Here is a 121,896-nt window from a genome sequence, read left to right on the forward strand (position 1 = left end):
TTGCATACTTTTAGGTTCCTTTGATCTAAATTTAATTCGTTTTAATTGCTTATGTGAAATCACTTTTTTTTATTATCCGCTTAAGATTTATTAGAAACTTATTTAATTTGATGGAATTATCACATAAAAGTATCAAGAAACGGAATGAACAACAAAAACAGAATCAGGAAGCCATAAAAATCTCACTTTAGATCCAATTTACTTTGGATCGAAAGTATATAAAAGATATTGTTTATATTTTTATATCAGGCCCAACATTTCCTTGCCATATTCATGTTCTTAGATCTTTCAAAGAAGTTTATAATAAATCTACTATTAGTTACATATTTGGCGAATTGTTTTCTAGTAAACTTTTTATAGCAAAGCTCTAACCCATCTTAACTTGTTGGTACTGTCTTCAGTTTTCATTTAACTTAAAGAGTATATACAAAGTTATTTCCAAAAATCTATTTTAATTGCATTCATTTGAAAGTAAATTCCACTTGCTATATATTTTTCATTTTTTTTTTTTGGTTTGTTTCGAGAACTTTTTCCAGCATTTCTCATTGAAAGTTTTAGTGGCCATAATTGGATGAGGGAAACCTTCATTGCATTTTCCAATTGAAATTAATTTCAAGATGGACCAGGACTACTTTTAAGACAACTTCTTGGCACATAAATTTCAGCTAACTAAGTCTTAGACATAATTTGGTTGGTAAGTAGTAAATTCATGTACAAATAATTCAACTATTGAGCAGTTTTCTAATTAAATTAGTTGGAAAATTACATTGTCTCCATGGCCAAGATGGTAAGGAAAATACAAAGTTGTAAGACAAGTGAGCATATAAATTCTCAATGGTTTCCCCCCTCAACTAAATCTTAACTGGCTTTGTTGGTCCTGCTGGTTCCTGGTTTCACTTTGGCCATATTCCGGTTGAGAGAATCAAGAGAGACTCTGACAATTCGAAGGACAGCCATTGCAAATCGCCACGAAAAGGGCATTAAACGTTTTCTAATTAAATGCGACCGCGTATTTCCTTTCCGTTCCGTGTCCTTATTGTTAAGGACATTTTATTATTTTTTCGCGAAACGAGTTGGACAAGGATAATGATTGTTTTTCCGTTTGACTTTATGCACAACCAGCAGGAAGACCACCAAAAACAGAAGCAGCGATGCGTTTCATTTTCGATTTGTTAGTTCAGTGAAGGGTTGAATCTCTCTCTCTCTCTCTCTCTCTTTCTCTTTTTTGACCCCTCCCCCCTGAGGGTGTCCACTCCCCCTAAAATTGGTGTCAGTTTGTTGCCATTTGCCGAGAATCACGAACCGTGGGCACAGACGTAGATGGAGGCTTATGGGGATTAGAAAATTTCCAATGTCTTGTTTTGAATTTGAACTCTAAGAATATAAATTTTAATGATGTCCTTTGCCATCCTGCATCCCCCTTCTCTTTGTCTCACATTAAAGATTATAAAAAAAAGAAGATATTCTATGTAAATGAAGCGATTAACATTGTCCTGCTGCCCATTAAGGATTTTTTCTTTATTTTCTCTCTCCCTCTCTATGGTTTTCTCTGTTTTCCTTCTTCTTTGCACTCAATTTTTTTTCCAAGGAACTCTGTTTATTGAATATTCCGTTTTGTGTTTGTTTAATTACCAACTTTTTTCCTTTGACAAATGCATTTTTTACTTCTTATGTCCTTCTTTATGTTTGTCTCTTTTAATCTGCCTATTTAAAGTCGTTTAAGTTTGCATTTTTTCCTTTGATGTCCGCTAAAACTTTTCTTTTTAATTTTCACGGTTTTTTTTTTTTTGCCGTTTTCCCAAAAGCATCGGAAAAAACGAGCTTTATTTATGTTTAATTAGCATGGCATTTGCACTTGAATGATTTTTGTGACCAATTCTTTTTTTGTCGAGGGGTGGCAAACGAATTTTTTTTATCATCAATGTCCTAAGCACAGATTAAATATTATCTTACATAAAGAAAAATAAATATTTTTTAGCTCATAACAATGTTAGAAAACTGTTTTTTCTGTAATACAGTATTGTTTATAAATATTAGGTAGATTAATATATGTAAGTTAAGAGTCTTAAGTACGAGAACGATTCTAGTTCTTGCTCGGGCGCTAGTTACGAGTCTATCATACGTGTCTCCATGTCGGGGTGTGGCATTACCATGATCCTTCGGATATGGAGATGACACACAAGACTCTTTCTTTAAGCACTAGTTTAATTAAACTAATGAAACTAATAACACAGAAGCTTCGATTTAAAGTTATAATTCGTTTATAATTCACTTGAATGTACTTCTGTTTCCGAGGCCAGACTCAACTAAGACTGCTGCTTTTCCAAAGATCGGGAAGATCTCAAGAGGGCTGTTCAATGTCTATTGATCGTACTATGGACGATGTTGAAGAATAGGTTGCCACTAAAGTCAGCAGAAATGGGTTGGTTACAAAGGTAAATAGGTACATAGGTACGCTATGTGATAGGAAGTTAGTATTGGGTCGAGCGTTAAAGTGCTTATTCTAGGTATAGGAAGTCATTAATGGAACAAGTGGATATTGTGACTCGAAATGGGTCACGATGTACTTCTTAGGGTTATGAAATGTGTGTATTGTCAACGTGACTTTTAATGAGGGCGGGTATACTACACGGAACTCGTTCAGCAGTTTCTGGTATTGCGTCTCACTGCATCATAATTGGTCGGGGTGCAGGGCATGGTTTCACTTGTTCTTTAGAAAGTGGTGTGTTGTGGAGAGACGGCTGTGCTAACTATGTATTAATCTACGGACATGATAATAAAGTTCTTTAGTCGAAAATGTTTTAGAAGCATTCTTAGAAATAATTTATTCCTTCTCAGAAATTGCCGCTTACTTACTTATCTTGAGAAATCTTCAATTATGAAACGTTTAGAAAACAAATTTCTTGACTTGAACAATAAAAAAAAAAATGAAGTAAGTAAGTCGTCTCGCCGACTTAGGTATACCATACACCAGTAAAGCATATATTTCAACTTAATTACACAAATGCATTTTCACATGCTTCTTACAAGCATATCTTAGTATCTCGCTCACTCAATCATACGAGCACCCTAGCGCCCCCACCAGCCAACGGCCAACTCCGGCCTTATGGAAAAACGTTTATATGCATAACTCGACTGTTTTTTGTCCGATTTTGATCTAGATGTTAGTATTAAATTTAAGTGTGCCAAATTTGATTGCATGAGGTAAAAAAATACGGGAGATAATCAAGTTTTTCAAATTACGGGGGCGGAAAAGGGCGTGGCAAAATTTTTACACATACAAAATGTGTGCATTTACTAAGCGAATATACATACCAAATATGGTGTTTCTAGCTGGAATAGTTTTTGAGATAAACGCTTTTTTTAAATTGCGGGGGCGGAAAGGGGCGTGGCAAAAATTTGAAATAAACTTGATCACTCTACAAACTAAACGAGTCCACATACCAAATTTGGTGGCTCTAGCTCTTATAGTCTCCGAGATCTAGGTGTTCATACGGACAGACGGACGGACGGACGGACAGACGGACATGGCTAGATCGACTCGGTTGTTGATCCTGATCAAGAATATATATACTTTGTGGGGTCGGAGATGCTTCCTTCTGCCTGTTACATACATTTTGGCGACTTTAATATACCATTTCACCCTATGGGTGTATGGTATAATTATTGACACCAACTATTAGTTAGGCCTATAAGTTAGTCCCTATTGACATTCTGACTACAAATTTATATTGTCAGAATATAAAACTCCCATACTCCTTTTTAAGTATCTAATTTAGCAATTTAAAATTCAATAATAAATCACATATTGCCCACAATTACAACCCAGACAGTTAAGCACTTCTTGGAAGAGAAAAACCGATAAGTTTTCCCCACTATAAATTGAAGAATAAATTCAAAACGTCAATAATATAATATGCCCAGCATCATCATCTCCTTCTCCTGCTCCTTTTCCACACAGTCAGTCCACTGGGAAGTATTTCCATAAGCATAATTTGGCTGGGACAAAGAATGTCAATTTGTTGCCATTTGTTTGGCATTTGATATGTATTTTGCGGAGGGAGTAGGAGGGTAAGGAGGAAGGACTGATAAGCTACTTGAGAGGAAAAAAGCGGCCCTAAGCACATGCTTAAAATATTTATAAAAAATAAAGAGAAGAGACCAAAAAGCCAAATGTATGTAAGCTGATATTGTCAACTAGGCGTATGCGTAACTATAAGTTGAGTATTCCATTTTTGGTATCCTTATGTGTGCTCCGCTTGATAAAGTCAACTCGAATGATAAATCGTTGCTAGCCAAGGGTCCGGCAGAGTTTATTTATTTTTTTCTTTCGTTTTGCCCCCTCGGACAGACATAATCGAATTTTTATTGATACAAGCAGCTTACGTTGAAAGGATGGACAACAACGAGAACGATGAAAATAAGTCGATATATGGTCAAATAATAAAAAAAGAGGAATATATAGACTAATACGCTTGGTTTTTTTTCTTATATTTTTTTATCAATTGGTCAAGCGGGTTGCAAAAGGAAATTGCCTTATGAATATGTTAAAGCCAAAAGGTTGCGACTTAAGTGGTGTAGAAGTGGTGGGGGGGAAGGGGTGGGTCAAGGAGTGAATGGGAGTGATGAGGCTGATTGTGCAAAGGAGTAAGTACTACTACAAGTTGCCTTCCAGACACACAGAGAAACTGTGTTTTATAACTCAATTAGCTTGAAGGAAAAGGCAACACAACTTTCAACAGAAGCAAGTCAAGAACAAGCTAAAAATTGTTGATAATTCAGTTTGCCTCAACCTCACTTCCCCTCCTCCTTCTCATGTAGCATCGGCAGGCATCTTGATAAGATTAATCAAATTTTCTGACGGCACTGACTACAAAATATGCTCGACGTGTAAAAAGGATTTATGCGTAATTATATAAGAAAGGCGTAAGGAGTAAGGAGTGGAAAATGAAACATCATAAACATTTCTTAAGTAGACAAATCAAAGCGCCAACACGACGATGATGATGATGATGACAGGGCAAGCCAAGAGAGGAACAAAGTATTTTCTTTTGTAAAGGCTTTTAGTTTTCTTTTCTCTTTCTTCTTGGCAGCGCATTTAATTAGTCGAATGAGGAAAGGGTTGGAAATGCGAATGGGAATGGAATTGGGCGGCGCAGGGATGCTTGGTAAGGATTTTACATACATATTGAATGTTCTCTATTCTATTCTGCTTTTCTGTCTTTGCTTTGTTTCAAATTAAAACCACAAAATAAATCCTGAAATAGAGAACTTCACTTCTATATACTTACATGCCTCTGTATGTGCATAGTTTTTCCCAACCTTTTGTTAAGGAAAATTCGCATTAAAAATTCGAAATGTCTAAAAGGTTGTTACAGTGGAATGTGTCTACCTATTATCCTCTATAATTGTTCTTAAACTAGTTGGGAATAATATAACTAAATAAAGAAAATCGTGAAATAACATCATTGGAATGGAAGAAAGGGAATATTCAAGTTTCATTTTATGATTGATTCATTTCAATCAAGAATCTTTGACAATTAGACTTGATTTGACCATCTAACACTGCTAAATCTAGAGAGGAGCATGAGGAAGTACTTACATCGAGTGTTAAAGATTATTTCTTGAAAAATTCAATTAAAAATTCAATAAATAATCTTCAACACTTTCTTCTATATAAACTGTATGAAAGTTCGTTCACCTCGTTTCATAAAAATTAACAATAAAACTTATTTACAACAAAATAAACTACCAACTGCTAAAAAACTTAACAAGCTTGCCTTTCCATAACGAAATCAATAACAATCAGCACTAAAAATATTAAAAAAAAATGGAAAAGGCTCGACCGATGCGACACATTTAAAATGATCTTCCAACTCCAAAAGGGGAACTACTAATCTCGTTCCTCTTAATGGTTCCTATTCCAGCAACGCGTTGCTCTTTCAAAACTTCTGCATTTGTCTCAACGTTTTAAACCCCATATAGGAAGCTGAACCTGTGTGTGGGCCCTCCAAAGGTCCTTGAAATAAAATTTTGAAACTACTTTAGAATTAATAGTTCCTTAATTTTTTTGTAAATTTTCTTGTGTATAACTAAATTTGTTGATAGAAACGATAAACTGGACTCTCTGATATAATTAAAGTTGCTTGCCTCATTGTTAAGCAACATTTATGCCTAAAAGTAGGCAACTTTTCAAAGCAGAGTTACAGTGGCGGAGAAGAATTTACGATGTTTTTTACTTTTTGACTTTAGTTCTGATTTTCTCGGCTTCTAAAAAACTTAATGGAATATTTTTGTAGTTTGTTGGTTATTGTATTCAGATGATGAACTGTAAAAATGGTCTTCATAGTATAATCCGTTTTTTTTTTTCAAAAAATGTGAATGAGAAAAATCCCAAATTTTACCTAGTCCAAACTATATAATTTTTATATACAATTTTCTGCCTTATTTAGTTGTAATATTCCACTGGTTTCGACATTGTTGATGACTTTCTAAACTTTCTAAACTATATTGCTGCCTGAAAACATCTTTAAACCAGACAATTGACTATTTTGCCTCAACATTTCCACTGTAAGTGCTCTGATTGTGAGTGAATCAGATTTTCGCCAGCAAAGAAAATAGTGAGTACTTATATAAAATGTAAAACTAAATTTGCACATTAAGACCTTGCCGTCTTCTTCTTTTGTGCCATAAACCCAACCCCAAGCCGAAAACAAAGTCGTGAATGTTGAAAAGGTAAAACGGAAACGGAAACTCTGATATGTTTTTTGGTGGGGCATTGAGTTGGAGGGAGGGCCGGATTGAGGTAAATGCTTTGCGTTTGCCATAAACACACAAAATGCGTTGCCAAGCGTCGACGAAAACACACACACATAGACACACACACACACCTCTCAGGTTGTGGAAAGAAATAAGGACTTAACAATCTTGACAACTACTTTCCGGTTGACATGCAATTTCCACGTAGATAAATTGAAGTAGAGCTGGCAAAAAAGGTAAGGAGACCAGGAGAAAAAAAAGAAGAAACTGCAAAAAAATTGCAAAATCTGTGAAATACAAAATATATATATGTATGTATATGTATGTATGTTTACCATGAAGTATAGTAGTTTCGGCAAAGTAAATTAGTTCTGCTTCATCTACAATACGAGCATTTCCATTAAACATGCTTGATGCTTGAATTTATAAAATGTAGCCCGACACGAAGCGGAAACCAACTTGAAGCCGGGCATGAAAATGAAAATGCACCCAGAACCAAAAGATAGTTAAGTCGATATCAGAAGTAGAAGCAGCAGCAGCAGCAGCAGCAGTTTCCGTACCAAAAGCAGGAATTTACTTGACATTTTCATTAGTGCGGCACAGCCACAAAACACTTTGCTCTAGACCAGACCAAAACCAGCAGCAAGCAGCAGGCAGCAGGCCGAGGGGAATGGAGGATAGAAGAACAAGAAGGTGGTGAGCAGGAGGCAGTCACTTTGATAGAGACTCACACGAACGAGCGCGTTGCCTGCGGTTTGATGCTGGCATCAAAAACCAACACAAAAAAAAAAGAGGAAAAATCTATACTAAAACAAAGAATAGCCCAGGCACATGGATTGCCTGAAAGGAGACAAACAGTGACAATTGCCAACTGGTGAACCAGTTAATATAGAAAAATATCAAGAAAGAAGATAACAAAGGATAATTTCTTGTGAAAAGTCTATATAAAAAAGCTTGTTAAAGACTAAAAACTTAAAAAAATATAGTTAATGCTTAGGTAGAAAGTCATTTTTTTTACTTATCCTAAAACTATGCTTTAATTTTTGGCACATATCTTTTAAGTACCAATAAGAACTGTACGCACATGATGAAGATACATAATTTCCCTTACCCTCTTGGTCTCTTTCTCTCAGCACAAGCCATCAAATACACACACACACACACACACACACACATAAACCCCATTTGAAATGGCTTATTATTGGGGTTTTTGCTGCTGGAACAGCAAAACCAAAAACCAAAAACATACCCGGCCCACGTCGACAGTTGTCACTGAAGAAGTAGCCTGATGTGGTAGGTGGGTGGATGGGTGAGTGGTTGGGTGAGTGAGTTCCGTGGTTTATGGGAGTTTGGGTGAGCTCTGAGTCCGAGAGTTCTCACATCTTGATTTTGCCGACTCTTCCTGGTGGCTGTTGTCCTCATCGTGGCTGTGGCTGCGGCTGCTGTTGCTTGTGCCTAATGTTGTGGGAAATTGCATTAATTATTCTATTAGCAGCGTAATTCGTTCTTAATTGCATGATAAACTTTATTGCCTTTTAGGAGGATTGCTTGCAGAGCAAGATAGATACGAAAATAGAGCGAGAAGTACATTCATTCTCTCCATCTCTTTCTTAGAATTTCTTGTACTTGAAGTCTATTTGAATTACACATGAACCTGATGAATTTGTGAGGCGCGGCTAAGTACACATTTATTTCACTTAAGTAAATTTGAGAGTGTGTGATGAGAAAATATATTCAACCAGCAATAACTATATAGAATATGAAACTCATTATATGTATGTTCGAGACTCAAACTTTGATTTTACTATTCTCTTTTCATTTGAACTTGATCTGTGTTGAAAATATCTTTGATCTAAGAGTTTTATCTTTAAACTAGATCAAAAATATCTTTTACCTTAGATCAAAAGGACTTCAGAACTTGAATCCTAAGATTAAGATAAAGGAGTTAAATTCTTTGCCTTTCGGAAACACATTCATAATTCTCAAGTGGTCTAGATAATATAATGAATCCGATTTCTCATTGATATGCTTTGGTTATTTTCCTTTTATTTGAATCACTTTTTGCATTGGTTATTTTCCGTTTTGGTTGAATCACTTTTTTTATACGTTATTAAGTGTTTTTTGTTTACTCAATCGGCTAAAGGTAAACTAATCTAGTTTATATACGAAAAACCCTCTAATACCATATAATTAAGCTTATTCAGTGCTTATCATTGTAAGGCCTTCTAGACCTTTCCCCCCAAGTACTTTGATTTTGATTAGCTATTGGGTACTCGAAAAAACGAACTAAAAAAAAACCAGGGGAAAACAAATCAGTTAAGAAATCAGCGAATCTAAGTATTTATTTGTTAGTTATCTAAGCAGAAATCCAATTAAGCTTTATCACCTGAAATTAATCAAAGGCAACAGCTGAACACAATAGCTAAGTAAATAAAATCGTTTTTAAGTCAATATTAATCAAATCGCAAATGTCACATCGCCTCCACCCTTACCCACTCCCCTCTCTTACGATCATGGCCTTTAAAGATTTTTATATATTTTTTGTTGTTGTTGTTGTTGCAACGATAAGCATTTTAAACGCACTCTTCAAACATTTTCAAAGTGAGTGGATTTCAAAGTGAAGTTGTTGTTTTTTCTTTTTCCTGTGAGTTGAGTTTTTGACATTGGCTCAACTTTTTTGTTGCTGTTGTTTATTTAGTCGAGAAAATGTCCATGCATTTTCCTCTTCTTTGGCTCTGTTTTGGCACTTTTGCTTACTTTTGACTTGCCAATTAATTTAATTATGTGGTCATATCAAACTATCCCCTTTGGTGGAGTAGCCAAATGAAATGTTCGGTCAAACGTTTGACTCCCTCTCACTCTATCGCTCACTCCATCTATCCGGAAATGAGATACAATATTTTTCACATGCTTTTAGCGCTAAATGAAAATGTGAAAATTGAATTGTGCTCTCTCATCTATTATGGAGTTCTACCGCATTGTGTGTCCTTGTTTGAAGAGGAGCAGAGATTCAGGTCTCTGTTGTTAGTTTTCCTAGAGGTTCATTGAATTTTGGTTGTACACAAAACTATTTTTCAGTTCCAGTATAAACTTTAGGCAACTTTATAACTCCTACACTTCAATATTCGGAAAGGCTAACAAAATACAAAAATATGTTACAAGAAAAACTTGGAAAATCTCTTAGAAAACCCAGAACTAGTACAGTCCCTTGTCATATTATTAGACTCATGCTGCAAATCTACTTTTACTTTACATTTCTTGTTGTTATTATGAACTTTTTGTAGATATGTTGGTAGAACTTGAGTTTTGGAATATCGCGGGCACTTTTATCGTTTTGGCAACACTGATCATGTTGGTAATCGATTACTCACATCGATTATCGCGAAAAGACATATAACCTAAAAAACAGAGTTTCAGTTTCACAGTACAATTCAACAATTTAACGTGTTTCTATAGCGATTTCATAGATTTCATTTTCATGTAAATTTCTATGTGACATTTGTTGTATTTATAATCAATTTTGATGTTTCATCATAAATTATGTAGCTTTGTTAATGTCTACTGACATGTTGTAAGCCAGGAAAACTTAATTTTTAAGCACGAGTCTAATAATATGGCAAGGACTGTATATGTATATTTATATAATATTATTTTACATCTTTTTTATATAGTTTAATACATTTTCGTTTTCGAAATCGATTGGGAATGATATGAATGATACCCGAATGTTTCGGTCTGCCTTTGACATCAGCTTGGGATTGTTATCGACATTTGTTGAAAGGTTAAGATTGTAGGATAGTGTAAAAAGGTAACCCATTGGTTTACCGATTCTTCTAATAAACTTCTACTACCTAATTCTTACTAACCGATTGAAAACAGATAGAAATCCTTTGTGAGCTGACTTTCAAAAAACATAATAAAATAAATTTATGTTTGTCTAGATTTCGAACTTTTATGAAGTTAATGAAAACTGAGTTTTAGCCGACTTGGGGTCAATAAATCTAAAAGAATACTGTGCAGCTGTCTCTGTCGACGTTGCCCAGGCTTTCGATAGAGTTTGGCTGGAGGGTCTGATGTTCAAAATCCGGCAAAAACTCCAACAGTACACCCACAAACGCATGGAATCTTACCTTTACAATAGGAAATTCGCTATAAGATGTAATGTCTCGGCTGATTTTGAAATCAAAGCTGGTGTACCGCAAGGCAGTGTACTCGGCCCATTGCTCTACCTGCTCTACACTGCAGACTTACCAACGAGTTTAGGACTTACAATTGGCAACGTCCACTTGTGCCGATGTCACGGCAATCTTCAGCAGATCCAAATGCCCAATACAAGCCTCTGCAAAATTAGAGGAACACCTCAAGGTGGTAGAGGAATGGCTAGCAACCATAACAGAAGAAACTGTCCAGCTCTAATGCTAAACAACGTACCAGTTCCTCAATTCGATGATGTCACTTACCTTGGCATCCACCCAGACAGAAGACTAGCTTGGCGCAAGCACATCGAACCAAAAAAGTCACAGCTCAAACTGAAAGCGAGTAGCTTACATTGGATCATCAATGCTCGGTCCCCTCTACGTCTGGAGTATAAAGTCCTCCTATACAACTTCGTACTAAAACCCATTTGGACTTACGGAGCCGTACTATGGGGAAAGGCAAGTATCAGCATTGTCGACATCATACAAAGGGCGCAATCGAAGATTTTAAGATCAATCAAGGGGCCCCGTGGTATATACGGAACCACAACATTCAAAATGATCTAAATATACCTAGCGAAAAATCTGAAATAGGTAGTCAACAACTAAAGTATTCCGCAAAACTGGCTGCACATCCAAATTCTCTTGCCAATTCCCTTACGCGAACTAATAATAGAACTCGTCTTAAAAGACATGACAGACCAACCCTATAACAAGTGATTAGGGCCGCCTTCATTATCGCCAGGATTTATCTTAAGTACTAGACTAAGAAAAATATCTCAAACTTGTTGTTAGTCTCTAATTTAAGAGTAGATTCAAATCAATATATTTTAAACGTTAAAAAAAATTAGAAGGATAACTATATACATTTAATATAATTTTGATTTTAATTTTGTATCCAAAATTCAAAATATGTTTTTTGAATCTAAGGTTGGGTTCCCATTCTAATATTAATGATCTTTTAATCAAAAAATCTCCAAATATTTTATTCATATGCTGATGTTTAACTTTTTAATTAACTTAATTCTATTTGTTGTGGATTTTGAGATACGTAAGCATTTCGAGTGCACTTCAATTTGATGAAATCTGTTTGATATGTTTTTTTATGTATATTGATTATTCCATGATAATTATGCTTTAAATAATGGGAAATTGGGTAAATAGATGGCCAGATATGAAAAGGCCAACGTAAAAGGCAACGCATTGACATTGCGCAGCTGGAACAGACCCAGAACCAGACCCAAACGAAACCAAACCAAACCAGACCAGACGGAGACGAGGTCGAGTCCAAGCGACATTGTAGACAAGTAAACAAAGTCAAGTGCCTCTGGGCTAGAGTAGAGTACAGAGGGGAAAAAAAAGGAGCATCAGGCGGGTATTGCAGGTGTGGGGGCAGCTGCATTCTGGATATAGACGACTACGAGTTAATATTTATTTGGCAAACACAGAGCACTCGACTTTGTAGATTTGAGATTTTTGGCCAACAATATTTGAACACTGTTAGATATAGAATGAGAGATAAGCGCAGAGATACATTTTGAGATAGTCTGGTGGAGGGGCGGTGGGTATAGAGAGTTTTAATTAGGAGGATTTGTCAAGACAAGGCGACAAATATCGATTCACAATCGGCCGAAAAGTCAATATTGTAGGGCGGCAAACACCAAAGTAAGGTAAGGAGAAAAAAACTGGCCCAGAGAGAATTCCATCTTCATTTTTGTTGATTCGATTTCATTGTCAAGCCGTTAGATGATTGAAGGAGAACACATACCCCACCCCCACCGCCACCCTCATCCTCACCTGCCTGTCTGTCTGAAGTTTTTGCTGTTATCATTGATATGATATTTTACAAATCGATATCGTGTTCGTTTACCGCTTTTGAAGATGCCGATGGCGATGGCGATGCCGATGAGTAACGGTTTCACATCCGATTCATAAGATATAGACATTTATCTATTGATTTGTATTGGCGTGTTGCTAATGTTGTTGTTGTTGCTATTGCTCTTTGGTATCAGTTAAATCAATTAAGGCTTTCAAGTGGAACTTATTTTCATGTGTAAGGTGAGGCTTGTCTTTGTCCCCATCCCGACCATCCCGACCATCCGGCACCTTCAATTATTTCGAGTGGTAAATGTGGTTATTCCATTTAATCATGGGGTGGGGCCCAACACCAAAACTCAAACATTGTAGCTAATAGTTTCTCTACTCTATTTTTGTTCTAACTAACTAATTGAAGTTTTGCCTTTGCCTTTTGAAGGCGTTTCAAGGTTGCCTAAACACTTATGCTAAGTAAACGAAATAGACAACATCTAACTTGTATTAACTTAATCAATAGGAATGAGTCGGTCATTTCTATTTTCAGGCTCTGTAAAACAAAAAGAAAGGAAATGGAATAAGGGAAAACCCTAAACTGACGCAGGCGCATTTGAGGCACTGCAACGGAGCTCCAATGGCACCGCCAGCATTTGTTATTCCTGCCCCCAGGACCCCCCCCAAAATACTTGTCAATACTTGAGCCAAGCGAATAGCAGGACTTGAGCAACTGAGAGTTCTATGTAAACACACACACAGACAAACACAGGGATAATACACAGAGAGTCCTTAATCGTAAGGTGGTTGGATACATAAGGGACCTCCTTTTTGAGACCTGTAAAGCGTAACGGAAATGTCAAGTTGACACTCTGACAAGACCGGAAGTTGCTCAGCTTCAGATAGATAGAGATAACGACAGAAAGTGCAAAAGAGAGAGAGAGAGGGAGACGAAGGCTTCTCAACTTCATCATCATCATCATCATCATCATCATCATCATCAAGGGTCGTTTAATCAACAATAAAATCAGAAATCAAAAACTTAATGAATGTCCTTTTGTCAACGAGCCAGTCCTGTCTCTGAATTGCCACACACATTGTCCCCGTGATGATGGTATTTTGAGGGTGGCAAGCAAACCGTTACAGCATCCGTGTCCTGTGTCCCGTGTCCCATCTCCCATGTCCTGTGTCCTGTGTCCGTGTCCGGGATGATGACGATGACAAGGTTGACGGCAACGACCGTTTTACGCGGCTGATGGCCACCGCCGTCACATTGAGTAATAACCATAATGGGGCATGAGCTAGGGAACCTCGATAGGCCCACTACCCCACCCCACCCCATCCCATTCCACCCCCCCGTTGGCTGTGTTTAAAGTTCCGCACGTTTGTTTTCGCCTTTTTGAAGATGGCAAACAAAAAATGCCAACACCGCGAAAAACGTTGAACTTTAACAAAATTATTGATTTTCCCCAGACGCCCCATGTGGGATGTCCTTTTTTAGACAAATATATACACACGCACACACACACCGACACACACACACACGCATATTTTCAGGAGGTATATACGTACATGTGATCCAAGTAGCGGGCGTGTGAATGCGAAAAGGACGAAACTGATTTTTTCTTTGCTTTCGCTGTAGAAAATATTAAAAGAAACAGAGATTCATAAATTTTGATAAATTGTGGGATTTATCTCAATCAAACCATTAAAATTTTGGAAATTTAATACTAAAAACGGATACCTACATATATCCTTATGAGTTAATGTTGATATTGTTATCAAATAAGGTTAATATAAGAAAGAAAAAACTATAAAAAACTTACAGACTCTTAAGATAAGTATAATCAAATGATCTGCAAAAAGGATAAAAATTATGAATTAAATATAGGATACAAAGCTGATATATTCAGTCTAACTATATGTTAGACATTTTTACTTTTCTATCAAGATTAAGAAATATAATAATATATGATTAATATTTTTTCCAGGCCCGAACTGGGACCCTAAGGACCCACCGGACACACAAATTGAAGGGCCCCCTATACTATACTTTTTTGATGAAAATTTGTGCCTATATCTATCTATATCTTATATTTTTGTGTATTTCAAATGAACCAAAGCTGAAATTTAATTTTTTTTTGTTCAAGATTAAATATAATATATGAGTTTAATAAATGTTATTTTTCATTTACTTATAGCTGTGTTAACAAAAAAGTTACAGCTCTTAGAAGTTGGATTTTTCAAGTGTGCCAATACTTTTTTGACTCACTGTATATGCTTGTAAAATTATTTCCGAGGAAAATGAAAGGTGCACATTTTTAGGTTTTACATCAAGTATGATCGTTTATGTGAATAAAATAAAAACGACTTCTATATTTATGTAATTTCAAACGTATCTTCCAAAAAAGGGCGTTCCTACATTGAGGTCCTACCGGACATTACCCGGTTCCATGGTGGGCTAGTCCGGGCCTGCTTTTTTCTATTACAATATTTATATACACAAACTCACTTCAAAAATATGAAAAAAAAATTCAGTTTCTCAAATTTTGCCTAGTTTAAATGGCGAAACAAAAAAAAAACTATGTAAAAAGTTGATTCTACACAGTCTTTGAGTTAATTTAAAGTTAAATAATTAATTTTATAACATTATATAAAAAAATGATTAAATTTTTGAATGTCCTTCTGATACAAATAACCAGTTTTTTTTGAAAAAGGTCGAAAGTGAATGCCAATTAGAATGAGGCTGATTTGCTTTATACATTTTGTCCTTTTGCTAGTATCTATGATGATCGTACTTACAATTAGAGAATGATTCTCTGCAGTCCTGACTACCAGGGACAGTAACTATTATAAGGTATTTCTAACTAATCAAAGGATATTGGCTTCCAATTCCCTTAACTTTCCACAATCTGACAGTTTAGATTGGAATTAAGTCGTCATCTTAATAAAAGTTAAGTTAAGTTAATATGTTTATATGTATAATGTATGCAGTAGAATCCGGTTATAACAAGGGACCGATGATTTTCGTCGATATGTATATCCGGAAGACGTACTAACCGGAGGACCTTTCATATAGATTTGTAATGGGACTCATCGAACTCATCGAACTTTAGTCGCTATAACCTGACGGACGTTAAACAGATTCTACTGTATATTATGCCCATGACTATTTAACTTATTATTTTTTAACAAACTACTTTCTCTCAGGACCCTCTAGTCTGTGTTTTAATGATATGTGTTGCCTTTAGAGTCAGGCTCTTTGGCACAAAGGATACATTTTGGACATGAATCAATAACGTGAGGGTTAATGGCATGGAAATGAAAAGTCCAATTAAGTTTTATACAACTTGATGTCGATAATTTCTTTTGAAATTTTGCCAGTAGTCCTTTTTCTTTATTATTATTTCATTTAAATATGCATGTAAAGGACTTCCCGAAAGCTTATACAATATTGGTACATGTAAAATGCTTAGAGCAGCAAAGATTTTGAGCACCGAATTTTCCTAAAGCTCCTCTCAAACACATCAAAAAAAAAACACAACTTCAGGCCAAAAAGAACACACACACACACACATAAGAAGCGTCGCTGTCGACGTCGTTGTTGGTGGTGTGGGTAAGAGTTATTTTTTTCCTTCTCTTAGTAGTAGGGGTAGACTAGGGCGTCAGCGATAAAACCGCAGCAAAATACAGCAAAAAAAAAAAAAAAGAACAGAAAAAAAATGAAAGATGAAGTCTTGGGTAAAGGCAAAGGCGCACGTTTAGCCAATCAGAGCTCACCAAGGCGGAGTCTATGCCCAGAACCGGTTTACTTGTGTTTTTATTTTCCTCTTTATATATATTTTTTTCGTTTCTCACATTTTGTTGTTGTGCGTTTTTCGTTTACGTTTACACTTCGCTCATCTTTGCTTTGCTCTAATTTTTTGATGGGTTATCTCACAAGAGAGAGAGAAAGAGAGAATTGTTGTCGTGCTGTCTGTGTGGGTGTGCGCTGTGTTCGTATCGTTGTGTATGCATGTGTATGTGTGGGGGAGAGAGAGCGAGTGAGAGAGAGAGAAAGCAATCGAATTGAGCCAGAGACTGAGAGTAAGAGAGAGGGAGTATAACGCGCAGCAAGTGAAAAACGGCAGCGGGATAATGATAATGAAAAAAAAAAAATAATACAAATATATAGCCCCAAAACACACACATATACACACACTCACACACAGATATATTAATATATACATTAGGGCGTTACTCAGTTATATGGAAAAATATAAACTCTTGGAAATATCCGTTTGAAATTTTAGATTATACATATTAACCCAGATTTTTTAATGTTGGTAAAAATTAAAAAATAAAAACAAAATTTTAAAAATCTTTCTTGGTAAGTTATTTTTAAAGAATATGTCAAAGTTTTTTTTTGTTAAAAAAGTCCTTGATGAAATCCTTCTTTAGTCATTATCAGGAATATTTGGCAAATTGGAGTTACTTAAATAAAATATGTCCGAATTGATTTAAATTTAGTTTAAAATTATGAATTTCTAATGAATTTTTCATAAAATTCGCAATTTTCACGCTTAGTTATAGTAATTAGCACGTTCTACTGAAAGGACTACACCCCAGGATATATAAGAATATACATAAGAACCCTTCCGCTCCTCCTCTCCGGTATTATGTACACCCGGGAATTTTGCTAGCTATATGTATGTATCCCGATGCTCCTATTTACCATTTACTTGTCCTTCCTTCGCAGTGGTTGGCTAAATCCTGTTGCCGTTTCGTATACAACCTAATCACATGTAATGCGCGCGCATTATCTACACTCTTATCTCAGTCCGTGTGTCCGTGCGTGTGTGTGTCTGTATGTGTATGTGGGTGGGTGGTACGTACTCTGTGTGGTCAATGCTTCGTGTATCGGGAGCCCGAACGACAAACTCTCAGGGTCGCCATCCAATTCGCCGAGGTGCTAAATACAGAGTGGGTGTTGCTTCAGCCCGCCCCCCTCGTCCGACCCCTTCCCCATAGCATAACGATATAAGCGCAATAAGCACCGCAGTTCCCAGCACGATTTACTCTTTCATCCCGACGCGACGCGAGTGTTGGTACTGCTCGCACTCATTGCTGCTACTGTGCTGCTGCTTAGCCCACGCCCACTCTTCTCGATGAGCATGTGTTTGCTTGTGTGTGTGTGTGTCTTTTGGCATAATTCCACCCGAATTTGCAGCAAATCCATTGAATTCTGCCACAGCGCGCACAAAAAAGTCAAAGAAATCGCGCAGCCGAACAATGTTGTCGGTGTCAGCGTCTAGGATAAGGGGTAGGTGGAGGGGGGTGGTGGTTTTAACGAACGACGAAACAAGTGCAGTTCTGCGCCGGAAGAACAGGTTTACCCGAAGCTAAGTGATGCTCTCGCATTCTCACTCTCTTTCTCTCTCTCTCGCATTTACGCTCTCTTTATGACTCTCTGGTTATCCATTTGTTAGAGTGTGTGAGTGCTTTGTTTTGGTAACACATACACGCAAGTCGTTCTTTGCCACAGAGAGCCCAATATATACTACTATTTCTACTACGTTTTTGGTGTAATGCTACTACCTTTTCAATACCAAGGAATTTTTCAACTTCTACTTCAAATAAGTAAGCAAAAAATGATGAGTTAATCTCCAAAATCTAATGATAAGAGTAGAAATAATATTTCAAGATAATCATTATTCATTCCGCCGTTCAGGATTTGCTACATTTGGCTGTGACTCAAGGGAAATCACAACCGTAAAGATAATGAAAAGTTAAATATTTGCACCTCTATGGAAAATTGATTAAATAAAAATCCCCAATCAGAGTGTCAGCCAAGTTAAACGGAGCCATTGCAAATATACACATAAATGAAATGATTCACTTCCAAATTCGCTAATTTTTATAATTTGGTTACTTTTATTTACCAATAAGGGGGAGTTTTCTTTTTTATTTGTCAAACTATTGAAGACTGATTGGATTTTAATCCCTTGATTTTGATCAACATTTATAAGCCAATCCAAAATAGCGAACACTATCAATTGATATCATTTACATTGCTCACACACACAGAAGGATAAGCACGGACCTATGTATATTAGGGTGACCCATAAATAAGGAATTTCTCGACTATCTTAGCCTAGCATACATGTGGTATACGCAATTTCTATTCGTCGAGTGGGCTTTTGCCGGTAAGTCGAACGCTTCTAAAATACGTTTTTTTTAGCCGAAATTAATCACACTAAGATTGAGACTAATATCTATATTGGAAACGTTTTTTGTAATCGATTTTGTTTGGAAAACGAAAGCAATTCAAATTGTTTTTGGGGCTATAAATGTTTCCCTTCTCTATTCTGTATTGTTAGAAAGACAAATAATTGAATTTGGAAATCGTGAAATATATTTTCTAAGGTTTGTGCTTAATATTTAAACTTTTGATTGCATAGTATTGAGCTTAGTATTCAAACTGTTGAGTAATTCAAGGTTGTCTTTCAATTTTCAAAAAACTTTGTAAACTCTTATTTGCTAAAAATATGTTTATTATGAGTATAAATTTTTAAGATCATTCAAATAAACAAGATATATAGTATACAATGATATAGTGTGTGCTTATTAATAGAAAGATTAAATATTAAATTCTTAATAAAATTTGCAAAACTTTTAAATATGGAAACATATATGTAGGGGAGAGGGCCCAGTTATGACCCGGGTTTTGAAAAACCTCGAAATTTTTTCTTCAGTTCGGGAAAATGAAAAATTAAGAAGTTTAACATTTAAATATTAACCAAACGCAACTTTTTTCCAAAGAATGTATGTTTATTTGAGTTACTCAAAAAATTTTGGAACAGATTTAATTTGGATAACTTTTTTTAACTTTAAAAAAAAGTGGCCCAGTTATGACTCAACTTAAGAAATTCACTGAAAATAAGATAATATGAAAGGAATGTCACACAAATTGTTGTGATTTAATGGTTTACTTATTTTGAAGGGCTTCAAAGCCAAAAACAATGAAAAACCCAAAAGAAAATGGCCATAAATGAGAACGATTTTAAGCCCTTGTCGTCCATGTCACTTTCGCAGTTTTTGCAAGCGAAATAATTTGCTTGCATATTAGCGCACTTCGAATGAACATTCCCGATCGAGATCTTCCAGAATATTCTTGGACAAACTGGTCTCAATATGTAAATTTCCTTTCCTTGTTGTTAAACAACAACAAAAATGTTGGAATTTGATAATTTTACATAATCCGAGTGCAAAAAAAAATGGGACATAACTGGGCACCCCAGCTGAGTCATAACCGGGCCTTTTTATAGTTTAAAGTTTATATCTATATTTTTTATATACACTACATAATCACATAAATTTTTATAGAATCACAAAATATACGGCAAATACAATACTTTGATGCATTGCACTCATCTTTTCATTGTTGATTTCACAAAATTTTGGTACTTTGAAAAAAATGGAAAAAAACTTTTTCGCACGATTTTCAAAACGATGTTTGGTACGCGTATATACAATACGATTATTAACGTTGGGGTCTGTCCAAAAACTGCAGAACGTCTGACAAACATGATTTACAGGGCTCAAACTGTAATTCAATACCGCATTTCAAAAATATTTGAGAATGTCATAACTGGGCCTGAGTCACAACTGGGCCCTCTCCCCTATTAAGTGTTCATTATTCACAAATTACCCAGATTTGATTGGATGTAAATATGAATATGAATAAACAAATATTTCCTTTAAAGGTGTATTAGAGCATTATTTTCAGGCAACTGGCTTCTTTATCAATAATAAGTATACGCAGAGTGTGCCAGCTATAGCAGGTAATTAGCTAACTATGAAAGAAGTTAAAAAATGCAGGAAGATTCATAATTTTATCTTTTCCGAGCCAGTCTAGCACACATGTACGGTAAAAACGTAGTAGCTACCGCTACAGAGAGTAGGAGAGAGCAAGCGAGAGCGAGAGAAAGCCATTGCAAGAGAGAGAGCGCACCCACACAAATGCAAACACTGACACCAATACAAAAACACGAAGAACATGTTAAAAGGCGGGGGACGAATCATGACGAGAACGCGAACGAGAACGGGACCGAACACCGGCACCGGCGGCATGGGCCCACACACACACACACACACATGTACAAAGCCAGAATGCCGCACACACACACACACACGCACACAGTTCGCTTCCCCTTCGTGGGACACAGTTATTTTTCGATAGCAGTTGTGCGACAACTTGGGCTGCGGAAGGACGTCTTGACGCGCGTTCGCTCAAAATATTGAGTAAATTTATCAGAATTCAATTGATTAACAACAACGAGAGGCGACGAGTATTATTAATCAATTCGATTAATAATAATAACAAGAATCACAACGCCAGAAAGCCGAAAAAGGAACACACACACTAAGTCATTAAGAAGGTCGCAACAGCGAGGATCATTGCAAACACAAAAAAAAAAAAAAAACAACTACAATTCTTCTTATCGCTAAGTTGGAGCCGGCTTTTGACACGCTTTGGCCTACTCCTGGAAAGCCAGTGACGCGGCTACGGCTACTAGTTCAATTTTTATGGCGTCGTGCCGCCTTCACTAATGATGTCGCGCCAACAAATCCAACAACAACAACAACACCAACAACTAAATAGAACTTTAACTTCAGCTGCAACATTTGCATTTGCATCATTCAAAAACGCGTCAACAAAAATAAACATCGTCACCGAATCCGTTCCGCTCCGCGTATGTGCGCGTATTGTGTGTGTCTGCGTGTGTGTGTGATTGAGTGTCTCCGTGCGTGTGTGTGTATGTGTGTGAGTGTCCCTAATTTGCAACGCCTATGAGAAATCTTTACTAGTTTTTTACAAATCGAATTCAAAAGTCTTATCACAAATTTGCAAATTGCAATAAAATCAAAAGAGAGAGAGAAAAAAAAGGAAATTAAATTAAAATTAAAGCAAATCGAACCAAGTCCATACAAAATTCAATTAATGCCAAAGAAACTACTGACCATCGAGTGAGAACCGAGTGCATAAATACAAGTGACTCTAACAACATCAAAGTGAAACATTTCAAAGAACTTAGAAAGAAAAAGGAACCCCTACATGATGGACTTTCAAAGCGCCATGGAAACATTCGCCGAAGCCTGGGTGGCAGCCAATGCCGGACAGCAGGTGAGTGAGTCCAAAAGGATAAGTCCTTTCTAACAAAAGTGTTGATAAGAAAGCTCATGATTCTTTGACTTTCGATTGAAAGGATCAGCCATTTAGTCGAGTGCTTGGCTTAATCCCAAAAATTGAAAATTTTTAGCCGTCGGCATTTCACAGCATTTTGTCTAATGATCTCAACGTTTAGGAACTTTTTTTGTCTGACATTTTCATTTAGTCACAAACAGTCTACACATATGTGAATCATCTAAACGAAACTGGAAACTGTGACATATGGCCTAATGATAAAAAACAACAACAACAACAAAAAGACAAAACTCTAGGTACACTAGCTATGCGCAACGTTTTTGTTGTTGTTGCTGTTGTTTTTACTTCGCCTATTTATGCAGATTAAGATAATCCTTATCGTGTGAAGAGTAGAGATTTTAGATAAGCATAGCGCGTAGCTATGCGCTAGTTTACCCATCCCCCCTCCCCTCCGTCTAGCCACTTCTATGGAGTTGTAGTTCAAGTTAAGTTCGAGTGCCGCGGAGTCATTTGTGTCTGTGTGTGTTTTTTTATTCATATTTGTTTATCTGCTTGTTATGAGTTGGCTAATTGCATTGTAAAGACGCCTTGGGGCCGTACCCATAGCCGATATCCATGAAAGCTTTTTACCTTAACCCAACCCCGACCCCCCACCTTTAAGTAAACCCACCACCTCTTACCCCACACACATACAAAAGGAGATAAGATAATCCATTTGGTTGGCATACGGCGGGAAAGGGGGGGGATCGACTTGGCTTTGGTAATTTCGGCAGAAGGCGAAAAAAAGTAAAGGGAAAGAAGAGGGCAGAAGAGGGGTATCCAGACCGATATAGATAGTTACATATAGAGTCTATATTCTTTGCTGGATCGGATTCGTATAGCGTCATCGTTTCGTTTTAATTTTTATCGTTTCGGCGCTTCGTTCCGTCACCCTGTCGAGTGATATCGCAATTAATCCAAATAAGTGCGATAAAATTGATTATGAACATGCTGGCGTGATTAGTCCACATTTCTATTCTAGGGTGTGAGCGAGGGGGTGAGGGATGGGGGGACTACATACATACATACATATGTCCGGGGCCCGTTTATTAGCCTGGGCATAATTGATTATGTCGTGTGAGTGTAATTATTATTTATCTGGTTTGGTTTTTTTTTGAGGTTCACTCTGATATCAACATGAATTTTGGCCCTCCGGACAACAGAATAAACTACAAAAACAACAACTATAGCTGTGCCTCAGTCTAATCTAGGCTAGACTGATAAAACTGATTAGCGATTAACTGCTTAGTCAAGTTTTTCTTTTCTTTTTTTTTGGCTATGCAATCGGAAAAAAACAAACCCAAATTATAATGCAAATCTTTAGCAATTAGAAAAGAAACATAAAATTAATGACTTTGAATGATATGCAAAATTTGCCTTAAATATTTAGAGAGAAAATAGAAAAATAAGTATTGACTTTTCCTCTTCAATAAGAGAAAATAAAAAAATATTGACAGTTACAATATATTTGCTTAAATGAAGATTTTACTATTATTTGGAATGGTTTTGTTCCATTCCAAATTATAGTAAAATCTTTATTCAATGGAACAAAACCATTTGAAATTATAGTAAAATCTTTATTATTGGTGAATTTTCAGATGAAGAATATTTATTAGATGAAGAGCTTCAAATTGTACAACATTCTAAAATAATTCGTTCTACAAAGTGTGACAAAATTTCCAAAAATGTTTCAATTTGCTTTAAAACCTTTCGAACAATTTCAATAAAAAACAGTTTACTCCAAATTGTCAGGACATTCCTAACTATCGTTCTAGAGGCAAAACACCTTGTTTTTTAGAAATCCATGTTTGGATATGACTTGAAAAAAGCGAATCGCTGATGCAATTTTCATAATATTTTTGGATTAGATTGAAAAAATATCATTACATCAAACAACGTCTCCATTTTTACTCTGTTTGATCTGCCCAGTTGCAGATGGTACAAAACTGTGGAGTAAGGAAAAATAAGTCTTCTCCTCTGTGAATTCCAGAAAGAAGTCATTTTTATATTTCGTTTTCATGAGTTAGAAGCCCTTCATGAGCAATCTAACAGCAGCTTTTAGAACATGTTAATGTAAATACAGTGGTAGAAATTCCAATAATCTTAAACAAATAATATATGACATCTCCTCCAACAAACTCTATATCAAAAACTATCGAAGCTAAAGTTAACAAAAAACTTGGAATTTAAGATTATTTGCTCAAATTTCATTAAAAAAAAAAATTAACAAAAAAAATTTGTAATCTTCTATTTATTCTATTCTATTCTATTCGTCTATTCTCTTATGAGAACATTAGCTGACCGGTTATCCAGTGAAAAACTTAATCAAAATCATTATCTAGATTCTAGACATTTGAGATTCAATAAAGTAATCGAAAAGAAGAAGAAATTTCTGCAACAAACAATTGGAAAGTTATAAAAACAAATTTCAGATCACCTTTTTGTGCTATCTTTGAAATAATTTTCTTTTGAAAGATTGACCTCGAGCCGGCTAAATTGCAAGGTTTAATTTAAATTTCAAACAGGTCGTAATCTAACCAGATATAAATAATTTTCTTGAAATTTCATTTTAAAAACCATTTATTTGTGTTGTAACATATAAATATTTAAAAAGTTTAAAAATTTAACTTTTACTTTTTAACAATAGATGTCTAAACTGTTTTGTAAGTTTTTTCATACTAAATCTTAGTACTAATAATTAATAATTAGTAAATAATGTGAGACTTAATTTTATTTGAGATCATATTTCTACAAAAACCTCAAATTTTAACCCGTAACTACATTTTGTTTCACAATCAGATCTGAGAATTTTTCTTCAATTTTTTCTTTATCTTTTTTAAGTTTTTGCAACTTTAATTACATTTACTTATTTTATTTTTCAAAAAATACTTTACACAAACCTAAAATTTTAACCTACAACTAAATTTTGATTTAGATCAGAGTTTCTAAATTTTTCTTTAATATTTTCTTCATCCTTTTTTAAGTTTTGGCAACTTTAATTACTTTTATTTAATTAATTTTTTCAAAAAATACTTTACACAAACCTCAAATTTTAACCTACAACAAAATTTTAATTTAGATCTGAGTTTCTAAATTTTTCTAAATTTTCTTCATCCTTTTTTAAGTTTTAATTACTTAATTACTTTTACTTAACTTTTATTCAATACAAACTTTACATAAATTTACTTGTGCAACACTTAAGAAGAAATGGATTATTGTACAATCGTTTAAAAATATTAATAAATCAGTGATTTGAAAATTACTACATAAATTCCAAAAAATAATTGTATTCCTCGTTCGTCTGAGGGTCATAAATCAATTAGATTTTATTTAATTCTTTACAAAAACAAAGAAAACTGATCCGCTAATCGTCAATAGTTTAAAAACCAAAAAAAAAGCAATTCCATTCTATATTAAGTTAATCTTAATGTTTAGTGTATATCAGCTGACACACACACACACAAACACTTAGTCACACACACACACAAATACACATACAGACTTATCGCCATTGTCTTCTTGCCTAAATCATGCCACAAGAAATATTACACTACAAAATGTTAGCTGGTTTTTTTTTGCTTTTTTGTGTTTTGTTTCATTTTTTGACAGTTTTATTTGTTGGCTTAGAAAATGGGATTAAGATAAGATTGACTAAGTTGGTCAGCTCAATAAACCTGTTTGCTTATAAATAACAAAAAAGAATGAAAGAAATGAGCATGGAATTCTCTAAAATGAAACGAGAACTAAAAAAAATATATGTATAGTGTCTAAGTAAATCAAAATTTTGTTGTTTCTATATCTCAGTTGGCTGTTTGTTGTTGTTGTCCCACATATTTTTGGTGACTTCTTTTTTTTGGCTTGGCCAAAACCAATTATAAAGCATTTAGTTTTATTGTTGTGATAATTTCCCAAATATCGAAGAGATAATGTTATGCCGCCAAGTGTGTGTGTCTATTTGTCTATTGTTATTGTCTTTATGTATGTGGTTATATCACCTCTTTATATATTTGTTGTTGTTGTTGTTTTTTATAAATTTTGCAGATATGACAAGCTAAGCGACTTATAAATTATAAATCACAGGGCCAGGTTAAAATATTTGTGTAGGGGGGCCCCACCTATCGAAGATTTGAATACTCTTTGAATTTTGTAGTTCTTTTTGGCCTAAATTCTAGTTTAAATGATTTTATTTGTTTTAGGAATATATCAAAATTTTGTATTTATTATCTTAGTTGCTAATATTTTAAGGATTTTCTTGATATTTCATTTAAATATTAAATCCTTATAAACTTAAGTGTTTTCTGCATTAATATAAATGTCAGGTGAAGTTTTAAGGACATAAAACAAACCAAATTATTAGCTATTCGTATTTTTAAATATTTTATTTTATATTTTAGGTAAATATTGTTTTAATTTTTCAGATTTTCATTCAATTTATAGAAATAACTGAGTCAGATATGTATCTATCTTAACATAAAGTACTAGCGGAATCTTTAAAAACTTAAACGTTTTCTGTCAAATGAAGTTTTAATGACATAAAACAAACAGAATTTTTAGCTGATGGTATTTTTATATAGTATATTGTATATTTTAGATATATATTGTATATACTATAAAGATTTCTATTCAATTCATAGAAAACTGAGTCATTTAGATACTTATCTTAACTTAAAGTTCTAGCGGAAACTTTTAAGAAACAGCAGCTTAGATCGTACCCCAAAGATCGTATCGAATATACCGTCGTATTCAATACATATGCTAGTTAGTAGGAGGCATTAGTTTCATTTAAAATACTTACTATTTTTTCCATCTTTTGTTTCTTCCTTCAAATATAAATTACCTTCAATTATATTCCCTTTTTTTGTTCTTATAGAAAAAAAGAGTATTTCAAAAAGATGTATAAATAAAAGAAACAAAAATAAAGCAACGTAATTTCATTGGCCTAATCTGTAAGTGTGTGAGAGTTTGTGTGTGTGAGAGTGTGTATTTGTGTGTGTCTATGTGTGTGTGTTGAGTGATAATGGAAAATTTATTAATTGAAATCTTCTTCCTGCTTTGGCAGAATCCACCAAGCAAACAAAAAAAAACCAAACGATGAATACAAAAATGAAAAAAAACTAAAAAAATCGAAATCATTTATATGTCATTTCCTTGATCTGTTTGCTCTCTCAATGAAAATGCCAAGCTAATCAATAGATAGATGAATGGATTGATCGAATAAAGAGGCCCCCACAGTGCTGCACATCCCACGTTTAGGTCTGGCTTTTGTCACGCCAGTTTTTTTTTTTCGGCGTTAAATTCCGGTAGTCAAATGTCCATTAAACTCGGCTCATAAATGTCCAAACTGTTTGTCATCTTGTTTGTGGCATGAGGGGGGAGGAGGGAGTTAGCTACCTTGACTTGGCTTTCTTTTGGGTTTTTCTCCAACTCTGTATTACTTTTTCTCTCTTTTTTTCCCCCGGTATTTATCAGGGCTTAGGCCTTGTTCCTTTCACACAGAAGCCGCCTTGTTTTTTTTTTTTGACTTTGTGATTTTTTTTTGATTTTGTGATTTTTGTTTTGTCGCTTTCTCGGCTTCTCGTTCGGTTCCTGTTACGATTAAAATAATATTTATTAATTATTCAAAGCCGATTGGATTATAATAATTTATAATCATTATTAACATAACTTTAAGCTTGAACTGGAACTGGAACTCTGAGCTAAACTCAACTGAACTTGGCCATAATATAATCGAACCTGACCTGAGCGATTCTTTTTTTTTTGGGGAATTTCTTTGGCATTTGCATTTGGTTTTTGTTATCTATCTAGTGTTGTCTTTGTTTTAGTTGTTGTTGTTGTCTGCACTTGATTATATAGATGAAAAGATGGAGAAGTTTCCTACATAGAAAACGCTTTAAGTTAATTACAACTTGTCACCTGTTTTGGGTTGTATGTGAGAGCTTTAAATCAATTGCTCTAGCGACTTGTGTTCCTCCATTTGAAATACTATTTTTTTCTTTTTTCTGATATTTGATTTTCTCTGTTGGGTTGTTGCCTGTGTTTCCGACAATTTCAAAGAGACCCGCCGGTCCGATAATCAAAAAGAGAAAGAAAGAAAAAAAAACGTTTTCACGTTTTGAGTTTTGGTTTGGTTTCGGTTGCCGACTTATCAGTGTTCGAGTTGATAAAACGATTTGTAAGACAATTGTGATAAAAGCGGTTCAGGCTTAACCGCTTCTCAATTTACAGATAATTAAACATAGAAAGAGAAAGAGAGAGAGAGAGAGAGAGAGAGACAGAGAGAGAGAGAGAGTAAAACTCAAAATTTGTTGTCTATTTTTGGTTTGGCCATTTATCATTGAGCTTAATCATAGGAAAAAACAGAAAACAGAGAAAAATTGACCAAATAAAAAATTTCATAACTTTTCCCTAACGTCTACTCATCCTCCTCCTCCTCCTACTCCTCCTCCTCCTCTCCCTCCCTTACGATCTCCTCCAGACACAAGAGATTGTCACCTTCTGTTTTGGTTGTATGTTTCTTAATTAGTGGATTTGGCTTGTTCATATTTTGAAAAAAGAAAACTCATCATCATCATCACCCTCCTTCATCTCCTCAAAAACTATTTATATATCACAAGATATAAATCCATATCCACATAAATTCTCTTGGACTTAATTTCTTCTGTGTGTGTTTATTTTCAAAAATTATGACAAGTGGGTTTTCTGTTTTTTTTGAGAATTTTTGAGGAACAAGTGAATGAGCCTATAAACTTTAGCTCTTGTTGAAATACCAAAAATTTGGACAAAATAAATTGGAAATATATTAATTTTGGAATATTTTCTTTCTATTTTTGAGGGGTTTTTAGTTACATATTCTTTTATTCTTTTATTTGGTGTAGTGACTTTAGTTATTTATCTTTGCTGTTGAAAGATTTATTTGATTTCATTTCGGTTTTGGCGTAGAAAATCATAAGTCTCACGGGGCGTGTCGGGGGGAGGGACACATAACAATGATAATTTCTACAAGTCACAGCGGCAATCGGCTTTAAAAACTAAATACGCCTCAACATATTTTTGTCGTTCATTAATAGCAGCCACCGGACTAAGTCTTACACCCCTCCACACCCCTTCTTCACCATCAAGTCACAGTCGCAGTCCGTAGAGATGTCGGTAACCTCGTCTTATTTAAACGTATTAACTGCTAACTAATGTGCCACACATTATAAAAAAGAAAGAAGACGGAGGAGGAGGGCGGAGAGACCATATCAATATCTACTACAATGTACTCCGAACCACAGGTTGTTGTTGTTGTTGTTGATGATGGCGTGGCAACCAACTAACCACCAGAGTAACCAGTAACCAGTGAGCAGTAAGCGGCGATCATGCCAGCATCAGCATCGACAAAAGAGATTATATTTCCTAAGCATTGAGGCCCAAACACACACAAAATGTGACCAAAGTCGCGACGACGACAAAGTCGTTTGCCGTAGAGTTGTAGTCGATCGCTGAGCTGCTTAACTAAATCCGGCTTAAGATCCACACACACACATCGAGACATCGAGACATACATTAAATTAATGTCGTTGAAAAAACACAGCAAAAGTCACACATTAGCAGAGACACACCAACACACACACACACACAGACAGACACAATGTCTTGGTGACGATCTCAGGAAGTGACTACCTCTAATGGCGAAAGGAAATGCCATGACTCTCTATAGGATTAGTTTCCAGTTGACTTGCCAATGCAAATTAGCCATTTATTTTATCGATAGCCAGATTGCTAGCTAATCCAGTTAAGGCATTTAGCGGCAATTTTCTACCAACTAACTAACTAACTAATACATGCCTGGACAACAATTAAGTAATATAAGTACCTCTCTCTCTGTCTCCCTCTCTCTCTTTCCTTCTCTTTCTCTATGTAGATCATAAATGATCGTCACATACCAGTTTAATCTATCATGAAAGTGGGGGCCGACTTTTATCCAAATCTAATCAATTCTCTTTTAAGCGTGTTGCCGACACAAGTTCCTCTATGAGTATATCTAAAAGAAAACTAAATTATTGAATGTTTTGCCTATTTTATCACAAATGGACAGTTGTTCTATTAATCTAATCGAGAACCTACAGGCATTTGACCAACAACAACAACAATAAGAGGGACATAAAAAAAGATAACCACCCCAAAAAAAAAAAACGATCGAAAGTTTTATATAGAAAGAAGGGTTAAAAAACTTAACAAGAATTGTGTAAATGCTTTACCTACACATACGATAAATAATATTTTATCTTTAACCTCAACAGTTATGAATAAAGTGCTTTTTGACTGAAGAGTTTAAGGGGGGGTACAGAGGGAAGTGAAGCAACAGTTTGATTGATTAAACACACAATTAAACAATAATCACATTTCTTTGTGTGTGTGTGTGTGTGTGAAGTTAAGTAAATAGGGGAAACATATATATGGAGGTTAAATTGAAACTATCAGGGAGAGGGGAAAAAAGAATGACCTTATAATAATTACGCAGCGATTTTTTTTTCGTTGAATGGTTTTTGGCTTATAAATTAAACACTGTGAAGTCATGAATTAAAAATATTTGATGAAATTATCAATGGTTTCCTCATTTCCAAGTTTAGAGTATTACAAATTTGTTTAGTTGATTAGGCAGAAAACTCTTTGATAAGGATCAAACTTCTATCATAGTTTGTACTCTCTCTGTCGATGTCCTCCTCTTTCGACATTTAATTGACTAGAAAGTTTTCGTTTTTACTAACCACAAATTGTTTGAGTTTGTCCTGATGGTCTCTAGCATGTCCTGTCTTTATATTGGTTTTATGCTTCAACAATTTGCATGTGAACCATTTGCAGGTCCTAACCAAATGTGTGACTCGCAATGGACAATTAAACATATAACGCAACGAGTTTTGAGAGAAGACCTAAATTCCGCCCTTGATGGGCTAAATGCTTTGAACTAAATGCTAGTCTATCGCTTGATAGTTTGTAATTAATAAGACACGCCAGCAATCATAATTGAAAACATGTCTTTTAGCGCCGAAAGCCTCGTAAGAGCAACACGTTGCACCACTAAATGGACAAGAGAATGTTTTGCCATCTAGAAATTGTGTGGGGGGGTAGGGAGGGAATAGGGAGAAGGTAATATCAAACAATCTTAAACTTAACAAGCCAAAACACAAACACATCACGGGCCTGTGGTCTAGTGTGTGTGTGTGTGTAGCTATGGGTCTGGCCGCCACTCCCCCATTTGGCTTTTGGTCAAGTTACCTCCGCCTTTCCCTGCCCCAAGACTACATAGTAACCCAAGTGAATGTGTGTTGCATCTATTAAGTGAAGTTGCAGTTGCAGGTTGTTGCAACTTGCTGCACGTGAGCCAGACGAGCGTAAGATAAACAATTGCCTCTTAGGTAGCGTACGTGCTGCAGCCAGTCAATGCAATTAAGCTAAAAATGTGAAAAATACCCCCCTAGAGGAAACGGGGCGTAACTTGTGGCATCTCGTCGACTTTAGCAGCCATGTCTGCGCCAAAAGATCAACAAATGTTTTACCAATTGAAGAGAATGGGGCAGCAGTGTACAAGGAGATCTTAACTATGGCTTAAGATTGATCTTAATTTCGAGAAATTTCCCTACTTGGAACTAGAAGTAAGTTCTTATTCAGAAATGGAAATTGTCAGGGCCTTCTTCTCAGTTATTACAACTTATAAGTTTATGGCCTAATTATCTTAGTCACCTCGTCGGGGTCACCAAATGTTCTCCTCTACAAACGATTTCCCTACTTGGATTCTCTTTTGAAAACTAGAAGGAAGTTCCTATTCAGAAATACTTACTGTAACTTATAACAGAGGATTGTATGGCCTAATTATATTAGTCACCTCGTCGGGGTCACCAAATGTTCCCCTCTACAAACGATTTCCCTACTTGGATTCTCTTTTGGAAACTAGAAGGAAGTTCTTATTCAGAAATACTTACTGTAACTTATAACAGAGGAGTGTATGGCCTAATTATTTTAGTCACATCGTCGGGGTCACCAAATGTTACCCTTACAAACGATTTCACTTTTTTCAGTCACTCGCTGAAGATTTTCATTGAAATCGAACAGCTGTGTATTTGTGCGTAATCAGCCAAGCAGGACCTTGTGTAACTGCAATTGCCTTGTGCGTTGGTGTCTTGTTTTTTTTTGGCAAGTAACCCAGGACCTTTAGCTTGTGCCTAAGGGGCAGGAAGTCGATGGTTGCCTGTTGGTAGATAACCGAGAGCCCTACTTAGATAACAAGAACTACTGCAAAATGCAACTGCATTTGCCATGCAGTATGCCCCATGTAACTGCAAGACAGCTGTAGTCAGAGCGCGTAGTCAAGTGGAAAAGGATGCGAGAACAAAACGACTCACCTTGCCCCGTGTGTACCTGGTCTCCCTGGTTGACTTATGTGTGTCAAGGGCAGGCGCCAAATGCAGTCACAGCTGTCGCGGGAGTCAAAGTCGTCTGGCAATTGAAGTCGGCATGGAAGTTAGAGTCAGCGTCAGAGTCAGAGTCAGACGTGGGCAGTCCAAGTTACACCCACCACACAGACAGAAACTCACAGGCAAAAAAATGCCTGACAGAGGCCTCACAGAGACAAATATAACCGCAGAAATTGACCGGAAGCTCTTATTAATTTGCTATTAGCGATAGAGCGAGCAGACAGGAAGTTAACTTAATTTTCTGTGGCTTTTGCCTAAACACAGAACAAAAACATAGAGAAAGAGAGAAAGTAGGAGAGAGCGAAAAAAACCCATTTTCTAGACAGACAGACAGGATATCGAAAAAGGACATACACACACACACACATGTGTCACATCAAAGGCGAACTTTTAGTGAGTGAGCCTTTTACCGTTAGCTTTAACGAAGCTTGATTAGATCAGCATCAGCCAAAGGAAGAGCCACAGCAGGACTTAAGGGCGGGGTGGGGGGGCCATAACCACACAATGCTGATGAGTATGACGACGATGATGATGATGATGATGAGATAGACCAATTAAAATGTTTTGCTCCAAAATTGTGATAGGTCACTTCCTTCGTCGTCGTCGCTGTTTGCTGTTTGCTGGCCATTTTATTAGGCCTCTTTTGTTTTCACTTTTTTTTCTGTTTTGCTGCTCCCGCCACTTTAGCTTTGGCTAGGAGGGGAGAACATGTCGAGCAGATCTCAGGCGGGCGATAAACCAGCAAAAAAAAAAAAACAAAAGTTGTTAATGATAAGACCAAATGACGTACTGGCTCTGCAGCCAGCCCTTTGTCAGACCAAGACCAAGAGCAAGACCGGCGACCAGGTTCCCGTTTTTCTTTCGTTTCGTATTTTTTTTTCTTCTTGCTTTTTTTTTATTGCCGAGACAGGAAGCGTTCTCTTTAGGCATACAATGAAGGCCCCTCAAGACAATTCCTCCGCTGCTGCAAATGAGGTGCGAGCTCTCGATTTGGAGATTATCATATCAGAGCACACACACACACACACACACTCACATCGGATGTGTGGGCTCAGCACCCTCAATTTGTTGACTAGCAGCAGCAGCAGCAGGCGCAAAGAGACTTCTGTTGTCCTGGCCTACTTACTTTTATGTCCTGTGTCCTGGCACTGAAAGTGAAACTCGAGGACAGGAAGACGAGAACTTCTTGACGTGTGCCCCCCATCGAATTGTTGTTGATGATTTGCAACTGTTTCGTCTTGCCCTCCCCGCTCTCTCTCTTTTCTTTGTCAGCAGCACGTGGCCTTTGCAGGGGATGCAAAAAAAAATACCTGAATATCTGATAAGCAACAGAAAGTTACACAATTCAGTCTCTGGCCCATACCAATAAGTAATTTCGAACAAATATTCTCAATTGCAACCACAAAAAAAAACTATTTAATTGGCCAAACATTTTTGACATAGTTTGCATTTGCCAAAGAATTACCATACGAAAGCAGAAGAATTATTAATATCAAAGAATCTAAATATATTTTTAAAATATATCTAAAATATATCTACTATATATTCATTATTCAAAAACCTAGCAAATCGTTTCAAAAATAAAACAAACACTTAAAGAAATGTATTCTTTCTATTTGTAGAGTTATTTTCCTCCTTGCATTTCATTTTCTTAAATTTACAATAATCTCATACAAGTTAAAATTTGTACAAAACGATGAATTTTAAAACTAAAAAATTTGAATAAAATATGTATATTAAAGTTTACCTGTTTTACAAGTGAATGACAGGTGTTTTGGCAAAAGGAAAACAAAATATGGAAATATGACTGAAAGGGACAATTTTGAAGTAGTTCTTCCTCGTAAAATATATGCAAAGATCAGCTTCAGTTTGCCATTAATATTTTATAGCTTTTTTTTTAGTTTTACATAACATAAAGTAGACTGTAAGCATAAGCCAAAGGCTTGCAAGGTGTTTGTAACAGGAAAAGTTATAATATCAAAAGATAAAGAAATCTAGATTCTTGGCAGCTATCCAGATGGATAACTGTGAGATCAAAGTCCTAGATCCAGATGGATAACGTGAGATCACAGTCCTGGATCTTATGATTATCTAGTAGTATCCAGAATTGCAGAAAACACAAAGACAAAGCGATAAAAAACAGTCAAAGTCAAAAATGTGTTTGACCAAGTAAAATTTCTTTACCAAACGGTAAACGGACATATTATACAATAGAGTCGGGTTATAGTTCGATGATTGATTGTTTCGTTTCATAATCCATAAGTCCACCTATTTATCTAATATCTTTAAGTATACCGAATAAGGAAAATACTGTAATATTTAAGATTATGACAAAAACGTCTTATATATATGCCCCCAAAAAACAGACTTTTCTTTGTTCAAATGCAGCTGTAAAAAAAAACCGATTAAATTATGAAAACCATTTTTACGGTTCGTCATCTGAATAGAATAACCAAAAAATTAGAGAACAAATTATTTCATTAATTTATTGGTTGATATTGATTAATTTCATGGGGATACTCCAATTTTTTCACCTACTCAAGTTTCTTCTAGAACTGTATAATATAGTAGTCGGATCCTGAAGATTTTCATACATTATCTTACCCGGGTTATAAGTAGCTCAAATACCAATAGCTTTCATCCCAATAGCTCTTAAGATGGCCGAGTAAAATAATCTGATGGGATCTTAAAAAAAAAACTTATATGAATTTCTCAACGATTTAGTTCACTGTCTATTTTAATAATCATCAAATCGTCTAGTAAATATTTCAAATTTAGTTGTAGTCTTTGTAATTCTTTCCGATGTCACTTTTATATTATCTTTTTTTGCTCAAATGTTTTTCCGTTTTTGTGGTGGCGTCAAACTTCCTGAAATCATAAACCAGCTCAAGTCGGTCTGAGTGTTGGCTGGTTGCAGTAAAAAGGGCCAGAAAAAGTGTCTATGATTTCTCTTCTCTTCTTATTTTTTTGCAATTGCGAATAATGATTTGATGCATTTGTTGACAGTCGGTTGGTTTAATTATTTGCCTATAGGCGTATTTGCCTGCGATCGATTCGCCAAGACCTTTTCCCATCTCTCCACATCTCTCTCTCTCTCTGTGTGTGGGGCATAAAAACAACAATTAAAAAATCAACTAATACATCGAAGGGAGAGGCAGACAGAAAACCCCATCAACTGTCAACGAGAACACGAGCCATCAAATAAGGAATGAGTTGCATTATAGAGGGGGGAAAGGGAGAGGCGAAAATGTTGCAGTTGCAGAGTTGCAGAAGAGTTCTGGCTGACTTCGAGTTATGCGTGCGAAAATGTTTTTCCAACTTCAACCAAATGGCAAATGGCACATTGCTATGCCATTCGTCGACTTCTGTGTGTTTGAGACTCGTGTTTAATGCGTTTTTCTTGGTGTGAATTAATTTTATTGCCTAATTGTCTCTCTAGTTCTCCCTCTCTCATATAGCTGACATGTTGAAACTATTAAAGACTAACTATGTATGTATATAGATGGTTTCGTTTTCGGTGTTTTTTTTTTGTTTTTGGTTTTTATGGATTTTTGAGGGCTTGTTGAAAATAGTTTTTCAGGAAAATGTGAACAAATTTTGTATTTTTGTGCGACATTTTTGCAAAAGGTATTACTTAAATATTTTTCGAGACATTTTCGTTGATGTTAGATGTCTTTATTTTTATGCAGAAATTTTGACGGAAGTAATTAGTTGAACTTTTCATAGAATTTCTATCCTTCCTCCCTCTCTCTCTCTCTCTTTCTTGGACTCTCTCTTTCCCTCACCTGTCTATGAGCTGGTCAGACTTTTGTTTCTCCCTTGGTTTCCTCTTGGTTTTACTCTTCTTGTTTTTTTGTAACGTTTTTCTGCCTGAATTTCCTCTGGGTGTTTTTCCTTAGCTTCCCGCTCAATTTTTTATATCATTTTTTTCACAATGGGTTAACCCACACACACACAGACACACAGAGACACACACACGCACATTGCTCACTTCCCCGACGGCATTCGTTTAGCTCGATTACGCTTCCGGTTGCTCCGGTCTCCGGTCTTGGGTCTATAGTCTCCTCACTTTACTCACCTTGCTTCCTTCTCTTATTTTCTTTTTTTTGTTGTCCGATCCTTGGGCAATCGAATGACACAATTCTTGTTCTTGTTCTTCTTGTTTTGTGTATATTTTGTCATCTGCCCCTGTTTTGCCTGCTGCCGCATTTCATTGTCATTAGCCTCCAATGTGAGTCTCGCTATAATGATCAAGGCAATTAGTTGTATGAGTGTGTGTGTATCCGTCTGTGTGTGTGTGTGTGTCTTTCTTTGACTAAGGCTAAAGGCAAATCCATTGTATTGCCAGAGCAAACATAAATTATGGGATAATCCGACATAAGCGCATTTTCATGAGAGATCCCAAGAAACACAACGAATGACGAAACTTATAGCAAAACGTTGACAACTTCCTGAGCTCACGTTTCCCCCTCTTGATCTCCTCGATTACCTCTTACTCTCCCCCCCACCACCTCTATCTCTAATTAGTTCTAACTGAGGTTTTTCATTTCACTAAATGGCGCAACACATCGCAACCATCGAGATTAGTTAGACATGGCGTGTACCTTCTCTATTCCCGCATATCAAAATTCCTCTCCCATCCCATCCCATTCCATCACCATCATCATGTAACCTGCATTTGGATTAGGTTTTAGCTAACACGCAAAGTTTAGCCAAGCCAAAAGTTGAGGCAAAGCATGGAAAATAACAAAAAGCGACGACACCGATAAGCTGCCACAGCAGAGTGACATGCGAGCCACCTATTGCCAATGGCCGGGCCAACTGAGGTGGTGGTGGAGGGGGGGAGGGGTCTTTGGAATTGATTTGTTGGCTGGCTGGCTGGTTGGTTTGGTTTGGTTTGCTCGGGTTAGTGTCAAGCACGCAAAGTGACGATGTCGATAATGATGACGACGACAAGTGATGCAGTTTTTTGCAAACATTTTTTGACGTCGGGGTCACCAATTTACTTACATTTAATGAATTCGTTGAATTTTTGTATGATAGAATGTCATTTTTAACTTTCTTGTTGTAGTCGGGGTCACCATTCTGTATGCAAGTGTTGAAAATAGAGTTTTTCTTTTCAAAAACGCAAGTGAAACAGCTGACAATAGAAAGCAAAATGACATACCCGAAAGCAACCCTGTTCTCAATTGACTTTTATACCGTTTTGTCATCATCGTCGTCATCATGCATGTATTTAGGTGCCCTTGCCAATGCCAAATACCGAATGCTAAATAACAACAATTTCAAGTTCAACATGGCGGGCGGCATACATAATTTCCTTTTTTTTGTTGTCTTTCCCCTTCTTCACATAGCCAGAGAAACTCGTTCAACTGTAACTTTAGCGCCCCCTCTCGACAACAAAACATTGCGATCCTTTTTTTATTTCGAATTTAGTGTTGCGCTTGAGGAATTCCTTGAAATAAAACAAAAATTATTAGTTACACAGATGCCAAATGTACTCTGCCTGAGAGCCTTTTCCCTATGCTCTGGCGTGTCTCTGGATATGTGTGGGTTACTCCAATTATAAGTCAATTAAATAGGTTAAAAGTTAGAAAGAAATAAGAAGAAGGGACACAATTTTGTCATGGCCAAATGAGCAGCAAGCAATTTATGAGAGAGACCGAAACTGACTTCCCAAGGGATGAATCCTGTCGATGACGACGACGACGACGATGATGATGATGATCAACAACCCTGACCAACTTATTGCCAATAGAGTGACTTATATAATCATCATTTCTCTATATAGCACAACAAAAAATATTTCATTTAATCAATCAATCGAAGAAATAAGTAAGCAAAAAAAACAACAATCTGATCAATTGATCGATATCACTCATCGCGCTAGCCTCTGCCGAGATTCATGCAAATTCTAAAAAAACAACTAAAAATGGAAAACTTGAAACCAATTGGCCCGTGCTCATTGATCAATCAAGCGATGTGATATCTGCCTAATCGACACCCCGAAAGAAATTGATGCATAACCAAATGGGGACGAGGTTTGCCGGGTTAGAAGCGGGAGTTAAGGCATTGGGTTTGACCATCATTGTCAATGAATTTTATTAAATCGCACCAATTAAGCAAAGAGCTTGGGGAGGCCCACACAAATGAAGTGAAATATAATCGCAAACCGAAACGAAACGAAATGAAACCAAGAGAAAAACTTGACAATTTGCGTCACATGAAATATTTTTCCATAGGAATGCTGCCAAAGCAAAGTTCATTCATCAGAGTAGCAACGGGCACACATATTTTTCCTTTTCACTAATCTGTTGAGGTCAATCGATGTTAAGTAGAATCACGAATACCAAATTAATTGATGCTACTCCGCCACATAAAGACTGAAAGACAAGAAGCCAGTGAGCATTCAGTGGTCACTTTCAACTCAACTCACTCCAAGTATGCCAAGTGATGATCCATTTGCCTCATCATGTCGAAGTTGCCACTCGATATGTGTGTCAATCTGTGGTGTTGGTATGCCATATAACCCAACACTTGGGTCTCTATCCCCCTCATCCCCCCTCTCTCTCCCTCTCTGTCACTTTGTCAAACGGGTAAATAATACCCAGTTCATGTTTTGAATTAATTTTAATTGAGATTCATTTGTAAGCAATCAGTTAGATTGTTCAGTTGGGCCAAAGCTTAAGATGACGACAGTTTTCATCTACACATTTTCAACTACATATATATGAAATGAAATGTCAGACAACATTAGGAATCTTTTTTTGTTCTCAAACCAAAATCAGAGGCCATCTTGATTTCATGATACGGATCTTTATAAAATTGAATAAATTTAAATATTTCATCACTTAACCACAAGTAAGGGTAGAGGTTATTTATTTAAGATACAAAATAAAATCCTAATTTACTCGATATCACATTTTATTTATTAAACAATAATTTGTTCCATTTGCTACAAGAGTTTAGCAATTTTCATTTGTTGCTTTCTAAGTTGGTTTCTAATTGATGATATATATTTTTATGGATCTTCTCATAAGCATAAGTTAATACTGTAGAGGGTTACTTTAACTGTTTTGTATTGAATTCAGTTAAGAATATTCTTCTCACTTTGTGTTTTTCATAGATCAACATTATCCTTTGCCGCAGGATAATTATTATAGTCTTCTGTATCTGTTTCCATCATTAAATTGTTATAATAGAACTAATTTCAGGTGTTTGGCATATCATTTTTTACTTTCCTAAACGATTTTTGCATTAGAATATCGATAACTATTCGATTAATTTCGAAATGCAATCTTCACTTAAGTGTAAAGAGTTAATATTGATGACTTTTACTTGCAGTTTCACAAAAACAATTATATTCTAATATTAGTCAAAGTCGCTTAGTTTGTTAAAGCAAAGTCAAAGCCTTTTGACATAAATCGCTACAAAAAGACGATTAAACTTATCGATATTGCAGATCATCTATTGTGTGTGCTTATCGATGCAAACGTGATCAGTTTTCTGAGAGAGAGATAGAGAATATGTTAACTACATCATTGGAAATATCTATAGACCTATTATGATTGCTCGCTTGTTACGTGTTTAAGTGTTAAGTCAATAATTTGCCAATGCTTGAACTGTTCTGCTTGGATCGGAGCGTAATTGAAAGAAAAATGTCAGACATTGCAGACTGAGGAAGAGCATGAGCGAGAGCTTTATTAATTTTTGTATTTAAAACATTTCAAGCACTCGACACCTTCGGTTTCTTATGGCCGGCCACTGCATCATGTTGTCCTGCTGGTTGCTGGATCTCTTGACATCGTAGGACCAGTAGCCCAATGATCTCAAATTAATGCCGTGGACGAGTAGAAATAATGAGCCCCAGGAAGAGTCGAAGAGACGTGCGACGAACGCGCGCATAATCAAGAGGGAGGGAATCTTGGGGCATGGACATGGACATGGACATGGACATGCCATTGCCAATTGGCGATTTGCCTGTTGTCTGTTGATGCAGCTACTGCTACTACTGATGTTGCAGCAACTGCCTGCTGCCCTTTATGATTATTGTTATTATTGAGTGTATGCCCAGGCAATTCAGGGCAAAGTCATCATTAATGCGTCGAGTACCTACCAAAAACCTTACTACCAGAAGACGAAGACGAAGAAGAAGAAGCAGCTCCAAGTTTGAGCGGCAGTAAAATAAAATGAAATGAAATATAATTAAATGTCGCTGGAGCGGCTGCTGCTTCTGCTGCTGCTGCTGCTGTAGTGTCTTGAGATTCGCGTAGTTGGGTAGCCGTTGGACAAGCTTCTCGATCGCGTAATTTGGTAAAACATTCTTCGATCTTCAAGTCTGATGCGTCGTCTGCTGGATCTTGGCTATCGTTCCAACTTGATCGCATATTTTTGTCAACCGGTTTCAATCCATCTCACTCTCTCCATCTCTCTCTTTCTCACTCAGCTGGTGTAGTGTGTAGTGTGTATTGTGTCTTTGCTTATCTGCGGCTTTGTGGCATCTTTAAATGGCGTTTTTTCGCACTCAAAACGTTTGCTGATTTTTAATTATTTTTATAGTATAGTCCCTTTCGTTCGTTCCATCATCATCATCATCTTCATCTTCTCATCATGGTTGGCCTTTCGTCACTTGCATTATATATTGAAACACTTAATCACAATTTCGTTAAGGACAAGAAAACATGACCAGAAACAGAACAGAGTAGGAAGGAGAATAAACAAGAGAATCAGAGACATAAATGGATGAAAAACTTTTTGGGCACAAATTCCAAATATCTCATACAAATTACCAAAAACAGATTGAGTGACTCACAGAGACAAAGAGAGTGAGAGAGAGAGATATAGAGGGAGAATGATATTTCTACGCGCCGAATTCCAACTCCTCGCTTGGGGAATTTTCAACTCCAAGAGTAAGATGAAAAAAAGAAGAGGTAACAGAGCCAACAAGACGACGATGATCGCCTCCCGCTGATGCTGATGCTGATGATGATAATTAATAACATTCGAGAGACGAACCACTGAAGACAGAGAAAAACCTGAAATCAACCAATGGAAATGGTAATGTGTCGTTGCGGGAGCTGGAACTGAATCTTCATTGGTTGTATCTGAAAAAAAATGAAAAAAGAAACCAAAATGACATACAAGAAGACACAAGTCAGACATAATCTCAGACGGCCAAGAATGTCAATGTGATGGAGTGGGAGGTGGTTACTACTTTTGGGCTCTTTGTAAGTTTTAAAGACGATTAAGATCAGTGTTCAGTGATCAACACTTACTGACAGTCAAACATGACAAGAACAAGACACACACACGACACACAAGAGACAAATGATGGCCCCAAAATTAGAATTAGTTTAACCTAAAGATAAATACTAAATTTAACATGTGATGATGATTTTTGCGTTCCCCTTCAGTGATCATTCTCACCATCTTGATGACAATGATCACAGACGATTATTTTATTTATTCCCATCACGCAAACACAATCTCTTCTTCAACAAGCACTGGAAAAAAAAGTAAAAATCAAATGATATTTGTCCAAGGACAAGGAGAGCAAGACAAGACAGCGCCATCCGATGGTGCCAGGGCGCAACAACGATTTATAGCCCAAATGGAATGTGCCACATACATCAGAGCAAAAGGATCAGAAGGATGACAGAGCCACAAGATGCCATAAGATGCGATCCCTTGATGCTTTTGGTGATAATAAAAAAACAATTTACTCAAAGGGGTGTGGGGAGTGGGGAGGTGGAGTGAAGCTACTTGATGATTAAAACACATTAAAACTTTGCAGTAGCTTCAGTCTTTCTCTCTCTCTCTTCCTTTTTGGGACTGCTTTTCCAAAAGTCCCAAACTAATTTCATATTTTTCATGCAATTGCTGAAATTCCAAAGCAAAGTCCTCCCCAAAAAAAAAAGAGGTTGGTGAGCGGGGGGGAGGGGGGTATCTTCAGTACGATCAGTGTCCGATCCAATGTCCAATCTGTCCGATCTGCTTGATGGTTGGGGACTACCTGTTGCGACGTGTTATTAGGCGACGTATTGACGACAAGCAAACGTCAACCCAAACGTCAGCTCGTCATATCATCCATCGATTGATGCTCAACCAAAAAAAAAATACAACAAAAAAAAACAGAAGCAGCTTTCCTTATATCATTTTTGATTTTTGGGTGGAATTTTTTTTTTGTTTCTGGTCTTTGCTCGGTTAGGTACCGAAAAAATGCTTCAACACTGAAGCCCTCTAATTTCGATCAGCCCCGTGATGCGTTGATGATGATGATGAGGCTTGGAGATGCCGATGCTGTAGCTGAAGCTGTTGCCTGTTGTCCATATGCTGGTGGTGATATTTGTTAGTGTAAACTGTTGCTACCTCCCCCTTCTCCCTTTCCATCGGACTACCGGAGTCTTCTTGTTCCTGCCAACATGATTTTGCTGTTGTTTAATGAGGATTATTAAATGCGAGATTATTATGTGCTGCAATTACTTACCGCGAAGCCCTCATCTTTTCATATTTTTTTGCTACCTCTTCTGATTTATTTTATTGAACCATAAAAATGTAAATTTTTTCGTTTTTTATATATGTATAAATCGAGACAAAGACAAAGTTAAACGTTGTCAATTATGGCCTTTGACAGGTTAATATTCAAAAAACAAAACGAAAAGAAAAATATGAAAAGAAGCAGCGAAAAAGATATTAACCGATGAGCAAACGGATGATCGAATCAGAACAGAATGATAAATATCTCTCTGTGCCCAAGGGAAGGCCAAGAAGATGGCCCCAAAAGTAGAGCAGATTCTGTGATATCGATCAAGTATGCTTCTCACTAATCGATGGCCATAGAAAGGATGATCATGTAGTAGTAGACCTCCCGATCAAATCGTTTTCATTAACGTCAAGTTTTGTTTCCACTTTGAAACTTTGTGTTGTTTGATTGTTTCACAATTTTGATGGCCCCTGGCAATACAGTTTCCGGCAGAAGTGAGCGCCGTCTCGAAAGCATCCTCCAAAGTGATCCTCCAATGTGTTTTTGGGGAGGAAACACGGCTACTACTACAGCTCTCTCTCTCTCCCCTCTATTAACATAATCACAACACGAGTCCGTTTCGTACGTTCGATTTTTGAGGGCAAACTGAAAATTATGCCCAGATCAATTTTATGTTGAAGTCGTCCAATGAACTAACCAACCAACAACCGACCGAGTCCAAAAAGAATCACTGCAGGGCGATCAATTAAAATTTTTGATCGAATTTTCGTCAATTTTTTGACATGTGGCCCGCTAAAACAGAAGCCACAATCATGGCGATTGAGAGGAGTATGAGGAGGAGATGTAAGACTGGCAAGGAGGGAGGGAGTAAAGTGACCAACTGGTTGTGCTGCCAAGAGTAACATGTCTGTGTCTGCATGGATGGATGGCTGACTGAGTGGCTGGTTCCCCCCCTAAGGCAAACTCCATAAGATTCTCCTCCATCGGCTTCTTGTGCATAGTGAATGAAATTGATTAAAGCGTAAATGAATTTTTGCGGGGCCTAAATCGTTGCTCTGAGAGGTTCTGACGATGATTATAACATAAGATCGATGGCTATTGCTGTCGCTGATCGCTAACTCGATGTGGCTACTGTGGAAAGATGTATTTCCCCTCCCCCTCGCCCACCCCCACCATCTCCACACATGGTCTTTATTAAGTTTTCTGAACATGTTTTATTTTTTTTCCCCCTTTTTTTGATTCGGGGTCGGGAGACATACTAGCCAGAGGCGAGATTTCAACTGGCCAAGTCCCGAGCTTAGACCCAGACATTGGCATCGGCTTCGATTTAAGTTTATCCGCACGATCAGCGATCAACCTCCAAAAAACGAATACCAATGCCATAATTTTTTGCTACTCTTCAGAAAAAAAAAACCACAAAAATATATGCGAAAAAAATGTGAAATTCCATGCGTGCTCAGCCAGTATAAAAACGGTAAAAACGGTAGCTAACATATCACAAATACCCAAACAGGCAAAAGAAACAGCGAGACGCTATAATTATGTGGGCCAAATCTGCGAATGAATCTCATTCTCTGTCTCTTTGATTGAGTTTAAGTTCTCAGGCGGCTAACAAAGTAGTTTAAACTCGGTTTAGAAGAAAAAACTCTACAGAAAGAACTAGTTCACCTCCAAAAAACTCTACAGAAAGCACTAGTTGACCTCCACAAAAAACTCTACAGAAAGAACTAGTTTACAAAAGGATATGAAGTTTCGCAAGGGTTTAAAAATGTTCATCTGAGTTTAAAACTTTTAAAACTCTACAGAAAGAACTAGTTCACAAAAGGATATGAAGTTTTGCAAGCGCTTAAAAATGCTCATCCTTAAAAACAACCAGCTCAGAAGTCTTTCCTCTTAAGACCACTTCTAGTTATTTAGCAAAGAAACCTTTGTTTAGTTTCTCTAGTGTTCGTAACCAAGTTAATAATTAAAAACCGCAGAGAAAGAACTAGTTCAAAAAGAGGTCTTGGAAAAGGACCTACATACTTAGATCACACTTATTAGCTTTCCTACTGTCTAATCTCTTAAATATTTTAACATTTAACTAAATCATTTTGATTGTTCCAACACTTTCGCTACTCGTTCCAACCACTTTCAGTGGCTATAGAACTAGTTCACTTAATAAACACATCGTTAATCGTCAAATGCCGTTTCCAATTTCAGTTTTTTTTTTCTTGCAGTTCTTTCTTGAAAATTTCGCCAGTTTCAACCTTTTTTTCTAAATACTTTTCATTTGATTTCATTTTGTTTCTTCTTTTTTTTCATTTTATTTTTAATGGACTGAAGAGAGGCCACATTAATTTAGTTACGCTTCGCTTGGCCAACGATCTTGGGCATCTTTTGGTGGGGCGGGGGCTAGGAGATCGAGAGAGAGAGAGATCATTAAAGACAATTTCGTGATTCGCCACGATTTGTGCAGTAAATTACTTGCCAAATTATAGAAAGCAAACAAAGGCATTTGGAAATCAATAGAAATCAACGCCTGCCAGTCTTCAGGGTTTTTGGTCTCAGTCTGGTTTTTCAGTCTCTTAGTCTAGGGTCTCCCCTCACCCTCCCATCCATCCATTGACTTCAGCTCCATGATCAATTGTGTTGTTGTTGACTTAATCAATAAAATGAATTTGGGTTGTTTTCTATTTCGAGATTGTTGATGAAATAGACAAAAACAAATTTCACTTGAGCACTTTTAGCTAAGCAAACACAAAACGAAAATTGAACAATCAACAAGTTGTGATTTATAATCCCTCCCCCACTTACTTACCCCCCTCTCACAATTCTCTGTTCTCTTTCGTTGCAGAGTCAGGCCTTGGCTTTGACACGGGCAGCAAATGCGGCAGCCGTTGTGGCCGCTGCCAATGCCAATGCCAAATCTCCGCAATCATTGGACATGGCTGTGAAAAAGGAGCATTCACTATCCCCGCCCCATCTCAGCGGTGTGGGCGGCGTAGCCAGTGGCGAGGAACACTTGACGTCATCGCGGCGCGGCTCTTTGCAGGGAGTCCAAGAGAAATTAAATCAATTGCAAATGCAACATCATCATCAACAGCAGCAGCAGCAACATCAACACCAGCAACAACAACAACAACATCAGCAACAACAACAAGGTGCTGGAGGTGGTGAATCAGCTGCATCATCCGCTGGTCGTCGATCCGCCGAAAGTAGTCCAACAGCTCAGCCTCAGCACGGTCAATCATCCTCCTCCACAGTTGAGGGCCCGGTGGCAGCCACTTTGTCCTCCTCAGCGGCTTCTAGTCAGAATGCCTCATTGGCCGCCACACCGAAAAGTGATCGGGAGCGTGAAAGGGAACGTGAGGATCAGCAGCGCACTGGAAGCATTTCATGCCTACCGCCAGCTGCTCTGGGCATGGCTGTCGGACATGTCCAACAGGCTCAGCAGCAGGCCGAAAAATTGCTCAGCCATCCGGCCCTGGAGTCACGCAGGGATTTTGATGTTAGCAAAGTAAATCGTAAGTAAAGACAATTCTAAAATTTCATTAAAATCAAAGAGGTGAAACTTTAAGGACATAACTTTAATAGGACAGAAAATACTTAATTATATTTTATTTAATCAACTTTAAGCATCTTAAATGCTTTTTAAGCTCATTCTAATTTTTGCTTACCTTATTGTTTGAACCAGATTTCCATAAAATATAAATATTTTGAACGTGGTCAAGATCAGGACTCGAAAAATGACGAGAATTTATTAATTAGAAGAGGATAAATGTACTTAATTTACTTAATTATAGTTTGGGGTTCTTTAGGTCAAACTAATTTAGAAATTGGAGTTTCGTAAAGTAAGAAACGAAAATGTCTTCATATACACTTAAAGTTCCCTAAAGTATGCTATAACAACTTACTAATTTCAATGGGCGTTAAAAAACTGTTAAAATTGCAACACCCAAAGTTTTGTGAGACTTTTTTTTCGGTCCTCCACTCAAAGGATAATTTTAGAAACTGCAATTCAATTGGATTTTCAAATGAAATTTTTGGAAAATTCGCTCAAAAAATTGTCAATATGCATAATAACCGATCGAATGCAAAGCACATTTCTGAATCCTTAAGCACACACAACAAGCACAACACACACACACACACACTGGCCTGGCCTGGCTTATGACAGATGTTGTTGCTGATGTTCCTGCTCCACTTTCCAAAGAGATGGCCCCAAAATATAAAAAAAACAAAAAAGCGAACATTGACAACAACAGAAAACGTACAATGAGACAATTGAGTTGGGGGTCAATTGGCCGGGGTCTATCCTCCGTTGCTCTCTTCCCGCTTTCGCTCTCTCTCTCTCTCCCTCTAACCCTGTTGGACATACGCGTTGATCCACAAACGTGTCGTTAACTAAGGCGCAGTGATTTTCAATTGCAGAACGCGACAGGCACACACACATAGAGAGAAAGAGAGAGAGCAGGAGAGAGACCGACCAAAGCGCACGTGTGTGTGTATGTGTGCATAAGCTTATAGGTGCCAACTGGCAAACTGCAGCTGCAGCTAGACGAGGAGGACCATTGGCGGTGGGTGGGGTAGGGTAGACAGCCTGCATATTGACAAGTGCGGCCGTTTGGGGATTTATTAAGGCTAACGTATGAAAATTTTGCATACTAAACGTTGCATAAATCGAAATGAAACGAAACGCATTGAAATGAAATGATAGAGAAAGAGAGACAGAGAGAGAGCGAGAGAGAGCACAATAAAAATAGAGCCAAAAATGAAATCCCTAAAAGGGTGATGGCATATGAGGAGCCTAGAGAGGAGAGGAGAACAAACGGGCGGGTCAGCACCAGGATAAATATCGTGTTGCGTCGCTGAGCAGCTTAGGCGAAATAAACACGCACACACACAGACACACACACACACAAAACAGCCGCCGGCTACAACAAAACAAATACACACACACCAATAGAGAGAAATATGCGAATGCTAAATGACAATAATAACAACAATACCAATGCCTCCGCATCCAACTCCATCCCCTCCTGAATCGATAACCATTCAGTTTTGTCGTGCAAATCCTCAAAATATGATACAAAACACATTACACACACAAGAGAGAAAGGGAAGGAAGATAACTATGATTTCACATGAAAATTTCAAAAACTCTAGCTCGACCATCTCGAGTTTGGGATTTTCAAAAGCAAAGCTCTATTTTAACATTACAACTGCCAAAAAAAAAGGAATAGATAACCCTTAAACGTTTGAAAAGAACACTAAATAAAGTAAATAAAAGTCGTGTAAACACTTTACTCTAATATTAAAGAACATATCTGCTATGTTTCAGTCGTAAAAAAAGAATTCAAATGACTTTGTAGACTCTTTGAAACTAAAGTACATAACCAGGAGGCACTTAAAGTGTAGTCTCGTATGTAGAAAAATGACCCCTGGTCATTGATAATTCGTTGACCAAATGGACACACATGTCGTTCTGCTTGATTAGAAGACAGATCAGCAAAAGGTCAGTGTCTGGACTGACAAGCCTTAACGATAATCCATGAATCATCCAATTAAAATTATTTATGTAGACACTATTCTGTTGTGAGTTGATTTTGGCATACAATTCTTCAATCTACATATTTCTATAAAGTATATACATTTTGACTTCGATATAAAGTAATCATGTTGTACCTTTTTTATTTATAAAAAATCGAAATTTTTTTTATTGCTTTATCTTAAAGAACAACTCCTTGAGAACATTTGCCCAAATTTTCATAGAAATTCGAGCGGTGGAAAAAAAGTTACAGCCATCCCAACCGCTAACTGTTATCTTCGCATTAACTAAAATTAAAACTTTAAACGCGAATATCTCGAAATGATGTTTTTTGAAAAATGACTTTGCGGTAATATGGATTGGCGGCAAACTACTGTATCGATTTACTTCAATTTTTTTTTTTCAATGTTCGTAATGAAATTTTTCTGTGCTTTTTTTCGCCGAAATGAATTTTTTAGTAAAATTTGTAGCGACCAAAAAGTTTATTTTTAGCATAAAACGTTCCCTAATGAAATTCGTCTAATAAAATAATTGCTACATACCTAAAAAAATCCCAACTTTCCTCTTTTTCTTCGAAAAAGAAGGTTGTTATACCTTAAGGAAACAAATAAATCTCATTGTATAAATAATAAAATTTAAATTTGATTGCATTATTTAAAATTCTTTCTACTTTTTATAAACTTGTCAATCAACTTTAAAAACAACTCGAATTAAGGTATAAAAAGCTTTAGATTTCATCAGAAATGTAATCCTAATAAAAACTTTAACGATAAAATCTTCCATTTTTGTCGATAATTAAATTAAAACTAATCGTTTTTGTTATTGAACATCGATTTATGTTGATCATCATTTATCGTCTTAGTTTTAAAGTTTATAATATAGTTCATAGTTATATTTCAATTAATATATGTGTTTTTAAACTCACTAACTAAATTAATTTGTTAAATGAATATTTCAAATTTATAAATGTAATCGAAAATGTACGATAAATGTTGCTTATCTCTGTGAATTTTGAGTGCCATTTAACATTTGGTGAAATGTAAGCATAAATTGGTCATAACCTTAGTGTCGGTTGACTGTGTTGGGCCACCTGTTGCACAATGAATCACAGCAGAGCAGAGCATAAGGGCAGCTTAGGTTACAGGACAAACTGGGCAGAATAAGGGCAGCGTGTAGGGCGGATAGGTAGGGTACGGTGGAAAGCAAAAGGCAAACAAAGTAAAAAAGGAACAAACTTGGCACGCTTCCTTCCGTTTACGCCTTCATTCGCCCATGACTTCTCTCCTCAAATCTCTTGCCATCGTGCCCCGTAGTGGATAGTCGTAGTAGTAGTAGCTCCACAAGTGTGTGTTGACATGGAGTCGCAGAGCCTGCCCCACAGCCACACCTCAACCCCCCTCTTGACTGGCTTGACTCAAACCTCATGTATGTGTATGAAACCAAATGCGAATGTTTGTTTGTTGTTGCTGCTGCTGCTCATGTGGCACACACACAAACACACAGATATAGAGAGAGGGACACATTGAATACAAAATAAACGTTATGAATGCTTCATATGCTTAATCCAGGGGATTTCGATGCATATACGAGGAGTGTTTTTTGGGGAAGCAGAGGAAACAAACGCAGAGGCTAGTGGTTTCGAGTGGATTGGGTCTACACACACACACACACACACACACATACATATATAAATACATACATATGTATGTATGTGAGGTATGCAAAAGGCTTCTGTTTGAATGCTTCTAGCATACTGCCAGATAGCTCAATAGCTGTTGCGTAAGCATTTGCACATAGATAGATAAAGTGCACAGATACAGATACAGAGATACATTGATATATCTCAGCATAAGCATCGACATCGACATGGTCACGGACATGGACACACAGGTTTTCCTCACTACACACACAGACACACACTCCTATAGACAAAACTATTGATGAACTAAACAAGATTATCAATGCCCCAGACTCAAAGAACCAAATAAGTACAAATACATATAGAAATATATATATGTATATACATATACATATATATTAGATTTAGTATGTGAAATGTGAAATACGTGTTAAATGCCAAACGAACTTTATATGGATTAGTTGGTTTGGTTTTCGGTTTTGGTTTGCCAAGAGTTTCCTTCCTGATTAAAGTTTTCCTCTGCAGCTCTTTAAATTGCGAATTCGAGTTTCGAGTTATTTCATTTGTTAAAGAATTAAGCCCAAAACCCATTCAAACAATGGATTAAACCATTATTTGTCTCTTGGCTTTGGATTGAAATAAATTGTGAAATTGTTAATCAAGCGTTACAAAAATGAAGGCCAAAATAAAAAACAAAAAAAAAAGGGATAATTTTCGTTCATGAAACTCGATTTGGTTCGACTTGATTCCCACTTGTGGTCCTAGTGTCGTAATCACAGACAAGACTAGCTGCAGTTGTGGTCTCCATTTTCATTTTCAAGAGAGTGTGTGTGCGGGTGTGTTGGTGTGGGTGTGTGCATATGGACTTGGGGCTCTACTAAGGCTAAGCTGTGGGTTGTTGATAGATAGACTGGACGAATACCAGTCGGGGTGGTTCTTTGGTTGGGTTGATTTGGTTGCAGCTTAAGTGTTAAGCGTTATGCACAGAGCATTCAGAGATAGGAGGAGCCAGATCTATCCCTCCCCATCCCCCACCCCCCTTCCCTCTTACCAACACAACCTCAATGACCCTGAGAGTTGAGCCCAATCTCTGTGTGTGCATGTGACACAGAGATACACCAAAACCAGCAGCAAGTTTGGACACAAAACGTAGATTCAGTTTCAGATTCAGATACAAATTCAAATAAATGCCAAAAGCAACAGGATGAGGATGAGGAGGACCGAGCAGATGGTGGAGCAGCAGCAGCAGCAGAGTACGAGAGATGATTGTGGGGTGGTGGCAACATTTTCGAATTATAAGCAAAAAGGGATTTGTGAAACAACAACAAAAACAACAACAGCCTTCCCCACATCCCCTCTCTATCAAACAAGCAACAAAAAAATATACTAACAGGACCTAGAGCCCGAGCACATGTTGTTGTGCAGGTGATGCTGATTGAGTTAAGCCAACAGCCTGAGCCACACTGAGAGAAATTGGAGACGATTTCAAAATTTGTTTCAATGGATATTTATGGATCTCTTTTGGCATCTTGTCTTTATGCTTTTAAAGTCTTTATGAAAAGGAAACTAAGATATAAATGACTTTGCGATAAAGTCAAAAAAAAATTGTTTCGAAATGGACATTACTTTTGTTTTCAATTTTTTCATTTGGAATCGAAAACACGAATACATCTCCAATATCTTCAAAAAATGATATTTCCTTAAGAAATTATTACTCTATAAATGAGTAAGTTATAAATATTATAAATAAGCCCTAAAATATCCTTATCTTTAAGGAATTTTCCAAAAGGGAACTAGAAATAGAGTATGGAAACTCATTTAAGAGATGAGAATCAGAATCACATAACTGAAATTATTATTTAGACGGATTAAGTTCAAAATTCTTGGCTCATGACCGATTTATTTGTTGATTCTTTCTCTTCCTTCGAAAAAATTAAAGAGATTTTCGTGCAGTGTAAAATTTTGAGTGAAGTTTGCAGTAGGAAAACTAGAGTTTATCTACTCTACTCCATGTTCTCCTTGGCAATCCCTTCAGCTTCTAGTCCTCATAGTTATGGGGTCCATGCCCATTTCAATTCGCCATTTCCATTTCAAACACTTTATCCTACGCACACAGAGAAACTACTACAAATTTTAAGGATTTAAATGTTTGCCACATAAACAGCAAATCGAATCGCATCGAATCGAAAACAACGAACGCAACCAACCTGCTCAGGCTCATCTGCCCTTTCTGCCAGACCATACGCCATCCGCATCCACATCCGCAATCGTATCCTATTGGGCCACCTTTTCATTGTGCGTGTGTGTGTGCCAGTGTGTGTGTGTTGTGCATAAACTCAACTGGGCCGCATTACGAACGGCTTAAAGTCTTCGTTGAGCACAACAAGCATATGGACCAAGCTCTAGCTCCTGGTTTCTGGATTCCAACTCTGGCTCCTGGCTCCATTTTCGATTTCGATTCAAAATTTTAACTAGAATGTGGGATGAGGACGAGGCTCAAACTTTGTCTCTGGCAGCTGCCACAGTCTTTGCCACGTGATTATCAAGATACTTTAAAACGGCAGTGAGAAATACAAAGTATTATTTAGAACAACAAAACTAAATGCCATAAATCACTTATGTTAACTTACACAAATAATCGCTAGTTCTGAATGTGTGTGTGTGTGTAATTTTGGGCGTATTAATACACAAGTGGAATTATATTTTGGTTTCATTCAAGCAAAACTTGTAATTAGGCAAAGGATTAAGTGAAAATGTTTATTAGAATTTAAATTAAGGCAAAAGTTTTGCCATTCCAAAGTACCAGTAAATGGGTCTTAACCATTTTAAAGAGCATACATATTACCAATATTTTCTATCATTGTAATTTGATTACTCAATCATATTAAAGGGGGAAAATGGCAAAGAGCGAGAGCGAGAACGAGACGGGGGTATGTAATTAAGGGTCTATAGAGACTGTTTACGGCATTTCCCTTCACATTCACACCATACACGCAACGGAGTTCAGTTTCGTCTATAAAGGGTATTAAGGGTATTAGGAAAATCCCTAAGCTCGCCAAACAACGAATTCGTATTGCGAGTGGCTGGCTGCACAAGGACGTTTATAATCCGCAGGCGAAAACAAAATCATCATCATCCCCATCCTCATCATCATCATCGTCATCATCATCGTCATCGTCGAGCATCGAGCAACCACTACAAAACTCAAGGACATTAAGCGAAAGCATCAAGTTTTGCGACTTATCCCCGACCTCTGGAACCCTGAACCCGAACTCAAAACCCGAACCCATGAATCCGGCAAACATTTTCAACTCTTCCCCCCTCTCTTTCTCTCTCTAACTCTGTCTGCCTTCTAGTCTTCTGTTCTCTTCTCTTCACTTCACTTCTCTGTTTTGCATGAGAGTTTTTGGCGCCAAAAGAAACTTGCACAAAACTGCCGAATCCTTTATCCCTTTATCTGGCTTTGCCTCTAATCCCATCAGACACAAATGAAGAAGAGAAGTTTCACGTTTCCAGCAGCAGTCAGGCAGGCATAAGAAGGAGGAACGATTCAGTGCCACCTTAAGCTTTTGTTTTCGTGCCTGGTTTTGCTTTTGCATTTTGTGTGTGTGTGTGAGTGTGGTGTGTGTGTGTGTTTTTATACCCTTGCAAAAAGGGTATATTAATTTTGGTCAAAAGTGTGCAACGCATAGAAGGAAGCATCTCCGACCATATAAAGTATATATATTCTTGATCAGCACGACGAGACGAGTTCAAATAGCCATGTCCGTCCGTCCGTCCGTCCGTCCGTCCGTCCGTCCGTCCGTCCGTCCGTCCGTCTGGATCAACGCAAACTCCTCCTAGACCGTAAGAGCTAAAGAGCTGAAATTTTGCATGTAGGCTTGTATATACTGCAGGCGTTGTATATCTCGGATTCAGCCGGATCGGATCACTATATCATAGAGCTCCCATACAAATGGCAAAGTCACGAACAGTGACTTTTCTTAATAACTTCGTTATTTTCTGAGCTATTGTCGTGAATTTTAATATTGGTGAGTTAATTACACATATAAACGACTATGCCAAATTTGATCAAGATCGGGTGACTATATCATATAGCTCCCATAGGAACGATCTTTCGAAAACAGTGACTTTGGTGAATAACTTCGTTACTTTTGACACGATTGCTTTCAAATTAAACATTTGTTAGTTTAATGTATCTGTTAATGACTGTGCCAAATTTGATAAGGATCGGGTAGCTATATCATATAGCTCCCATAGGAACGATCGGTGGAAAACAGTGACTTTGATCAATATCGTGGTTATTTCCTATGTAGGCCGTTCTTTCGCAAACATTAGCCTTTTTAGCTTAAACGTTTTTCCTCTTTGATGGCTATAGGTAAGGAAAGAGTTACCAAAAAAGTTGCAAGGGTATACAAACTTTGACGCGGTCGAAGTTAGCCCCGGCCCTCTGGTTTTTTTGTTCTTTTTGTCTTTGCTTTTGAAGTGCTTTTGCTATGTTGGGATTAGGCCGCCAGCTAATGTGAGTGTGTGTATATCAGGTGAGTTAGTATTGAGCTCTGGCAGACATCGCCTGGCAGAGTTTTACCCCCCCCAAACCCATGAGCCTCTCTGAGCCTTGGGGATGCCTAATCCCAATACCAATCCCATCACATGCCAAACTGCACTGTCTGGAACTTGGCCTTAGCTTCCACATAGACAATTTTGCCAGTCAGTTGACTGTGTGTGTTTTGGCAAAAATCCATGCACTGAGCGAAATCAATGAGAAATTGATTATAATCTATCTAATTTCTCTCTCTGTCGCTCTGTCTGAAATGCATTTAAAGTGCTTTAGACCTTTCTGTTTGTTAGTTTGCATTTGCATATTTTGCAATTTTTTTAGTGTATTTATGGGCAAGGCTTTATTGATCGCCAAGAGGATTATCCAGGGCGCCAGCATATTGGCATGCTGTGTGGGGTAGTCAGACTGGCCATTCGGTCATTTTCAATTTGTGTGCCTGCACACACACACACACACACACACATATAAAAGGGGGGTGTGGGTGGGGTAGGCGAAAAGGCTTTTGGCTGAGCTGTAATCCGTTTCAATGCCTTTCTCCTGTCTCCCACTCCTGCTCACTCACTCCCCCCTCCTTTACCAGAGATTGCAGCATACATACATACATAAATGGAATTGGACTTGCTGTTGTTGTTGTTGTTGTTATTGCTGTTGCTGGTTGGGTTTTGCTTTGTTGTTTTAGCCTTCATATGAATCATACGCAACGTAATCCCAATACGTTTAAGTCACTGGAATGCCCAACACACAACAACAACAGCAACAACAATCGCGCAGAGGAGCCAACAACAACAACAACAAGCGGCGAGCTGTCCAATGTCATGCCAAATCATCAAATCCTCTACCTCGCACTCTATCCCCCGCTTCATTCACTCAATCTCTCTCCCTGGCTCTCGCATCTCATTCCTCTCTTTCGGCCTCTCTCACTCTCTCTTTGTCCACAGTAGCAGCGGCTGGCGAGCATATTTTCGCAATAAAGTAGATCCCGCATTAATCCCAACGATTTTGTGCTCTGGGCATTGCGTGTGCTTTATTTTGCTCCATGTCAGTTCCCCAGCCCCTTAGCCCCTTACCACTCTCCTTAGCATGTGCGTGTATGTGTGTGTGTGTGTGTGTGCTAGCTGGCTTGTGTCTGTGTTAATCCTTAAACCGGCAGAGGCCGACAGCGACAGCGACGGCGACGCCGACAGAGGCTTCGGCAAACTGCAGCCAAAATCGGCCCAAAAGCATGGAGTTTTTGAATGTAGACCGCGAGGGTCACACAGCAAGGGAGAAGGGGGGAGTGGGCAGCGTGGTGGTGGGGGCCACACACAGCGTCTACTACGACTCTGCCGCAGCACGCACAGTGACAGGTCTCTCGTTGCTCCCCTTCCTAGCCGCTGTCGCTGCTGCCGCCGCTGCTGTTGGGGAGATTAACTTTTTTTTTCCTCCATGCAAACAGAGTTGAGCCAGCGAGAGAGAAAAAGAGTGTGAGAGGGGATATTCGGTGTCGGAGAGAGGGGCGAATGTCGGCTGACTGGGGTTTTGGCTGTGTGGGCGAGGGATTTAATTTCGTGCGGGATTATTATTTCGGATTTAACTCTTCGTTTTATGGATCGTTTGGTATTATAATGAACAGGGGCGTAGTTGGCGAAAATTCATGACTGTGGTTAATAGGGGTCGCTAAAGGGGATAATTAAGTTAAAGGGTAACATAATTGTTATTATATTAACATACTAATGAGTGCATTTGATCAACATCCAAATTAATACAGTTATTTTACAACAAATTTATAGATGTTTATCTTTCTTAAATGAGTTTTTGCCAAATCTATATACAAAATATGATGTAATAGAAATTTGAATTGACTTCAAAGGGAAGTGTTTATCAAAAATAAAACCTTAACTAGGTTACAATAATAAAGATAATTAGTAAAGATATTTCTTTGAAATGAAATACTTAGTTCGGAAGGATCTCTCTTAAAATCGAATTTGAAATGGTTTCCTATAATTGATCATAAGAATAGCTATGGATATTTTTCAAAACCATCTCCAATTACTTACTTAATTATATTAATGATTTTAAGTTCACCTTTTTTTTTGGCGGAGGGAGGGGATGTTGGAATTTCCATGAGTTTTTCCATTACGGTTTATCCTCTAACTCGCTTTGGCATTATAAAAACTTCCAAAATGCTTGGCCTGTATATATTTTTATAACCCCCTCAAAAAAAAAAGAAAAAATAAAATAAAAACGGCGACGGCAACTGTGAACCTGAATCCATTATATCTTAAGCTGTTGCCAGCACCAACACACACACACATACAGCCAGAAACACAAACACACACACACACACACACACACATAGCATTATCCCAAAACGAAATGACATCCCTTGGAAATTAATCCTTAATTCCATTCATTTCGTATAATCCCTGAGATATACTTTGATAAGCGTAATGCGGGGCCAGACCAACCGACCGAACGACCGACAGCAACACTGAACAAGAGAGAGAGACAGAGAGAGAGAGAGAGCGAGAATACCAAAGAGAGAGGGAGAGAGAGATTATTTATCTTTGTGTGTGTGTGTGAGAGAGAGTATTGCCATTGCCATTGCCACATGTTGCTATCATCTGTGAGTTTGCTTTTGTTTCTCTCTGTATCTGTGTATATGTGTGCCTGTCTCTCTGTGTGTGTGTGTGTGTGTGTGTGTTTGTTGCTTTGCATGGGGGCGCTTTCCGTTTCCGTTTTCAGTTTGGTGCCAAACATGCTGGAAGAAGGTTGGTTATTTTCACGTAGCTCTTGACTGTGTTTTTGTTTGTGTCAGTGTTGAAATTTACGCGCCGGTTTTTTGATATGCAATATCACTTGAGTTTTACGAAAGTGTTGTTTCTTGGCTAATAAGAATTAAGTAGAAAATAAGGATTTAAATCTATAAATGTGTGAACTGTTATTGTGGTCAGTTAGTAAGTGAGTGAGTGAGTGAGTGACTGAAGTGGGATAAATGGAGAATGGGCAATGGTTTGGTTGTACAAGTTGTTCTCTTACAATGAAGGCACCCTGAGAGAGAGACCGGCAGACGGAAGGGATTTGCCACACCACATACCAACTGTCAAGTCGCATTTGTCAACAAAGGCAAACACCAGCCAACAACTACACACAAACAGACACAAACAGACACAACTACAACAACAAAGCGCACAAATGAACTTAAAAAGCAGAGCGAAAGCTTTTAAATCTGTTGCTTTCGTGCAGGCTAATCCCTATGAAGTTCACTAGATTTTGTTTTGTGCTGTTGCTGCTGAATACTGTCAGACACCCAACACCCAGACATAGTCACACACACACACAGACACACACATACATGCATGGATACACAATACAGACGCACTAAAACGAAGTCTAAAGCTGGCAGGCGAGATGCTAACAACAACAATGCATGAGGCACTTATACAGAGCACTGAGCTCACAGCTCATCCTGATGCTTCTCCTGATGCTGATGCTGCTGCTCCTGCTGTTGACGCTGAGACTTCTCTTTCGCTCAGTTGCCAGCCTTAAGCCGCGCTCTTACACCCTACCCCCAACCCACTTTACCCCACATCTCTCAATCCCCACCCACTGCAAACCCATTGAGCTCAACACGGCAAAAGGCTGTGAAAATACTAGACTGAATAAAATGATAAGTTGAAAGCCAAATGAAAGTTCTCAAATAAATCGGTAAATAGTTGAAGATCTTCATTTAAGTGTGTGAAGCTCTTCTAACGTTACGTATCGATTGAGTTTAATGATTATTTAGTTTATTGGTTAAGGGTCAAGAAAGCCAAAAGACCTTTTAAAAGTAAATTCATATTTAATTTATAAATTTTTAACATCTTTTGCTTTACAATGGAAATTAAGATCGATTTATTCTTCATTTATATACATTCTCTATGTATACAGATTTGGATCGAAACATTCTCTATGTATTTACATATATTTGGGTCAATATCGATGAAAAACTTCTAAAGACAAAGCCACAAAGTAAAATTAAAGAACTGACTAAGACTTAACTTAGATTAAAGTAAAGTTTAAATAAAAATATAGATCTAAAACTAGCAATGGGCTCTATAAGATTGAAAGATTCAGCAAATACCTTTGAATGAAATAGAAATAGAAATTCTCTTTACTTTTTAGAGAAATCTGACATAGAGTTTTCAATGGGATAGATTTCGATAATGAGATTACTTTAATACTCTAACGAAGCCACGCAGCAAACTAAAGAACAACCCCTTTTTTTTCTTTTTGGTGAAAGTTAATCACTGTTAAATCTGGTTTTATATTGATTTCATGGCAGCTGCATTTAAATGCAAATAAAGACTAGGTAATATTTTAAAAATAATCTCTTCTTTGAAATGAACTCTTAAAATTTCGCCATATATCTCACAATTTGAGCATTTCGCTTAATTAAGCGATAACTTGCATAATAATATTATTATTATTATTATCAGATGTTGTGGTTCTTTGGAATAAAGCGAACTCAATCATTTATTAATTACTTGATAAGCGCAAGAATTCGATTTATAATGGATTTCCCTTTCATAGGAAATTCGTCAATATATTTTTATATGGTTTTTATTTTGAAGTTGAACTATATAATTTGATTAACTGATATGTAAAGGCATATGTTTTCAATTTCAGTTTTATTTCGTTTTATTTTTTCGGTTTGTGTTTGGATTTTCACATCATTGTTTTTTTTGGCCCAGAGTAAAAGTGGGAGTAAAAAAATAAAAGAAAAAAAATCTGTTCAGTTTTTGCCTGGCAGCAAAAAAAAAATTAGCAGTTAATCCCCTTAAATTGAATACCCACACACATAGTCACTCACACACACTCAAACACACACACATACACATGGTGTTTGCCGTTTTGGTGTTGATGTTGACGACCCAAAGAGCAACAGGAGAGCTCTGATAGTGGGAAAAAGTAGCAACAAAAACAATCACGCGAAACCATTGGGGGGGGGGGAGGGGAGGGTAGTGGAAATTGGTATTAAGATTGGGGATGGGTCCAGGGATCTGTGTGTGTGTGTTTGTTGCTGGCAATTAGCCAGAGTTGCCACATAATACGCGGGGATATAAATGTTTAAGATTTTAAGTTGACTCCGGGCATATCTCTTTTGTGGGTTTTAGTTTAGTTTAGTTCTCTTGTTCCATGTGCCATGGTGCCATGTTCTTCTTGTTTTTTTCTGTTTAAGCTGCCAGCTGAGTGTTTTGTGTGGTTTGGCTTTTGTGGCCAGTTGGTTTTTTTGGTTGGGTTAACCCGCCGGGCTAAGCCCTAACTAGCTATGCTATGAGTGAGAGTTGCAAGCAATTTTAATCCCTCTTCAAATTAAGCCTCTATCCCCCTGCCATCGGGAAAAAAGGTTACGCTTAATGCAAAGTACAATGTGAATGCTACGCGGATCAAATTTCATCCCCACCAGACAAAGCCAAAATACCTACCAAAAAAAAAAAGAAACGGAAAGGAGAGAAGGAACCAAGAACCGAAAGACATGCCAATGCAATGTGGCGACATTGTCGACATCCTTTTCTGAGTAAGGACGTCGCCGTCGTCGTCGTCGACGTTGACGTTGACGTCGTTGACTAATAAACCTGGCACTCCCCTTTTTGGACCCATTGTAAAGCCGCTCATCTGGCCGCGTTCTTCTTGTCTTCGAGACTCATCCTTCTGTTCCTGCCCATTCCCATTCCTGCTCCACCTTAACGGCCCGTGCCCCTACCCCAGCCCCTTTTTGCATTTGCAGTTCATTGGCAGCGGATTAAAGCACCGCGCACTCGCACAGACGCACAGAAAATACAAAAGACGCTTTGCCATTGGATCGATTTAAAAATGTGAAAAAAAAAAATGAAAAAATATAAAACCCAAGCTGAAAAGAAAAATCAGTTGTGGGTATTAATGGCCTCAATGCCGGCTGAAGGGGCTGATGACTGGCGGGTGGCGGATGGCGGGTTGAGGCGGGGTAATATGCATAAGCACCATTAACTTGTACTTAAAACTGTGCCAGGTGCTTGAGGAGCAGCAGCAGCAGTTCCACCTTCCACCTTTTTCTCCTCACCCACATCAGTTCGTCCTCCCCTCCTCCACCTTCACTGTCGTCATCGTCATCGTCTGGTTGTAACTTAATGCCAAAACTCGCAAGCGGATTATATTAATCAATGCCGCCAACTAGGCGTATGAGTATTCAGTTTCCTCTCTTTTCGCATTTTAAAATTCATATTTTAATGCCTTTACCCAGTCTTCTCCCCCCCTTCAATACGACTTTAATTGAATCAATGCAGCAGAAAACAACAACAACAACAACAGAAGACAAAAAATAAAAGGAAATATATGACTTTGTTTGGCTTTAAGCAGGAAGATTTAAACGTAATGCTAGCCGAGACCAGGCCAAGCATATACTTGTATACATTTATCGATATATATATACTATATATAGTATAGATATATATTTATGTATATGTGTGGCCTATAATTCACTCACACATACAGACACAGAGACAGAAAGACACAGAGAGTCAAAGCGTCTTAAGCGCTAAGTAGAAGCAACGTAAATAAGTAATATTGATAACTAAAGTGATTAAGGTTGCTCGCCCGCCAAGGCTTTTGCTTTTGCTTTCGCTTTGTGTATTGTGGCCGGGTCTATACCAACTTGGCCAGGCCAACAGAATCAGCTCAGTGCTCCTCCAACTTGTCTCTGCCCATTCTTTTTGTGTGTGTGTGTGTGTGTGTGGCAATGTTGTTGCTTTTGTCACCAAGACGATGATGATTATGATTATATGATGATAGTGAAAGAATTTGCCACTTGATGCCAATTTCATTGAAATGACAAACCAACCAAGTAACCTATCTACTCTGCCTGGGTGGCCTGCATCTTAAGGATAAAAACAATTGACCAACTTAATAGCATTATGCAAATAATCAGATAGATATTTACATGCATATAACATACATACATGTATATACGTTAGAGTTGGCTTTGGCATCATCTGCTATTTTGTTGCAATAATCTACTTTTGCTTTGAAAATTTCCAATAAACTTAAAGTCTTTTATTACTTTTTGGCTAAGATTAAGCTCAAGACTTGTTTTGAACTCTTAAGATATGATATATTCAATAGAAATGATTTACACAAAGTTTCGTTGGGTTAACAGTTTGGGTAATTTGAAAAATTTTTCATCAAACTTACTAAAGTTTTTGTTTCAATTAATGCCTCGATTTTTATAGATTTTCTCATTTCAATCAAAAACTTTATAGTTTATTTAAGAAAAGTTTAGAATGAAATTTTCCGTTCTATTTTAATCTACATTTAATCTTTCGGTTTTCTGCATTGTATTACCTAAAATATTGGTCAAAAGTTAAAAGAAAAGTAAATATCAAAAACCAAGTACTTTTTGTTTCGTCTTATAGATTTAGTAGCCAAAAACTATTGGGAAATGTTATGAAAATCAACGATTAGTAATCCAAATTAAGAAGAGGTCAGTAGCGGATCTACGGGGGGTGACAAAGGCTAAATTCCCCCTGATTGATTGTTTAATTAATGAAACTATCCCCAAGAGTTAATAAATTCTTCAATTTTTGAGTACAAGTTTTAAAATACGAACATTAAATATAAAATTTATATATTTAAACTTATTTAAATATCGAAATGTAGACAAACAACAAAAACGAAAGACCCGCCTTATTACACATACTGTAAACCATGTTTTTTGAATATAGTACAATATACTATAACAAAAATATTTGGGCCCGATGGTTAGTTTGTTAAGGCGAAGCCCTTTACACTAATTGTGATGGCGCCCAAGGGTATGCCCATAAAAAAGGTAGAATCTGCAGTTGCAAGCTTTGCCGTTCTTTTTTCGCTTCACGTAGTTTGAATTCCCAACTACTTTTAGCCTTGAAGATATGGTATGACCATTACAACTGTGGATTCTTTAGCGAAGTCTGCTGATGATAGAACTTCGTGGTTTTTGAAATAGCTATACAGACAACCTGCCCACCTTTTGTGCTTAATATGATTTAAAATCTTGTAAATTAGTAAGATTTATCGACCTCAAGCTAGCTTAAATTTAGTTTTGATTTTAAAACTTATTTTTTTCCGCTTTTTGAACCATCTTCGCTGTTTTTAGGATAATCAGTTTGTAGAATATTTGGCAAATGTTAGGCAAAATATTATTCCTTTTGTTGTTCCTACATGAAAAGCAGACTAAGCAAATCCTAATGAATCTTTAGAAGCTATGATTTTTAAAATGAAAATGTCTATATAAAATCTACTAAAATCTACTCATAGGATAGATTGAAGAGATCTTTCCAGAGTGGCTTCTCCCATATGGAAACTACATAAATACGACTCTAGAGTAGTTAAATTAGTAGTAAAAGTAGTTAAATTAATTAAACCACTCAAAAGTAGTTAAATTAATTAAGAAACTTTTATCACATCCATCATATATGCCATGGGCCATTAGAGGTTCAATTCTTTGCTGTTCTTTCAGTGGTTCTTGGTTTACATTTATTGCATTAATTCCTTTTTTTGGAGGGTGATTATTCTTTGCTGCAGTCAATGACTGATTTCATTTTTTCATCTTTTCTTCATTTTTTTTGCTGATTGTCCCCTCTTTATTTTTCTTGGCTGCGATTATTTCTGGTTCAACAATTTCAAGTTGATTTTTGACATTTTGTGCAAACATTTTGTGAGTTTTGTTCGGCGTGTGTGTGAGTGCAATTGTGTGTGTGTGTGTGTGTGTTTGCAGACATATTATCGACATTTAAATCCCTTATTTTTTGTATGTCCTTTGGGTTTATAAACAAGCAGAGGTCTCACTCTCCCTTTCCATCTCTCTCTCTCTCTCTGCCTCTCTGTTTGGTGTCCTTGTCCTTGCCCTTGTCCACCACTTGATGGTATTTGACAAATTGTGAAAATCCTTTTGTGGCAAGCATGTCCTTTTGTGGCACAGCCGTTGTTGCCGCTGCCTGCACACATGACTGCAGTTTGATCTTGCAAGTTCATATTTTTAATCCTTTTGTCCAACACACACACACACACTTAAACACACACGCAAAAAAATATATATTTTCTAAATGCTTATTTGCATTCTTTTAACATTTTTCAATTTAGTTTTCTTGAGAGAATTTGATAGGATTACCGCCCAAAATCAGAGATAACTTTCCAGTTGCTTGTTTTTGATATTTACTTTTCGCTCTTCACTTCAATTGACGTCATCAATTAATCAAACGTTTCGTGTCCTATTTCAATTGCATAAGTTTGCATAGCACATACATAGATAAATCCTTTTCAAGTAACTGCCTCTTGAGTTGAGTTAAAGTGATGTGAGAGAGAGAGAGAACTGTATGCCACTTTGACCAAAAATACACATCATAATCCCTTTTGTAAGGATTTGGCAATGGCTTTTTCTCTCTTCAATCGGCTCACTCGACAACCGACCCGAACCGAACTCAACGACCTGCATTCAATTATCGTGTGGCGCAGTTGTCCATTGTCTCAGACTATGTCCTTCATGGCAAAAACTAATGAAGTGCTGCAATGCCTTGAGCAGCCTGCTAATGCCACTAGAGACCAAGACTTTCCACGTTCAGTTTTCTAGCTCCCAGCTCCTTGTTTCTTGCATAAGCATGTTTTCTGGTTTGCTTCACAGACAAAGCTTAGAACCACTTAAGACAATCCATTCAGAGCGACAAGGGAGGAGGTGTGCAGGGGGTGCCCGAGAAGAAGAGGGTCAAAAAGAAAGTGAAGGGGCTGAGACTCTGAGGTTGGGCAGTTCGTTGCTTTGGCTGTTGAGTTTTTCTGGCCTCACCTGATGATGGTCCCAAATCAACAACAAAAAGGATTAAGTCTAAGACACACCACACACACACACACAAACACACACACATACACACACTCAATGCCATGCATAGTTTTACATGTCTAAAGACAAAAAATGAATTTATTACACAACCCAAAAACACAAAAAGCTGAGACAATTGCCAATTCCGAAGCAGATGGGGTTTAAAAGGAGGTGACCAGGAAACAGGAGCAGCAAAAGACAAGAAAACAGGAAGAGACGGGTTCAAATAAATTACCGCCATGGGCCAGGCTTATTTCATTAGGATTATTTTGACTAACATTTACAACTTTCTTTCGCTCTCTCTCTCTCTCTTTCTCTCTGCCTAACTCAGACTTCTATATAGTCATATATACGTATTTATATAAGGGAGATTTTCTTGATTTCCGGCTGGCTATTATAGATTTTGATTGTTTTAGATTCGGATTGAGGAGCTGCTGGCTTAATGCAGCATTCGGCCAAAAAAGGGGTGTGGGCCAATTTGTTGGTATGGGGGCGGGCTAAGACGCGTAAAACGAAAACGATAAAAGAAAAGAAAATGCCTGACGGCATTAATTATAATCCGCTTAAAAGTTTTCAACATGTTTTTCCTCAATACACACACCACCAGCCATCCCCCTCCCTCTCCCCTCATTCCCTTTCGTTTTCAAAAATATACCTCTGACTCAGTTTTGAAAGAAAACAAAATGCAACATGGCAAAAAATAAAAGTATATATGTATGTATATCTGAATACAAATTATTCGCATAAATGCATATGAAAGAAAGATCATTGACTTTGAATCGGAACAAAAGGCTTAGCATCCGGCACGCATTCGTTTGACTATCATAAACCCCTGATACCCCAAGAAACACCTGCAACCAAAAACACTTGGAGGAAAAAAACAAAAAACCTAGAACGAAATTAATTTTGTCTTGAATCACCGATCTATGTCGGATTAGTTCAAGATAAGATAAGGGTTTACTTTTTGATTTTGGATAAACAATTTGTCTGACAGAGAAGTTTTGAAAATATAAGCTAATTTAGTCTCTAAAACTGAAAGCCAATTAATTTGAACTATTTTCTTTTAGTATCAAATATCACTTCGAACTCACTAGCTCTAAAGCAATATTTCTGTTACTAACAGTGTTGGTAAAGCATAAAATTCCTTCTAAAGGTTAAATATCAATATCTTTGACTATAAATATATGATCCATTAAGTCTATAAGGTCTTCAAAAGTTAAACTACAACTTGCCAGGAGATTTCCACTAGACATGACACATTTCTTTTAGAATTCCCATCCATTTTGAACTCTTTCTATTTGTGTGTGATTAAACCAGTGTTAGAAAATGACACTAAAGAGAAAAAACTCTAGCTTTGGTCCTTTTTTCCTGCCAGTTCTTTTGTTTTTCAGGCTTAGTTGCAGCTTCTTCGACCTAGCCTTGAGAGTTGAGAATGATTTTCATATAGTCTTAATATGGTTTTTCATTTTTGCTAAAAGTAAATGCCAAAAAGGATATGCAAGACGGGTGCCAAGAAAAGGTGTGAGACTTGCGGGTGTGTGTGTTTGTGTGTGTGTGTGTGTGCTTGAGTCTGTTGTGCAAAGTTCTTAAGTCGTCCTCACAAATACTTTCTACGGGTCTGAGGCATTATAAATTAAAATGCACACATTAAAAATTCCAACTAAAAAGAGTTTGCAATTAAGTAGGACTTAAGTTGAAGTGTAAATAAAAATTTACACACACACACACACATCAGACACACACACGCACACATTTATGCAGAATGAAGTCCTTTAAGAAGCTGAGCTGACAAGACATTTGGAAAACTTGTAGCAATTTCCCTAAGACTATTGCTTAATTTCCGGTCACTCTTGCTTTCACATTTTTTTTTTTTTCTCTCTCTCGAAATAGTTGGGGGAAGGAGTCAGACTAGGCCAGAATGGTCAACCCTTTTCTTTGGCTGGTCAATTTGAATTCTCCCCACCATCTCCACCCCGTCTAAGGATATTAAAAACCCAAATCACTCAAAATGATTTTAATAAGTAAATTATGAACATTTTGCCTATAAATAAACAATCACACAATTTATGCCACACACAAACACACACACACACACATAAACCGAGTAACAAAAACTACAAATATTTGCACGGAAAACTTTTGTATAATCCTTTTCCTTTCTCTCTCTCTCCTACTCTATGTGTGTGTGTTCGAGTGTTTTATGTAAGGATTAAATCGTTTTGATGTCCTTCAAGAAGGTAAAATTTCTAATTATTTGCTGCTGGTCAGCCAGTCGGCCAGCCAATTGGTCAATTTCTTATGTGAACACATTGAAAACTTTGCCAAGTATTTTATGCCTGAAAAAATTTCTTAAAAGATTACAAAATTCATACATACATATACATAGTTAAATAAATGTATATATAATAAGAAACTTGGAATTTTCAGCTTGTAAATGGAGAAGGGTGGCTTTTCTGGTTATTATCCTCCCTTTCGGCTAATAACCATTTATTTTCAACATTCAATTTAGGCAATGCCGAGAGAGAAAAAAAAAACCATAGAGCTGGAGAAACGAGGCCAGTGAGATTGTCAGAATTTGATTATTATACCCTGTAATTAGAAGTTAAACGAGAATACCTAAATTACCCTGGGATAGTGAAAACCTTTTTATCAGGCTGAGAATAGAGTAGTAGAAAATGCTTTATCAAATTGACCTTTTGTAGACCTCCTGAAAAATATATGATATATTTTAGTGGATGATGTCTTTCTTCTTACAATCTCTTGTGTATGATCTCTAAAATATATATTAGTTGATGATGTTTTTCTTCTCAAAATCTCTTAGTTTTTCGTCGTTTTCCATTCATGATATTAACTTTAACTACAAACTAACATTTAGGGACATTTTCCTTTTCATTTTGTTCCCTTCCCTTACGTGACTTTGTTTTCTGGCTTTACTATAAAGAATTGCAAATTTCGTCCTTGTTCAGAGGTTTTTCTTTTGGCTTTTTTATAAAAAAACAAGATCTTATAGCTCCAAAATGTATAAAATAACCTTACCTACTTAAAGAACTTTTAACTGCATTGCAGAAATTTATATAAAAGATCCATTTAAAGCCAAATTCATTCACTTAAAAAAGTTAATCATTAATTTTAACATTTTTCCAATATTTTTAACACACAATTCAAAGACATTTGACTTGGCATTAAAAAACACGAGTATCATAAGGTTATCATTCACTTTCTTACTTCTTGCAGGGTATATTCAAAGTCGTGTCGACAACTGGCATATCGAATTATTATTATTATTTCCATTGCCTTCAATTCTCAGGTTAATAAATCTTAAGCCGCGTGGCTCGTGGGGAACAAGAAATAATTCTATGTGGAAATCGTTTGTCAGCTTAGAGGTAGAGAGTCAATGTCTGGTCCTGCGAGTTGGTTGGGGTTTGAAGGTTGTGCTCTTAAAGGTTATTCCTTATTCCTTTCGATGGATGCTGCTGCTGTGGCTTGGCTTTTGGCTTTGGCTTTCCTTTTTAAATTCAATTTGTTTTCTCTCTGGCTGTCTTGATTATTTTTCTACTGATAATGCTAATAAGGATAAGCCGCCGTCTACGTTGTCTGCTGCTTCTCTTGGACCAGAATGTGGATGATAATGATGGCCAACTTAAAGTTTGTGTATTTGTCTGGGAAGGGAAAGTATTTTATTTTAAATGGTAGCTGATGATGCAACAATTAGTGGTATGCTTCATTGGTTGGCTTTAGGCTCTACGAGAGTTTTCACCACAAAATCACCAAAATCAACACACACACACTCACACATGCACACACACACTCGGCATAGGCTGTATGGCAGGTGCATTCAATACGCTTTTAAACATTGAATCCTTTTCATATGCATTTCGGGTGAAACACTACACCATCCCGTTTCCATGCCATTCCATTCGAAACTCACATCCAAAATCATGGTTGCAGGGATAATGGATTTAATGAGTTTATTATTTGGTTGCGCCTACACAAAATTCCCATCCATTGTTGTCCTATTCCATAGGCTCAGTCTACATTTTGGCCAGCTATTTTATAAATGCGCGGCAAATTTGAATAGCAGAGGAAGGGAAGGCTAAAGAGGGGGGGTGCAAAATATGCGTATAGCATGCACCATTAGCTGAATTTCCCTGCTAATATGTTGAAATAATAAAATGAGCCTAAAAAAATAATATTTCATGGAATTTTCAACACACTAAATCAGAACAACTACTGATGGACTTATTACAAAAACAAAAATGAGATTATTTTAATCTTGGTGCTGCTTCTTTTTACTTATGTATTTGGGTTTTTTTTTCATGTGTCTCATTTTACAAATTTAACCGAAAGCCAATGAATACCTTAACAAATTCATACACAACTCTTTGAGTTTGTTTCCTTCCTTTCCCCAAATTTTGTATTTAAGATTTGACTTTTAACGATATTTGAAAGAGATTTGCTAGGTATAAAAAATAATCCTTAAAAATATCTTTAAAAATCTAAACTACAAGATTTGGTAAATATTTACCTAAGCAACTCGAGATTTCAGTGTTGAAAAGTGAAAAAATCGACTAAAGCTACATTTCAGTGTTGGCAAATGCTATGTTTTATTTGGCGTGTTGTTTGACCGCCCTGGCAGCGAAATATTTTACTCTGAATTATAGAATTGGGGAATATTCGCCTGCTCTGGCAGTCATAGATTCTTAATCAGCAGGACTATAAGCCTCTGTATAAGCAACTTATTCGATATAGGTTAAGATCAGTCAGATTAGTTATAAAATGTTTGATTCCAGTTAGTAATTTTATTAAAATAAATAAAAATAAAACTCAGTTTTGATTAAAATAAATCTTTTATAGAAATTTTTCTTTTATTTTATAAATATATCGGAGAGTTGGGCGTTTTAGGGATTCCTGAATCGTTGTTTCCACTATTGGCTTCCATTTGTATCACTAAAATTCTGCAGCGAGTCTCGACGTGTGTTCAGGTTGAATTTCAATAGTAAAAGAGACTGATTTCTCTCAACCGCACACTGAGCCACACTCGACCACAACATATACTGTCATCGCACATTTCTAATGTTATACAGTTATTCAACAATCATGTTTTTCATTACTCAACACTGATCAATTCGCCTTAAAAGAAGGCACACAATTCAAATTATTTGAAATGCCTAATTCAATCTCCGACAAATACATCCGACAAATGTATTCTGTACATAATACTTTATGTTACTGATATATTAATTTTTCGTAAGCTTATCGTTAATACATTAACTTATTGTTAATACATTTTGAAGAGGTTAAATGAAAAGAAAGGTTTTTATATAAAAAAACCATTAAACCATTAAAAATATAGAAAAATTGTCACTTATAATTTTTAAACATTTTGCAAGATTTTGGAAAAAAAGTTAACAATGTTTATGATTTATTTAATATAAAGACAGTAAACTCTTTTCTGAAAGCTAGACAGATAATTTGTATGATCAAATTTGTCTGATCCTTTTCTGAAAGCTAGACAGATAATTTGTATGATCAAATTTGTCTGATCCTGTAAGCAAGGACTTGACACAGAATCTGCTTCTATCTAAATTGATTGAGTCCCAGCCAATTGGTCTTAATGATGAGCATTCAATGGGTCATGTGAAAGCAACTCTCTCACATGGCCAAAACAAAACCATTCTACACATTTCTTAACTTTTTTGCTGTGTATAATATGAAATGTGTGTGCGATTGTATTGTTTTATCTACCTTTTATAATATGTATGGATATATATCACAATGATTCATTTATTATTATTTTTATTTTCTGTGATTATTTAATGAATTACAACTTATCCCTCATTTGTTGGGTGCCTTTTCAACCAGTTTTTCAACGTTTTTTTCCCTACTTACATACACAATTGATGTATTTATTTTTAATGCCAATTCGCCCTCAAATGAGGTTTTCATGGCAATTAAAAGATTTGCATGGCCAACACACACACACACACACACACACTCACACACTTGCTCACCCACAATAAAAATCGCATATAATTGGGTTGAACTTATTTTTTGTGTTGTGTTGTGTGTTCGTTGGTCAGCCAGTTCTTTTTGACTTATTTCGAATGAGTTTGGGCCAACCAGAATGCCAGAAATTGAAAAGCGCCAATGCCAATCGGCTCGCCAATCCTCTGACCCTATTTCCCCTCTCATATGCTCTGATCTCTTCCCCTCTCTCACTCACTCTCTCTCTCTCTTACTCATTTTTGTGCACTGCTTACAATTTTTATAATTGGAATAATTAATAATACCATTATGTTACGGGGGTTTGGGCTTTAAGCCTATTTGCCTACTATAGAACCCCCCCCCCCCCCCCCCCCCTTCTTCACTCGATCCGATTCGTTGCAATTGCAATTTTCAACTTTGATTTGGTTCCAAAAAATAAATATTTTGCCAAAAATAATATTTAAGTAGATAATGGACAGAAACTAGTTTAAATTCAAAAAAAAAAACGAACCAAATTAGACAGTAAAAGGGATGGTTAGTGGAGTGCAAGAAGGGTGGAGAGGGGTGGAGTTGGGTTTGGGTCTAAAATGCCTTTATTAATTATTCCATTTAAGCAGTTTAAAACCAAATGCTGTGGCTAACCGCATGAACAATAATTTATTATAATATATATATAAACATTTTGGAGGTGGGGTAGAAAAAATATGTTATAATTGCTTATTTAAATATCTATCTACATATTTTGGAATACGATTTGCACTTGTGATTTGAGTTAAACCGATTAGTAAACTGATTTTTCCTCTAAAATGCACATTTATCAAAAAATTCATCATCATAATTTATAATAATATCTAAACCCAAACCTTTTTTTCGCATTTTTATTTTGCAGCCAAATCACTTCCATTGCATTGTGTGGTGGAATCTGTGCATTCCCTGCACGCCTCCCTGACCATTGACAGTCGCCAGCCCTGGAAGAGGCGACCCAATATTGAAACAGACAGTTATGTGATTATAGCCGCTGCCACGCCCTGGAGTGAAATAGTTCAGACAGCCCTACAACGTTTGGGTTACTCCCAAGAGGTGGCCAATACGGCAAGAGGTGGGTAAAAACTAAAATGAGACATTTTCGAGATTTATTCATAAGGTAAAATTTCCTTCTTAGGCTCTCTTATTATCAAACATTGGAAACCCATACCATTGGAACAGATCTCCGATAATCCGGCTATACCAGTTAATGATATACTGGGTGAGCTTACCTCGGTGATCACTTTGCGTATTGTCATCCTTAGAGCCAAGACCTCGCCACTGGGTGAGATCAAGGATAAATTGCTTAAATTGCTTGTACTGCAATCACATGCTGTACTCCGCTCTACAGGATGTCCCCTGGATGAGGTAAGTTTTTGGCAACTAATTAGACATTCACTTTGAACTTTCACTTTGATGGGGAAGGGTGAAAGATTTTTAACTAGTACCTAAGACACATGATGAAATGGCAAAATTCTATAATGATTTATAAGCGGTTTACGAGACAAAGCGCACACCCACACAGCGATAGAGAGAGAGAGAGGAAGAGTGAGAAAATCAGAGAGGAAAAGAGTGGAGGACGAGTCTAGGATATTATCCGTTGTCGTCTTGAAAAGTAGCTAAAAACTTTTTGCCAAAACTCTCGAAACTCAAACCGCTAATTTGCGGCAAGTGAGGCATAAAGACATACACACACACCGACACACACACACACACACATGAAGTTGTATTTCTTTCTTCACCTCGCCCTCATTTCTCCCTTTCTCTATTTGCATCTTTGCATATGAAAATCATTTGGTAAATGTTTTGATAATGACTACAAAGCAAAAATTTGTTGCCTTGTTAAGCCTGCGAGTGAGTTTCGAGTTCGAGTTCATTTATTTGGTTCACTTAACTAATCCTTTTTTGCAATAGTTTTCAGTTTTTAATCAGCTTTACGCTTATCGTCAGTTTCTCTTCTCTGCCCTTCCCCTCATCACTTGCCCTCCTTCCATGCCACTTTCCCTTTCTCTGAATTTATATCTCTTTGTCTGTTCATTTTACTTTATTGAAATCAGCTTGAAAGGCTTATGAAACTATTCCAAAGGAATTGAGATTTAGGCTCAAGGATTTATTCTCAAATTCAACTGTGCTTGTAATTCAAAAAGCTAGCAAAAATCATGTCAGTTTAATAAGAATTGTTGAAACTGTAAAAGGATATTAAGGACTTTATTCACAACAAATTATTTATTTGTGTTCTGTTCTATGTGTTCTGTTTTAGTAAGCAAAATTTTGGAGGAAGTATTTCATAGTACTTCTTTTTAAGTATTGAAGTAGTTGGGATATAGAAAGAGTACTACAGTAGAATCCGGCTATAACGACGCTCAAGGGACCGACGATTTTCGTCGATATATCCGGAGGACGTACTTATCGGAGGCCCTTTCATAAAGGTTTGTGTTGGGAAAAATCAATCACTCATCAAACTTTAGTCGCTACAACCAGACGGACGTTATGCGCAGGGTCGTTATAGCCGGATTCTACTGTATATATGTTTATATTTTAAGTCTGATAGGCATACAGCTAGTTAACTTTTGTCTTAGACGCATTATCTACCTAATACCAAACTCATAAAGGGTTACTTTCTGTTCACTTATATTCATTCAATGCTTTTCAAGTGGTTTCTCCATTTCTCTCTCTTTACTGTTCGACTGTCTCCCTGGGCTCTTAAGATAGAGTAAGTCTCTATCACTTAAATGGGAGGCTTCTATCTTCTAGAGATAATCTTAAGGCATATTTCATTAAATTTCAATTTTAATGAAGATTGCAGCAAATGCTAAAGTTAATTTTGGCAAATTTAAGATTTACTTACCTTCCATTGGTTTATTACGACTTAGCCCATCATGATCGTGTGGCGTTCCTTTCGTTATTGCACTCACATGACCCACATTGGAGTAGAGGTGTGTGTGTGATGGTGGTGAGGGGAACCCAGGCTAGTCAGCGGCTTCTCCTCGTGCTTTTGCTTACGATTGATATCATTGCATTTGGATCATAAATCACCCTAGTTCACTATCATCATCAAACAGAAATCACGGCCCGAAATACCCTTCAATTGATATTGTGACTAGAGTTTTATTGGCCCTGATTAATATTAGCAAAGCAGTCTCTTCCTCCCTCTCACTCCCTCTCTGGCTCTTTCTCGCTCTCTAATCACATGATAAGCATTTTCCATAATTCTCAATTGTTACGTGTGTGTGTGTGTGTGTGTGTGGGTGAAGACCTAGTGTCCATCTAGGTAGAGGTAGCCATAGAACATTACAAATACGCGATAGGAAAATCAATTTAATAATACCCCCGAACCCCAAAGTCGGCATAAGACAACGCGTCAACCCATTTTATTTACAATTAGGTGTCTGTCCCATACCACCCCATCCCACACACCTCACCCTTCTTTCATACCACCCTTTCTCTGTGTGTGTGAGTGTGTTTCGAGCAGCTTAAGTGATTTGGGGCGCCTCCTTAGCTGATAGCAAATACCAACCAACCGACCAGCCAACTCATAGAGACATTATCTATTCTATGTCCATGAGCAGAAGCTCACGTATTTGGGTGACGAGCAGAGTAAAGCTAGCAGGAGCAGGCGGAGGAGACAGAGAGAGAGAGAGAGAGAGTATTGGTGGACTAGTGTAGAATAGAGCAGAAAGCCATATCTTTTTTTGAGCATTTAATTCATCGGTAGCCGTAATATTGGGGCCCCGAGTGAATTGGAAATATCTATCTGTATCTGTATCTGTATATACCACGAACACAAATTCTATTTCTGTAGTCTGTTTCACTATTTGTTAAATTCAATTTTAATCGCATAAGCTGCTATGTCGTTGCCTATCGGAGGGAGACTATCTACCTATCTATCTATCTCTCTATATAGAAGAAGAAGCGCGGACAGTGCGGACAGCACGGAGTGGCAAAGTAGCAAAGCGTCAGTTAATATCAGTTGGTTTTGGATGGGGTGAGGGAGGGGGGAGTCGTTGGTGAAAGGGGTTTTCTGTCTGTTATATATGCAATATCTATCTAGCTGTTGCCATATGATATCTATCTATCGGTTACCTATCCATTTATGGCTAAGTAAATCCCAGCACTTGAGGGCTCTTACCCGACTCGACTTTATTCCTGGCGTGATTTTTATGACGACCGCTTAGTCTGTGTCACCATTGAACTGAAGGTCTTTTCAGTCCAACAGGGCTTATAACATTGTTGCAAAACAACCAAATGAAAGATAAAATAAACTAAAAGAATTTTCGAAAGTCTCAACTAATATTTATGGCCTTAGCTTAAGTTTTGTCTTGGCAGAATTTGGTAAATCAGAAATCGTTTTAGAAGTTCAAGGAGTTAAATTTCTAGGGCTCTTGTTATAGAAAAAGAAAGTCTCCAAAATGTCACTATTACATCTATAATACATTCCCAACTTATCCCTCTTTTTGACCCTCTTGTAATGCTCTTCCATGTGTCTTTTCCTTTGTATCTTTGTAGGTAACGCTCTCGCAGATTTGTCGCAGTTCGCATCAGAATACATATGCCATGCCCGGTGGGGATATATCGGATGATTTGCGTCGCAAATTCGATCAATGGTGGTCGAATCAACTCTCTCCCCAGGCCACAGCCATGACCCCCAAAATGTTGCCCTTCATGACAGCGCCGTCTGCTGTGCCGGTGGGTGCAGGACCCAATGAATTGGTCGATTTTCCTGTGGGAGTGGGCACTGCAGCAATGGCTGCGGCTGCCGCGGCAGCAGCTCATGCCGGTTCCATGGGCAGTCGAGAGAGTTTGTTGCTGGCCAATGAGGCAGTTGCTGCTGCCCATCATCCCAGTGCTGGACAGGGTGGGGCAGGGGGTGTGGCTGCTGGTCCCGGTCATCATTCTGGCATGCTTGTACATCCATCTATGCATCCGGCCATGCATCCTTCGATGCATCATCATCATCATCATGGAGGGTCACATGCTCCGCCTCAGTATGCCAATCAGAAGACTCGCATGCGAACCAGTTTCGATCCGGAAATGGAGTTGCCCAAATTGCAGAAATGGTTCCAAGAGAATCCCCATCCTTCACGCCAGCAGATTCAGAATTATGTGGTGCAATTGAATGCCCTGGAGTCGCGTCGAGGTCGCAAGCTTTTGGATGTCAATAATGTGGTCTACTGGTTTAAGAATGCTCGCGCAGCCCAGAAACGGGCAGAGATGAGGGGCAATGTGACCACGACCATGAGTGCCCTGGGACACGCGGCCATGAATGGTTATCTGAGTCAGCATCATGGAGCCCAATTGGGGCAGAATTCCAGCTCGAGTGCTGGTAGCCAGCCCAGCATGAGCATGGGCAATCTGTCGGGCATGTCGCATGATTATCTCAAGAGTCCCATGAGCTTGAAATCAGAAGATATTGATACCATGTCCCAGCATTCCGATGATATGGATGAGGAGGCGCCTGTGAGTCGGTCAAATACTCCACAATTGCCGCTCTCCCTGACCACCCACGAGAGGAATCGGAATTCCCCGCTCATGGATGGCGATGAGGAGCACGATGACGATGAGGCCACAGCACCCACAAGAGCTAAGAGTGAAATTAGCGATGTGATCAATGGCAATGTGCATGAGGACGAACGCCAACAGCAGCAACAGCAGCAGGAGAAATCCAATGATGAGCACAAGGATGACATTTCCAAGGAGCATACGGAAGGTGGACATAACGAGCAGGATCATGAGCAATTACCCGATGATTCGGCTCTCAATCACAACAATAATGAGAATGAGTTGACCACCCCGAAATGCCGCAGCACACCCAAAGAGGAGGAAGATGATCTAGATATGGATGACGATGACTTGGAGGACAATGACAATGAGAACGATGCCAGTCATTTGGATGAATTTCGTTCCCCCTCGCCGGCCATGGATGGCAATTTGGTGGCCGCCTCGCACAAGGATCAACAATTGCCCTTTCCCATGGTACCCAATTCGATGTTCTCGCAATCCTTCATGTACATGAGCCATTACATGCCAGCATTTGGCCAGGCGGCAGCAGCAGCAGGACATACGGCAGCCCATCATCATGCCGCTGCGGCGGCGGCAGCTGCAGCAGCTGCGGCTGGTATGCAACCGAATGCTCTTACCGGGGCCGGGCTCAATCTCTCGAGCATCTCGAATGAGGAGCGACGGAAAAGGAATCGCACCTTCATCGATCCGGTCACCGAAGTGCCCAAATTGGAGCAATGGTTTGCCATGAACACGCATCCGTCGCACAATTTGATACTCAAATACACCGAGGACTTGAACACCATGCCCTACAGGTGAGCTTCAACGAGCACCCAATCCAGTTAAGACCCTTGGCTAACGAATTTCTTGTCCTTTCTTTTTTGTTTGGCATCTTTTTAGGCAAAAATTCCCCCGCCTGGAGAGCAAGAATGTGCAGTTCTGGTTCAAGAATCGTCGTGCTAAATGCAAACGTCTCAAGATGTCACTCTATGACAGCAGTCAGTGTGCCCAAATGGGCGGCTTGGGTTCCTTTGTGCCCAAATACGAGGAGAGGGACTAAAAACTGAGATTCCATCAGTTCTTTCCCCGGTTCTCCCAATACTAATCAAAACTAGAAGCATTTCTTATGTACATAGAAAGATACAAAATGAAGAAAAAAAACAACTCCTTTTTATTAAAACTTTAAGTATTATTAGCAACCACAAATACAACCACAAATACACACACACATAGTCCCAGTAAGTGGAATAATTAGCAAAAAAAAACTAATAAAAGAAGGAATAATTAGAGAAAACTAGATAAACTACTTATACTTCTAGCCACATACTAATTTAGTATGTGTTAGATTTAGCATATATATATATGTACATATATATATAGATACGATATGATTCAAATATAATTTATAATCGCAATGAAAATCAACTACAACTTTAATTCTTATCAAATATTTCTTAATTCTCTCTCTGCAAAATCAACCCTGCTCTATCTCTTTCTCTGTTCCCCACTATATCTCCCTCTCTCTCTCTCTCTCTTTCCACTTGAGCGTTAAAGTTATTAACGAACCAAAGAAAAGCCAGTTTATGTTTTTTTTGTGTAAAATCTGTAAATAAATTTAATAAATGTTATATACTAAGGATCCGCCTAACTAACTTTTAAGTTCTTATTCGTTGCACACACACACATACATACAAACAACGAAAAACACACACAGAGATACACATATCCACCCAATCGAAACGGTATTTAATACCGAAATAAAAATATTTTCTGTTTCATTTATGTTTCTTGGCGAAAATTAAAAAAATTAACAATTTCATCTGCAATTAACTTAGCTATACATACATACAAAAATGTTTAAAAAAAAATAAATTGTTCCATTAGTTATTTAAGCAGCACCCCCCCGCTCTCCTACTTCCCTCCAGCATTACTACAAAATCTTAAAAAAAAAACACAAAAAGAGAATAAAAAGTAAATTAAATACAAATATAATATGTAATTTATTACCAAGCATGATACCAACACAAACAGACACACACACACCCAAAATTACACCTACATCTATAGGTACACACATACATACATAGATACATAAATAGTTATATATTAAATATTCCCAGCAAATTATTAAATGATTCAATAAATACAATTTTAAATGTCAAATTTAAACTAAATAATTGAGTTTTTTCTTCTTTATGACTTTCTTTTTGCAGTTTGAACTAAAGAAATTTCTAACTTTGCTATTGGAAAAAAGCAAGTTAGCTGTGGAATCGAAAAGGTTTACCAGGTTGCCACAATTCCGACTAAAAAAAGTTACACAATTTGTTGTTATATTTTTCTGTTTTTATATTTATTAATTATGACAAAAGAATCACTTGGTTTTTGTTGCTCCTATCAAGATTGTCCAGTGGAAGTCATCTCAGTTCTGCTCATCGTTTATATGAATGCATGTTTGTACATATAAATGTTAGTGTGTGTCGGTGTGTGTGTGTGTGCGACTGCTGCCATTGTTCCTCTAGTGGCCAAATTTCTGAAACTCCCATTCACTATTATCCAAGGGGCAAACTTGACGGGTCTTCAGCCAACGTGAAATGCAATGGAAATGGAAGGCATGATTGCAAACGCCCCACGCCGCGGTGCACTCTTCGGTGGTTATCGATCCCTGATTCGCCTGGCATTCAATACACAGATCCATGATATGATTGCGGCAAATGGCACAATTGTCGACAACGATGTCCCAAGCCCAAAGCGCTACAGCATTCCACTTCTTGACCTCGAAACGTTTCTTCTCGCCTGTATTGCTGCTGGAGGGTGCCTCGGGAGCCGCGACTTCTTCTTCTTCATCAACTTCCATTGTAGATTAAATCGAATTAATTTAATTGCGGATTAAACTCCTTTCTCGGCAAAAGGTGACGAAGCAATAAAATATATAACCCACTGCTAGGAATAATATCAATCTAACATCAATTTATCGATTAATTAAAAAATATGATAAAAAAAACAAAAGCTTGCTATATTGCCATCACCTATCGGCCCTCAGATTGCTGCTCGATATATTGCCATCACTAGGCATATGGGACCTCAGATTGAGGGAAAATAGGAGCAATTTACTTACCTTTGCTTGTGTGCACTCACTTTTGCTTATCACTGTGGGTTTTATCAATTTTTTTTTACTCTTTTCGAATGTTCTTTATGTAATTCAGGAGTATAAGCTTAAAAGTTCTCTTAACTGTTTGTTAAATATAAAATTTTTGTTCCTGGTTTTAGAAATGATATATTTTCGTTTTTGTCGATATAAATATCGATATATCAACAAAAGATGGAAATATCGGGTAGACAAATATCATTATTTTTCCATCACTAGTAAGTTGGGTTGGGTTCAGCCGGTGGACAAACTATCGATTGAAAATATCGATAAAAAATTAGAAACAAGACAGCACTACTTTATCTTATGGTATCGTTAAATGCACATCACTCTTATTTTTTTGGAAATCATCGTAGGCCATGCAAATATTTTGTCAGTTGATTTTTCCATGTGCCTAAGAAATTATTTATGTTTTTCATTCTGTATTCAGCTTTGGTTGTGCCTAGACCTAAATTATTTATTTCAACAGGTAAGTCTATTAGCTTTTTCTTGCTAAAGCTTTAATATTTTATTATTTATGTAAGTATATGGGTATTGTGTATAAATTTCTTACAACAACTAATATAATAATTCCTAACTTGTACCCATAAGGAGAAGAGAATTTCTGCTCCGATTTTTCCTTTCCGTTTTAGTAATAAGGATAATATGTTGTTGCCTAGCAAATCAAATTTCTAGAACATCTTGATTTTTCCTTTTTCTTGAATCTTTTTAAGAACGAAACATTTTTTCCTAACGGGGTAAGTCTATTAGGTAATCCATTACCTACATATGCACATATTTATGTATGTGTAAAATATAAATGTAACCATAAAACTGTTTCAGCAAATATTAAATCTGTTAATTGGTATCACCAGAGCTTGTCCTTAAATTTGCCTTCGATTTTGCGTCAATGCGAGGTAGCTATGGGGTAAGTTAAAGTTATCCCCAATTTTGGCTTTGAATCTTCCTTAATATATGAATTCCATCAAGAAAATTAGTTAGTCCAATGCCCAAAATCTGTCAAATGGTGTAGTCTATTATTGACAGGATAACTGGATCCAACGGATACGACTCCCAATTTTTACCACGATGACCAGGATTAATCGACAGTGCTTCGTTTCTAGCCGAACTTTAATATTTTTCCTTAGTATCCTTACAATCTATTGAGAAAAACTTTTTTTTTCAACTCGTAACGACTGGGCACTACATAGAATGGGAACTCGGCCGATTCATCTACATCTGCAAAAGGTTCTTTCAGATTTTTAGTTTTTATTAATTACCCGTTAATCTAAATTTTGTTTAAATTTCTTACAGCAAAACATATTCAACAGAAGTCAATTAGTCTGAAGTGTCGCGGTTTTTTCGATAAAAATATTCCAAGATCTATATATAACGTCGTTATAATAGCTTCAATCTTCGTTATTGTTGTCATTGGCAGCTTTCGAGATGATTGTTTTCAGAAGTTATTTCGTGGCAAAATTTACAACTGGTAAGTCTCATAACTCTTTGCCTAAGATCTTTAGCTTTTACCCATAAGTAAATCTGAATTTTATACAAATTTCATACAGCAAAATTGATTAAATCTGCTTACAGGTATCACCAGTTCTTATCCTTTCACAAAGGTTCGATATTGCCTGATAGATGGGCATAATATCCACATGGTGTTTCCTTAATATTCATAAATTTCATCAAAAAACACTATTTAAGGACATGAATCAAATGTCTGGATCCAACGGAATCGTTTCCGCCTCCTGTAAAGTTTTCCAGAATGCGTAGGCTTCATTGATAACAATTCGTTGCAATACGAGCTTAAATATGGCTAATTTTTCCGTAATATCCTTACATATTCCTTCTTTTTAACTGGTAAGTCTATTAGTCTTATAACTTTAGTTTTTACCCATAAGTAAATCTGAATTTTATACAAATTTCATACAGCAAAACAGATTAAATCTGCCAACTCGTACAATCAAATGTGATCAACGATAGAGACAACTTTTTATGGACAGCAATATGCAAGATTCCTGGCTTTTATTTTCCTTAATCATAACCAAAACAATTATCCTTGTTCTCATCATTCATCTCATGAGATCATCTTCGTCACCGTCAGTGATTTTGCAATGACATCTTTCTGGGCATCTTAACTTCCTTATCTTCTGATGTGATGCTTCAACGAGCTGTGCGAGGAATCCGGAATCGGCACATAGATGAAATTATAACAAGAATTTTCCAAATTAAGCAAGATTTCAATAACGATGTATAAAAATAGTTAAATTAAAATGTGCTGCATTTTACTTTTTTTTTAAATATAATTTGTTTGACTTTAATAAATACAAATTTTTACAGTAACTTACTAAATTCTTTAACATAAAAGTATTTAGCTAATAATCAGAATTGTTTGCTATTGTGTATTATAATGGATAAGTAATAAAACATTTGCTTTATTATTAAGGATAAATAAGTAACAAAGAGGAAAAATAACAATATATAACACTTTGGAATAAATGTTAAACATTTCTTATTTAATTTCACATTTCAATTATTTCTTGGAGAGAAATAAATCCTAAGTTTTTAATTTTTTCTGTTTGTCAGTTAAATTTATAAAATTATAATAAAATAAAAAGGAATTTAATCGTTGGTATACATATAGAATTACTTTAGTTCATTCTAGTAACGTAGATACCGATTTTGGTCTAAGAAGATTTCATGCTGATTTTGGGAAAATTTCTCTTCCATTTCTTTTGCTGTAATTGACATTATTTAAATTTCAATTTCTGGTTCTGGACTCATAAATTCTACACAAATGCATTCCATATTACATATGCGGTTACTGATGACTTATGTTGTAGGTAGTTAGGTGAAAGAAGAAAGGAAGGGTCTCCTTTTTTTTTCCTCGGGCTAATGTGTTGCAATCGTAATGTCTTTGGCAATTTCTCAAAATTCTTTTTTTGCGGGTTTTCTCCTATTTCTTAGTCAAGTTCTGATAAGCAAAAGGGGGAAATATATATGCATATGTAAAAAGGGAAATCAGAAAGAGAAGCAGAAGCAACAGAAACAGCAATTTTGAGACCAAGCGACGGCGTATGAGTTATCTTTCTCTGCCGCTGCTTTTTCTGGTCGGAGTATATTAGCCAACATCTTTTTTTTTTTGCGGCAGATATGAAACAATTTATTAGAAGTAAAGTTCACTTCTTTTCATTCTTTATGAATGAGTGAGAGAGAGAGAGAGTGCCAGTGGCAAAGGGAAGGGAGGGTAACAGCTATTTTGCGGTTACTAAATCAGCAGTCAACATTATTTCTTATTTTAAGTAGGTGGAAGGTAAAAGCAAATGGGTGTGAGTGAATGTATGAGTGTTTGTGTGTGTGTGAGTTGGATGTGCATCATTTGTTATCGCAAAGTTTTAAATTAAAATTGTATGCTATGTTGTGTGGTTGGTTATGGTGGAAGAAAAAAAGTAAATCAGATACAATTTATGAGCACATCCTTAGGCTTGGCCACATATTGCAATGGCCTTTTATTTATGAATGTTTCATAATCAAATCAAATTCGTCTTTTAGGCGTAAATCGTCCATTTCGGGTGTTATACTGATATCCTTAAATCGAAATAAAAATAGGAGTAATAAAAGTGTGCTATGAACAAAATATTTTTGTATATTTTGTAGCATCTTTTCGGCATACATCCCTATTTGCACGCAATAGAAATCTTTACGACTTCCTACATGGCCCCTAAAAGATGCCACATATTTGGCAATATTGAGAATAAGTAAATGTAAATAGAATCAATAGAAATCACATTTAATTTGCACTCTTTACTTTTTCTCTTTTTAATTGTGTAAAAAAAGGGTAATTATTTGAAATAAAGAATGCAATCAATATAATGAAAGAAATACAGTAGAATCCGGCTTTAACGACGCTCAAGGGACCGACGATTTTGTCGTTATATCCTGAAGACGTACTAACCGGAGGCCCTTTCATATAAGTTTGTATTGGGACTAACCTCGCTCATCAAACTTTAGTCGCTAAAACCAGACGGACGTTATAAGCGGAGTCATTATAACCAGATTCTACTGTATATGACTTTCCCACAACGGATATCAGTAAAATGAAATTTTTTAAAAATCATCTCATATTTTGCACCCTTGATGGCAATCTTTAGGGATTATCACGCACGTCATAGACATACACAACTAATGAGTTGTCCCACTACGACAATATGTACTTGTGAATTTTATTGAATTTGTAAAGAACAACACTCGAAAATTTTCAAAAACCTTGAACCTAGTGAACTTAGATTTTTAAAAATCTTTGGATTTTTTATACCCTTGCAAAAAAGGTATATTAATTTTGGTGAGAAGTGTGCAACGCATAGAAGGAAGCATCTCCGACCATATAAAGTATACATATTCTTGATCAGCACGTCGAGACGAGTTCAAATAGCCATGTCCGTCCGTCCGTCTGGATCAACGCAAACTCCTCCTAGACCGTTGGAGCTACAGAGCTGAAATTTACTGCAGTGGTTGTATATATCGGATACAGTGGCGGCAAAAAATTTGAGTACATTTTTTTTTTACCTTAAACTCTGATTTCATTTGATTGTTACTTAATGTTGGTGAAAAGTTTCGATATGTTAATTTAACGTTCAATTGGTTATTCTATTGAGATGATGTTCTGTAAATTTCGTGGGCATATCTCTAATGGGTTTTTTTTTTAAATGGGTTTTGATAAAAAGCCCCCAAATTCGGACCCGGCAAAAAAAAAAAGACACATTTTCAAAATGTGTAAAATTGATCGTACACCTTTGGACTCAAAGAAAAAGTTTTAGATGGGTTTTGATAAAAAGCCCCCAAATTCGGACCCGGCATAAAAAAAAAGACACATTTTCAAAATTTGTAAAATTGATCGTACACCTTTGGACTCAAAGAAAAAGATAAACTGCATCCCACAAATTTTCAATTTAGCCCCAGGGTCCATTTTGGAGCCAATTGAAAAATTTAATTTTGTATGGAATTTTTTGGTCTCTCTGCTTGACGTCACTTTACGCCACTAACACACACTAAAGTATAACTACAATTGAACTATGAAATAGTGAATTAAATTTCCCGTCGAATGAGATATTGTTCATCAAAATCGGATTAAAAATAGATAGACTTCGTTGCCCTGCAAAAAAGGTGTTTTTTCTTAAAGAGGTGTTTTCAACAGCCCAACTATTTCCCTCTCTTTCTTTTGATGCAAAAGGCCGCTAAATAGGTAAAAGGGACAAAAATTCGCCAACAGGCAAGCAATCAGAAGACGCAGTAGGTAAAAAATATTTAAATCTAAAAACGACTGTGCCAAATTTGATCAGGCCGTTCTTTCGCAAACATTAGCCTTTTCAGATAAAACGTTTTTCCACTTTGATGGTTAAGCGTAAGGAAAGAGTTACCAAAAACCTTGCAAGGGTATACAAACTTTGACGCGTTCAAAGTTAGCCCCAACCCTCTGGTTTTGAAATTATATATATAAATCTGAATAAAATTACAAGCAGAATGACATACATATAACTTTTTAAAGTCGTTTAGACCTCAGAAAACTGCTTAGAATGTTTAAAAATTATTTTCTGAATTTCTTAAATACCCTTAATGCAATAAGTGTACCCACACCCTATTTTATATTTTCCGAAAAATGTCGGGTGTAGTGATGATTATTAATCATTGATTAATAGTTACTTTTGCACTATTCGATTGTTTGACTATTCGATTACATGTCGACCTATCGTAACAATATCACCACTAGCCCTGGAAATCGGGAAAAATGACTTGCTAAATTTTAATCTTAGTAGGCTAACTTTTTGCTATAAAAGGCGTACCAGAAAGCATTAATTCCTCAGTTATACTTTAGTTGTTCAAGTGTGTTGTCGTAGAGTGAATCCGGTAAAAATGTTATTTTTTTTTTGAGTGAAAATTGTGGAAATTTAACTATGTACCTTTTTTTTTATTTGAAAGGACTTAAACAAGAAATTTAACTATGTACCTTTTTTTTATTTAAAAGGACTTAAACAAGTTTTCGTCTATTACGTTTTTTTTTTTAAATAACTTGTAAATTATAAATTTGTATTTATAATCCTGCAGCAAAGGGATTCAAAGGATTCAACTCTGAGAAGACGATGCAGTTTCGTATCATCGGTTTAATGTGGGTAAATGCTGTTGACTTGACAAACGAAACTTTTTGGACATCTAATGCCAGGACTCGGCACATTGATTTTCCTTTTTCTTAAATCATATTCAAAAAGCAAAATGGGGCTTTCCTCCAACGGGTAAGTCTATTAGTTAACTTATTAACTATTGGTAAAGTATTAATGTGTTAAACCCTTAGAGCAAATAATATTTAATCTGTTTTAACTGGCATCAGCAAAGCTTATTCTTTATTTTGACTTTCTTTTTTTATCTGAATTCCATTAAATGGGCAGAAGCGATCGGTGACAACTCTTTCTTGAGCTAAATATGGTGAATTTTCCTTAATATACTTACAACACTTTAACAACCTATTTTCCTTTGAGAAGGTAAGTCTATTTATTATTCGATCTCACATTTATAATACAGCTTTTTACTAGTCTAAATCTAAAATTTCTTAATTTCTTACAGCGAAACACATTGAAAAAAAGTTTATTGCTGAGATCAAGTGCACGGTCGCGGATTCTCATTTTCCTTAATAACACTTTACATAACAATCTTAATGTCGTTATTATTGTTGGCATCATCTTTCGTTATTCTTGTGATGAGCTCAACTGGTTTCAACGTTGGTTGGAGAGGCTATCCCACATTTTGACTTTGGTTTATCCTTCTTATCCTTTTCATTCGATCATTATTCATTCGATCATTTGTGTTTTCTTAACCACTGGTAAGCGTCTTGGCTTTTTAATTATTATTTATACGTAATTGAAATTTGGTTTATTTTTTTACAGCAAAAAGAAATGAGTCTTCAATTTAAGGGCTGTATCTATAACGTTGGCTATAATTTTTCCTTAATCTTCAAAGTCCCGATAGTTATGATGGATGGCAATGGCGGTGGGCACTAACAAATGATAGATTTGATTAGATTATCTGCAAAATTTGTGTACATATCTGGTCATCCGAATTTATTTTCCCTTGTCATATTATATCAACGAAACTTTCAGTACGAAAAGTCCTCAAATAGGAATGCAACCGAAGGGGAAACCGGCACCTAATAATCCTATAAAACAATTTCAAATTTGATAAATTGTTAAAATATCAAACATTTTACACATGTATGCCAAAATTTTTTTCCTTTTTATTACAAGAAAATGAACAAATGTTGAATAAAATGTAATCTAAATAACTATTTAAAATATTATTTCTTTGACTTAAAGAGGAACAACATAAATCAAAATATATATTTTAATTTTGAAGATATTATTGGTTTTCGTATTTTACAACAATTTCATTAAAATATAATTTCCTTTCTATAGCAAATCAAGAGAAAGAGACTACTTTTCTTAGGACTCTTTCATTTACACTCTAATTTTGCGGTCATATTTTCCCAATGAATTTATCTCTTTCAAACAATTTTCGTTTTTCCATAGGATTCTCCTTTCCTTCAGCCAAGGAGTTTCAAGAGAGGAAGGGAGAGGAGAGGAGTGATGAGGGGACCTAGTGTAGATGAGATGTGTAGAATACCGAAATAACTTTATCCATTAATTAAAATTGTTAGCATTTTGCACCACGCTGTGGTTGGCTGTTTTGCTTTTCTCCTTGTGGTTATGAGTCAAGTCGATGTGAGTGTTCAGCCACGCCCACAACAAGTAACCAACAAAATGTTTTCCTTTTTTTTCCGAGAAGGCAAGTAAATATACATAAATCCCAACCCCAAACGAGAGAGAGAGAGAGGAGGAGGGGAAAGCAAACGCATTTGCATAGTTAACATTAACTACCTACCGCACTTTTCTGTGGGTTTTTCTTCCAACTTTTTCATAATTTTGTGAAATAAATCTTGCTTGTTAGCCTCCCCCCCACTCCTCTCACACACACACACACACACACAGTCTCTCCCAAAAGTTTTCACCCACATAAATCTGAGTAATGCAATCATAATTAAGTGATGCTTGTAAAAGGCAAGAAAATGCTAAAGAACAAGAACAAGATCTGAATGCAACAAAATGTTGCACCGAAAGAGGATAATTGTCAATTTATTAAGGGGCCAACAGAGTGAGAGAGACTGAAACTGAGACATTCGGCGGCAAATTAATGCCAAAAGGGAACTTTGCCAAAAAGGACATACAACAGGCTGGCAAAAGAGTAAGGGTGGTCTACATTGATAATGCTGTATAGAGAGAGGGGGAGGTAGGAACGAGAGGTGGAATGGGGGTCTTTTTGGTGTAGTGTATAGTTTTGCGGCTTTTGACTGATATGGCAATAAAACTAATGAGCGTGCGAGCCAAATAGTTGACAGTGGTTGGTTCTGGTGGTTGGTTGTTGGTTCACTTTGGTCCTGCCGGCGATTCATTTGCCAAATTGACTGTGCAAACAAAAACAAAATACGAGAAAAACACAAAACGAACGACCGTAACGAAACTGAAACTCAAATGAATAAACGCAAAGTCCAATTAAATGGTCATAAGTAATAATAATTCCGCTTTGATTTGTGACATTCGACTATACAACCATTTGATGGTTCGGAACAGGGAAGGGAAGGGTAGGGTGATGGTAAGTGGAAGACATCTTCATAGAGAGAAAGAGCACTTGTTCATTGTGAGGTTTTTGTTGTCTTTGGCCCGCAAATTAGTTAATGAGAATTTGCTCTGATGATAGTTAGAAGATTTTCATTTTCACTTTGCAGAAATTGGATTAAATTTCTACCCACATTCTGCTTCTCTCTCTCTGTCTCTGTCTCTCGAGTTTTGTTACTACTACTTATCTGTTAAGTTGACCAATTAAAAGACAATTCTTTAGTCAAACTTTATCTCACTCGTCACAGAAGTTGTCTTAGGACTTTAGTTCTGTGGGGGGAGGCGAAAGAAAAAATTACTACACATACTCTTAGGACACCATTAAACCTTTTTGCCTTCTTTCGACCATCAAATGATAATAATTCTTGTTTAGCAAGAGGACGTAAGAGGCTGAGCTGCCAAGCCCTCCCAAAAATGGCCCAAAAAGGGAGAGGGACCAAGGGATATTCTATTGCGAATATGACAACATGGGCTTAAGTCAAAAGAGCCAAAAACTGACACAGACACGAACGGCTCTTTCTCTCTCTCTCTCTCAGTCCTTGTACTCCTTGTGGCTGTTGCTGCATTGGGCGATTATTATTTATTTTCTTAATTACGTCTTAGCATCCTTCCTTCCTTCCTTTGGTCCTTTCGAAAGGGAAAGGGCCACCTGACTAGGAGGCTAACTGACTAGCATGCATTTGCCTCCTCCACCTGCTGCTCAACCACTCCGACTCCCACTACCACTTGCCCTCCGTGTGCTGGCTCATGTGGAAAATTTTGCGTCCATATATCGCACATGCTACCCTCAGCCCTCTGCTAGCTACTACTAAGCCCTTTCCCTTGTCTGGTCGTTGTTGTGGGACCAACTTATCCTTGCCGTGCCCTACCCACTCCCATTTCCATTCTTCTTATCATACCCCGCTGCCTTTGAATTCAGCTGCCTTTTTGTCTTCGGATGGTTGGTACGCGTAATAAAAAGACTTAACAACGCGAGTTGTTTAATTATTATTTATGACACTCGGCTTTCTCCTGCAGATTATTGCCTAAAATTTCTCCAGAGCATAGAGAGAAAAAGTGAAGTTTTTTTTGTGTGGGGCAGGGGGAGATTCCAGCAGTTAGATTGTTGGCCCACTTTGATTTACTGTTTCATTCGCTGTGCGACTATTTAAATCAATTGTAAATTCACATTTCACATTTAGCAGTAGAGTAGTAAATAGCTCTAACTGAGCTCAATCTCAATTCATTTTCATAAAATCCAGTAAGATGAAAACTTTTTGCCTTTGCCGCATAATTTACGATGATAATAATTATGGCCAAAAACTGTGAATTACCCCCCAGGGAGGTTAAGCCAAGGTGTGGAGTCTCCACACTGACCAGGAACTGAGACAGAAATAAACCACAGGCAGTAAAAGACAAGGACTCATTGCAGGAACAGAAAGAAAAGAAAAAAAATAAAACTTAAAGGAGAAGAAAGCAAAGAAATCATAATCCCAATGTCAGGCGATAATTCATAAAGTTGCCAAAAAAAAAGGCACAGAGATCAGACATTTTATAGCCAAGAAATGAATATCAAATGAAATATGTATAGACCAAGATTTATGTTCAAGCACACAAAATGAATATGCATGGTATAAAAATGAACTAAATGGAAATTTTATCATCATTCCATATGTAGGGGAGATTGAAAATTTTGTGAAGGGCATTTTAATTTTTGATTTTTATTTTCCCACCCATCTAAACAAATAAGACTTATTATTAAATCCTCTTTCTTATTAGAATAGTCAGTGAATGAGCTCATTTTCTGATCACACATTGGACTTTTCGAAAAAAGCCATAGATACCCTATCTACGACTCCTTTGAGTTGTTTACGACTCTATCTTTAAATCAGTTTTGACTCGTTTTAGAGTCTCCTTTTTTACTTATAGAATAGGATAGGCTAACATATTGCTGTTGTACTTTAAATCATATTTTGAGCATATGAAAAAGAATTTTTATTTCTATTAATCAATTATGAAAATATTCATTTGATTAAAAAAACAACAGTGTTCAAAATTGACTCATCAAAGGAATTTCTGTTAGAAAGTCTTCCAAATGCTCCATAAGATATAGTAATCTAATAATTAAGTTATATATATCTTAAAGTTTAATATATTATTAAGCATTTTTAGGTGTCGTAGAGTAAGACTTGGTAGGTCAAAAAGCAAAATGATATTGCTCTATTAACAAGCCCTGGATAACTTCTTAATTTAACCTCACAAATGGGTCACCTGCATCACTGGTATTTACATAATGAACCTTACAACACTGTAATGAAAGGCATTTCAAACAGGTAAAAAACAAATGCCCAGAAATTGTTAAAAAATCAAATTTATAGAAAAATGGGTTATTAACAAAAATCTGAGAACATTGAGTACTTTTATTTCAATAATGTAATTATTTTGGGAGTAGTAAGACACTACATAAAATCAAATGGGATCTTATAATTTGGTTAGTCTTTTAATTTAATTTGAATGAAAGTAAAATTATTAGTAATTATTTTACCTCCAATAAAATCTAATATAATGGATATCCCGCATATATAATTCTGTTTTAAGTTTGGCCTTAATGAACTCTTAAAAAAAGGTTTTGGCTTAATCGACCCTTAAAAAAATCTTAGCATACTTTCAAACGTCCAGTTTACCCTGAAATTTCAAAAAGTATTTATTTATTTATGATGTGATTGGGCAGCAATTGTAAATTATAGCCAATCTTCTACTAGCTATAGTTAATAGGCCTTAAGCTAATGAAAAAAAGTAAAAAAGTTATAAAACTAATAATAAATAGGGTCTCAAATTTATTTATGAAGATTTTTCTTAAACAAAATATTAATTTTAAAAAATTGAATATATGTACTTTTTCTCTTGAGGATCCAAAAATGTATGAGAAAGAAGTCTTAAGTTTATCTTTGAAAAGTAGACGTTTAGAATAAGCTTAAGCTTCAATCTAGTAAGAAAAAGTAACAAAATGCTGACACTTGATCAGAAAATATTGCAACTTTGCAATCTCACTGATACATAAACTTGTTTAGTTAATTGGAAAATCTAACAATGAGCAAAAGTATAAAATTTTCTGCTGAGGCATGGGACTACAACAAATAAAAAACCAAAAGAATAGACTTTTTGAAGCAGATTTGCTTATTAAAGGCGACATCATCCCACCTCCAGTTGGCTTCATTCTACCACAAGGAGTGAGCCATAACGCCGCAGGTATAAATTTCATAAAACTAATACGAATTGATTTATGGCATTTTGTGGCCTGGCGAAAGGCTTGCAAAAGAAAATACAAGATTCTGCTGGAGGATGACGAGGAGGAGAGGAATGGATGGAGATGAAAATGGAGGCGGAGGCGGAAAGTCTTAAAAATGTTTGCCAGCAGAATGTGCCACCGTTTAAATCTCTTTTGGCCCCACCCCCACCCTACCTTCATTCAACTCCAATTCCCTTCTTAACCAGGCAGGCAGTAAGAACCCCTCTGGAGGTGGAGGAGGAACAGCAGCAGCAGCCACTAGAGTTGGGGGTTTGCTATCAGTGACTGGCTGGCATTTTTCGCTTAAGAAGAAAACTTTTCTCGGAAAATGCTCAAGGTGCACTGTCAAAGGAGGCCAACTGAATTGGTTATGTGGTAAGGTATGTGGTAAATGTGGGGGTTGTTAACTACCCTACCCCTACCCCGCCACTCTCATTTCCCACTCATTCAACGTCTTCGAATGTTCGTCTTAAGCTTATAATTCATAAAGCATTTAAGTGGACAAAAATCGAAATTTATTGCTATTTAAGATATTTTACGCTCGAAAGCATTTGCAGCATTTTGATTTTGATTTTCCTCGAAATGAAAATGCCTTTTGGGCTTTGTCTCTCTCACAGTGTTTTTTGCTCTTTCTGAATTGAATGAATAATAAATATAATTGGCCAAAAAAGATAGATGAAAATGCTTCAAGAGATGTGTTTGCCTTTTTGATCATCTATGATTATGCAAATTAAAGTTCCAAAACCCCAAAACCAACCCACTCCAATTCAAATCACTTCAACGCCCCAATTCATTTCATCCAGTATCATTTACTTGTCTCATACCAAAGGACATTTCGTCCTATTCTCTTTATGTTTATGTGACATATCGTCCTGCAGATAGAAGCAAATTGTTTTTTTTTTTCCTCTTCCTCATCTCATTTTTGGGCCATAAAAATGAAATCTGCAGGCGTTAAACCATAAAAATAATCAAAATCATACGAATGAGAAGCTCGTTTGCAGCATTGTGTGTGTGTGTGTGTGTGTGTGATTAGAAGATGCCACATTACCCAGAATGAAGAGTGGGGCAGCAGGGGGGGTATATACATATCTTTATGACATCTGCAAAAGGAAATGCTAAGCTAGCTTTTCGCTCTGGAACTGGACTTCCGCTTTTTGATACCTGAAGTGAGTTTTGGCTTCTTCTTCAGTTTTTTGATTTTCTTTTATCATTATTTCCAACTTGTTCGGTTTCCTTTGCCTGCCTGTGGCATCTCCTGGACACGCTTATCTGTGGCGGAGTCCGCCAGCTGTCATTCAGAAACTTTTTTCGGCCTCGTCCTGCTCCTGCTCCTGATTCTGGTGGTAAGTAAGCGCCGCAAAAATAAATAAAAAGCACTTCTTTTTTACTTCTTTTTATTCCTTTTTGGTTAAGCGCGAAAAATCACGAAGAAAGTTGCAAGAAAATGCTTCAAAAATCAAGTCGAAAGCAAAAAAAAAAAAAACCCTCACCCAGATTAGATGAGAGAAAATTCAAAATCAATCCATTAACAAAAGCATACAAAAACGCCACGAAAGAACGAAAAGGACCTTTGCGGCATTAACTTGTGATTTCAACTGTGCAAATTCCCAAACGCCAGGACTGACTTTGCATCGAGGCGTCTGCTAATTATCCCACTGGATGGCCGAGAACGATTGATGAAACGGAACGGGGAGGATGAGAAGAGGCGACAGTGGCGTCTCGGCAACAAAGCCGTTGCGCTTCATTAAAACGGCAAGGACACACAGATAGAGAGAGAGAGAGAGAGAGGGAGAGGGAGAGGGAGAGACTCATACTTGCTCATTATCTGTGCAGTTATCCGCGTGACTCTGGGCAACAGATTTCTGAATTTGAATTTGTATTTTGGCCTGACTGACTGACTGACTGGATGACAGACAATGGCTTTGTCAGGGAACCAGGCGACCGACCACATTCAATAGTGAAAAGTTATTTTTTTTGGTGGGGGGGGGGGCAACATCCTGGCTGAGCTTATCAGGGTCTTGGCATTACGCTGACTTCATGCATATTCCACATCGATGTTTTTTGAGACACTGTTTGAGGGCAAAGAGCATAAACTTTGATATGATTTTTTTTAGCGGTTGCCACTCATTTAAAAAGTAAAACGAAATAACACAAAATAAATGCCCAAACAGCTTAGGATAGTTGTTAAGCTTAGAGAACTTTCGAAAATATTTTGAAATGCAAAGAAAATGATAAAAGTATTTCGATTTTATTTCAACGAAAATTTATAAATCATTATGTTAAATAAATGTTGCAACAATTTGCAAAAGGCTTCCAAAATAATTATATCTTAAAATGGTTATTTAAAATTAGTTTTCTATATTTTTGCTATTAATCTTTTCATAGGCCTTCCAAATATGTAAAAAATTAATTAAAAATAAATTCTATTTAAACATTGTCGTTTCTGTAAATTGTAATCTTACATAGGAAAATTTCCGTATTTAATTTTTCGAAATTTTTAATTTAATGACTACTTTTAAATACATTTAGATAAATTGGTTGATAAATGTTTCTCTTTTTAAATATTTGTTGTTCTAGGCCGAGGAATTGTTTCCAAAGCGCCGTTGCCTAACCTACATGAGCATTTTTAGTGTATGTGAGACGGCAGCGCTGCGGCAGAGCTAGGCCTAGTCCGGGGACTGTTCTAGGGTAACACCTTCTAAGCCTCACATTGTTGGAAGAGAATCTAATTTTGAGACTTTAAGATTTTAGACCTAAATGACATAAACAAAAAAATATCAAATTGGCCAAAGAACTCTGCTAAATTATGTGAATTTTTAATATATTGAAACATATGAAAACAAATATCATAATTTGTAGAAAAGAACAATAATATTAATTAAAACACTGATCTAATTGTACATTTTTTTTAAATTTAACTCAAACCTAAAGTTATTTAGTCTGAAAAGAAGATTATTAAATGACAAATCAAGTAAATATTTAAGTTAAATACGATTCAATACGTTCAATCCCAACCGCCCCACACCCTCCTACATCTACCTTTCACTCAAATATTACGTTACTCAGTCTTCAAAAGAAGATTATTAAATGACAAATCAAGTAAATATAGAGTATTCGTAAGTTGTGATGCCTTCTGTAATTGTTTCTCGTCTTTTCCTTCATTCTAAAGCTTCCTGTTCCGTACCTTGCCCCCATTCCCTTCCATTTCAACCCCCTCTGAACAAATATGCTGCTGTCAACACGTCAGTTTTGCTTCTATTGCCGTTGTTGTGGTTGTTGTTGATTTTCGTTTTAAAATAATTTTCCTTCTTTTTTTTTTTATTTCCCATTGCATCTTTATCGCTTTGCTGTGTGTGTCTGTCTGTCTGTCTGAAGGCGAAAAAGCGTCGACGTAGTCGTCGTTTCTGTTTTGCGCACGCTTCATTACAATAAATCCGGTTAGTTTAGAGATGTCGTCTGGTTTCGGTCCACCCTCCCCCCACTTCCGCCCCCTCTTTTTTGGGTTGCATTTTTCCGGGGGAATGGGTAATTTTAATGCCCTATCAGTCGTTTTTGCTGCTCGTCCTTGTAATTTGTTGCAGTTGTTGCAGCTGCACTTTATCATATGACAAAACGATTCAATGTTAAATACGTCAAGGATGAACAACTTCGCTTAACCCCAACCGCCCCACACCCTCCCTCCTCTCCCTAACCACACATTTGTCAGCTTACTGCAAAGTGTGAAAGTTTCTTAGCCTTTTTTTTTTGTTGGGTTGGGTTTCAGTGCAAGGTTTGGGTAAGTGTTGCTACATTAGTTTCTTTTTACGGGTATTTTGGTATTTTTCTTTAGGGCTAGACAATCAGTTTAGTTATCTCTTTGTTTACCAACACTGACAGTGTTGTGTGGCTTATCTGACAGCGTATCTTATCAGTGGGAGTCGCTCGGTCTTCATAGCAAGCAGGTGAGTAATTTTTTTCTTATTGTTCCTAACCCTCGAACAGTATTAAATCGCCAGCTAAACGTGAAACTATTAAGCAGCAAAAACAGCAAAAATTTATAGAAATCAATTGAAAAATGTAGCAAATCCTCTCATAATGGCAGTTACATCTATAAAAATTCGCTAAAGAAACTATAGCAAAAAAAAATCATTCGAAATCTATAACTCAAACGACTTACAAATTTAATTACAACCTCGTGTGTGTGTGTGTGTGCCAGTGAATGTGCTAGTGTGTGTGTGTGTGTTGTTCCAGTTTTTTTTTCTTGTTGGAATTGATAAGATAAGAAGCGGTTTGCCAGTGCATTATACATAAACAACACCAACAGGTGAATATTCAACCAAAAGAGACTATATACTATACAAAAATATATATATGTATAGATCTAGATCGGGTTAAACGTGAATTCGACGCAATTTCCAATTGCGTTCAATTAAAATAAAAAAAAAAACCCTTAAAAAAAGTAAAGAAATTACAATTCCATAAAGGGTTTTAGGGTTTAAAAATGCCCTTGCCAATCGCGGTGATCAATAAAAACAAAATAATCTATTTATGTGTGTTTGGTTTTGCCACCCTCTCTCTCCTTCTCTTTCTCTATCTCTTTCTTTTTCTGTCTTTCGCAAGGCAACTGTTACGTTGATTTAGTCATCGATTTGGAATGGAAACTAAGACATAAAATTTATAACTACAAGTATTAAAGATTGCTACTAAAGTTCAAAAAGTTTGTGTAGAGTCAACTCATGTATTTTTATTCGCGAATTTGTTTCTTTTTTTCTATGGGGGGACTTCCGCTTTCGGATTTTCGACCCCCAGCCGAGCTTATTTGCTTATTCCTCACCTACAAACTCACACGTTTATGACCTCTCGCTGGGTCTAGACTCTAGAGATAGCAACCCATTCATAGACGATCAGTTTTTTACGTCTTTTCTTCTTAATGGAAAAAACCAAACACAATGCAAATTGTGAATGAGCTTATGAAAAAAACTTTTTTAGGGTTAACTTCCTCTATTTAATTTGAATTTATTTTTTGAATGAAGTTAGACTTTCTAACATTGGGAGGTATATTTTTGGGCTTTATTAACAGTATTAACTAATTTGTTACTCAGGGAAATATATATATTTATAATATTTAAGATTAACATCAATAAACGAAACAATCTTGACTAGCCCTTAGATAGACCTTATCTAATTATAAGCATTTTTTTTAACTTAGTATATATGTACAATCATGATGAAAATAATAGGTACACCCCCCTTAAAATTGAACTTTATTGACTTCAGATTAGCACAACTTTTTTTCTATTGCCTTGATAACCAAAATTTAAATGCACATTTATTTATTTAACAAATGTTTATAAAGATACATTAATTTGAAAAAGAAAAATAATTTTATTCAAAAATTACAAAAAAAAAAAATGAAATTGCAGAATTTCGTGCTTGATGAAAATAATAAGTACACTTCAATTGAATAAGTTATATTTAATATTTTTGGTTTTCAAATCACTGAAAATCTATTTTTCTTTCATTATGTGATTAATATCCAATATTTTTACCCTTACTGGGGATACTCTAAATCAAAGCTTGGCAGGACTCTATCGAAATCTTCTTTGACATACTGTTCCCGCCTGATTCTATAGCTTACCCCACAAGTTATCGATGAGATTCAGATCAGGAGACTGACTGGGCTAAGCGAGAATGTCCTTTGATTAAGAATATCCCCAACCGGAGGGAAAAAGTAATGCTAAAAAAAAGGTGGATACATTAGATATTAGTCACATAATAAAACAAAAATAGATTTTCAGTAATTTAAAAACAAAAAAAATTACATATAACTCAGTAAATTGAAGTGTACCTATTATTTTCATCATGAGTGTATATGTAGATGCCATTTGGAATATAATTTTCTTATCGATGTATATATGTACATATATACATATAGTTGTGAAGATGCATGGCTCTACTGAATAAGATTACTATATTGTAGTTACAATTTCACAATGTAATTCATTTCAACAATCTTATTTATATTGTCGTTTGGTTTATATACCCGAAACTATCTTAATCAATCTGAATCCCAATCTTTTAAGTTTTAACTTGGAAAGTTGAATTTTTGATAGGTTTTTCTTTTAGTTGAATAACTTAAATTCTTAATACCAACAAAATTATCTTTTTACATGCGAAATGCCTCGAAAGGGACAAACTTTTTAAATTAAGAAAATCTATTTTAAATAACTTGTTTTAGATAGTTATATAAAATTCAAAGACTTTTATTCTTATTTCTGGAAAAATTTCATGAAATTTCTTTCGCTTTCGTTTTCAAAAAGAATTTAAAAACATTTCAATTTCATTTTCTAATTTCAAAACAATTTGTTTTGAGTTTGAAAACCATTTGAAATCGTTTTGAAAACGAATTGGTACGTAGAACAGGTCTGTCTGATGCAGTCACTAACAAGTTTTACATCGAAAGGAAACTATTTATTATTATTTTTAGTTATTTTTTATTATTATGATTCGTTCTCCAAAGGTTATCAAGATCTGAGTTTCATTATACATATATAGAAATAACAAATTAAAGTACTTAGTACTTAGTATGTTTATCCAACTGCATTCTGCATAAATGCAAAGCACTTTTTGTCTAAGCTTATTGTTAGAGATTTATTGCGTAAATTCTATGACGTGATTAAATGAATTAACTAAAACCAACAAAGTTTTCTTTTGAGATTTTCATACCAATGACTATATATCACCACGAAAAAGTCTTAAGATTGCAAAACACCTTTTGTTTATTGAGAGAGATTATAGAATAAGTCATTAAACGATAGGGATTTAATAGGATAGATTAGATAACAAAGCAAACCCTTTGGTTTGGAATATTTTTTTATATTTCCATCACATTTTGATTCGCAGAGTTATGCTGCCCTGTGTGATCTGGTCAGGGCTACTCCTGCTGCTGAGTCTTGGCTCGGGAGTCTTGGCCATCGACTGCCCTTGGCCATGCAAATGCACTTGGGTGGTGGACAGTCTCTATGCAAATTGCTCAGGTCGTGGTTTGAAGACTTATCCACTATTCGATAATAATATACCCATTGAGCATTTGGATTTGTCGGGCAATGGATTCCTCGAGTTTCCCACTCAATATGCAGATATTGATTCGCTCATCTATTTGGACCTGTCGGACAATGAGATTTCATTTCTGGATACCCGAAGTCTCATTGGTTTCACCTCATTGCGCACCCTGCTGCTGGCCAATAATTCGATCACCAGCTGGTCTGATCTCAGTCCCAATGAGGCCTTTGTGAATGCTCCCAGTCTGAAGCGTCTGAGCCTAAGTGGCAATCATTTTGGTAGCTTTGGCAATGAGGAAGCGCCACAGCAACTAAAGAGTCAATCGCTGACTGAATTGGAGTTGGCCAATTGTGGCATCAATTCAATGGGCGGGGATCAGCTGGTTAATCAATTACCAAATCTGGAACGTCTCTCGCTGGCCAATAACAAACTCGTCCAATTGGCTGCCTTGCCCTCGAGAAGTCTGAGGACCCTTGATCTCAGCAATTGCAGTGTTCAGCTATTGTCATCGCATTTCATTGAGGCTCTGCCCAATCTGGAGGCTCTGAATTTGTCTAGGAACACAGAACTGCAATTTGGCTCCGAAGATGGCGATCTAATCATGGCCTACGAACTACGCAAACTGGAGGCTTCCCACTGCAATATGAATCAGATTGACCTAAGCGGTTTGCCACTGTTAAGCGAGGTGGACTTGAGTGGTAATCTCTTGCGCTCTGTGGATGCTTATACCTTTCAGAATAATACTTTGTTGGAGGTGATAAATCTATCGGAGAATTTCTTACGACAAATTGGCAGCGATGCCTTTGCCAATTTGAAACGTCTAAAACAATTGAATTTGGCTTACAATGAGATTGCTCGACTGGATCGAAATGTTATACGGAATAATGATGTTTTGGTTGAACTCAATTTAAGTCGCAATGTCATTCAGAAGTTCACCAGAATCGTATCGAATTCGGTGAGGGTAATCAATATGAGTTGGTGTGAAATTACATCCATCGATAGCTCCAGTCTGACCAGTTTATCGGCCATCCAGAAATTGGATTTATCTCATAATCTAATCAGCGATATTCCCAATCTAATGCGTTCGGAAACATTGCAGTCATTGAATCTAGGCAATTGCAGGTAGTAAACATCTCTCAACTTAGTTTTGGAATCAAATTTATATAACACTTTCTTTGCAGACTCTCAACAATACGAAATAATACTTTTCGAGATTTTCCCGAATTGGCCGATTTGCATTTGAATGGAAACCGCCTGACAAATCCCATAGATCCGGAATATTTCCGTTCTAATAAATATCTAGATCAACTCTGGCTGGGTGATAATCCTTGGATATGCGATTGCCAGAGTCCTGAATTTGTGGAATTCTATGATTTCATCACAGTTAAGCCAGCAAAGGTTTGTCGTATTGTTGGGGGATAATCTTTTGAGATAATCTTAAGACAGTTTTTCCCCCCTCCACAGATTAGAGACAAACATCATTTGCGTTGCGCTTCACCTGCTCCATATTATGGGAAATTATGGGATCATGCCTGTATAGATGAATGGATGGCCAGATCAAAGGGTAGTAATGGTGAAAAAGTTTGGTCCACCATTTTGGTCACACTTTTGGTAATTGGTGGACTGATTTTGGCCTATGCCTGCATGCAGAAGTTACTACGTAAACGTAAAAGACGTCAAGATCATCGGGAATATGCGGATAATCATGCCGAAGCAAGGCGCATGTAAGTGAGGCAATAGTTAATCCTTTTCCAGTGATAATTCCAACTTCAATTCTTCCAGACGAGATATCAACGAACGCATGTTACAGGAGGAGACCTCATCGACAATGCATATTGCCCAAGAGGCTCAACAGGAGAGCTTGTTGCCCTCTTACGAGGATGCCTTGAGAATGCCCAAACTGGTGCGTCCAGCCAAATCCATGGGTGATCTCTTGGGCAACGAAAGACCACGTTCACGTAAGCTGCGACGTTCCCAGACCCAAGCGGATGGAGAGAACTCTCATTCGGAGCAAGAGAACGATGATCTGCAATTGGACACTCGTCAGAGATTCCGCAGCGTGGAAATGCTTTCGAATCGGGACAAAGAACGTACTGCTCCACATGGACGAAATCAACGGCGGACTGGCTATGTGGGTTACACCAATCAATCGGGCAGTCGTCGCTTTAGCATCGAGGATTCACGTTTCCCTCCGGCCCATCTGAAGTCGCAGAATTTGCAGAGTGCCGAACAAATTGGCAATTTCCAGAGCTACGAGAATAGTCCGTATACAAAGAGAAAGCCAAAGATAGCAGAAATACCACCCTTTAAGAGAATCAATATGATAGCTGATAGTGTGGAATTCCTTACGGATAATGAGTACGAGGAAGTTAACGTTGGCCCTGGCCGCAGTCCGTTTGCCAAGCGTAAGCCAAAGACGCCAATTGGTATTCCAGCACAGCCAGCTTTACCGCTCCAGGTGATCACAGCTCAGGTGTATACCGCCAAAGAACTGGAACCCGCTGTAGAGGATTACTTTGGGTCGACCCAGAAACAACAAACCAAAGGAGGCTCCTCCTCGACCATTGCCAGCGACTTTCAGCAGCTGGAATTGGAACCCGAACTGACATCGTTACCTGATGAGAATCGATCAAATATATCCACCTCGGATGCGGAGCAGGACATGGAGCGTGGCAAGCGTAAGAAGCGCAAGAATTCGGCCAGTCGTAGGGTGAGCGGCAGCTTTGCAGCCGCCAGTGGCAGTTTGTCTTCCAGTGATGCTGAGGAGCAGGTCCGCAAGCCCATGCGAGAAACTCTATTCTAAGTAGCTCTCACTCTCCCTCACATATTACTTCCATTTGTTAAATCCAACACAAAACATTTTTATATATATTTATTTAAACACACACAAAATTACAAAAAAAAACAAAGTTTTACAAATTTATTTTTAAATTTGGCGCCTCGTGAGAGTATTTTCATTGGTCTTCCTGTTTGGCGCCACTTGAACCAGGATCGATAGTGAATTAAATTTCCCGTCGAATGAGATATTGTTCATCAAAATCGGCTAAGAAATAGATACTCGTTGCATTCGAAACAAACGGCTTGATCGTTCTCAACGCTTTTAAAACTGTTACTCACCGGAAGTGCTAAGGGGGTAATTTACAGTGGCGCCATCTGTTGGCTACTGAGTAAACTCCTAATGGTACTGAGTAAACTCCAAAGAGGGCGCCAGTGTGTTGCCACTCAGATGAAGGCCTTAGCACTTTTTACAGACCTTGGGACTTTCATTAAGACTTTTGCTCTGGCTCGTTTTGGAGCAAACAGCTTTTGTCAGTGAGCATTTTGAAACAGTTTTGCGCTCCCCAGCTTTTGTGTGATTAAGAGTCAGAAAATTTCGTCCTTACGACGCCACTTGAGCCATTGATTAGTTTGTTCTTTTTATTTTAATTTCAAAATGGCCTTTCATATTCTTTGTTTTAACTAAATTTAACGCAAAACCTTTTTAATTGGAGGTGATCGTGGATAGACAGATTGCAATCAATATGCAATAGGTAAAGGATACATTAAAAACTATTAAGAATCGAAGAAAGGGTTAAACTTACTTTGAAATGTATAAGTAACTATGTACGATCAAAAAATATCTTTGAACTTCCACATTATAAAATTATTAGGAACCAAAGATGGATTTATAAACTAATTTACGATTTTAATAAACATTTCGAATCAAAGATACATTTACAAACTTACTATATGAGCATAACCTGAAAAATATTGACTAATTTGTTGACTAAGATGTTTTATAAAATACACATATATTAGATATACCGATATATGATGTACGTATCTTGTGTATTATCTTTTCACGTTGAAATCGCTCTCTTCGTTTTTGCAAAATATTTTTAATAATTTCTTAGTGCCTCTTGTGCTAGTTATCTACGTTTTCAACACAAAAGAGTCCTTTTCGTATGTTAAATTCCTTTAACAACTTCAAAAACTGATTATTCCTCTACTGCTTAAAAACTATTCCAAGTAAAAATGATGAATTTAGATGGCATTTTGGTAAACAATTTTGTCGCTTTATTCTTTTGATGCCAGAAGAAAAGTTGAGTTGGCATCTAATCTGTAACCAATCTCATTACCATCAAGAATCATTATATGTCTTGGCTCATTCATTAATTGTATATCGAAATACCTAATATGTCCTCTGGATTAAAAGAATCAAATTTGATCACCTTTTAAAGTTCCGTCTCGTTGCTTGAGCTCTCATTTAAAACTCACCTTCTCCAAATCCCATAAAATTAAACCAAGAAATGGATATTCAACATTTATGTTTATAGTTTTTTTCTCGTATTTATTTTTGTATTGAAAAGTCGCTCACATAATTTTCGAATTAACTCATCAGGTTTTGTTTTGTTGATGCTGTTGTTGTTGTTTTCACATAATTTCATTTCACAATTGAATGCAGGATGCAGCTTAAGTAATTTACATAATATAGTAGATAGTACAAATATTGTTTTTTTTTATTTCAAAAAGTACATAAGTTTATAGTAAGTATGATTCTGTGGTCATCACATGCAGAGATGCAGAGGCAGGCAATAAAAACAAAAAAGAAGAAGAAGGGGGGCTTGGGTAGAGAGATGGGGGGAGAAGGAAGAGGAATAAATTTACATTTATATAAAATATATGCTTTAACTTTGGTATTAAACTAGAGTTATGCTTAATTATTAATTAATTTACTTAGAGCCTAGACACACTACTTTTTTTTTGTTTTGTTTTTTTGGAGGGTGGAGAGGGAGAGAGGGTTACGGAAAGGGTCCTCTTACATTCTCTTATTGGTGTTGTTGTTGTTGTTGTTGGTCGAGCTAAAATTAAATCTTGGCTCTAGTTTACCTTAGCGTAATCGCTAAGTGGGCTGGGAGTAGGGGGCGGATGGGGGGAAGCCTTAAAAACGAATAGTTTTGCCATTTTGCCGTTTTGCACCCACCACCCTCAGCTCAGTGGTTTGGGGGTTGGGTGGCGGTGGTTTATGGAGTTGGGTGGACACATTCAATGGCCATTGACTACGGCTGGCTGTGTGACAGGAGTTGTGATTATATCGCCGGCATTCGATTTGCTGCGTGTGACCAACATGGGAGTCTTGGGCCTTGGTGTCTCTGTTAGCTTAATCTTAACACGTCCCGTCTCGGGCGAGTAAACGGGCGAATAGCGTCCCGATTTGGGTGACGATGGCAGTGGATATGTGGCATTGCCATCGGTTTCCACATCATTGTTATTGGGTTCAGCTCCGGCTTGTTGCTGAGCATATTTGGAGGCTCTCGGTGACTGTGGTGTGGGATAACGCGGTGTAATCGGATAATATTCATGGACAGCCGGAGCATTTGGCTCATTGATGGTGGGCACATCCTTGCCATTGGCCGGCGAACCGTTGCCATTAAGCAGGGGTTGCTGTTGGCTGGCCGCATCCTTGACTTCATTGTTGTCGTAGGGTTTCTTGGTGCCGTTGCCATTGACTATCTGCGCCTCATCCAGTTTGGTCTTCTCTCCAATCAGAGGAGAACGCTCCTGGCCATTCTTTTGCAAAGGTTTGCCCAATTGCTTCTTGTCCATGTCAAGCAATTCGGTCTGACGTTGAGCCTCGGCATCGCGGGCGGCCGCATTGCTGTTGTATTTGCATCGCTTGATGGCCACAAAGAGAATGAGACCCACCACAATCAGGGCAATGACACTGAGCAGATAATAGATGGCATTGCTGTCATCATGTTTGCCCATTTTGGCAGCCAGAATGTCCTCAGATTCCTTGCTGTCATCATCCAGAGGGCCATCGGTAACCACACTTGTGTCCAATTTGGTTTCAACCACTGGAACAATGACATCTTCGTTGACCGGCTTGGCCTGATCCTGATGCCCGTCTGAACCCGCATAGATGCCAATGCTCTTCTCATCGAATTCACTTGGCGATGGTGCCTCAATGGGTGTCCGATCGTATTTGTCGTCGTCGTCGTTGTTGTCGTCGGATTTTTTGTCAGTTGCTGCAGGATCAAAGTCTTCACCCTCAACAAAGGGAACAAAGGGTACAATTGGTATATGCAAAATGCCACCTCCGGAGCCAGAGCCATCAGCATCATCGTCTTCATCCTCGGCAGATGACGGTTCATCGTGGACAATGTGCTCCACATTGCTGACTGGTGCCTGAGTTGTTTGCTCTTCTGCTGGTGGTTGTGGCACCTCTTGGGCAATCAATTCCATATTCGTCTCACTCAAATCACCAGAGCCCTCGACATCTGGCTCATTGGCTGGCGATCTGGCCACTTTTTTGGCTGACTTTGTTACCTTGCTCTTGTCAATGGGTAGGAAATCTTTGCCCAGTTCCTCCTCTTCGTCGTGCTCTGTGGAAACGGCCAAGGGCTGATCACCCATCATCAGTTCATTGTCGCTCTCCTCATACCAATTCTCCTGATGCTGATGCTCGGCCAGGCAAATGTCCTCCCGTTTCAATTGCAACCAAGACTTGCCTCTAGCCTCCAGGGGATAAGTGCAAACTACGGGATGTTCCATGAAGACATTTTGCTCTTGCAGCCAATTACGGACGCTCAATGTCTTGCAGGAGCAATTGATGGCATTGTGACTGAGCTCCAATTGCTTCAGATGCCTCAGATGGGTCAACTCTTCGGGTAAATGTGTGATGTCATTATGTTGCAAGTTCAGCACTTGCAATAGAGGAGGCAAGCGCGACAATGAGGCCGAGGTAAGACGATTATGCTTCAGGTTTAGCTTCTTGATGCGTTTACTCAAATGGCCCATCTCATGGAGTTCATTGTGCGACAAATCCACTGAAGTGATGTTCGGCAATACGTCCAATATGTGACCCACTCGGATCAGACGCGTATAGGACAAATCAATGGAATGTATGGGTATCTTAGATCCCTCTATCCGCTCATACGTTTTCAGTCCCTTTGTGCTAGAGCATTTCAAATGCAGCAAAGGTTTGTGTGTATGCTGGGCCAGGGAGCAAGTGCAATCCTCGGGGCAGTCAACCTCGGCAGCAGCTCCTTGTGATGGTGTGGGAGTGGCTATAGCTAGTTGAACTAGCAGCAGAGCCACCAAAGCCACGGATAATTGCATCTTGGACGAACGATTTGTGTACTCTCTCTTTCTCTCTGTTGGCAGTGAGTCGTCGCCGTTCCTTTCCTTCCTTCCGTGCGTACTTTGTCCCGTGAGCGTCTTATCTGTAAGAAGGAAAAAGAAAAAAAATGAATAATAAAATTAATGGGAGAGACTTATTTTTTATGGCTAGCAAAAGCAAACCTAGCGACAACACCCCAAAATGTTAACTGAAAGCTCTTTCGAAGACTTCCTTATCTTATTCTACGAAAACCCTAGTCGACTCAATGGCCAACATCTTCGTCATTGATTGCGTCACTTTTCCAAAATATTGTGATATCGATTTGTTGGATTTGCTTATCGATCAGCTTGTTAATTTACAGATATTGACATTATCTGGACAAAGGCTAATTAATATTTCTTTCATACACCTCAATTTGTTGTTTAGTTTTGCACTGATAAAGAATTGCGCACTGTGACATCAGCATTTGGCACCTGACACACCTGAAACATCCGTCGGTTGAGTGTGACGACTCTAGAAAGTTTTAAAAGTGGAAAGATCTGGCAATTTCCCCTAAACAACAACAACAACAGCAACAACAGGCAATCAGTTTTCTTGATTTGAATTTCCATTTCTTATGAATAATTCAAGTGCGACTCATTTACAGATTGATCTAACAGAGAGCTCTAGACAGACAACCATTTCATAGCACTTTACCAGGTTTTATTCGGTTGCCATTGTCTGTGCACTGATGATGATACTGTCTGATGATGATTAGGATTACAATCTAGACGTGTAGACTCGTATATCTTGATTATGTCTACATACATACTAAATATAGTTTTGGTTTTATTTCTACTGCGATCAAAGCCGCACAACTCTCATCATTCACAAGGCAAAAGGCAGAAGGCGGCTTATCAGTTGGATTGAGCGCCAGTTGCACTTAAATTGCATCCACGAGGCAGCCGTCAATCACTTTGCGTTTTTACTCAAGTAATAAATTGGCACAAACACACACAAATACACACAGATGCACACACATTGAGACACACACACACTATCATCACTTGGCTAGGGCAGATTAAAGGCATAGCCACAGAGCACCCCTTTAACCCCTTCGTAAATTGTCATAAAAATTGCCTCATTTATTTTAAAAGATTTAAGAATATGGCAAAATTATTAAAAACAATTTAAAATTGATTTTAAAATGAATAAAATGAAAAATGCAATTAAAAAATATGTTGCAAAATGTAATTAGTTAATATTTGTGAGTCTAGAAACATAATGAAACTTAATGAAATGAAAATCTTTGGAACTTAGCTTCGTAAATGAAAACAATTGTCATTTCTTTTCAAGTTTTCATTATCATAAATTTGCATCATTTCACCTGAACCTGCATAGAATCTATTAAGGGTATATGTACTTGGAATTGAAATTGTTTAATGAATCATTTGAAAATTGATCGAAACACACAAAAGTAATCAAAACATAATAAAATAATTCAAAGAAATTGTAAACAAACAAAAAATCATATAGCTTTGGTCAGACGAAGCTCGAATACCCTTTCCAAGTGCTTTAACTTCTTGGGAATATTTTCTTAAGATTTACAATAAAATGCTGAACTTTTTCATGTCATAACTTTATTGTTTCTTAAGGGTATGAAATAATAATAATTACTTTAATATTTTGTATATCTTAAAAGAGCATTAACAGAGTCAAAAAAAACCTATCACATTAACTAGAAGAACTGGTTAATTTGTTAATTTATATGATTCTTAAAAACTTTCTAAGTATCTTCCGTAGTTGTATTATGTTGATAACACTTTGTGATTGCTCCTCAAAACTTATTTTATAGGCATAATTTTGTTCTTATTATCTATCTTTTAGTTTTTGGATTAGTAAAATTTCGTACTCTAGGAAGGATTTATCTCTTTTATCTCTTAAATTTCTTCAAAATGTTCAAATTGAAAGCTCCCTTAAAATGTCAAAATTCAACCCCGAAATTAACATTTTGATCTATCTCTTATTTGGATGGATATATGATAAAGTTCTATTAACATTCGAAGCTTACATTTGACAAATTTGACGAGCACCGTTTAAAAAACATTTAAATTCTTAATGCTAAAGTCTCTAATCTATATCCTCCCTTAAAATAACAACTAAATACTTAATGCCAAAGTCTCTTATCTGTATCCTCTTATACTTAGTCGTAATATCAATGATCTAAACATTCCTCTCTCTATCATGTATTTCAAAATTGTTTAGATCATTGATATTAAGACTGAGTATAAGGCAATATTATCACTATGAAAATCGAATTTAAGTGGTTAAAACTTTCTTTAATGGATTGCAAAACACATAAACTTTGCATAATCTCACATTTAAATTCATTTACATTTATATACTTTATATTTAATTGATATTTTTAGAGATCTTTAATTATATAAGTTTTTAGAATTTGTTAATAAAAGTGTGCGTTAAGCAGATAAATACATAATACTTTAATTATTAATTAGCAGTAATAATAATTGAGAATAAAAACATCATTAAGAATCTAGTAAATCGAAGCGTCATCAACACAAATCTATTACATAATTTGACCCACATTTTCTTATCGTGACTCTATGTAAAATAAACAAATACTTAATATTTAGTATAAATGCCCTAAATATGCCATCTGCCATCTAAAATTTTTTTCTATTATATAAATAAATAAAATTCTATCAATTCAATAAGTAACAAATTGTTTCGGGGAATATTTTGGTTGCAATTTTTGTTTCCCATTTCATGGTTGCTCTTCCAGTTCATTTGAGCATAAATAGAACAGTTTAACAATATTTTTCTTCTTCCAGAGGGGTTGTTGATACAAATAAATTTGGTTATATATGTATATTTAAATGAGCTCAGCGCCATGCCAGACCAATTTGAGTAACTAAAAAATCTGTATGCAAGGGCACGATCCAGCTGCTGTTGCCTCCGCCATTGGTGGGCAAATAATTGGAAATGAAATTGAGGCGCATTCGGCAAAACTCAGGCAGACAGTGGCAATGGGTAAGGGCGGTTCAGGGCTGTCAGGCAGAAAATGCCAACTGGAAATGAGGCGTCACACATATGCAAAAGCAAAAGGAAGAAAAAAAAGCAAAAAAAAACCCAAACTGAAACTGAAAACGACAAAGCAAAGTTGCAACTTCGTCAAGGGTCTTCAAGGTCAGTGGCATTTTGTGTTAACTGCAAATTGTGACATGTGAAAAGTGGTTATGGCTTTTCTACAGCATACAAATTGTGTCATTTATGTTGCCATTTTGGTTAAACAACTTGGCAAATGTCTTCTTCAAATGGGCTGGTCTATTGACAAATTGCAGCAACTTCAACTTGGACTTTCTCCGACTCCAAGCAAAACTGAAATGTCTGGACACATTTATCAAAATCTGTCAATTGTTCGAATTTTTAATTTCCACACTCGTTTTTTCACAAGGTGCTCGCTCATAAACATGATTGGATGGGCTGAGGAGTTTTATGGGGGTGGGGTGGTGGGTAGAAATTACATTTAAATTGGCTAACCAAATCAAGAGATCTTTATTTTAGCTAGTCTTGTTATCATAATTTGATCGTGATTTCACTTCATTTGCTGCACAGGCACGTGCACTTTGATGTTACGACAATCAACAGGAAGCCTAAATTAGCTCCTCTCCTCCACTACACAAAGACGAGGGGAAGGGGCCACGAAAAGTGGACAAGACAAATGCCGCAAAAAAACTGAGAGAAATTGAAACCGAAAACCACAAAACACTTAGAACAAACCGTTTGTGCAAATTGGAAGAAATCAGTGCCAGACATATTAAAAAAGAAAAACAACAACTCACAGAAAGAAGATGAAATTCAAATTTTAAACGATGACAAATGTCCAACCTTGACTTAGAGCTCCAACCGACAATAAGTGAACCCGAACATTCTCTTCAGTTTCAGTTCCAGCTTCTGTTTTTTGCTCCACAACAGACAACAGTAACTCGTTATTATTATTTTGAATTGAATGCGAACCAACAAAAAAATCACAGAGCATTTTGTTTCATGCATTTTTATTGGGCCGAACTTTGTATATCCTTCCGAAAAAGACACTTTTTGATCAATCGATCACTTTAAACTGACATGTTTAAGTAGATCGATAAATTTCAACGAGATCGATAAGTCCAATGTCATCGATCAGACTGTTGATTGGTATATAAAATGGATTAGTGCTATAAGACTGATAGTTGCTATAATTAGTTAAGTAGTTAGTTTCGTTAGAAAGAATTGTGAAGTGTTTATCACAAAAACTCGTTTGGTTTTTAAAAAACAAAACACATTTTGGCACAGATCTTACAATTATTTAACTAAGACTGTAAGATTGTATAATATTTGCTAATTTTTAGATAATGAATTTCAATAATTCAATGGTACTTCAGTATTAGGTCTTTTGTTCCATTTAAGATTTTTAGTATTTTTCAAAGAAAATACTAAATTTTTTTTTTTTAATTCTTAAATCCAATTAATCTCTTTTTATAGCTAGAAAAGGTTGTATTTTTACTCTAACCGATGCTATTATTTATCTTTGAATTATTCTTAGATATTTTGTTATTTAGCCTCTAACAATAAGACTTAAGAGATACTCAATATAATCATGAATTCTGACCATTTTCTAAATCATTTGGGAAATTATTTAATGTTGAAAAGTTTAAATTGTTTATTCCTTAAATAAATTTTCAAAATTTTCCAAACAGTATTAGTTTTCATTGTTTGTTATATTTTATGACCATCGATTAAAAACTCACGAGCCTTAGAGGGTTAATATAAGTAATAAAGTTCTTTAAAAATTAAAGATTTGAATCGAAAAGTTAAATTCAGCTCTACTTTTTTTTAGAATATTCATATTAGAATATTTAAAATAGACATTTAAGTTACTAAAAAACAAACACTACAATTATCTAAACACAGTCAAAAAAGTATACTTTATTTTATATATATTTGTTTGGCATATTTAGAATTGATATATTTTAAGAAGTTTAATGCTCATATCAAAATGAATATACCCATTTATTGCAATAGGGTATGCAATAAGAAAGAAAAGAATTGCCTCGATACATATATATTTAGATCTGTGCAAATCTCCTCTTCTCTTTTTTTTTTTGTATTTATACATTTAAATTGGGTTAGAGAGTGCGATCGGGTCGGGCTAGGGGTAACCGAGTGGGGAGGGGCAAAGGGAGGAAGAAAGCTGTACAGCAGGGAATTGTGCATATAATAAAATTATTTGGTTGGTTTGCGCTTTTGTGTTGTATTTTTATAAATAGAATTGGTTTCTTTCTTCTTTTTTCTTTTGCCTCATTTATGCGATTTGATAGACTAAAAAGAAAATTGAATATAATGCTAATTTTTCGGGATGATCCAAATAGGTAAATCCACATATATACATGAGCTATAAGTACATATATCAAATCAAATTGAAAGGAGGAGAAACAATATCTATGCATTTGAAGGAGGTTTAGAATTTTGTTTTAAATTATACTTTTTTTTCAAAAATTTTAGTCCAAATTGTTTAATCTAGGTTAAATTAATTTTCATGGCTATAGTTTTTGTTTTTGTGGAAAGAATTTTATCATATTTAGATTTTAGTCAAGGAAATTTCTCAATATAACTCATTGAAAGGGTATATAATGAATTCTATCACAAACTTTGAATAACCTAAGATTTCAGTTTGACATTGAATAATATTTGAGTTTTTGGGGATTTCCATTCACAAGACACGATAAGAAAAAATGAATGCAAAATTATGAAACTCACCGGAAACCGAATGTTGAGTAAATGATTTTAAATGTTTTTTAAATTGTTCAATAAAATAACGTATTGTATATAGCACTCTAAAAATCGGACTTTATTTCATAGCATTAACATGTGTCTTTAAAAACTATATTCCGACACTTTAGTTGTAATCGTAAATTGCAGGCAATAAATAAAATTTTAATGAATGACGAAATTGGTAAATTGCACTATATTGGCTTCCAAAAAACTTTGATGTGGCCATTGGTTATGGTCATTTCTGGAAATAATGGCTAACCCCCCCAAAAAGGTAATTATAATTATACATACATCGACATTAAACACGGACTTGGACCAAAGTAAACCCCGGTTTCTCTACCTTCTCTTCTCGCTATCTCCCTCTCTCTCTCTCTCTATTATGTGTTAACAAAAATAAAAAAAAAACTGTAAGTCTTTGGTTTATTGAACTCGAATACTTAAAGAATTTCAACAGTTTTAAGCTTTTCTTTTGGCTTTTCATACACAGATATGTAAGTATATGTGTTTCTCTTTCTCTTTTACTTTTTGCACGCAAAAAAAACGAAAAACAAAAACAAAACTGATGACGCCAGGCAATTAAAACATCAGGTGATTTCGGTGTTTTACCTGCGAAAAGAGAGCCAAAAGGCAATGGCAGAGAGTGAATGCTAATGCGTTGACCGCAAAAGCAAAAGCAAAAGCCAAACTCTGTAGATGACGTCTATAAATGAATGAATATAAAGATAGATACATGACTCAAAGATATAATCCCCAACTCCACATCCATATATATCTCCCTCTCTCTCTCTGAGCGATTCCCATTCAATATTCATTCAAGGCAAACTTATTGTCTTCTCGAGTAGGTAGTGTGTCGTCATTTTAAAGCAGCTGGGGCCAGGTAATTAGCATATTCTAATTTTTTTGATATGTCCGATCAGACAAACAGTCAGTCAGTCAGTCGGTCGGTTGTCTAATGACCCGATTCGCGTGCTAGCAACCTTAATTCAATAAATTGCCACTTAAGCGAACAAGAAAAGCTAACTAGCCAAACGTAATGAGCCTAATTCTCAATATACTTTAAATATTCTTGTATATATTTTTTGCCAACTTTGTGGATTTTCAACTAGTAAGCAAAAATGCAAATTAAATATTAATGCAAACTATGCAGCAAAATAAAAAATAATTTCGTATGTGTTTTTAATGAATTTTTTGTTTTTAATGAATTGTCTTTTGGTAATAAAAATTTAGTTTTTGTCAAATGTTTTTAAACCTTTTCAATCTGGAAGAGCTGTGTGAATTAGAAATGTCTTGAAGAATGTTGACTTCGGTTATGTCAAAGTTTATGGACCATTAAATTTATTTTTCATATTCTTAACAGTTTTTTTGTGTGTCTCAATTAGTCATAGATGACGTCATAAGAATAGGTTGTACTTAAGTTCACACTTTTAGTCTATGAAGTCCAAGTTCATAAAAGCAGATCTAATTTTTTTACACAAAAATTACAATAGATCTAACAATTTCACAATTTTAACACATGTCAATCTCATCAATATCTTAAAAACTAAGAAACTAATTTCCATGGAATGCACAGACGGACATTGATAAATTTTTTGTATACCCATTGTAAGGGTATTTCATAAATTTTGATATAAAAAAGTTTAGTCTTAAATGCCGCACCTTTTTTTTCACTTTTAATTAACAAAATTACTTAAAAATTTGATTAATGCCAGTAATATTTTTCACTGTGCGATGATTAGGGGGGGAAATTGAAATTGTAAGTCAATGCACCGAACAACTAAAACAACGAATTAAACTAAAATCTAGAAAAATGTTTATAAATAAATTACAGGGTTAAATATATGTATATACATTTGTGTGTATGTGTATATTGTCTGATTAAAAAGCATCAAGCCTAAGCGATTGGATTATCAGAGCCAAAACCAAAACTGAAATGAAACGCACATTTTACACTTGAACTTGACCTACGATGAGACGGGGAATGAAAACACGCACACACACAAAGATGGAGCCTATCAGTAGAGGCGACGGGGTGTTGGCTGAGGTGGGGGTGTGGTGTGGGAGGGGGATAAAGGGGAAACAGAATGTATCTGGGCATTCAGCCAGCAAGTATCCGCCGACAGAATGTTTCAGCACAAACACACAGACACAAAACATTTCGAATGCCGATACTTTTTATTATTAAATTTACAATTGCAAATTGTGGGTCTATTTTTAACAACAACAAAAAAAAAAATACTCTCTATATAACAGACAAAAAAAAAAAACCTAAAAAAAAGAGAAAGGTGTTTCAGATTTATCGGTACATATTTTTTTTTTTTTTTTTTTTTTTATTACCAATTCTTTTTATTTACAATCTGTCCTTGGACAATCAGTAAATTTGGAGATACATAAAAACATAACAGGAATAGTCGGCTCCACTGAGTCAACTATTATATATAAACTCTAAGTTGTACAGACGAGTAATTAAATCTACTTAAGTATTTATACATGTGTATTATATTTATAGGTATATATATTTATATTTATGTATATGTACATATATAAAACAAAAGTTAAATCCTATTTGGAAGATCTAATATATGTAATCTTTTTAGTCTTCTTGTTGTTATATTATTAAGTAGACTTAGAGCTAATGAGTTTGGGTGGTTGTGCAGTCTGTCAATATATCTAACACTAAACTCTGCTATTTCATCCTTTACAAATGGTATATTAAGGTCCTTATGTATTTCAGCATTGGAAACATACCAAGGTGCGTTAACGATTGTGCGTAGGGTTTTCGATTGATAGCGTTGCATAATTTCAATATTTGATTGGCTCGCGGTTCCCCAAAGTTGTAGCGCATAAGTCCAAACAGGCTTTAATATTGCTTTGTAAAGTCTTACTTTGTTTTCAATGTTAAGCTGAGACTTTTGTCCTAATAGCCAGTACATTTTTTTGGTTTTAATATTCAACTGCTTCTGTTTTTCTTTGATATGTGCCTTCCAGGTTAACCTTCGATCAATATGAATTCCAAGATATTTAACTGAATCTCTTTGGGGGATTTCACAATTGTTTAGTAAGACTTTTGGACAATTTCCTCGTCTTAAGGAGTATGTTGCTTGTACAGACTTTTGCGAGTTAACTTTGATTTTCCATTTGTGTAACCATTTTTCTATTAGGCAAATTTCTCTTTGTAGGTATTCTGTTGTCCTGTTAGGAATGCTGCTTGATGCGATTATCGCCGTATCATCTGCATATGTAGCCACGTTGACATTAGATGCGATAGGCAAGTCAGATGTAAATAATGTATAAAGTACAGGGCCTAAAACACTTCCTTGGGGAACTCCTGCATTTATAGTACATAGGTTAGAGATTTCTCCTTGTTGTCGAACATAGAAATGTCTATTGCCAAGATAAGACTTTAATAACAGATAGTAAGGAGCAGGAAGCCATTTCTTTATTTTATACAGAATGCCATCGTGCCATACTCGGTCAAACGCTTGCTGTACATCAAGGAAAACTACGGAGCAGTATTCCTTATTTTCAAGAGCATTAGTGATTACATTAATTAAACGATGGCATTGCTCATGTGTTCCATGCTGCTTTCTGAACCCAAACTGATGTTTTTATTATTTGTTTGTCTATTAATTTATTCTTTAGAGATTTGCATGGAAACTGGTTAGGAAACCGCCAAATGACACCCACACAACAACAGAAAGCGCTTTGGGCCACAAAATTTTGTTGTTTGATTTTTGGCTTAGTGACAAAAAAAAAATTATGTGTGAGAGAAAATAAAACCAAAGTCATTGAGATGAGAGAGTGATCTCTCTGTGGCTTGCACTTTTTTCATTTTCCTTTTTTTTCTGCTGACTTTTGTCAATGAAAGTTGACAAGTCGCCGAGTAAATGGGAAATGAGTAGAAGAAAAACCCATTTTGTGTGTTTTTTTTGTATTTCGCAATAACTTTTGATCTTTCTGCTCGATCACTGTGATTTTGTTGAGTTGGAGCAAAGTCTTGATAAATTGCATTTTAATTGATCAGCTTTAGTTTTCTAGACCTTTCATTGAGTAAATTAATAAGTAGTTTTTAATTAGAAACGGGTTAATTTAGTCTGACTTCTAAGTTGAACTTGTGATGTCTGTTCAACGTAGTTGTTTAATCAATGCTTTATAATTGTTGTTGTTGCGAACACGTAACCATAATTAGCAAAATGTCATTCGTTAAAGTGCTATATAGTATAGCCTTAAGATATATATGTACGTATCTCTTAGATACTGTATATATAAGATACACACACTAATAGTTAAGCCAAATAAGTCAAACAGACCAAATGGCGTTAATTAAAGAAGATAACGTTGAATTTTTGGTCAAAATGATGATGCAATTCTTTTCCCCAAAAAAAAAAGTATCTCTCTCTTGTTCTCTTAACTCTCTAGCTATTTATTAGTACTTCACTTGCTTCCGTTTAAAGTTTCAAACTGAAACTGCTATCGAGGTGAATGCAAATTGCAATTTATATAAAGGCAACAACTTCAATGAGAAATCAATTAAAATCCATTCGACATTCATTTAATCTTCTCTAGATGGAATTTCCAATTTGATTCTGCACCTGGCCAGCACTCTGAAGAATTCGCTTAGATGCCTTGTAGTTTAGTGTTGTTTGTGTGTGCCCCAAAACCCATGATCAATTCAATGGAGAAGCCATTGCATTTTGCGCACACAGAAGTCGAAGGCCAGACCTGGGCCTGGGACACTCCTACTGGGACAAATTAGCCTGCGGTTAAGTTTTGGTAGCAATTCCCTCGATGCCTCGGTGGAATGGGGTAGAGTGGAGTGGACTCGAGTGGGACTCCTTTGAGGTATGGCATGTATAAGAAGAAACGAAATAAAGATTGCATGATGATCACATGGTCTGGCCCCGTTTTGTGTGATTTTTTGTTTTTCATGCCGCATGCAGTTGACACGTTAAGAAGCACGCACACACACACACACAGGAGTCTCGAATAGAGAGAGAGAGATGAAAACGATGGCCATTTAAGTGGCCGATACTCTTTGCTACCACTAACCATTTGACAGTTATGACCACTTGTTGCCTTTGCTTTGGTTTTTATTTTTAGAGGCCAAGCCGGTAGCCGGCCGGCCGGCATCGTTTTCGTTTTCGGCACCCACAAGAGAGTCTCTTGGCCAAGTTGTTGTTCATGTTGGCTTTCTGAACTGGTTTTCTTCTTTGCTAGTTTTCAATGTCGCTGCTTCTGCTGCTTCATTTTATTTTGTATGACTTTTGGTAATGCCAATTTACAGTTGAATTTATAGCTCTTTATATATACATATATATTTCTTTTGGCCTGACTGATTACCTTCTAAAAGTCAGACAGAAAGATGATAAACGAAATATAAAATGTTTGAACATTTTGTGGTGCAAGAGCCACTTGCAAGTGGTTTTCGCATTTGATTTGATTTTAATTGTAGATAATTAATGTCTTAATTGCACCACTGTCTAAACGAACTTGGCTTTAGCCACGTCTGGCAGCTGACAGTTGTATTTTGTTTTTGGATTCAATTTTCCCCTTCATAGACAAAGTGTGAAAGTTAACCAAATTAGAGAGGCACAACTAATTGGTTAATGGAAAGGATATATACATACATACATTTAAATGCGATTCCATATCTAAATCAGTTATCTTTAATGCCCTGAGATAATTTTTTGTTTTGTGAAACTTCCCATATAAATCGTTGAGCACCTCGTTTTAACTGTCATCGTTGGCCATTTGGAATGAGTTTTCAACCTGTTGTTGGTTTTTTGATTTCCAATGCATTGAACGTGCCAATAAATATTGTCACGTCCCACACACACACACACTCAGAGATTAGTCATAGTGCACAATAAACAAAATGACAAAAATACAAAAAAAAAAAAACGTATGTGAAACTGAAATCCATTCCCAGACGAGGTCAACAACATCATTCGATCTCATGTCCAAAGTTATCTCAATTAAATGGTTACCATATGCAAATAACCTCATCCATTGATGGACTCTAATCAAATGTTCAACATGTGCCAAAAAAAAATTAACACCCAAAAAGAAATGTGTTGCAAAACGAACCAATTTAAAGCAATTTTTTTGTTTATAAATTTCCAACAAAACTATTTCTCGTACTTTTAAGAGGCTGCAAGGTAAACAACCGAAATGGGAAATATAAAGAACCTGCGTCATCATGCCCTTGCTGAGTGTTAAAAAAAATATATATACATACATAGAAGAAAAAAAATGTTTTCAGGTGTTTGCAAATCCCCGGCATAAAGCATTCCCCAAAAAGTCCATAAAGTATACAGATATGTATAGCTGATCTTTTCTTGATCATTTTATCCATACGTTTTTTTTTCTTCTATTTTTATGGATGAGTTCTAAAGGTCATGATGATCAAACTTGAGATATTTTAAGTTCTATAATTGATATAGCACAGAATCTGTCTTCTCAGATTTATGTTATCAGGGAATGTCTCTCTATTTCAATGCTTTATGACAGTTTTCTTGTCGAATCTTTCTTTCAAGTGTTAAATTTTTGAGTATGTTTTTTTAATTGAGAAACAATATTTCTCTTTTGTTATAACTAAATTCTCATCTCAGACATTTAAACACGTTGATTGTTTGATTTGTAGCTTCACAATCATATATCATATTCAGAACCACTTTGATGATAAGTCCGACCACAATAAGTTATTTCCTGGAGTATTTAGTGTCATGATCACACATTTTTTATATTAAATGAATGAACAACTATCTGATAGTTGTAATTTCCCTTATTTGTCATCATAGATATTGAAACTAAATTAATTAAATCACACATACGCCTAGTGTGACACGAACAGTCTATAATTGTAATTGCAATGATTTGTACTATAAATTCCTATCTCTACGGTTTTTATTGTTAACATATATGACAAAAATGCTTTAAAAATTATACATTGTACCTATAAAAATTCACGCATGTGCTTATATTATATGATTTTTGGCTAAAATGTAGTTTATATATAAAGAATGCTAAATGAAGAGAGAGGTAGAGATCAATCCGCACCTGAATAAAACAAGTTAGATGGTTATGAGTAGAGAGGGGCTTGAGAATTAGGGGCCTTACACTTAGAGTGATTTTGATTCACTAGATTGAAAGCACCTGACAATTTTCATGAGAATTATAAGTTTTGCTAGATTTAAGACATCTAGCGCTAATGATCCTCTTTAGATAAATAAGCCTTAAATGTCGTAGTTCTATAAAAAATTTCTTTCATTTATAAGTTTTTAATTTAGAATTTTCTCCAGTGCAAAAATGCATGAGTTGGTTTTTTCATTTTATTCAGTTATATATGACTTTTCCGTACACTATGTAACTATAAGCTTTCACACTTATCTTATCATGGCTTATCTAATCGCTTTCGGCAGTTTGCTAATTATAGATATGCCCTAGACTTCACACAAAACGAAAAGCGAGTCATGTGTATGCACTTTGTAGAGGATTCTCAATGTTGACACAAGACCACCCCCAAAAACCAAAAAAAAAAAGGCATAGAAAAACCAAATTTGAATGAAAATTTTTTCTATGTGAATTATGTTATTTTCTCGCTTGTGCAATGCTTTCTGTTTTGATTGGGCCTCGATAAGTGGCTTGTTTTTTCCTTATCGAAATATGTTTGTTGCTCATCCCCCCCGTCTGAACATGGAATCCATATTATCTAATGGGGACAAGGTTGACACATCAACCAAAAATGAAACCATGAAGTGCACCAAATAGTTGGAATGTTTTTTTGGTGACTGCAATCGACAGACAACAACAACAAACGCATTAACATTAACATTAACATTGATGACGAGTCTTGAAAAAATACTCAAATTCAAAACGAGACGTAATAGAACACTCCAAGAAAGAGGAAAACTGACTGAGAGAAATGCCAGGCAAATCGAAAACTGAAACGTCAGACTAAAGGCAATCATTTTTAAGTTGATCAGCCAAAATAACCAAATCGGGAATGAATATTTATTTCTAGATATGGTACTAAGCATATTGACTTGGTTGATTTCCGCATATTATATATTTTTATATCCTTAAGATAAGATACAACTTATTTTTGCCATAAATAAAGATAAGTTTTTCTTACGTTTTTCGCACAAATACACTTTTGGTCGATAAGAAAACTGTCAACCCATAAGAAAGGCTTCGCCTTTTGCTTGGTAACGAAGAATATGAACAAAAAATTAAAATTAATATAAATCGTGACGACTTTGAGTTACTTGTTAGCAAGTCAATAAAATGCTATAATTAAGGGAAACGAAAACTAAGGGGAACTAATGAGTGTTTAGCCAAGACTGAAATATTCACATATTCAACTTTTATATACTAGATATAAGTATCTCTTAGATACTTTAATATAAAACAATTCTTCTGCGTTTGTTACTTACATTTGTTATAATTGAATATACCCTTCCACTTAATGATTTTCGATGGGTATCACAAAAAAACAGCGATAAGCAAGTCCGCCAAGTTATGGGCTATAAACAAGAGTTTCAATTTTTTTTTATTTTAGTTTCAGGTTATTTTTTTCTGTATTTTTTTTTTTCAACTTTTGCACTCGCACAAGTCTGTGAATTATGTACGGAAAATTAGCACCTTTGGGCAGAAAGATGAGTTGAGTTGAGTCGCGTTTTGAGATTGAAATTGAGTTGGAGTTGCTTTACTAAGAAAATAACACACAAAAAACTTACGCAATAACTCCACCCACAGAGAAACAACAAACAAAAAAATCACCAAAATATATATTTATATATCTGATCTAGCTATCTGTCATCAGGCAATGACGTTGCATGTCTATGAACTGTTTTTTTTTCAACAAAAATGATTCACAAAATGATTTTTTGGGGAAAGATGAGTAATGATTTGTGGGTTTTTATTTTTTTTTTTTTTGTTTCAGGTAAGAAAAATCAATCAGGAAAAGTGAAATTTTAGAAAGAATATCATCTCCGATCAGTCAATCTATTAGCCACAATTGTGTGGCTATATATCTATTACATATATTACAAAATCTATGATATATACAAATCTATATGTTCATAATGTGTTTCGATTTACGTAAACGATTTCAAACTGCACGAAATGAACACAACAAAAAAAAAAAAAGCTCGCCTACTTCTCCTCTACCTAGAGGAGGTTAGAGAGATAGGGTTTGAGTCATGTCAGAGGCAAGAAGAGGGGAAGGGTTAGGGTTAGCGCGATTTCACATGAATGCGTGTTGTTGTAGAAAGATCGCTCTTTATTTTTTTTCTTCCATTTTTTTGTATTAAGTAATATTAAGTGCCAACCAGCCAGCAAGCAAAAGGGGTTAAAATTGTAACCGTTTTCTCGTCTGAGTTTTTTTTTATGATCGGTAGTTTACTCATTTCTCTGGCAATTATATAAAAATGGTTGGAAGAGACTCTTGGGAAATAAGGTCAAGTTTGCCACCAAATAAAAAAAAACCGCAAAAAACATTAAATTACAATTAAAACTTGTTTCACTTAACAAGGCGAACAAAAAAAGCCCAAAAAAGCGAGAGAAAAAAAAAACCCAAACTCGGTAAAGCCCAATTGTCGAGTCATCCTTAGAAAACATATATACATAGGGGTCTATCTCTCTTTATATATATAGAGATTCTTGCCCTTATCAGAGATTTTTGCGAAAGAAAAAAACTTGATCTGATAACTTTGGCCTTGAGCTTTTTTGCGATGATCTTAGCCAAGAGTTTTGTTTTACTCACAAAATACACACAACAATTTTTATTTGTTAAGTTGTTTAGATTTCTTTTATTTTCTTTTAGTTTTTGCACTGTTTGTTTTAGGTTTTTATGAAATTTTTTTTCTCTTATTTTTTGTATTTGATCTTGAGAATTTGTTCACGTTTTTTTCTTGTTTTTTTTTTCTTGTGGTTTTCTTTTGTTCTTTGGGCACACACTGAGAGTCCTTCAACACGCGATCTTTTTATTCATCTTATTTCTTATGGTCTGACACTCGAAAGATCTGCTCTGACGATCTGCCCGTAGGCAAATAAAAGATGCCAAAATGAAAATTCCCCCAAAAGGCCAAAGAACAAAAAGACAGGCAGAGACAGCGAGACAGAGAGAGAGAGAGTGAAAGAGCAGAGAAGACCTTAGACAAAATGTCAACGTTTCGTAGAGAGTGTGAGAACACCCAAACACCCCACAAAAATGAACAATTTGACTTTGATTTAAGCAATATAATAATTCATTTTTTTTTTTTGTTTTAAGATGTGCACTGTCACTTTAGCAACAAACAAAGTTATATATTTTTATGTTTCTACTTTTATTTTTTTGAAATATTTTCTTTTTTGAATATTTTTTTAATTACCTATAAAAGACACAGAGGATCACCGAATCGTACTAAGGCGGCGGAGGTTTTTGTTTTGGGGTGGGGATAACTGTGAGAGTGTGCGTGTGTTTGTGTGTACGTACAACAACAACAACAACTATTCTCGAACCGGCAATAACGCGCATCCGCCACACACTCTAAAGGCAGGCAAGAGAGATACACGACCGTTCGCTGGAAGAGCTTAAAACTGAATAAACTGAAACTTCAATCACTGTGCGGAGAGTGAGCACAGCAAAAGCTATAGCTGGCTAGATGGAGAGAGAGAGACTGAAAAGGAGAGAGAGAAACGAACGATTTGCGAACATGGCAGAGTGGAAGATACATGAGTGAGCGAAAGATACTTTTCTGCTGAGCGAAAAATGAAAACTCTCTCTTCCTACTAAACGATGCTCGAACACGTGGAAGGTGACTCGCCATTATGACATAGACACAT

At 36.5% G+C, this 121,896-nt stretch overlaps 4 protein-coding genes and 2 long non-coding RNA genes across 11 annotated transcripts; 4 read left to right on the forward strand and 2 right to left on the reverse strand.

Annotated features, from left to right (window-relative positions):
- Window positions 1-20,977: 20,977 nt before the first annotated feature.
- LOC6638169 lies at window positions 20,978-77,796 on the forward strand. Its single transcript, XM_002061244.4, has 6 exons — window positions 20,978-21,927; window positions 45,761-46,430; window positions 71,373-71,582; window positions 71,646-71,875; window positions 75,014-76,821; window positions 76,907-77,796. Exons 1-6 carry the CDS (start codon window positions 21,859-21,861, stop codon window positions 77,064-77,066), a joined length of 3,147 nt encoding a protein of 1,048 aa, XP_002061280.3. The 5' UTR covers window positions 20,978-21,858; the 3' UTR covers window positions 77,067-77,796.
- Window positions 77,797-78,339: 543 nt separating this feature from the next.
- LOC6638168 (RING-box protein 1A) lies at window positions 78,340-78,967 on the reverse strand. The gene has a single exon (XM_002061243.4). It carries the CDS (start codon window positions 78,858-78,860, stop codon window positions 78,522-78,524), a length of 339 nt encoding a protein of 112 aa, XP_002061279.1. The 5' UTR covers window positions 78,861-78,967; the 3' UTR covers window positions 78,340-78,521.
- A 529-nt stretch (window positions 78,968-79,496) lies between these two features.
- On the forward strand, window positions 79,497-81,434 carry LOC111518937. 3 transcript variants are annotated; one of them, XR_002724161.2, is made up of 7 exons: window positions 79,497-79,620; window positions 79,743-79,888; window positions 79,974-80,058; window positions 80,129-80,378; window positions 80,445-80,619; window positions 80,724-80,993; window positions 81,066-81,434. It is a non-coding gene; the product is annotated as an uncharacterized LOC111518937 (long non-coding RNA). The 3 variants fall into 3 exon arrangements; XR_002724160.2 differs by having other exon boundaries at window positions 79,498-79,620; window positions 80,121-80,378; XR_006953825.1 differs by having other exon boundaries at window positions 79,498-79,620; window positions 79,784-79,888; window positions 80,121-80,378.
- Window positions 81,435-84,966: 3,532 nt separating this feature from the next.
- On the forward strand, window positions 84,967-86,473 carry LOC111518953. 2 transcript variants are annotated; one of them, XR_006953829.1, is made up of 5 exons: window positions 84,967-85,037; window positions 85,236-85,420; window positions 85,577-85,666; window positions 85,749-86,004; window positions 86,069-86,473. It is a non-coding gene; the product is annotated as an uncharacterized LOC111518953 (long non-coding RNA). The 2 variants fall into 2 exon arrangements; XR_002724166.2 differs by having other exon boundaries at window positions 84,971-85,037; window positions 85,574-85,666.
- An 8,533-nt stretch (window positions 86,474-95,006) lies between these two features.
- On the forward strand, window positions 95,007-101,064 carry LOC6638289 (brassinosteroid LRR receptor kinase BRI1). Of its 2 annotated transcripts, none has more exons than XM_002061242.4 (5): window positions 95,007-95,059; window positions 98,001-99,281; window positions 99,341-99,557; window positions 99,624-99,883; window positions 99,942-101,064. In XM_002061242.4, exons 2-5 carry the CDS (start codon window positions 98,005-98,007, stop codon window positions 100,960-100,962), a joined length of 2,775 nt encoding a protein of 924 aa, XP_002061278.2. In that variant the 5' UTR covers window positions 95,007-95,059; window positions 98,001-98,004; the 3' UTR covers window positions 100,963-101,064. The 2 variants fall into 2 exon arrangements, with proteins under 2 accessions (XP_002061278.2, XP_015034732.1); XM_015179246.2 differs by lacking the exon at window positions 95,007-95,059 and adding an exon at window positions 95,297-95,421.
- Window positions 101,065-102,462: 1,398 nt separating this feature from the next.
- On the reverse strand, window positions 102,463-121,635 carry LOC6638288 (protein windpipe). Of its 2 annotated transcripts, XM_002061241.4 has the most exons (3): window positions 121,443-121,635; window positions 119,505-119,594; window positions 102,463-105,364 (listed from the first exon to the last, which is right to left on the reverse strand). In XM_002061241.4, the coding sequence occupies exon 3, from the start codon at window positions 105,258-105,260 to the stop codon at window positions 103,185-103,187; it is 2,076 nt and encodes a 691-aa protein (XP_002061277.1). In that variant the 5' UTR covers window positions 105,261-105,364; window positions 119,505-119,594; window positions 121,443-121,635; the 3' UTR covers window positions 102,463-103,184. The 2 variants fall into 2 exon arrangements, with proteins under 2 accessions (XP_002061277.1, XP_015034734.1); XM_015179248.3 differs by lacking the exon at window positions 119,505-119,594.
- Window positions 121,636-121,896: the final 261 nt, after the last annotated feature.

The sequence above is a fragment of the Drosophila willistoni genome (genome assembly GCF_018902025.1).
Source record: "Drosophila willistoni isolate 14030-0811.24 chromosome 2L unlocalized genomic scaffold, UCI_dwil_1.1 Seg139, whole genome shotgun sequence".
In the NCBI taxonomy this organism is placed as follows: Eukaryota; Metazoa; Arthropoda; class Insecta; order Diptera; family Drosophilidae; genus Drosophila; species Drosophila willistoni.

Excerpts from the sequence above, each read along its gene's own strand:
- LOC6638168 (XM_002061243.4), bottom strand. The coding sequence starts at position 78,860 with ATGGAAGTTGATGAAGAAGAAGAAGTCGCGGCTCCCGAGGCACCCTCC.
- LOC6638289 (XM_002061242.4), top strand. The coding sequence starts at position 98,005 with ATGCTGCCCTGTGTGATCTGGTCAGGGCTACTCCTGCTGCTGAGTCTT. Across the intron at positions 99,282-99,340 it reads TTGAATCTAGGCAATTGCAG|ACTCTCAACAATACGAAATA; the intron begins GTAGTAAACATC and ends CTTTCTTTGCAG. Across the intron at positions 99,558-99,623 it reads TCACAGTTAAGCCAGCAAAG|ATTAGAGACAAACATCATTT; the intron begins GTTTGTCGTATT and ends CCCCCTCCACAG.
- LOC6638169 (XM_002061244.4), top strand. The coding sequence starts at position 21,859 with ATGATGGACTTTCAAAGCGCCATGGAAACATTCGCCGAAGCCTGGGTG. Across the intron at positions 21,928-45,760 it reads CAGCCAATGCCGGACAGCAG|AGTCAGGCCTTGGCTTTGAC; the intron begins GTGAGTGAGTCC and ends CTTTCGTTGCAG. Across the intron at positions 76,822-76,906 it reads TTGAACACCATGCCCTACAG|GCAAAAATTCCCCCGCCTGG; the intron begins GTGAGCTTCAAC and ends GCATCTTTTTAG.
- LOC6638288 (XM_015179248.3), bottom strand. The coding sequence starts at position 105,260 with ATGCAATTATCCGTGGCTTTGGTGGCTCTGCTGCTAGTTCAACTAGCT.